We start from the raw sequence: 144179 nt of genomic DNA, 5'->3' as shown, positions 1-144179 counted from the left end.
TCATCAGACAACAAGTGAAGAAGCTGCTTAATGAAGCCAAGAAATTCTTGTGGGACGAGCCTTTCTTGTTCAAGAGGTGTCCAAATGGGATGATTAGAAGGTGTATCCCTGAAAATGAGATGAGAGACATACTGTGGCACTGTCATGGTTCAGCTTATGGTGGACACTTTGGGCCAGAAAGAACAGCTGCTAAAGTGCTTCAAAGTGGATTCTATTAGCCAACCATATTCAAAGATGCTAGAGAATTTGTGCACCAATGCAATGAATGTCAAAGAGTTGGAGGGCTAACAATGAGAAATGAAATGCCTCAAAACTTCATTTTGGAAGTGGAACTGTTTGATCTCTGGGGTATAGATTTTATGGGGCCCTTTCCTCCATCATATTCCTTCAAATACATTCTGGTAGCAGTGAAATATGTCTCCAAATGGGTAGAATCCATAGCAACAACTACCTGTGATGCACCAATTGTCCTTAAATTTCTTAAGAGACACATCTTCACCAGATATGGGGTGCCTAAAGGCCTTATTAGTGATGGTGGCAGACACTTTTGTAATAAACACATGGAAAAATTGCTCCACAAATATGGGATAATTCATAAAGTGGCAACACCATACCACCCTCAAACTAATAGGCAGGCTGAACTGGCAAATAGGGAACTAAAGAGAATCTTGGAGAAGACAGTTGGGATCACTAGAAAAGACTGGGCAAGAAAATTGAATGATACTTTATGGGCATATAGAATAGCATTCAAAGCTCCAATTGGAAAGTCACCTTTTCAGCTAATCTATGGCAAATCCTGTCACCTTCCTGTGGAGCTCGAACATAAAGCTTTCTGGGCCACTAAGCTCCTCAATCTTGACTCTCAAGTAGCAGGAGAGAAAAGGCTATTGCAACTCAATGAACTGGATGAATTCAGATTGGAAGCTTATGAGAATGCTAAAATATACAAGGAGAGAGCTAAAAGGTGGCATGACAAGAAAATTTCAAAAAGAAAATTTGAACCAGGACAGTAAGTACTCTTATATAATTCCAGGCTTAAGATTTTTTCTGGCAAACTCAAGTCCAAATGGACTGGCCCTTACTTGGTGACTAAGGTTTCCCCACATGGAAGCCTTGGGCTTATGAATGAAGCTACAAAAGACACATTCACAGCAAATGGTCACAGAGCTAAGCATTACTTGGGAGTGCCTTGGAACAAGGAGGAGAGTATTCATGAGCTGAGTTGAACAAGAATGGAGAATGTCAAGCTAATAACATTAAAAGAGCGCTTGTTGGGAGGCAACCCAACTAGAGGTAGTTTTCTTTTCCTAGCTATTTTAATAAAAGGGTTAAGTAGATTTATCTGTATTGTAAGGAGCTTAGTTTTGTGTTGCACACCAAAACAATTCAAGGGTAAATGTAAGATGCTAAGTTTGGTGTTCCACCAAGAATTTCATGAAAAACACATTTCAACCCTCTGCATAAATGGTCACTGGCTCCAAGCAATCAGAAAAACTACTCAACCATTGTCTGCTTTCTAGTTTATAGTTTGTTTTATTTAATAAAAGCACAAGGTTTCATGTATGTGATTAATCTGCTGCATAAGAGACATTGGCAAAGAACTAAGTTTGGTGTTCACACACCAAAGTAAGTTCAAAAGCCTGCAAACATTCATGCATGCTAACCATTTTTCAAGTGCTTGGGGGACAAGCAACTTCCACTATCAGTGCAGAAAATCATTCAACTTCTTGAAAGTACTATACATCACCAGCAAGGAAAGCACAAAAGATGAGAAGGATGATGAAGGACTAAGCAAGAAGATGCCAAAAGGTTGTATTGTTACTCAACTATTTATTCTTTGAAGTACTTTAGTTGGAAGTTTAAATGCACCCCTACTGAGTAGTTTTGATTAGTTTAAGTAGTCTACATTATGTTTATTTACTGCCTTTTCATTTTTCAATTAAGTGATCTAGCCGAAGTATATACTTCATTCACATTTGCTTGAATTTATGTTTTGTCCCTTTGCATAAATAAAAGACAAGGATTGAAATAGAAAGTAAAAGTGTCCAATTTAATAGGAATGAGAATAAAGTTCAGTGGTGGTATGTGCTAGAGTGTTCAAGCAAGCTTACTAATAAAGAAGAAGGGTAGAGTGTTCTTCTTAAGTATAAACTTAGAACTGTCTGTAAAATCTTGGTAAATAAAGATCCTTGGAAAAAGAAAGAGTAAGAAGGAAAGGAAGAAAAGCCAAGAATTGGCAACAAAAAAATGAAAGAAACAAATACTAAAGCTAGACACCAATAGCTTGAACCTTAAGATACATGCCTGTGGTGCTATTGTACTGGGATCTGCTTGGATGAATAGGTTCTAAGGAGTGTTTCAACACTTGGTAACTTGGGTTAACTAACCCGGGATTATCAACCAAAAGTCCACTATCAAGAGCTACCGAGTTACAAAGCATTTAGTAACCCAAAGAGGTGCTGGGCACCAATGTTCTTAAGATGAATTGTGAGCTAAGTGTCTGTGGTGTGTATGTGTTGATTGAAAAATAAAGCTAAAAAGCTACTGCAACACATAACACTTAGCTGCAAATAAAAGTGTAAGCTTCTTAGCAGAAGAAAAAACAAAAAAATTGAACATGAAGGATTAATAAATAAAGGTTTCACAGCAGCACCTTGGTTAGCACTTAAAGGATATCTCAAATCGAAAAACTAATAAAAGTAGAGCTTCAATTACAGTCTGCATAAAACCCCATGAACCTAGACTGAGTGCTTTCAAATAAGGACAAATATGTTTTTCTGTTTTCTTTCATTTTTCTACTACTTGCTTGGGGACAGGCAAGATTTAAGTTTGGTGTTGTGATGACAAGTCATTTTGTGCATGTTTTATTAGCAATTTTTACTTGTTTTCATTAGGTTTCATGTATTTCTTAAGCAATAGGTAAGTGATTGGATTGGAATTTAATGCTTGTCTTGATTCAATCAAACATTATTACTTTTGTGCATTATCACGAGATTTATGCAAGAATTATGTGATTATTATGAATGATGCAAAATTTTATGATTTTAGAAAGGCTTTGATTGCATGTTTGATTGATGACAGATGAAAAGATGCAAGGAAGAAACAGAGAAAGAAGCAGGACAGAGGAACGCTACGTTCGTTTGGAGAACGCTACGTTCTCTAGCGACGCGTACGCATACAGGACACGCACGCATAGAACAAGGATTTTGGGAGATCCACGCGTGCGCGTGACGCGTACGCGTAGGTGTGATTAACGTTCGTTACAAAAGAATGCTACGTTCTCTTTCAAAGAAGCCCGCGACAATTTCAAAATCTGGAACTTAACTTTGGCCATTGACACGTATGCGTAAGGGACGCATACGCGTGAGTGTAGCATCTTTGAAGAAGCACGCATACGCGTGGATGACGCGGAAGCGGGGAGTTGATAATTTGACATCCATGCATACGCATGAAGGACGCGTACGCGTGGGGAGCGTTCTTGGCAAGAATGCTACGTTCTGAAAGTGAGCGCTACCAAGGGACGCGCCAGCGTGTATCACGCGTACGCGTGATGAGTACTCAGCGAGCAAGGACACGCACGCGCAGGAGACGCTTACGCGTCGATGAATGAGCTCTGCGCTCTCTTTGAGAACGCTCATTCTCCTGAAGTTGCATTGAAGTACCAATACAGACCCATTCTGACCTGCATCAAAAAAGGCCAAAAACCCCAATCCAAGTACTTAGAAGACTGAATTGGAGAGTGTATAAATAGAGGAGAATTTGATTTCATTAGGAGGTTAGCTAGCAGATCGGGAAGGCTAGAGACTCTGCACTTAAATTTCATTTTATTTTCCTTCTGTTCTTCATGTTCTGCACTTTTTCTTTTTTGTTTTGTATTAGAGCAATGATGAACTAAACCCCAAAATTCATTAGGGGGAGGAGCTCTATTGTAATTCCAATGAATCAATGAAATTCTTCTTCTTCTGAATTCATTTATGTAGCTATAGGATAACTTCTGTTTTGATTGTGAATTTCTCACTCTAGAAGGGGGTTAAATTCAATTGAATACTTGTGTAAGCCTCGAAAGGGGAATCACTTGTATTAGAATTGGAGCTCTATCCTTCACTACTCTCTTGATCAACACCATTCGAGAGGAATTGAGATCCTGAGAGTTAGTGTGACTTATGGATGAGAGAAATGCACTTAACCTCTTCTCATGAAAATTGGATCAAGGAATTGGCAAGATTGATTGTGATTAGAGAGATTGGATTACCAAGGAATTGGGATCCAATCAATTTCAATTTGCCATAGATCTACCCATATAATTGAGAAAGGAGTTGAGACCTAGTTGATTCATGAAGGATTATAATATCTCCAATCCCTAATGAATCAATTTCTTTGAATTTCTTCAACTTAGATCTCTCTTATTTCACTGCAATTTACATTGTCCACTTCTGTTTTAGTTTCATGTACCCAATTCCCTTTATAATTCATGCAATTTAAGTTTCCGTGCCTTTTAAGTTTCTGCACCTTTACCTTCCTGCACTTTGAGATTCAATTATTTACATTCCTTGCAATTTAAGATTCAGTTCTTTTAATTTCTTGCACTTGAAGTTTCAGTTATTTAAGCTTCTTGCCGTTTACTTTTCAAGCTCTTTACATTCTGCACTTTATATTTCTTGCAATTTACTTTCTGTCAATCCAATTTCACTCAATTCATCAATATTAGCTTAACTAGACTAATCACCATACTAAAGTTGCTTGATTCATCAATTCCTGTGGGATTGACCTCACTTTCGTGAGTTTTACTACTTGATGCGACCCGGTACACTTGCCGGTTAGTTTGTGTGGAATTGATTTTCCCTCATTACTACAGATCCTATGAAACCTCCTAAGTTTCTCACAATACTCCGGATCGGCCACAGTAACACACATCAACACTATAGAATCTAACCAGTCAGCCATACCAGGGGGGACCTTTGTAGACATTTCAACAATATTTCTACGTGAAGACATAAAAAGCTACACCTACAGCAAGAAAACGGAACAAGGGTCACTACCAAGTTACTTGGACAGAAACAGAAATACAACTAGCAACCAACAAAACACAACAACGAAAAGGGCGTCCCAAGGCTCGATGGTCACCATTAAACCCCAGGGGCAACCTTTGGAGGCAATGCAGATACAGAAAGGAGGAAACATATAGGAAAAGCAACGGAAATCAAAACCCTAACCCTTCTAGCAAACAAAAACACAAAAAAATCCAAAACCAGAAAGCCTCAACCTTTTCAAGAAAAGCTCAGCAAGATCAAAACTTTGTGCAAATAGAAAAAACATGCAGGAGTAAAGCACAAAGAAGAACTACAATCAAAAGCAAGTAAAAAATGAAAGGGTACGAAGCAGAGCACCAACCTGCGAGGAAGAAAAGAAGCAACAACAGATGAACGGCAAAGCATGAATGGTCCACACCAGCAAAAGTTTTGAAGCTTTAAAAGAAAGAAGAAAGCTTAGGGCGAATCAAAAAAGTAAACCAGAGAAAAAGGCCTTCTCTCCAGAAGAATGAAAACGAAACAGTCGAAAGCAAGAAACTGAAAAAATAAAACTCCTTTTCAATTTCAAATTGCAAAGAGGGAAAAGAAACGGCATAAAAGAATTGCCCAATCAATAGGCATTAAAAGCGCGTGCGTATTCCCAAGGAGGCAACCCCCTCGAGAAACAAACGCAGCAATAAAGGAGCGAAAGTAAAAACGCTTCGTATTTTCAAAACGGCATTTAAATGACGCAAAACTCGCGAACAGAGGAGCAGACCGGACAAGATGCTTGAACACGACTTCCCCAAAGAGATCGAGGCTCCGAAAGCACGATCTCATGGAAAGGTCCAAGTTCAAGCAGGAGCACTGTTCATATCCTGGACCGAGCTATAAGGTCCGGGTTGGACGAAGACAAAGCGTCCGACCTCTTTGAAGTTTGGTCGACCGCCGACCTCTTCATAAGGAGCTCGGACAAATCATCACAGAGGCCCAAAAAGGCCCAAGAAAGAAGAGTCACCGCCTACCAGAAGGCGGCTGGCCAAAAGATAGGTGATCTCAACCACAAAAGATAATATAAGATAACAAAGTTATCTCAAGGAAGGTCACTCAACACTGCTATAAATACACTGGAACACCCAGGTATAACTCATTCTCCAATTCCACAAAAAACCTTCTTAAAGCCCGTACTGACTTAAGCATCGGAGTCTCTTGCAGGTACCACCCCCCTCCTGTGACGAAGACCAGCAGCACCTCCCAATCCAACAAGTCGGACACGAAAACCCCGATCAGTCCGGAAGATCTCACCGAGATCAACCTCCCCGTTTCAGGTAACCCTCGGAACAGGTGTGTTATAAGAGTGTGAGTCTCTTGGAAATTGGTGTTTGTAATCAATCTTGATTATAGTAGAAATTCTACCATTGTTGTGGTGGAGACTAGACGTATGTCACATTGCACTTTGTGGTCGAACCTGGAAATATATCGTGGTGTTACTCTTCTGTATCCCTATTCTCTGCAACTTCCATTTTGCATTGTTCTATTATTACGGGAAGAGACAAAAACCAAAATATTCTCCTAATTTATTAGTTCTGCTACATAAACTGTAAAAGTGGTTATTACTTGTGTTTTCTCGATTTAACCCTCCTTCACAAGTCACTAGAAAACCTTCAATTGACATCAGTGCTTAGGCTCAAGGGGAAAACTTAATAGCTTGGAGTAAAGGATCTATAGACATCTTTGTGGCTTACATGCTGATCGAAGGACAATCATGTTATAGACCTTTTTTCTTCAATAGAACCAAATATTCTTATTTGAGAGAAAAGATGAGGATTTTCGTGCAATCAACTTACTACAACATATGAAAGATCATTGTGAATGACTCAAATGTTCCTACCAAACGCAATGTTGACGACAATATTGTTCCAAAAGAAGATTCCGAATAAACGGTTGAAGAAGATAAGAAAGTGGAGGTAAACACCAAAAGTATCAATATGATGTATTACACCATTAGCTTTGAGGAATTCAGAGAAAAGTTGCAACTCACACATGAGGGAATTGAACAAGTCAGAGAAACCCGTGTTGACATGCTTTTAAAGGAATATGAAATATTCTTCATGATGGAAAATGAATCAATTGATGCAATGAAATATTTTCCGGCAACGGCGCCATTTTGATGAAGAGATTTTTGTATGGTTTATAATTTCACAATAAATTCTCGTTGCAAGTATAGTTTCTAAGCCAACAAATAATCCTCTCATGCAAAAAATTGTTTGTCACAAGTACAAACCCCAATAAAAATAACCGAAGTATTCAAACTTCGGGTCATCTCTCAAAGAAATTGCAAGGAAGTGTTCTTGCTATTGGTTATGAAATGTATATTTTAGAGTTTTGGATAAGAGACATGAAAGATAAATGATAAGAAGGTAAAGGAAACTCAAATGATAAAACGGTCTTGGCAAGGGTTGATGGTTAATGATCTTTATCCTTGTTACTAACCACAACACGATAATTGTAAGGATCAATCTCATTAAGTCATCCTCTAACAAGTGAAGGAAAGTCAAATGAGCTACACCAACCCTAATCCATAAGTCCTAACCACTCACTAATTAGCTTAGTGGAAGCTAGAGTCAATGGACACCAATTATCAACACTTCAATATTAGCAACTCAATTTCACCTAAGTTACCATCCCAAGCCAAGAACACAAAAATCTACTCTAACATCCTACCAAGCATTTAATCAAACACTTGGAAGGCATAAAAGGAAAGTGAAATAATATTGCAAGAAATGTAAATCTACAACTACTAATTGCAAGGAATTAACAACAATAAAGCAAATCAGCAATAAACGAAACCAAACATAAATTGCATTAAAGAGAAGTAGAAGAAACAAGAGTGCATCAACATCAAAGTAAACAAATACAAAGATTAAAGTACTAAACTTGAGAAGCAAAGGTAGAGGAACAAGAAATTAGAAAGGAAAAGTAAATCAAAGCATGAATTAAACCTAGATCTAAAAAATCCTAATCTACATCTAACCTAATTCTAGAGAGAAGAGAGAGCTTCTCTCTCTAGAAACTAACTAAATCATGATAAAACTCAATTATGTGATCCCTCCCCCTTTGACTCCTCTTGATTTCTGCATATAATAGGCTCTGGAATGAGTTGGATTTGGGCCGGGGAAGCCCAGAAATCGCCTCAGCGTTTTCACTTTAATGATGTCACGTGCGAGCATCGACGTGTACGCATGGGTCACGCGTATGCGTCGCTTGGCAATTTGTGTTCCATGTGTACACGTCATGTCACGTTGACGCGTCGCCTAGCGACTTCATATTCCACGTGTGCGCGTCTGCTACGCATGCGCGTTGATGAATACATCCCAAATCCTTGATTTTCCATGATTTCTCCACTTTGCATGCTTTTCTCTTCATTCCTTTGATCTATTCCTAGCCTTTTCAACCTGAATTCACTAACACACACATCAAGACATCTAGTGAAATCAAAGGTGAATTAAAATTAACCAATTAAGGGCCTAAAAAGTATGTTTTCACTCTTAAGTACAAATTAGGGAGAATATACAAAATCATGCTATTTTAGTGAATAAGTGTGAGAAAAGGTGATAAAATCCCATCAATTCAGCATAAAATGCACCACGAAATAGTGGTGCATCAAGGTTCTCCATCATCGTCAAAAATCTTGATGCAATGGGAGAACACTAAAGTCTTACCAAGCAATAGGAGACCATGACTACCATATCTGAAGCTAATGATCTAAACAAGAATACTTATGATGAAGTAAGAGAAAAATTGCTAGACTGTGAATCTACACATCTGAGCAAAGATAACAAGAAAATAGGAGTGGTATTTAAATCAAGAATCACATCAAAAGAAGAAGAATCTGAAGATAGTCTATCCAATGATAAGATGGAATTCACTGCTAGAAGATTGAGAAAGCTAATAAAATAAAAGGGCAGAGGCAAAAGTTCATCGTCCAAAGTTTATAAAGTCATTTGTCATTGTTGCAATGAACCAAGTCACTGCAAGGCAAAATGTTCACACAAAAAAAAAGTGTTGATGACCTCATGGGATGACTTAGAAAATGATGATGAAGGAGAAAAATCTTATCATGAAGATCATGTTTGTCTGATGGCTGATCACGATAATATTAATGAGTTAAATTTTTTTAAACTATCACTTAGTGAATTGCATATTATTGTTTATGATTTAATTGTAAATTCCAAAGGACAATGCAAGAAAGAAAATGAAGCTTTGAAATTGGAGAACAATAAGTTCAAAAATCAATGATTGTGGCTAAATCTTCTAGTGTTTTAAATAAAGAAACTGAGCTTTTAAAAATTGAACTAGAGGAACTTAAATTGAAGAATTTGGCTACTGCATCAATTGATCTCATTGATAAAAATAAACTTAGCAAAATTTTCTCAAGGATATGAAAACTTGGACAAAGTTCTTGTTAGTCAAAGGCCTCTATTTATAAAATTTGGTATCGACTATGAAAAAGAAAAAGAATATATTCTTAAAATTATTTTAAAGCTTCTTCTTTCAAAACAAAATAACTGAACGTTTTCAAAAGGAACCAAAAGGCAACTTCTTTCAAAAATAATAATCCTCCTTGTGATGTGAAATATTCAGCAAAGAAAAACGCTTGCAGCAAGTGTAATCAAGTTGGTCACTCCTCTCCTCAATGCTTTATTTTTGAAAATAAAATTAGTGATAAAGTTTATAAGATTGTTCATGATGCTCTTTGACAACCAAAAAAATTTAACATAAAAAGATCTAAAAGAATTTGGATACCAAAAGTTTCATAAAAGATGTTGCAAGTTTGTCTTACATCCAAAAACAAAAGAGAGATTTGAAATTTTGATAAGTGGATGTTCAAGGGATATAATGAGATAGTCAACTTTCTTCATCAAGCTAAATGATGCGGATTTTATAAACCACAAAATACCAGCAAGTGCACTGGGTCGTATCAAGTAATACCTCATGTGAGTGAGGATCGATCCCATGAGGATTAATGGATCAAGCAAACAATGGTCAATTAACTATTCTAGTCAGACAATCAAGAATAAGTATTTCAATAATAAATACCATGAAAATAGAAAATTTAACAAAAGCAAACAAAAATTAGTTGAGAAAATAAGATGATAAAGATAGTTAAAGATGCTCCACATCACGCACACGCATAGTGCGCGTCACTCCTTACTTCTCAGCTCCTTAGTTTCTTGTGTTCCTTCCACTTTAACATGCTTCCTCTTCATCCTTTAAGCCATTCATGCCCTGTAAACCTGAAAACACTTAACAAACACATCAAGGCATCGAATGGTATAAAGGAGAATTAAAAATTAATAATTTTAAGGCCTAGGAAGCATGTTTTCAATCATATCACAAAATTAGGAAGGAAATGAAAAACATGCAATTTACATGAATAAGTGTGAGAGAAGTTGACAAAACCCACTCAATTCAGTCCAAAATATATCATAAAATAGTGGGGTATCTAATCTCCCCACACTTAAACATTAGCATGTCCTCATGCTAAGCTCAAGGAGACCAAAAGAATGAAGGAAAAAAAGGTGAGACTCATGCAATGCAACCTATCTATGCAAATACAATTACATGCTAAAATTCTTCTACCTACATGGTTTAAAGTAAACAAATTCTCCATGAACAACCATAAGTGAATTCCACTAATTTAAATCTCAAAATAAAGAACAAGTAAACTTGCAAGAAGAAAGCTCATGAAAGTCGGGAACAAAGACTTGAGCACCGAACCCTCACTGGAAGTGTATACACTCTAATCACTCAAGTGTTTATGGGTCGATTCTCTCGGTTCTCTACTAATCTTGCTTTCTAAGGCTTGCTTTTCTTCTACCAATCAACACAATTTAATGCACAAATACACATATCAAGAGGTCTTTTCAAGGGTTGTAATGGGGTTAGGGTCAAGGTAGGAATGTATTTGGTTAAGTGGACAAAAATCTGAATCCTTGATTAACCTAAACCTCCCACCTAACTTAAGACATTCCATGTTATCACAATGCAAAGCCTAGCCATCCATTAACTATTTTTCCACAAATTCATGCACCTTGATATCTTTTAAGTACAAGTCATATGCATTAGTTCACTTATTAGCCTTGGGGCATTTTGTCCCCTTTTTAATGCTTTCTCTTTTTTCTTTCTTTTTTTTTCTTTTCTTATTATTCATATTTTTTTCTTGTTTTTTTTTTATTTTTTTTCAGTGAGTTAATGTATATGATTAATGTGCTAGATGTATGAACAAGTGCCCAACTGTTTTCACATTTTCATATAGGAATATAGAATACCCAATTTCCTAAACATGTATTCCCCAATTCAATTTTTTCACACTTAATTCATGTACACTTCACTAGTCTAAGCTAATCAAGGATTCAAATTAGGGACATTTATTGTTTTACGCTTAGAGTTAATGATGTGCTAAAATAAAGAATAAATGGGGTAAAATGGCTCAACATGGGGTTGCAAAGGGTAATGATAGGGTAAGGCCATATGGATATGTGAGCTAAGTGAAACAAGGCCTACATAAGTATATGCATACATCAAACCATGGAAATATAGAATCAAGTAAGATATAGATCACAATTTTAGAGAGAACAACACACACCAAAATAAAATATTGGTTGATAAAATGCAACCAATCAAATAGGTTCAAAATCTCATTGGTTTTGTGTGTTCGATCTCTAAGACCATGTTCCGAATTAAATATCTTCAAACAAGTTTAACAAAAAATTTTAATTCAAATTAGTAAAATGCTATAAAATAGTGTCTTGAAAAAGAATTTATCACTTCAACCAATAAGTACCTAAATGCAAGCAACTACTACTCATGTAAAAGAAAAATTAAATATTGGTGTTGAAAGAGAGATGTTACCTTCAGAAGTCAGTTACCGACCTCCCCACACTTAAGGCTTGGCACGGTCCTGCCATCAGTGATGAGCAAAGTGGGGTTGGAATCATCACTTCAATTGTACGGCTTGTCATGGCTCCCCATGCTGTCATGTGAAGTGGATTCCGGGGTATCGGGCTCTTCCGGAGGTGGGTGAGTACTAACAGCGAGCTCCTTCAAGTAGTTGTATCGGCGCTTGTTGCGGCGCTCTATTTGCTCAATCCACCGACCTTGCCGGTCTAACCTCTCAAGGATCTCGAGTAGCAACTGATTGGTGGGTGGTGGTAGTGCATGAGGTGTGGATTTTGTATAAGCGGATGATGAAGGGGCGTCGAAGGACAGGCCTTCATTCCGGCTCACAGATGGTGCTGGAGGTTTGATATACTTCCCATTCAGAACAAATTCGTCAGCCCTAGGAATCATGGTCCTCGTATCCCCAGCTCGATAGGAGACTCCTGCTACAGATACCAAGTCTATAACCAATGTGAGAAAAGGTAGGTTACCCGGGATTTGCACCCGGCCCATAACCTGTTGAATGAGTCTTGGCAAGTTGAGAGGTTGCTCTATGAGAATGCACCAAACGAGAACGACCATGTCAGCAGTGAAAGTGGACTCATGAGTGCTTGAAAATATGTTGTGGGACATGATCTGTGCCCACACGCGAGCCTCGAAGATGAGTGCTTGGGCAGAGATGCTCTTGGGACAAGTCCGGTGTTACCCATAGATCCAATTGCTGTCAGGTTCGGCGATGACTCTCAGGACGCTGTTCCAGTCAAACTGGTATGTCTGGCGCTCAAGCTGGGCCTCTTGATACGCATCCATCCCCTCCAGACTAGGTAAAAGATCAAGTACTCTCTGAATGGCACCTTCGGAGACAAAGACATGCTTTTGGCGCACATAGACTGACTGCAGGGTATGCGAGTGATAGTTGGTGTAGAATTCAACTACCCAAAAGAGATTGGCTTCTCGCGGCTACCTCCTTAAGAATCCCCACTGTCTCCTTTCAATGCGGGGGACCACCAAGTCAATGAAATGCGCTAGAAGAATGAGGAGGTGCTCATTATGATAGTTTCTCTCTGCTAAGACGGGAAATATCTACTCACAGTAACGGTTAGTGAATCATGCAGAGTCCCGTACGGGAAATGCCTTCTCCACTTTATCAACTCGGATGGTACTCTTCACTCGCTTAGTAGGTGGCTTGACGCTTGTGGATGGTTACGCCTTAGCCGGTGCTCTTTTAGTTCCCTTCTTCGCCAGTGTCATGTCAGAAGCCTTCTCTTTTCCTCTCTTGATGGCCATCCTGAAGAAGGAAGAAAGAGAAGGAATGTCAAATTTAGATAGCTAAAAACCAGAAGGAAGAAAGTCCAAGTGAAAATGAATACCAAAGAAAAAGATAGTGCCTTAAATACATGGTAGCTACAACATGCAAGTAAGACATCAATTAAAATCATGAAGGCATATCATAACAACTAGATGCAAGAGGGATAAAAGCATGCAAGTAACAAGCATGAAAAGAATAGCTCAAGCATCAATATCAACAATAATAGTCACATGCAATAAAATAATGAGCAATTTTAGGATGACAATTAATGAATACTAAACTCAATACACATGGATTGCAAGGATTGTGAAAAAGAGGCATTAAGCTACAAGAATAAAATAGAAAATAAATCAAAATATCGTGAGAGCTTTTTCACAAACACTTGGTGTGCAAATTAAAAATAGGAATTAAGGTAATCAATCCAGGTGTATAGGATACCCAAAATAAGATGCTAATTGTCAAATCACACCTCATAACACAAACAAGCTAAAATATAGCAAAATAATCACCCAAATAAAACTCCAACACCAACATAAAAATGCAAGATAAAAGAATGAAAAAAAAAATTACAAATGACAAAGCTAATATGCAATTAAAAATAAATAAAATAGTCAAGTGCAAGAAATAAAAGAAGAATTAAAGAGTAGAAGAGAGGAAGAAAAGAAACCTTAAAAAGAAGATAAAAATAGGGGGATAAATGGGAGTAAGAATAAGAGAAGATGAGTAGGAAGAGAAAAAGAAAAGGAAAGGAAATTGTGGCTGCCGGAGGTGGTGGTCTCCGGTGGTAGTCCGCCGGTGGTGGTGAGAGAAGGTAAGAAGAAGGAAGTAAGAAGGAAGAAAGAAAAAGAATGAAAAAGTATTAGGATTAGAGAAAGAAGAGAAGAGTGAAAGAAAAGAGGTCTGGGCGGCACGCTAAATTAAGTGATTCGGTGCTTATGATGCGTGCGCGTCGCCCACGCGTACACATGGGTAAGCAGTAATCTCAGTGATGCATAAGCGTCGGTCATGCGTACGTGTGACTTCTACTTGTGCTAGATGCACAATTCCAGCCTTATACCATCACAACTCTCTATTCAATGTACCAAAAGACGCCGATTTTTCATACCACGCGTACGCGTCGCTGACGTACACGTATGGAGCCAAAAAATGGCTAGTGACGCGTACATGTGGATCACGTGTACGCGTGGGGTAGGTTGTGCACCAGGCACCCCTCCCGCACAGTTCCAGCGTAACTCTCTGCTCATCATACTAGAGAGCGAACCTCCATATGACGCGTGCACGTCATTGACGCTTACGTGTCAGATACACCTCTTTTTTTCTGAATAAAATGGAAATATGCTTGAGTAAAAATTAATCAAAGACAAAATTACGAAATAAATAGAAGCACATAAATAAAATAGAATTATATAAAAAAAGAAAGATCATACCACGGTGGGTTGCCTCCCACCTAGCACTTTTCTTTAACATCCTTAAGTTGGACGGTCTATAAGCTCAGTCCTCTTCCCTTGCTAGATCCTTCAAGAGGAAGATCTCCAGCTCCTTGTTGTTCTTCACCTTCATACTATGATACAGCTTCAAACGGTGACCATTGACTTTGAAGAAGGTGGGACTTGAGGGGTGGCTTAGGTGGACAACTCCGTATGGTTCCACCTTCTTCACCACGTAGGGTCCATCCCACCTTGACCTCAGCTTGCCTGGTATTAACCTCAATCTTGAGTTGTAGAGAAGGACTTGATCCCTAGCTCTAAACTCTCTTCTCTTGATGTTCTTGTCATGGACTGCCTTCACCTTTTCTTTGTAGAGCCTTGAGTTTTCATACGCTTCTAGTCGAAGGCACTCCAATTCCTCTAGTTGTAGTTTTCTTTCAATCCCGTCTCCTCCCAATCCTGAGTTGCATTCCTTCACAGCCCAGTAAGCTTTGTATTCCACCTCTACCGAAAGGTGAGAAGCCTTTCCGTAGACTAGGCGGAATGGACTCATGCCGAAGGGTGTCTTGTAAGAAGTGCAATAGGCCCATAGCGCATCTCCAAGCCTAGAGCTCCAGTCCCTTCTATGAGGTTTGACAATCTTCTCCAGTATACGCTTGATCTCCCTATTAGACACCTCGGCTTGGCCATTCGTTTGGGGATGGTAAGCTGTCGCCACCTTGTGAATGATGCCATGTTTCTTCAGCAAACCCGTCATTCTTCCGTTACAAAAATGAGAGCCTTGATCACTCACGATTGTTCGTGATGATCAAAAGCGACAAATAATGTTATTCCTAATAAAAGAAACAACAATGTTAGTATCATCAGTACGGGTAGGAATTGCTTCCACCCATTTAGAAACATAGTCAACAGCTAACAAAATGTATAAGAAACCATTCGAGTTTGGAAATGGACCCGTGAAGTCAATACCCCAAACATAAAAAATTTCACAAAACAACATAAGTTGTTAGGACATCTCATCCCTCTTGGATATATTTCCAAACCTTTGGAATTGGTGGCAAGAGTCACAGAAAACATTAGCATCATTAAAAAGTGTGGGCCACCAAAATCCGCATCTAAAATTTTTCTTGTAGTCCTTTGAGGACCAAAGTGGCCACCACTCTCAGAAGAGTGGCAGGCCTCTAAAATTGACTGGATTTTGGATTGTGGCACATACCTTCTAATTATTTTGTTAGCACCACATCTCCACAAATATGGGTCATCCCATATGTAATACTTGGACTCGCTTTTAAGCTTGTCCTTTTGATGCTTAGAAAAATTTGGAGGAAAGGTACGACTAACCAAATAATTAGCTATGGGTGCATACCAAGGAGCCACCACAGATATTCCTTGCAAGCTATCAAGTGGAAATGCGTCATTGATAGGAGTGGAGTCACTTTTAATATGTTCTAGGCAACTCAAGTGGTCTGCCACCAAATTCTGGGAACCACTCCTATCTTTGATCTCTAAATCAAATTCTTGCAATAACAATATCCAACGGATTAACCTTGGTTTAGACTCTTTCTTAGCTAACAAGTACTTCAAGGCTGCATGGTCTGAATATACTACCACCTTGGTTCCAAGTAAATAAGCTCGGAATTTATCCAAAGCAAAAACAATAGCTAAAAGTTCTTTTTCAGTGGTAGTATAATTAGACTGGGCACCATCTAAAGTTTTAGAAGCATAAGCAATAATGTATGGGTCCTTACCTTCGCGCTGAGCCAGCCGCTCCTATCGCATAGTTAGATGCGTCACACATGATCTTGAACGGCCTACTCCAATCAGGCCCTCTCACAATAGGAACTTGGGTCAAGGCAATCTTCAGCTTATCAAATGCTTCCATGCAGTCCTCACTCAAGTCAAACTCTATGTCCTTCTGCAGTAGATGTAATAGGAAAATTCAACCCCTTAATGCTCACCAAGACGTCTTCCGCAATGCCAACCATTGAGATTATGCTCTTATCTGCCAAAACAAAACGGGCTGCCGACCTTTTCAACGGTGGAAACTTTAAAGCATCATATACAGATAATGGCATAATACTAACACATGCACCTAAATCACACATGCAGTCAACAAACTATACACCCCCTATAGTGCAAGTAACCATACAAGGACCAGGATCACCACATTTCTCCGGTATAGCACCCATAGGAGCAGAAATCGAGCTACCCAAAGGAATAGCTTCTAAATCATGAATCCTTTCCTTATTCATGTATTTAGGAACCTGGCAAATAGCATCAAAAAGGGGAATAGTTACCTCAATCTTTTTGAAGATCTCCACCATCTTGGGATCTAGCTCCACTTATTTTTTAGTCCTCCTAGCAAGGTGTGAAAAAGGAATGGGAATAGCCTCTTTCACAACATTGTCTTCCTTAGATATTCCATTCCTTGGTTGAGCAACTTCTTCTTCAACCGCATCTTGTACCTCATCCTCTTCTTCAACATCTTCTACATCAACAACGTCTTCATCTTGAATGTCTTCTCTTGAGCTTGGCTCCTCGGGACTCCTCTCTTGCAATGTAGTACCGGACCTCAAGTGATGGCATTGATTCCACCATTGGGGTTAGGTAAAGGTTGAGAGGAAAGTGTACTAGAGCTTGAAGGTTGATTGTTAGAGGTAGAGGACGGGTACATACGGGATATAAGAGCTTGTAGATTGGAGGTAAGACTGGTGATGCTAGAGGCAACTGTGGCTTGAAACTCTTTTTGTCCTTGCATAAGAGAGCGAAGCATCTCATCATTGGAGGAAGAAGGAGGGTAGATAATTTGAGGGGCTTGTGTTTGGTTGAGTTGAGGTGCTTGGGCTTGCCTTTGGTGAGGTGGTTGGTATCTTTGGCCTTAGTTTTGCTATTGGTATGGAGGGTTTTATTGATACCGATTTTGTTGATAGTTGTTGTTCTACCTTTGATTTCCACCATTGTCTTTGTCTCCTTGGTTGTAGTTGTCTCTCCATCCTTGGTTGGGATTGTCTTGCCAACCTTGGTTGTGGTTACCACCTTGATTATAATTACCACCTTGTTGATAGTACCCTTGATTCGGACGATTGTAATAAACATTGGTAGCCGCCAAGGTGTTGTTCTCTTGGAGTTGTGGACATTCATCAGTGTAGTGAGAATAGCAAGCGCATATTTCACACACTCTTTGAGGGACTAATTGTTGACATTGTTACTGTGGAGGAGGCGAAGGTTATTGTTGATTGAGCTGGAGCTGCTTGAGTATATTGGTCATCTCTCCCAGAGTCTTGGTAAGAGCAGCGATCTCACTACTAGAAGAAACTTCTACAACAGCCTTGGGATGATTATTCCTTTGCCTTGCATTTTGGGTAGACTCAGCTAGATCACTGATCAGTTGCCACGCTTCTGTCGCCATCTTGTACTTTGTCAGAGAGCCATTACTTGCAGCATCCAAGAGGGTCTTGTCTCGAGGCTTCATACCTTGGCAGAAGTAGCTAATCAACACTAACTGGTCAATCATGTGATGGGGTATGAGTTGAGGAGATTCTTGAAGTGTTTCCAGTACTCATAGAGAGTCTCTGATTCACCATGGATGATACAGGAAATTTCCTTTCTCAATCTATTTGTAACCTCTGCTGGAAAGAACTTGTCCAAGAATTCCCTTCTAAGCAGATCCCAATTAGTAACAACAGCTTCCGGTTGAGTGTAGAACAACTCCTTTGCCTTTCCCTCAAGAGAAAATGGGAAGGCATATAGCCAAACGGCAGTCTCATCCGCACCATGCCGCCTAGTAGTTGAACAAGCTGTCTGAAAATCTCTAAGGTGCTTGATAGGCTCTTGAGCAGGTAAATCATGGAATTTAGGCAGTAGATTAATCAATGCGGTCTTCAGTTCAAAATTAGCAGTCAAATTCGGATGACGCGCTTGATATGGTTGTAGTGTAAAATCCAGAGCTCCTGCTTCCTTGAGAGTAATTCTTCTTGGAGCTGCCATAGTATCTGCACTTAAATCAACAGAAGAGACGTCAATGGAATTAGTAGGAGAGGAACTAGTTTCTTGCTCAAATAACGCTTCAGACTCAACCTCAGATAAGACTGGTGAATTGGGCGAAACCCCTTCACCACCCTCAGAGGCTAATCGACGCCGAGCTCGCCTAATACGTGAAATAGTCTTTTTAATCTCAAGATCAAATGCGGATAGGCTTGGATTCGGTAATGAACGCATCATTCAATGCAAGAAAATAGAGCTCATGGTAATACAATATACTAAGAAAAATAAATAATAATTACTACTAATAAACAAAAAACACACCAATAAAAAATAAAATAAAATAAAATAAAAAAATGCAATTATGTAAATATAAAAATATTTACACCAACCAATAATTTAGCACACATATGCAACTCCCCGGCAACGGCGCCAAAAATTGATGGGTAGAAAAATGTCGGTTAAGAATTTCTTATAAAACAGCGTTGCAAGTACAGTTTTAACCGACGAAATTCCCACTATCAATTTAAATTGTGTCATGATGTGAGCGAATCCGTCAATTGAGAATTCCTTCTCAGTAAAGGAGAAATAACCTCGTTGCAAGTATAGTTCTCAACCAACAAGTAACACTCGATCAAAGTTTACAATTTCTAATCTAAACCGAGAGTCTTTCAACCTCAGGTCGTTCTTCCTAGGAATGTAAATGAAATGTTACGCTTTCGGTTGTTAAGAGAACAAAAGGGGTTTTGTAATCAAAGAACTAAAGATTAAAAGAACTAAGTAATAAAAGAACTAAGAAAAGATCAAAATTGGAAATTAATGCAAGCAAAGGTAAATAGGATCAAAACTAGTAAAAATGCTATAAACGCAATAAAGAGCCTTGACTTGGGAATGAGTATCCAAGGAATCCTATCATTGCCATAACCACAACTATGGTAATTATGATGAGTCACTCTCGCCTAGTCAACCCCAACCATCGAGGAGTAAGTCAAGCAAGCATAATTGACCTTAATCCATAAGTCCTAACCAACTTACCAAACTAGTTGATAAAAGGCTAGCGTCAATGGAAACAAGAGTCAACTAACTACCCAAGAATTATCACTAAATGTCAGACATTATGACTCTAGTATCCTAGGAACTCAAACCACAAGCCAAGGTGGGAAAATCTACTCAAAATCTAGAGTTGGCATTTTCACAAACACCTTGTATGCATAAAAGTAAAACATGAAAAATTGCAAAGTAAAATGGCAAACTATAACCAACTGATGACTTGCATCATCTACCCTTTTTTCTTGCATAAAAAAGACCATAAAAGGGTATAATCTCATTAGATCATTGCAATTCATGCATTAATTGATGAACATTATAGTACATTGCTTTGAAATGAGTTTGTGCTGAATTTCAGGTGAAAAAGATATCAAAAGGGGGAAGAAAACAACAAAACAAGCTGGGCGTACCACTTAAAGAAAACGCCACAAAATTGCACTGGCGTGGCACGCCAGTACAACTTTCCAGAGAGCAACAATGAAGGCTACCAAAGGGGCGTGGCACGCCAGGCTGGGCGTGGCACGCCAGCTCTAAAATCACTTAGGCGTGCCACTTGAGGAACCAAGCATGGCACGCCAAGCTAAGAAGGACACAAATGAATGGGCGTGCCACTTGAGCAGCTTGGCGTGGCACGCTGGTACAAAATTCCAGAGAGAAAGTTGGAGGCTAAAAAGGCTGGGCGTGCCACTTGAGCAATAAGGCGTGGCACGCCAAGCTTCCACCCTTACTTGGGTGTGCCACTTGAGCATCTGGGCGTGGCACGCCAAGGTACAAAGAAGGCCAAAGTAAAGGCTGGGCATGCCACTTGGTGTCGAAGGCGTGGCACGCCAGCTCAAGATTCGCAACTGGGCGTGCCACTTGAATGCTAGGCGTGGCACGCCAGCTACTAGAACCAAGGCAAATGATGGGCATGGCACGCCAACACCTGGGCATGGCACGCTGGTTATATTTTCCAGAGAGGAAAAAACAAGGCCAACCATATGGGCGTGCCACTTGGTATCGAAGGCGTGGCACGCCAGCTTTAAAAATCACTTGGGCGTGCCACTTGAGTCTCAGGCGTGGCACACCATCATCACCAATCACCCAAGAGAAGACCTGGGCGTGCCACTTGAGTTTTGGGCGTGGCACGCCAAGCAGAGAAGTCAAGCACATGAAGGGCGTGGCACGCCAAGCCCTGGGCGTGCCACATTAATACAACTTTCCAGAGAGATAGATCAAGCACATAGCATGGGCGTGGCATGCCAAACCCTGGGCGTGCCACGCTAGTTCAAATTTCCAGAAGCTAAAAATGCCTGGGCGTGCCACTTGGGCTTGAAGGCGTGGCACGCCAGGCTATCCAAATCTTTAAAAAGGCCTGGGCGTGCCACTTGGGCTCGAAGGCGTGGCACGCCAGGCTATCCAAATCTTTAAAAAGGCATGGGCGTGCCACTTGGGCTCGAAGGCGTGGCACGCCAGGGTGGTCAGTGAAGGGAGGCGTGCCACTTGAGGATTGGGCGTGGCACACCAAGGCAGAATCAGAGTAAGGCGTGGCATGCCACTGAAGCGCCAATCACACGCCAGCTGTGAGATCACGTTTATGAGTTTATTTTCCCTCCAAAATGTAATTTTACTTTCACTTTTGTATTTTTTTTTAATTTGCTAGTGCTAGGAGTAGTATAAATACCCCCTTGGAAGTACTGAAGAAGGGGTTAAGCAGTTGAGCTATTAGTGGAAGCATAGTTAGATTCACTTTTTCCATCTTTTACTTTTTCTTGAGCTATGAGTAGCTAAATTCCCTCTCATTGAGAGAGGGAGCTCTGTTGTACTTGATGGATTAATGATAGTGAATTTCTTCTTCTCTTCATCTTCTCTTTGATTTGCTAGAAGAAATTTCGTTCTTCATGCTAGTGTTCAATCACCTTGGAAAAGGGGTTGAATGCAAAATGGGTTTCATGGGAACTTTGGAAAAGGAAACATGAAATCATGCTAGAAATCCCTTCTCACACTTGAGTAGGATCTGGGTTTTGGTGTTTGGATATGGTGACATAAAATCCTCCCTCTACTTGGACCTATGATGATGTGTGGTATAATCAGGGACCAAGCATATCTCTCTTCATGAGCAATTAGGCCAAGGAATTGGCTATTGATCAAGATCTAAGAGATTGAGTCACCAAGGGAATGGGGCTCAATCAATCATGATTGCCAAGAGGTCAATGAGTTGCATGATTGAAGAGGATATGAGCTAGATTTAATCCAAAGAGACAACATCTCCTAATCTCAATGAATTCCCCCATTCTTATCTTCCACTTTCTTTATAGCTTTCTTTACATTCTGCAATTCCCCATTCCCATTTACAATTAAGTCATTTAAGTTTCTGGTCTTTATTTTTGTTGCCATTTTCAATTCTGCTATTTACTACTTTTCTTTACTTTTGAGTCATTTATATTTCTGCACATTTATAATTCTGTAATCACAATCTATTCTGCTTAGCTTGACTAATTCACCAATTGATTAAAATTGTTCAAATCTATCAATCTCTGTGGATATGATCCCACTCCACTGTGGGTTATTACTTGACGATAATTTTGGTGCGCTTGCCAAAAGAACGGATTCACAAATTTTATAATGGGGTATGAATTCGGTTCATCACCAACTATCAACAAAACCAAATATAAACAAGCAATCAAACATAAAGGAAGCATGAAACATAAATTTCATTAATCAAAACTTCAAGTAACACAAAATTGCAAATATGAACAAGGTAACTTGAACCAAAAGGAAGTGAAAGTAAAATTGCTTTAATTAAAGAGGAAATTGAGAGTACTTACAATTGAAGAAGTAAATTCAAAATCAAGCTTGTTATAAAATGCTACAATGGAAATTGATAAACCCTAGGAGAGCTCTCTACTCTACACTACTCCTACTCCTAATTACTATGCAAAAATATGTAAAAATTATGCTTCAATGCTTCCCCCTTTGATAAGTGTTAAAGTCTCCTTTATATAGCACTCCAAAATAGCATTTCAGCCTTCCAAAAATGAGCAAGGGCCTCCAAATTCGCACAGCACGTGTTTCATTAATGAAATCATGTGCAGGGACCTGTGCGGATGCACAGATGTGTGCGTCTGCACACTCGGCTAAAAATTGACCTGTGCGTACGCACAAGTGCTCATGCGTACACACACATGGAAATTTTTGCTTGTGCGCGCGCACGCAGGGCTATGCGCACACATACTTCGCAGTGTGTGCTTTTCTTGTTTTCTTCCTGTTTTCTCCCTTGTACATGCTTTCTTCCGCTTTTGCCCATCCATTCTTGCCTCCAAGGTCTGAAATCACTCACAAACCATATCACGACATCGAATGACATAAAAGTGGAATTAAAAATCACTAATCTAAGCATTAAAACGCATGTTTTTACATTTAAGATCAAATCAGGGATTAAACACAAAAGTATGCTATTTGGGTGCTTAAGTGTGAGTTCATGTGCTAGAATCCATCCAAATCAAGTCAAAATATATCGAAAAATATGGACTCATCATGTCACAGTTAATAAAAATAAATAACCGGAAGTAGAATCCCGGGTCGTTTCCCTAAGAGTTGACACAATGGTGCAATTTATTGATCAGGGTTTTTCCGAATATTTTTGAGGTTGAGAATGGAAAAATAAATAACTAGAAATTAACGCAATGAGCAAATAACAAGAGATGTTATGTATTTGAAATAAAAGGCCTTGGTTAGGGGAGATAATTGGGGTTTCTATCCTTGTTGTCTTTCCCAAGTATGATAGTAAAGGTTCATTGCTTTCACTTAGTTATCCTCTAACAATTGAAGGAAAGTCAAGTGGTTGTCACTAACTCTGATTCACAAGTCCTAGTCACTTCATAGGGAAGGACTAGAGTTGGTGAAAATTGAGTTAGCCAGCAATTTCCAATTACAGATCAACACTTGAGTATCACAACTCAAGGGATCCCAATTAATCAACCCCTAAGCCAAGTTGAGAGCTTTAAGTCATTAACATGAATGCCATTTTCAATAACATATAATAAGAATAAATAAAAGACATGGTAATTTTGAGAAATTAATTAAATTAAAACTGGCACAAATGATAATCAATACGAATCAAACAAGCAATAGAAATAAATACAAAAATACTTTACTGCATTAATAAAATTCAAAAATAACAATATCCAAACATGAACTCAAAACAATTAAATGAAAAAGAGTAATTGAGTTATTGGAGAAGCAAACTATAGAGATGATGACTTTAATAGAAGGTAGTAGCAGCTCTCTCAAGATCCAATCCAAGGCAAAACTAAGAAATCAAAACCCTAGAGAAAAGTAGTTATTTCTCTCCCTAGAATTCAAAACTAAAACTTAAAACTAAAGTGAAAGTGAAGTGTGTTCAGTCTCAGCTTGCCCCCTGCCTCTAGTATGTGTTTTTGGGCTTGAAACTGGGTCCAAATCAGCCCAGAAATTACCCTAGCGAGTTCTGTTAAGTGCAGCATGTGACGCTCTGTCACGCGTACGCGTCGCTGTAAGATGCTCCACATCATGCGCACGTGTTAGCCATGCGTGTGCGTCGCTCCTCACTTCTCAGCTCCTTAGTTTCTTGTGTTTCTTCCACTTTAACATGCTTCATCTTCATCCTTTAAGCCATTCATGCCCTGTAAACCTAAAAACACTTAACAAACACATCACAACATCAAATGGTACAAAGAAGAATTAAAAATTAATAATTTTAAGGCCTAGGAAGCATGTTTTCAATCATAGCACAAAATTAGGAAGAAAATGAAATACATGCAATTTACATGAATAAGTGTGAGAGAAGTTGACAAAACCCACTCAATTCAATCCAAAATATATCATAAAATAGTAGTGTATCACCTCCTTGTCTAGCGTTCAATGCCAGCAAGGTATCTGCTCCAGGGTGTTCTGTTTCAAGTTCTGACTGTCTCTGTTCCTGTTCTAACTACTGCACATGATCACAAACTTAAAGAAATAATTATGTAAAATAAACTTAAAGAAAAACAGAAATAACTAATTATGGTTGGGTTGCCTCCTAACAAGCGCTTCTTTAACATCACTAGCTTGACGGTTAGCTCCTTACAGAGATGGATAGGGGCTCAGAATTTTGCCCCTTACAGTGAACTTCTTGTCTGTTCTCTCATGGATGAGCTCCACATGTTCTTGAGACAGGATCTTGTTCACAGTATGTGGAATAACTGGATTGTCAGTGAAGACAACTCTCATGCCAGGTGAGAGGCCTTCAGTGGGGATTTTTTTGTCCCTCCAGCCTTTAGGTACCTTCTTCTTAGTACCTTTATTCTCAGTGCTTGAAGATGACCTCCCAACACCAAACTTAGAATTGGTGTCTGGGGATTCTGTATAGCCTTGCACTGAGAAAGATGGTTGGAACACTAAGTGTTGCACAATTGTCTCTCTTTTGTCAGAGGGAGAATTAGGGTTAGGTATCTTGAGTAAGATACAGTCCTCCTGCAATTGCAGGACTAGCTTTCCTTTTGCTACATCAATGATGGCATTGGCAGTGACTAGGAAAGGTCTTCCAAGGATGATAGATTCATCCTCGTCCTCTCCAGTATCCAAGATTATAAAATCTGCAGGGATGTAAAGGTTCTCAACTTTTACTAAGACATCATCTACCAGACCATATGCCTTTTTCATTGACTTGTCTACCATCTCTAGTGAGATTTTTGTAGCTTGTACCTCAAAGATTTCCAATTTCTCCATTACAGAGAGAAGCATGAGGTTTATGCTTGACCCTAGGTCACACAGAGCCTTCTCAAAGGTAATGGTGCCTATGGTGCAAGGAATTAGGAAGCGTCCGGGATCTGGCAGCGTTTTAGGCAATTTCTTTTGAACCAAGGTATTGAGTTCCTTGATGAGCACTGGAGGTTCTTCCTCCAGTGTCTCTGTTCCAAATAACTTGGCATTCAGCTTCATGAGAACTCCTAGGTACCGAGCAAATTGCTCTTCCCTAATTTCCTCTTCCTCATCAGAGGAGGAGTGATCTTCATAATCTATAATTTGTAACAAGGTATTCAATGGAACTTTTATGGTCTCCTCATGAGACTTAGTTGCCTTCATTTCTGCAAGAGGAAGTTTTTAGTGGGCGTTCAATGCCCTACTGCCCCATTACTGGCGTTCAACACCAATGATGACTCTTCCTTGGGCGTTGAACGCCCAGTAGGGACTCCCTTACTGGCGTTCAATGCCAATGATGGCTCCTCTTTGGGCGTTGAACCCCCAGTAGGGACTTTCTTACTGGCGTTTAATACCAGAGTATCCCCTTCAAATTCGGCCTCAACTTATGCAGTGATGACCTTGCACTCTTCTCTTGGGTTTACTTCAGTGTTACTAGGAATAGTGTTAGGAGGGGTCTCAGGGATTCTCTTACTCAACTGACTAACTTGTACCTCTAGATTTCTGATGGAGGACCTAGTTTCTGTTATGAAACTGTGAGTGGTCTTAGAAGGTTCAGAGACTATGGTTGCCAAGTCAGAGAGGCTCTGCTTAGATGTCTCCATCTGTTGCTGAGAAGGTGGGAATGGTGGTCTATTGTTGAACCTATTCTGGGTACTTCCACCTTGTTTATTATTGAAGAATTGTTGAGGCTTCTGTTGATCTTTCCATGAGAAGTTAGGATGGTTCCTCCATGAGGAGTTGTAGGTGTTTCTATAGGGTTCTCCCATGTAATTCACCTCTTCCATTGTGGGTTGATCTGGATCATAAGCATCTCCTTCGTAAGAGGTGTCTTGAGTGTTGCCAGCTGCAGCTTGCATTCCAGTCAAATGCTAAGAGATCATATTGACCTTTTAGGTCAAGATCTTATTCTAAGCCAATATGGCATTCAGAGTGTCAACTTTCAGGACTCCTTTCTTCTGAGCTACCCCATTGTTCACAGGGTTTCTCTCAGAAGTGTACATGAATTGGTTGTTTGCAACCATTTCAATGAGTTCTTGTGCCTCTTTAGACGTTTTCTTCAAGTGGAGTGATCCACCAGCAGAATGGTCCAAAGACATCTTGGACATCTCAGATAGACCATCATAGAAGATACCTAAGATAGTCCATTCTGAGATCATGTCAGGAGGACATCTTCTGATCAGCTACTTGTATCTTTCCCAAGCTTCGTAGAAGGATTCACCCTCTTTCTGTCTGAAGGCTTAAACTTCCAACCTGAGCTTGCTCATCTTCTGAGGTGGAAAGAACTTGGCCAATAAAGTATTGACCAACTTCTCCCAAGAGTCTAGGCTTTCCTTAGGTTGAGAGTCCAACTATATCCTAACTCTGTCTCTAACAGTAAAAGGGAAACCATAAGCCTGTAGACCTCAAGATCCACTGCATTGGTCTTAACAGTATCACAAATTTGTAAGAATTCAGATAGGAATTGATGTGGATCTTCCAATGGAAGTCCATGAAATTTGTAATTCTGTTGCAGTAGAGAGACTAATTGAGGCTTTAGCTCAAAGTTGTTTGCTCTAATGGCAGGTATAGAGATGCTTCTTCCATAGAAGTCAGAAGTGGGTGCAATAAAGTCACCAAGAACTTTCCTTACATCTCCTCCATCATTCGAATTGGCTGCCGTGTTTGCACTTTCAGCTTTTTGTTCGAAAAGTTCTGTTAGGTTTTCTCTAGAGTGTTGTGCTTTAACTTGTTGTAAATGCCTCCTTAGAGTCCTCTCAGGTTCAGGGTCAGGGTCAGGATTAAAGACAGATTATTTATCTCTGTTCTTGCTCATAAACAAGAAAAAAAAAACCAAGAAAGAAAGAGAATGGGAGTTTCTATGTCAGAGTATAGAGAACTCCCAGTGAGATATGAAGAAGAAAGAAGAATGAAGGTAGAGGAATGAGAAGAAGAATTTGAATAGAGGGGATAGGAGAATTCAAAAATTAAGAATAAAAAGGAAAATTAGAAGTAAAATGTTTTTATTTTTATTTTATTTTATTATTGAATTCAAAAAACAAGAGAGAAATTAAAAGCTAATAAACTAAAAAGATTTGAAAATTAGAAAGTGATTTTCGAAAAAGAAGAAAGAGAAAGAGGTAAGAAGTTTTTGAAAATAGAAGAGAGAGGAATTAGTTAGGAAGTTTTGAAAAAAAAGGAAGGAGAAAGGGGAGTATTAAAGAGATACCAAACTTTTAAAATTAAAATAAGATAAAACAAGTAACTAATTAAGAAAGATTTGTAAATAAGATAAGATAGGATATTTGAAAAATATTTGATTTTAAAAATTTTGAAATTTAAAATTGGAAAGAAAAAGTTAACAAGATAAGATAAGAATTGAAAAGATTTGAAAAAGATTTGGTTCTGAAAATTTTTTATTTTGAACTTTGAAAAAGATTTGATTTTGAATTTTGAAATTGAAACAAGATAAGATAAATATTTGAAAATAAGTTGAAAAGATAAGATATGGTGAAGATTTGAAAAAGATTTGAAAAGATAAGATTCAAAATTTAAAATTTAAACTTTACTAATAAGAAAACATTAAACTTAAAATTTTTAAATCAAGATAAAAAAAGAAACAAGATTTTCGAAAATTTGAATAAAGATAGAAAAGATATTTTTTATTTTTTTTCAAATTAATGAAGAAAGAGAAAAACAACCAAAAGACACCAAACTTAAAATTTTTAGATCAAAGACACTAGTTTTTCAAAAATTAGAAAGAAAAATACCAAAAGACACCAAACTTAAAAATTTTAAGATCAAACAAAGAAAAGAAACAAGAACAACTTGCATACCAAGAAGAACACTAAAGAACAATTCAAAAATTTAAGGAAAATAAAGAACATACAAGGGACACCAAACTTAAGAACTGACACTAGACCCAAACAAAAGACACAATTTTTGAAAATTTTTGGAAAAAAAAACCTAGAAAGTTTAAAACTTTTAACAAGAACAAGAACAAAAGACTCAAACAAAAGACAAAGATTAATAAAGAAAAGATTTTTGAAAAATTTTTGAAAAGAAAACAAAAGACACAAACAAAAGAGAAACTAAACCTTAAAAAGTACCTAATCTAAGCAACAAGATAGTCCGGTAGTTTGTCAAACTCGAACAATCTCCAGCAACGGCACTAAAAACTTGGTGCACAAAATTGACTCCGCAATATTCACACAGATAAACCGACAAGTGCACTGGGTCGTCCAAGTAATACCTTATGTGAGTGAGGGTCGATCCCACGGAGATTGTTGGTTTGAACAAGCAATGGCTATCTTGTAGATCTTAGTTAGGTGGATAGAAAATATAATTGTTGTGGAAAAATGCATAAAAATAGAATAAATAAAATATTGCTGGATAGGTGTGAAATCAGTGATAAGAGAACGGTTGAGGCTTCGGAGATGCTTTCTCCTTTTGGATCAACTTTTCTCACTGTCTACTTCAACTTCTGATTATTCATTCCATGGCAGGATGTAAGTGATTAACGCCAGGTCAGTGGTCATTAATCTCCTCTGCTTCAGATCAAACGCCAGGTCAGTGGTCATCCAATCCGAACGGGGTGAAGCTCCAGCAGTCCATTCCCTTGGTGATCCTACTCAAAATGCCACAAACAAGGTCGGATCTTCCATATCAGAGAATGCTGCTTCATGATTCTAGCCTATACCACAAAGGCCCTAATCGCCCCGTACCTCGGCTAAACTGATGTCTCCAAGTCCCCAACGTAGTCGTGGATTAGCCGTCTAAGAGATGTCTAATCAAGCTTGTGGTTCAATACTATCCCGTCAAGGACTCGCAAGAACCCATGTAGAATAAGGATGACGATCAAGTTACACTCTCAATTCATTAGAATGAAGAACGAAGATACATCTTAGAATGAAATCAAGCATAGATTGAAATAGAAAAATGATATTATTAATCCATAAGAACCAGCAGAGCTCTTAACCTTAACCTAGGAGGTTTAGTTGCTCATACTGTACAGAGAAACAACGTAATTTGAAAATATGGGATAAGGTGTGTCGTCCTGAACAAGGGTGATCCTTGTTCTATATATACTAATCTAATAACTAAGAATTACGGAAATAAGATAAACTAGTCTTGCAGTGCGAAAATCCACTTTCTGGGCCCACTTGGTGAGTGTTTGGGGTGAGCTTGGGGTGAAGCCACAAGTTGGTACTCCCTCTGGGGCGTTGGACACCAGCTTTGGACTCCTTTTTGGGCGTTGGGCGCCAACTGCTCCCTTTTGGGCGTCTAACGCCAGGAATGGGGGTGGTAGCTGGCGTTAAACACCAATTTTGGGCCTCTATTTCCAGAGCAAAGTATAGATTGTTATACATTTATGGAAAACCCTAGATGTTAGCTTTTCATAGCCATTGAGAGCACGCTATTTAGACCTCTGTAGCTCTAGAAATGCTCCTTCGAGTGCATGTAGGTTAGAATCTGACAGCATCTGCAGTCCTTTCTCTGTCTCTGAATTAGACTTTTCCAAAGCTCCTCAATTTCAGCCAGAATTTACCTGAAATCATATAAAAACACACAAACTCAAAGTAGAATCTAAAAATGTGAATTTTGCACTAAAACCTATGAAAATATAATAAAACTTAAGCAAAACATAACTAAAACTATATGAAAATGATGCCAAAAAGCGTATAAAATATCCGCTCATCAACATCCATCCCATCCGGACTTGGTAAAAGCTCAAGTGTTTGTTGAATAGCAACTTCAAATATCGGGACTTGCTTTCGACGCATATAAATTGATTAAAGGGTTGGTGTGTGATAATTGATGTAGAATTCATCCACCCAACATAGGTTAACTTCACTCGGCTCCCGATTTAAGAATCTTTAATGCCGTCTTTCAATGTGGTGCACCACATATTGAAGTAAGTGTCTTGGAACAATTAAGAGGTGCTCACGGTGGTGCTTTCTATCAACTAAGATGGAGAATATCCGCTCACAGTAGCGGTTGGAAAATCTTGTGGAGTCGTTTGTGGGAACTTCCTTCTCTGCCTCATCAATGCAGTTAGTCTTTTTAACCGCTTAGAAGGTGGTGAATTAGCACTTAGCTTTGAAGCTTGCGCTTTAGTGAGCTCTTTTTGAGTTGCCCTTTTTGTAGGTGTCTTTTTAGAAGCCTTTTTCTTTCCTTTCTTGGTGGCCATCCTGAAAAGGAAGAAAAAGAAAAAATATTAAGCTCAGAGAGCTAGACACCGGAATTAAGAAAGTGCAAGTGAGAATTATTGCCGAAAAAGAGTAAAATGTCTTAAATACATGGTAGCCACAACATGTAAGTGAGATATCAACAAGAGCATAGAGGCATATCACTAGCACTAGATGCAAGAGTGAAGGAAGTATATAAGTATAAATGATGAAAATAATAATCTCAAGCATCAATATCAACAATGATGAACACAATAATAAGAAATTTGATCATGGAAAAATCATGGAAAATAAGACCAATGCACAAGGAATGCAAGTGTTATGAAAAAGAAGTATTAAGTTGAAAGAATAAGACCAAAAATGAACCAAAGTGTCATTGGTTCTTTTTCACAAACACTTGGTATGCATATTATAAACAACAGCAACTTGAGAAATCTAAGTGTGTAGTGTATCCAAAATAAAATGCCACTACCATAGCAACACCACACAATATAAACAAGTCACGAAATACCAAAATGATCCACCAAAATTGAACTTGGAATTCCAGCACCAATGTAAGAATAGAAGTCTAAGAGAAAAAACCAAGAATAAACTACAAATAACAAAACTAAAATGCAACTAAGAGAAATTATAGCATTCAAATGCAACAAATAAAAGGAAATTAGAGAGCAAGAGAGATTGAGAAGTGAAACCCTGAAAAAAAGGAGAAGAAGATGGAGGTAAGTGAAAGTGGAATAGGATAAGAAAAATGAGAAGAGGAGAAGTAAGAGAGGATGTGGGACCACTGGAGGTGGTGGTCGTGTCGGAGAAGGAGAGGGGATGTGATGAGAAGAAGGTAGAAGAAGAAAGAGAGGAAGGAAGAAATAATAAGAGAAGGAAAGAAACAGGGCAGCGCGCTCCTGTAAGTTGAATTTACAATGTGACGCGTGCGCATCGGCCATGCATACGCGTGGGAAGCAGGAAAAGAGAGTGACGCATATGCATCAGTCACGCGTATGCGTGGGGACTTATCGTGCCCTTCGCACAGTTCTCGCAGTCCCAGCACAACTCTCTATTTGGACCATGCGGTAGCACAACTCCAGCACAAAAAATTCATAATCCAAGTTTAACACGACGCGTACGCGTCGGTCACGTGTACGCGTGAGAGGGGGTTGTGCGCCTCGCATCATAGCAGCATGGTTTTAGCATTACCTGAGTTTGGGCGTCGACGTATACGTGTGGGTCACGCGTACGCATGACCAGAGCCCATTCCCAATGCACCCGTCCTGCATGGCCCCAGCACAGCTCACTGTGCAGGCCATGCGGTAGCATCATCCATGCACCATTCTCGCATGGTGAATTTTCAAGCGTCACACATACACGTGGGTCACGCATACACGTGGGTCATGCGTACGGGTGACCAGAGTCTTTCTTTTTTTTAAACAACAAAAGTAAAAGAAATTATAGCATAATCTTGACATCTATGCAAGCAAAATATTTCAAAAACACTTAGAGTCAAATGGCAACAACCAAAATTGCCATATGAACCAAACTAATAACATCAATGAAATTCTCATGAAACAACCATCATTCAAACACATCTAATCAAACTCGAAAAACTCATATCATATCAAATCAAATATATCTAATTAAAAAGATGAAAACAAAGTGAAAAAACTATAAACAAGGAAGATCATACCATGGTGGGGTGTCTCCCACCTAGCACCTTTTTTTTTAACGTCCTTAATTTGGACGGTCAATGGCTCAATTCTCTTCTTGGAGAGGATCCTTCAAGAGGAAGATCTCCAATTTTTTGTTGTTCTTGGCCTTCACATCATGGGACAATTTGAGCTGGTGGCCATTCACCTTGAAAATTGTAGGGCTTGAATGATGGCTCAAGTGGATGACACTATATGGTTCAACCCTTTCTACCACATAGGGACCGTCCCATCTTGACCTCAATTTATCCCGCATCAATCTCAATCTTGAATTATAGAGAAGCACTTGATCTCCAACCCTAAACTCTCTTCTTTTGATATTCCAATCATGCACCGCCTTCACCTTTTCCTTGTAGAGTCTTGAATTTTCATATGCCTCCAACCGTATGCACTTTAACTCTTCCAATTACAATTTTCTTTCAATTCTGGCATTCCCCAATCCCGAATTACACTCCTTGATGATACAATATGCCTTGTGCTCAACTTCTACCGGAAGGTGACATGCCTTTCCGTAGACTAGCCGGAACGGGCTCATGCCAATCGGTGTCTTGTAAGCCGTCTGGTAAGCCCATAGCTCATCTCCGAGCCTAAAGCTCCAATCCCACCAATGGAGTTTCACTATTTTCTCTAAAATCCTCTTGATTTCCCAGTTAGAAACCTCTGCTTGGCCATTGGTTTGGGGATGATAAGCTGTAGCTACCTTATGGATAATGCCATATCTCTTCATCAAAGTTGCTATCCTCTTGTTGCAAAAGTGTGAGCCTTGACCGCTCACGATTGCTCGTGACGATCCAAAACAGCAAATAAGATGATTTCTTATAAAAGAGGCAACAATGTTAGCATCATCGGTGCGGGTTGGAATTGCTTTCACCCATTTAGAGACATAATCCATTGCTAACAAGATGTAGAGAAAACCATTGGAGTTTGAAAACGGATCCATAAAGTCAATATCCCAAACATAAAAAATTTCACAGAACAACATAAGTTGTTGGGGGAATTTCATCCCTCTTGGATATATTTTCAAATCTTTGGCATTAGTGGCAACTATTACAAAAGGATGTTGCATCTTTGAATAGGCTAGGCCACCAAAATTCACAGTCTAATACTTTTCTTTCCATCCTTTGAGGACCAAAGTGCCCACCACTTTTGGAAGAGTGGCACGCCTTTAAGATAGACCGAAATTCCGTTTGAGGCACATACCTCCTAATTACTTGGTCGGCACCACATGTCCACAAGTAAGGATCATCCCATATGTAATACTTGGACTCACTTTTAAGCTTGTCCCTTTGGTGCTTAGAAAAGTGTGGAGGAAAGGTATGGCCTGCCAAGTAATTGGCAATAGATGCAAACCAAGGAGTGATTTCTGAGATTGCTTGCAAGGTATCTAAGGAAAAAGCATCATTGATAGGGGTGGAATCATATGTCAACTGTTCAAAGCGGCTCAAGTGGTCCGTCACTAAATTCTGTGATCCACACCTATCCTTGATTTCTAAGTCAAATTCTTACAAGGGTAACATCCACCAGATCAATCTTGGTTTAGACTCTTTCTTTGCTAACAAATATTTCAAGGATGCATGATCCAAGTATACTACCACCTTAGAACTAAGTAAATAAGCCTGGAATTTATCCAAAGCAAAGACAATTGCCAATAATTCTTTTTCAGTGGTAGTATAATTGAATTGGGCACCATCTAGAGTCCTAGAGGCATACGCTATAACATAAGGGTCCTTACCATCACGCTCTGCAAGCACGGCCCCCACTGCATATTGTATGCGTCGCACATTATTCCAAACGGGCTACTCCAGTTTGGCCCAATCACTATGGGAGCTTTGGTCAAGGCTTCCTTCAATGTATCAACTATCAAATGCTTCCATGCACACCTCATTGAAATCAAACTCTATGTCCTTTTGAAGCAAGCGAGAAAGAGGTAAAGTCACCTTACTAAAGTCTTTTATGAACCACCGGTAAAAATATGCGTGACCAAGAAAATCACGGACTTCCCTCACAGAAGAGGGGTAAGGTAAGCCAGAAACAACTTCAACTTTTGCAGAATCCACAGAGATACCATCATTAGAAACGATGTGGCCTAGTACAATACCTTGTTTAACCATTGATAAACCACTATTTTATGGTTTATCTTGTGCTCAATTGAGTGGTTTTTATCTACTCTTTACCCACTTATTCATACTATTTGCATGGTTTTGCATTTGCCTTCCTAATTATGTGCTTTGATTGAAAACATGCTTCTTTGATCTTATATTTGCTTATTATTAATCCTCTCTTATTATCATTAGATGCCTTGATATGTGTGTTAAGTGATTTCAGATATTATAGGGCAGGAATGACTTGGAGGATGGAAAGGAAGCATGCAAAAGTGGAAGGAATACAAGAAGATGAAGAAGTTGCTAAGCTGTCCAGCCTGACCTCTTCGCACTCAAACGGCTATAACTTTAGCTACAGAGGTCCAAACGACGCGGTTCCAGTTGCGTTGGAAAGCTAACGTCCGGGGCTTCGATTTGATATATAATATGTTATAGTTCCCCTGACGCTAGGCGACGCGACCGCGTGATCTATGCGGCCGCGTCGCAGTGACGGAAATCCAGCGTGGCAAAATTCGAAACCAGCAAATTCTGGACTGTTTTTGACCCAGTTTGCGGCCCAGAAAATACAGATTATAGGCTATAAAGTAGGGGATTGCATCCATTCATAGGAAGGCTCTCATTTTTACAATTTTAGGAGTAGATGTAGTTTTTAGAGAGAGAGGTTCTCTCCTCTCTCTTAGGATTAGGATTTAGGATTTCTCTTAGTTTTAGGAGTAGCTCTCAATCCCAGGTTCTTTATTTTTATTTATTTTTATTTAATTTATGAACTCTTCCGTGTTACATATAATTTTCTTAATTAATGTTATTTGAGGTATTTCAGACTTATGATTGCTCTCTTTAATTTATTAATGCTCTGTGTGTATCCAAATTATTTTCATTCAAGTAGACATTTTTCCCTTTTGGCTTTGGTTGAGTCATTGGAGACACTTGAGTTATCAAACTCATTGTGGATTGAAAATTGGATTTCTTCATTTCATTAATTCAAGTTCCAATAACTCTAGTCTTTCCCAAAGAAAGACTAGGACCTGAGGAATAAAAATTAATTCATTCACTTAACTTACCTTCATAGTTAGAGGTTAACAAAGTGGGAGAAAAATCCAATTCTCATCACAATTGATAAGGATAACCAGGATAGGACTTTCAGTTTCTATACCTTGCCAAGAGATTTTATTGTTATTATTTTATTTTACTTGTCATATAACATATTCCCACCTTACTTCCAAAACCCCAATTTACAAACTCATAACCAATAATAAGAACATACCTCCCTGCAATTCCTTGAGAAGATGACCCGAGGTTTGAATACTCGGTTATCAATTTCAAAGGGGTTTGTTACTTGTGACAACCAAAACGTTTGTATGAAAGGACTTTTGAAGGTTTAGAAACTATACTTGCAACGAGGATTTATCCGCAAATTTCTAGACCACGCAAAAGTTCTCTCATCAAAATGGCGCCGTTGCCGGGAATTGCAAACGTGTGCCTTATTATTGGTTATTGTAAATATTTTATTTTTGCTTGTTTATTTGTTTTTATTTTTATTTTTGCTTTTTCTTAAGTTAAGAGGTTATTGGTTCTTATTTTAAAAATTTTTTTTATTTTATCTTATCTTATTTCAAAAATCAAATTTCAAAAATTTAAATTTAAAAAAAAAATTTTAATTCAAAAAAAAATTTCAAATTTCAAAATTTCAAAAATTTAAATTTCAAAATTTAATTTTAAAATTTAAAATTTAAATAACCTTTTAATTTAAATTTATTTTTATTTTTGTTTTTAATTTTTTATTTGCTACTATGAACTCTCACCCCTTTGGCTATGAGTCTGGTTACAATAATGTTGCAGGAAGAAGAAATTACAATGAGAACAGGCATCAAGGTTGGAACAATCAAAGATGGGAGGAGCCACAAGGATTTAATCAACCCTCATGGCAACAACCACCTCCAATGGACTATCAACAACCACCATCATATGCCTATGAACCTCCTCAACACAACTTGGGACCGCCATACTCACAAGCCTCTTTCCACCATTCACCTCCATATGACCCTAACCCACATCCACCATACCAACCACCTTATGAACCAAATGAACCATACATAGATCCACCCAAACCTCCATGGAGAGAGCACTTACTGATCTAAACTCTACTATACGAGCTCTCGCCGCCCAAATCAGACCACCAAATACCTTTAACAATCAACCCTCAAGCTCTAGTGCACTTCCTTTTCAATCACAGAATGATCTCCCCATCCCACCACCACCTCAATATCTGCCATCTCCATATCCATCAATCCAAGAGCACTATGATCCTACCTATGATAACCGAGTGCATCAAGAGACAAAGGATCGTTTTAACAAAACAGTGGATCGATTTCAGGCAACCACTCAACAACTGGAGCAAGCATTAATTCAATGGGCTTCTAGACGCTTAAATACACAAGAATCAACCACAGCCCCATGTGGACAGTCTAGTGAAGAGCGTAGCATGAAGGAGATACCAGAAACCCCGGTGGACAAGACAGAGAATGAATTCGTACTAGAACAAGTAGAAGAAGCTGTCATTGTTCAAGAAGAAGAGTTGGTTGAAGACTTAGGAGATGCAGAACCTCCATGGGAAAGTCAAGACATAGAGCCTCCTTCCAAGACGGTTGAAATTGATGCTGAGGAGGGTGTACAACCTCCAAAGCATATCATAGTTGAAGATTTGGAAGAGGTTGATGAAGAGATGGAGATTCAAGAAGAGGAAGCACAACCTCCCATGCCCTTGGAAAGCAATGAAGAGAAGATTAAATTGGAAAAGAGCTGCCAAGAAGAAGAGGTTGAAATTGAAGAAGCTTGCAAAGAGGTGGTAATTATTAGAGAAGAGCACAAGGGAGTGGAACTCACAATTTCATTAAAAATACCTCCCCCTAAGTTGCCATCATCCTTCACAACATTCAAGTGGGTAAAATTCATATCCCATAGCTTTCTAATCCCACTTGAATATGGGCTACTGGAGACGGATGGTCAACTTAGAGCTCTTTGTGACATTAAGAGTAGGAGAAAGATGGCCAGTGGTAAGAATTGTCCTGCAAGGTTCATCATGGTTGGAAGCTTTAAGTTCAAACGCAAAGGTTGGTATAAAGCTCAACTGAATGGGTCTAGGAAGCTGTTTGGTCGCTGCAGTGAGAATTCAGATCACCTTTCACCCGGCTGAAAAAATGCAGATCGAGACAAAAACGGGTGTAAAAGCAAGGTTTGGGATCCTGGAATCTGTTCTGACATCCAACACCCCGGGAGCCTAAGAATCTTTTTGAAGTTGCTCAAGGGTTTTACATGCCTAGTTTGGGACCCCGGAGGTTACTGGAATCACAAACACTGGTGGAGATTCCTGGATGAGTTCAAGTATAAGCCACCATAACAGGAAGCTCATCAAATGTCCAACTTAAGGACTATAACTAAAAGTGCTAGGTGGGAGACAACCCACCATGGTATGATCGTCATTTTTTTATTTTTATTTAGTTTTATTTGTTTTTGAGTTTCATTTTATTTTATTATATTGAACCTGGAGTTTTGCATCAAATTCATATTAACATTGCATTCTACATTTTTCAGATTAAAAAAAAAGCGAGCATGAAAAAAAAAAGCGAGCACGTGACGCGACTGCATCAGCAACGCGTCCGCGTTGCAAGGAGAGAAGAGAAAATAAAAACGAACAGAGAGTCACGCTGGAGCGAGGCTGGAGGCGTGCCAGTGGCACAATTCGTCCCACGCGACCGCGTCGCTGACGCGTCCACGTCGCAGGGGAATACTAGCCTCCCACGCGATCGCGTGCCCCACGCGGCCGCGTGACCTGAAAATCGATGTCAATCAGGTGCATGGCCGAAAGTTGAGCTGGAGTTGGGCTGGACTCGTGCTGGTAGCCCAAGCCTCACCACGCGAACGCGTGCCTTACGCGTCCGCGTCATATCCCCATGATGGCCACTCACGCGATCGCATTCCCCACGCGATTGCGTCACCCTGGATTTTGGCAATACTGAGTTTTGAACAGAGAGTTGTGCGACCGCGAGGCTGCACTCGCGCCACTAGCACAAATCAAAGTCACGCGATCGCGTGACCCACGCGTCCGCGTCACCTACCCTTATCGCGCACCACCGACCGCGACACCCACGCGACCGCGTCGCCAGCGTTGCACAACGTATCCAGATTAGTGCCAATTTTCTTATCTTCTCTTTTCTAATCCTAATTTCTTCCTTCTCTCTCCTTTCTCACTTTCTTTTTCTTCTTCTCATCCTTTTTCCCTCTCATTTTATTTTACTTCATTTATTTGCATATTTCATTCATTGCATTATTCTCATTGGTGTTGGAGTTTTATTTGGATAAGTGCCTTATTTTATTTGAGCACGTGGCTACTCGGAGAAGAGATTTGATAATTGACATTTACTTATGGTTCTCATATACATTTGGATTACATTATTTTCATCCCTATTTTAACTTGCACACCCAATGTATTTGGGATTATCATTCACAATTGTCATCATTACACATGCTCTTTAATTTGGCACATTTATTACTTGATGCTTGAGCTATGCTTCTCATGCCTATTATTTGCATGTTTTTACCCTCTTGCATCTAATTATTTTGAATTGTCCCTTTTAATCTTTATTGTTGTCTTCCCTACATGTTGTAGCTACCATGTAGATGGACTATCATCTTTCCTTTGGCATTTCTTATCACTTGGAATTTCCTCCCTTCCGGTCTTAGTTTTCTATATTTCACACTCTTCCTTTTTCTTCTTCCTTAGGCATGGGTACCAAGAAAGGAAAAGAGAAGGCCACTGACAAGACACCAGCAAGGAAAGGAACCAAGAGATCTCCAATTAAGGCGCCTCCATCTACAAGCGTCAGTTGGAGCAACCCGTCCACCTGCACATCTCAGCATGCACCGAGGACGGTGCAATCTTTAAGTGTGGGGAGGTCGATACCGATCTCCATGGGTTAGTACTTTCTTGTCTCAAACACCAATGTTTAAATTTTCTTTGTAGACTAGTTATTGCATTTGCATGTTTGTTTGATTTTTGCATATTTTACCACTTGGTTAAAGTAATATTTTCTTTTTTTCAAGAAACCTTTTAGAGCATTTCACTAATTTGAATAAAATTTTTTGTTACACTTGTTTGAAGAAATATTATATTGGAACATGGTTTAGAGCTCGAACACACAAAATCTGTGAGATTTTGAGCCTATTTGAATTGGTTGCATTTTATCAACCAATATTTTATTTTTTGTGTGTGTGTTTTTCTCTCTAAAATTGTGATCTTTGTCTTGCTTAATTCTATATTTCCATTATTTGATGTATGCATGCACTTATATGATTGAGGCCTTTATTTCACTGAGCTTACATACCCATATGGCCTTACCTTTCATTATCCCTTGCAAACCAATTTTGAGCCTATTTTACCCCTTTATTCCTTTTATTTAGCTCATCACTAACTCTAAGCGGAAAACAATAATGTCCTTAATTTGAATCCTTGGTTAGCTTAGACTAGTGAGAGTGCTCATGAATTAAGTGTGGGGAAAAGTGGGTTTGAAAATGTTTGGTTTAAGAATTTGGTGTTATATATCTTTATGAAAATGTGAAAGAAATAGGACATGTTCATGCATTCAATAAATTAATCATATGCATTGAGAAAAACAAAAGAAAAAAAAAGAAGAAAAAGAGAGAGAAAAAGAAAAGAAAAAGAGCAAATAAGAAAAAGGGGACAAAATGCCCCAAAGTAAGTGGTGAAAGCAATGCATATGTACTGTACTTAAAATTAGGATGCATGAATATGTGGAAACATTGTTAATGGATAGTTAAGGGTGGTATTATGATTACATGGATTGTCTAAAGTTAGGTGGAAAGTTTAAGTTAATTAAGGATTTAGATTTTAGTCCACTTGACCAAATACAGTCCTACCTTGACCCTAACCCCATTACAACCCTTAAAAGACCTCTTGATTTGTGTATTTGTGCATTAAATTTATGTTGATTGTTAGATGAAGAGCAAGCCTTAGAAAGCAAGGTTAGTAGAGAATTGAAAGAATCGAACCTAAAACACTTGAGTGATTAGAGTGTATACACTACCAGTAAGGGTTCGATGCTCAATTCCTTGTTCCCTGCTTTCATGAGCTATTTTCTTCTTGCAAGTCTATTTGTACTTCATTTTCATGATTTAAATTAGTGAAATCAAGTTCATATTTCCTCTTGAAAGATTTGTTTACTTTTAACTAAGTAGGTGGAAACATTTAGCATGTAGTTGCATTCATAGGTTGCATTTCATACCATTCCTCTTCATCTCTATAGCTTCTCTTGAGCTTAGCATGAGGACATGCTATTGTTTAAGTGTGGGGAGGTTGATAAACCACTATTTTATGATTTATCTTGTGCTCAATTGAGTGGTTTTTATCTACTCTTTACCCACTTATTCATACTATTTGCATGGTTTTGCATTTGCCTTCCTAATTATGTGCTTTGATTGAAAACATGCTTCTTTGATCTTATATTTGCTTGTTATTAATCCTCTCTTATTATCATTATATGCCTTGATATGTGTGTTAAGTGATTTCAGATATTATAGGGCATGAATGACTTGGAGGATGGAAAGGAAGCATGCAAAAGTGGAAGGAATACAAGAAGATGAAGAAGTTGCTAAGCTGTCCAGCCTGACCTCTTCGCACTCAAACGGCTATAACTTTAGCTACAGAGATCCAAACGACGCGGTTCCAGTTGCGTTGGAAAGCTAACGTCCGGGGCTTCGATTTGATATATAATATGTTATTGTTCCCCTAACGCTAGGCGACGCGACCGCGTGATCCATGCGGCCGCGTCGCAGTGACGGAAATTCAGCGTGGCAAAATTCGAAACCAGCGAATTCTGGACTGTTTTTGACCCAGTTTGCGGCCCAGAAAACACAAATTAGAGGCTATAAAGTGGGGGATTGCATCCATTCATAGGAAGGCTCTCATTTTTACAATTTTAGGAGTAGATGTAGTTTTTAGAGAGAGAGGTTCTCTCCTCTCTCTTAGGATTAGGATTTAGGATTTCTCTTAGTTTTAGGAGTAGCTCTCAATCCCAGGTTCTTTATTGTTATTTTTTTTTATTTAATTTATGAACTCTTCTGTGTTACATATAATTTTCTTAATTAATGTTATTTGAGGTATTTCAGACTTATGATTGCTCTCTTTAATTTATTAATGCTCTGTGTGTATCCAAATTATTTTCATTCAAGTAGACATTTTTTCCTTTTGGCTTTGGTTGAGTCATTGGAGACACTTGAGTTATCAAACTCATTGTGGATTGAAAATTGGATTTCTTCATTTCATTAATTCAAGTTCCAATAACTCTAGTCTTTCCCAAAGAAAGACTAGGACCTGAGGAATAAAAATTAATTCATTCACTTAACTTACCTTCATAGTTAGAGGTTAATAAAGTGGGAGAAAAATCCAATTCTCATCACAATTGATAAGGATAACCAGGATAGGACTTTCAATTTCTATACCTTGCCAAGAGATTTTATTGTTATTATTTTATTTTACTTGTCATATAACATATTCCCACCTTACTTCCAAAACCCCAATTTACAAACTCATAACCAATAATAAGAACATACCTCCCTGCAATTCCTTGAGAAGACGGCCCGAGGTTTGAATACTCGGTTATCAATTTCAAAGGGGTTTGTTACTTGTGACAACCAAAACGTTTGTATGAAAGGACTTTTGAAGGTTTAGAAACTATACTTGCAACGAGGATTTATCCGCAAATTTCTAAACCACGCAAAAGTTCTCTCATCAACCATAAAATGGCATTTTTCAATATTAAGAACAAGGTTTGAGCTAGCACATCTTTCTAGTACTTTAGCCAAACTAGCCAAGCAATCATCAAATGAATCTCCATAAACACTAAAGTCATCCATAAAAATTTACATACAATGCTCAAGAAAATCAGAAAAGATGCTAGTCATGCACCTTTGGAACGTCGCAGGTGCATTACATAAGCCAAAAGGCATCCTCTTTTAAGCATACGTTCCGAAGGGACATGTAAAAGTAGTCTTTTCTTGATCTTTCGATGCTATATGAATTTGGAAATAACCAGTATAACCATCTAGGAAACAATAGTGTGATTTACCTGACCGGTCAAGCATTTGATCAATAAATGAAAGTGGGTAGTGATACTTCCAGGTCGCTAAGTTCAAGCGCCTATAGTCAATGCATACCCTCCAAGAGTTTTGCACTCTAGTTGCCATGAGTTCTCCACTTTCACTCTTAACCATGGTGACACCTGACTTCTTGGGCACAACTTGCACCGGACTAATCCATTCGCTATCCAAGATAGGGTAGATAATATCGGCCTCTAGAAGTCTAGTCACCTCTTTCTTAACAACTTCCGTGATAGTGGGATTTAACCTCCGTTGTGGCTGGCGAACGGGTTTAGCTCCTTCCTCTAGAAAAATGCGATGCTCACAAACATGGGGGCTTATACCAACAATATCCGCCAAACTCCACCCAATAGCCTTCTTATTCCTTTGCAACACATCAAGTAATCTTCCCTCTTGGTTGGATGAGCTCCCTTGCAATGATCACCGGGAGTTTTTTATGTTATCAAGAAAGGCGTATTTAAGGTGAGGAGGTAGAGGCTTCAATTCCACACTTAACTCATGACTTGGTACATTGTTGTCTAGCAACATTGGAGGTGGCAAAGTGTCTTCATCGTTATCATTTAGCTTTCCACACTTGCCCTTTTGCTCAAATTCATCTCATCAAGGATCTCAGGGTGAACCTCGGCCACAACCTCATCAACAATGTCACACCGGAAGATAGAGTGGTCTTCCGGTGGATGCTTTATAGCCTTATCTAAATTAAAGCTTATCGCTCTACCGTCAATCCCAAATGAGTAGGTGCCTGAGAATGCATCAAGTTTAAACTGAGAGGTCTTCAAGAAGGGCCTCCCTAATAAGATGGATGACGGTTTCCCGAAATCCTTAGGAGGCATCTCAAGGATGCAAAAATCAATCGAAAAAGTCAATCCCTTGATGCTCACTAAGACATCCTCAGCAATACCAACCACAGAAATAATACTTTTGTCGGCCAAAACAAAGAGTTCCGCCAACCGTTTCAAGGGTAGAAGGTTCAATTCATCATAAACAGACAAAGGTATAATACTCACACAAGCACCAAGATCACACATACAATCCATAAATTGTACACCACCTATAGTGCAAGAAACTAAGCAAGGTACAGGATCCCCACATTTTTCAGAAATAGCACCCATTAAAGCAAAAATTAAACTACCCAAAGGAATAGTTTCCAATTCATTAATCCTTTCCTTGTTCATGCATAAATCCTTTAAAAACTTGGCATTTTTAGGAACTTGGCGAATAGCATAAAAAAGAAGAATGGTTACTGATGAGCGGATAATTTATACATTTTTTGGCATTATTTTTACATAGTTTTTAGTATAATTTAGTTAGTTTTTAGTATATTTTCATTATTTTTTAATTAAAAATCACAATTCTGGACTTTACTATGAGTTTGTGTGTTTTTCTGTGATTTCAGGTAATTTCTGGCTGAAATTGAGGGATCTGAGCAAAAATTTGATTCAGAGGCTGACAAAGGACTGGTGATGATGTTGGATTCTGACCTCCCTGCACTCAAAGTATATTTTCTGGAGCTACAGGAGTCCAAATGGTGCGCTCTTAATTGCGTTGGAAAGTAGACATTCAGGGCTTTCTATCAATATATAATAGTCCATACTTTGCCCGAGTTTAGACAATGCAAACTGGTGTTCAACGTCAGCTCTCTGCCCTATTCTGGAGTTAAACACCAGAAACAGGTTGCAAAGCAGAGTTAAACGCCAAAAACAGGTTACAAACTGGTGTTCAACTCCAAGGAAGACCTCTACACGTGAAAGCTTCAGTGCTCAGCCCAAGCACACACCAAGTGGGCCCGGAAGTGGATTTCTGCATCATTTACTCATTTCTGTAAACCCTAGTAACTAGTTTAGCATAAATAGAACTTTTTACTATTGTATTTGGATCTTTTGGAGAGTTTCTTTTTCCTATTTTCGAATTCATATGCCATTTAGGGAGGCTGGCCATTCGGCCATGCCTGGACCTTCATCACTTATGTATTTTCAACGGTAGAGTTTATATACACCATAGATTAAGGTGTGGAGCTCTGCTGTTCCTCATGAATTAATGCAAAGTACTATTATTTTTCTATTCAATTCAAGCCTATTTCTTATCTAAGATATACACTTGTTCTTCAACCTGAGAAAGGTGATGATCCGTGACACTCATCATCATTCTCCCCTATGAACGTGTGCCTGACAACCACTTCCTGGTTCATGACGCATGGTTGCCTCGCCTGACAACCGATCCCTCCATTCCATGAAATCAGAGTCTTCGTGGTATAGGCTAGAACTATTGGCGGCCATTCTTGAGATCCGAAAAGACTAAACCTTGTCTGTGGTATTCCGAGTAAGGTCTGGGAAGGGATGGCTGTGACGAGCTTCAAACTCGCGAGTGCTGGGCGTAGTGACAGACGCAAAAGGATTACTGAATCCTATTCCAGTATGATCGAGAACCGACAGATGAATAGCCGTGTTGTGACAGCGCATTTTGGACCATTTTCACTGAGAGGATGGGATGTAGCCATTGACGACGGTGATGCCCTACATAACGCTTGCCATGGAAAGGAGTATGAAGGATTGGATGAAGACGATAGCAAACCAGAGAATCAGAAGGAACAAAGCATCTCCATACGCTTATCTGAAATTCTCACCAATGAATTACATAAGTACCTCTATCCTATATTTTATTTACATTTTTATCATCAATTCACCATAACCATTTGAATCCGCCTGACTGAGATTTACAAGGTGACCATAGCTTGCTTCAAGCCGACAATCTCTGTGGGATCGACCCTTACTCATGTAAGGTTTATTACTTGGACGACCCAGTACACTTACTGGTTAGTTGTGCGAAGTTATGACAGAGAATTAAGATTACGATTGTGCGTACCAAGTTGTTGGCGCCATTGAAATCACAATTTCGTGCACCAGTTACCTCAACCTTTTTGAAGATATCCACCATCTTTGGATCTAACTCCAATTGCTTTTTGGTCCTCTTTGCCAAGCTTGAAAATGAGATTGGAATGGCTTCTTTCAGCATATCTTCTTTAGAACCTCTTTCTCTTACTTGAGCAACTTCCTCTTCAACAACTTTTTGTACTTCTTCCTTATCTTCCACCTCAACAATGTCTTTATCTAGAGTGGTCTCCTTATGACTTCTCTCTTGTAGTGTGGTGCCAGACCTCAAGGTGATGGTATTGAGGCCACCCTTGGGGTTAGGTAGTGGTTGAGAGGGAAGTGCACTTGAGCTTGAAGGTTGAGAGGTGAGTTGGTTATTGTTGGAAGATAGAGCTAATCGGGATATGGCTTCGGCAAAGGAGGTCATAGTGGCCTCTTGTCTCTTTAGGAACTCCCTTTGCTCTTGAAGAAAAATGCAGAGGCTTTCATCCATGGGAGCTTGGTTGGAGGAAGAAGAAGGGTAGGTGATTTGAGGAACTTGTGGTCAGGTGATTTGAGGCACTTGAGCTTGTCTTTGGTGTGGAGGTTGGTATCTTTGGCTTTGATTTTGTGGTTGGAATGATTGGTTTTGTTGGTTGCAGTATGGTTGAAAGTTTTTGTTTCCTCTTTGATTTGAACCATCTCTCCATCCTTGATTGTATTTGTCTCTCCACCCTTGATTGTAATTATCTTGCCAACCTTGGTTTTGCCACCCTTGATTGTAATTTTTCCCTTGTTGATAAAAGCCTTGGTTTGAACATTTGAAGTAAGGATTGGTGGCCGCCAAGGTATTGTCTTCTTGGAGTTGTAGACATTCATCAGTATAATGAGAGTTGCAAGCACAAATTCCACATACTCTTTGTAGAGCTACCGGTTGGTATTGTTGTTGTGGAGGAGGTTATTGTTGATTAAGATGGATTTGCTTGAGAATGGTGGTCATCTCCCCTAAGGTCTTGGTGAGAGCGGACTCATTAGAAGAAATATTATTAATGGCCTTTGGATGATTATTTCTTTGTTTTGCATGTTGGGTAGATTCGGCTAGATTGGCAATAAGTTGCCAAGCCTCTTCCACTGTTTTGTACTTCACTAAAGAGCCATTGCTAGAAGTATCCAAGAGAATTTTATCTTGATACTTGAGGCCTTGGCAAAAGTAACTAATCAACACCAAGTCGTCTATCCTATGATGAAGACAAGAATCAAGGAGCTTCCTAAAGCGCTCCCAATACTCATGAAGAGTTTCTGATTCACCTTGTAGGATGCATGAGATCTCTTTCCTTAACCTATTGGTCACCTCCGGTAGGAAAAATTTGTCTAGGAATTCTCTCTGAAGCAAGTTCCAATTGGCGATAACCTCATCCGGTTGGGTATAGTACCACTCATTCACCCTTTCTTCAAGATAAAATGGGAAGACAAATACCCAAATAGCAACTTCATCTGAACCATCCCTCCTAGTGGTTGAGCGCACACCTTGAAAGTCCCTAAGATGCCTGATAGGATCTTGAGCGGGTAAACCATGGAACTTGGGAAGTAGATTGATCAAGTCGGTCTTTAGCTCAAAATTAGCATTCAAGTCCGGATAACGAACTTGAAGCGGTTGGAGAGTGAAGTCCGGAGCACCCGCCTCCTTAAGAGTGATTCTTCTTCGGGCAGCCATGGTATCGGTACTTAAGTTAATAGAAGAGATGTCAATAGAGCCAATAGAAGAGTAAATGATTTCTCTTTCAAATGACGCTTCGGATAAGGTAGGTGATTTGGCGGAAGCCGCTTCACCACCCTCAAAGGCTAACCGAAGCCAAGCTTGCCTAAGATATAATAAAGTTTTTTCAATTTCGGAATCAAATGGGTTAAGCTCGAATCTGGCAATGAACACGTCATTCAATAGAAGAAACATAGAGCTCGTGACAATAAGATATACTAGAGTAAAGTAACTATTACTTAATACTAAATATAAATCCAAACTAAAAACTAGACTAGCAAACAATCAAGAAAAGAGTATCTATTCACATATGAACATATTCACACTAGCCAACAATATAACACCATTGCAAGTCCTCGGCAACAGCGCCAAAAACTTGACGTAGAATAAATGTCGGTTAAGAAATTACAAAAGAATTTCCAATTCAATGTCGCAAAGTATAGTCCCAACCAACGAGATATCCCAAGTCAAATTTTAGAAGAATGTCACAACAATCAAATCAATAACCGGGAGTAGAATCCCAGGTCGTTTTCCCTAGGACTTGCAACATGATGCACATCATTGGTTAGAAATTTTTTGGGGATTTTGAGTTGAGTGCGGGAAAAGTAAAGTGACCAAGAATTAAAGGCAATGAACAACTAACAACTAAATTGAGATAACTAGAAATATCAATCAAGCATTGTATAACTAACAAGCATGCATCAAGATAACTACAACTAAAAGCATATATGAATAAGAGATATGAAATTAAAATGAGAAAACTAGGAAACCAAAACTAGTAAAGATGAGTGACAATTAATCAATATAAAGGCCTTGACTAGGGGTGAGAATTGGAGTTCCTGTCCTCATTATCATTACAAATTGTCATGGAAATTGTCTATTGCTTTCACTTAGTTATCCTCTAACAAATGAAGGAAAGTCAAGTGAATACAATTAACTTGAGTTCACAAGTTCTAGTCAACTCCTAGTGAAAGACTAGCTTTAGTGAAGTTCAAGCTAACTAGCACCTTCCAATTACCAATCCACATTAGGATTTGACAATTCAAGAGTTTCCAATACTCAACCCCAAAACTAAGAGTAGAAATCTACTCCATAGTCATAAGTGACATTCTCTCAAACACTTGGTGAGTAAGAATAAAAAGCATCATGAAAATAAGAAAACAATCCAAATTAAAGCTACCCACTAACAACAATCAACAATAACAATTCAAATAGCATAAATGAAACATGAAAAACTTCAATGCATTAATAGAACTCAATTCCAACAAGATCCAAATTCAAAACTCAAAAGAACTAAAGTTGCATGAGTGTTAAGTAAAATTAGAGAATGAAAACTACAATTAAAGCAACAAAGACTGAAATTAAAAGGATCTAATCCAATGATTCAAGTAAAAATGAACAAAGAACACTAAACCCTAGAGAGAAGTGAGAGTTTCTCTTTCTAGAATTCAAAAACTATCTAAAAACTAAACTAATGGCATCTATCTCCCATCCTCTTTCATTCCCAGCCTCTAATCTTCAGAATGGGCTTGAAACTGGGCCAAAAAGAGCTCAGAAATTTCCCTCAGCGTGTTCCCTTTAGTGAGGCATGTGCCGCTTGTCACGCGTGCGCGTCAGTTACGCGTACGCGTCGATACTAGCTTCCCAAATCTTCTATTTCTTGTGTTTCTTCCACTTTTGCATGCCTCCTTTCCATAACGTATAAACCATAAAATCACTTAACAAACGCATCACGGAATCGAATGGTCATAAGAGAGGATTAAGAATTAGCATTTTTAAGGCCTAAGAAGCATGTCTTGAACCATAACACATAATTAGGAAGAAATCTTAAAAACCTGCAATTTATATGAATAAGTGCGAAAAGAGTTGACAAAATCCACTCAATTTAATCCAAAATAAACCATAAAATTGTGGTTTATCAACTGCATTTTGACAGAAAGACTACGGATAAAAGTAGAGCTATAAGCATGTACTCTTTTTATACTATTCCAACTAATACATACCTTATCAATTGAAGATGGCAGCACTAGGATGGAGAGAGAAGAAACCAACGATCGGGCAAACTGGGTAAACCTGCACCCTGAAAAATTGAATTTATTATTAAGATTTAAATTTGAAAAAAAAAAGTGGAAATTGCTTATAAAATTTTTGAAAGGGATGGAGGAAAACACTCGTTGATAGACGCGCAAAATTTGGAGGTGGAGATATTTGATTTTGTCACGGTTAGCATTGGGTCTGTGACAATTGAGAGATTTCAATTCAAGTTGGCTACGAAACAAACAAAAACGTGAAAAATTTTCGCACAATTTGACCACAGAAATGCAAGACGTTGCAAGTGTTTACCACGGTTATGCAGATTTGCCATTACTTCTCGTTCGTGGGTATCTTCCCGTGATAAACTTCCATATTTTTAATAGTAAAATTAAAGAAAAATAATATAGGAAATAATTTTTAATTAGTCACATTAGCTCACTTTTTTATTATAAAATTATTTAAATTTTTTAATTTAAAATTTAGAATAAAAAATAATTTAAAAAATTATCTGATACTTACCGAAAGAAATTGGCTATCTAATTGAACTCGTTTTAAACATATAAAATATTGATTTTAATAATTTTTTATTGACATGTATCGATAATATTTGTTCAACGGTTATATATTAACAAAAATGTTATGTATATCTCAACATCAGTCACTAAAATTAACTATCATATATTTATATATTAGGGATAATAATAAGTCTCTATATAGGGTAGAAATCCCTTTCTTTCATCCTCTGTTCTCATTTAGTAAAATGTTTTCTGTTCTCATCCCATCTTTTTTACGGGTTCCCATTTATTTTTTCTATAGAGGAGCGGATATCCCTTTATATTAATAAATTTTAATTTTTTTAAAAAAATTAATACAATCATAATTAAATCCAATACAATTCAACCTAATGTATCAAAATTAAAATACAATTTAAATACAAATTTAACATAATCAACATACGCATAAAATTTTTAATATACAAATTAAAATAAAATTAAATAAAAAAGTTTCATTTAAGGGATGAATGAAAGTTATATATATAAGAATATTTAAGTAAATTTTTTTTTGCAGAGATTTCGTGAATTTCCGTAGAACAAGTATCTTAATTCCGGGTTCCGTCTTCGTAGGGATTATATGGGTCCCATACTCCTAAGTCTTCCGTCGTGGATAATCTATGTATTTATGGATTTATTTTATCATCTCAATTATATATAAATATATGTATAGTTTGATTTATTTTTAATATATATTTTATAGGAAAAGTCTAGGAGACCAGCAATTTTATCAAATTCTGGCCAGCATGTAACTATCAAAGAAGAGTGAGACATTGGATGAAATCTCACATTAATCTCACACCATTAAAAGCCTCATTGATGGCTATTTGATGGCTATAAATCCCAAAAGTTACTGGCTCCTAGCATTTCTCTATTTTATATTAGTAATTAATTTTAATATACACCTAATATTATAATTAATATATTATTTATCTAAAATAAAAAATGGATACTACAATAACTTCAAGTTTGATTTTTGTTTTCAATTTCACAATTCTAGCTATATATGAAGGAAAAACAAAAGTAATAAAATTATAAAAAAATCTAAAGTTGAAAATATTAGAAAAAAATATAAAAAAAATAAAAACCAAACTTCTGTTAAGAAATATGTGTATGTCCTTGAAACATGGTTTCATTTTGTGAAGGGGGGAGGGGGGTTAGGACAAAGTAAGTGACTAATAATGTAGATAATGATATTCCAACTTCAACGGTTGCATATATTATTAGAGTAAAGTGATAATTAAGTTATAAAAATTTTAATTTTAGATTAATTAGTTCTTATAAAAATGTACTAATTTAATCTTTTAGGATAATAAACGATAAACGCATGAATGTTTTTTTATCAATTTATTAACTAAAATTTAACGATAGTATTTATATGTACTGTTAATTATTTTTATGTGTCTGTTTATGAAAAATAATCATGTAGATAATAATTTTTGGAGCGAAATTTCACTTATTTTAATAGGATTTGCGATAAATAGAGAGCAGTTGATAAATGATTTATGAAAACTCAAAATATAATAAATGTTTCACTATCTAAAACTATATTATTTTTTTGCTCATATGACGGAAATGAAACATGCACCATTATAAATAATGAAATACATAGACAATTCTATTTTGTTTCACACTGTTTATTGACAGAAAGACATATATGTCCACTGTTTACTATTTTAGAGGACTTAATTGGTACTTTTTTATTTTTTCTTCAAGGACTAATTAATTAGTCCAATATCAATATTTTCAAGAACTTCATTGTCATTTACTCTATTATATATTACTAATTTTATAACTAAAATATATTACGTGTCACTGTGTCACTCTCTCATCGCACTTAAAATCAAATTTATATCCTTCTCTTTCTCCCTCTCTTTCTCCATCTCTCATTCTTTCACTCACTCTATCTCTCTTACATATCATTACAATTACTAATTACAATTTTAACAATCAAAATATGTAACATGATATTCTTTAATTGAAATTAGAATTAAAATATGGTTATACTATATTATTAATTTGACAACCAAGATATATCACATATTACACTCTCATTAAAATTGGGATAAAATATTTTCTTTTAAAATTAATAAACTCTCTTCTCTATCTTTTTATCTATTTCTCTTCCTTTTTTTTTTCTCTATTCTTCTCACTTTATATATAACTTATATTTTATATTACTAATTTTATATTATTAATTTGATAAATCAAAACGTATCACGAAATTTTTTTTAATATAATTAAAATAAAATCTTTCCTTTTAAAGTTAACAAATTCTCTCTCACTTTTTTATAACTTTAATTTCACTCTATTAAACATTCACTTGGTTAGCATTCTCCTATGGAAAAACAAATTAAAATAAAAAAGGTTCTGTAAGTGTTAACGCTACTTGCGTAGATTGCAGATGCAGTGGTGGTAGCAAGATACCTAGAAGCCACTCTTGTGCTTCCTCCCATCAAGCCTTCCAACAATGGACCTACCATGTGCGTCTTCTATACATAAATCTCTACTTTAAATCATTTACATCATTATGACTTAAAATGCCCATTTTAGACCATAACATCGGTTTGAAAAAGTAAACTTGATTATTTCTAACTTTTGTCGTTACATCTTTTAGTACAACTCTAAGTGGATAGTTAAATACGACTCTAATATTGTGATGGTTTGTTGATGTTGATATTGTACTTAACACCTTTGAATTATGATCAGTGTATTATACGCATCTAAATTTTTTTAAAAATTAAGTATAATTAAGTTAAACAATAAATTTTAAAATAATATTAGGCATAATTTATTTTTATTAATGTGGTTTATATGATTTAGTTTAATTAAAATTAATAGATGTTAATTTGGTCATGTGAACCAATTTTGGATACTATATTGACTATAGTTAAAAGAAAAATACAAGTAAATAATAAAAATATTAAACAATGTGAATAATTGATATATCGAATTTTTATTTTATTAGGTGTGCAGATGATTATTCTAATATTAAGATTTAGGTGAGTAATTTAAAAATGTAGTGTGTTTTAATTTGATTAGTGATTGTTCATGTTGTTTAAGAAAGTTATTGGTTACCTAACATTATCTTTTTCAAAAACTAATGAAATATTTTAAAAAGTGAAGAACTAAATAAATTATTTTAAAATATAAAAAATAAATTAATTCATTAAATTTAATTAGAAATCAAAATAGAAATTACCTCTTTATATTATTTCTTCTTGCTCTTGTAACCACCACCAAGTGATTATGTTTTCTTCAGTTATCAGATGTCGTTTTTTGGCATCTTTGTTTCCTTGAAATTATATATTCAAATATATTTATTTGAATGTGTAATGTTGTCTAGTTGTCTACAATAATGTCTTATCTAAATACATTAATTTAAAAATGTTACCATAGGCGGAGAATAGTATATAAGAAGGGGGTCATGGCCACCCTTAATCATTATAATTTTTTTATTAAAAAGTATCTATACTTTTAAGTTTGGCCTCACCATTTCTTTACTTTGGTCGCCGTCATTTTAAAATTACTTTTATATTTTGGACTCAAAATATAATCTCATAAGATGTAACGGTAAAATGAAGCATTTAATTCAACAAAGGAGTTCAATTGTATTATAAACTAAGATTTGGATTATCTAAAATTTGAATTTTATTTTAAAAAATAAAGTGTGATCTCTAACCATCTAAAACTATAAAAAGATCCGACCAACATCCGAATTCTATAAACTATAAAGGATCCGGCCAACATCCAAAACTACTTTTTGGCCTAAAACATATGGAAAACTAAATTAATCAACAAATCAAATAATAAAAATAATTATCAGTAATGCAGACTCTAAATCTATAAGAGTGAATATCCAATTCGGTTGATAATATTTTTTGAAGGACTACGAGGTCTCAAACAAAAAAGAAATATAATTTTCGACCTTTGATATTTAATTTTTAATTTTTTGAAATTGATTAGTTCTTCTGTCAATATTTTCTATTAGTATTAATAGAATAAGCCTGTGTGGTATGTTAAACTGTTGATTTATCTATTAAGAACTAACTAAGATTAATAATTCTTTTTTGTTGAGAATTTCGTTATCTTTTAAGGATAATTATCAAGGCCGTTTAGTTTTTATTTTTATTTTTCTATAATCTTTTTAAATACATTAGCTAAATTTATTATGTAAAATTAAGAAATATTAGTCATTTTTAAATTGTTTTTACTAATAAAAATTAAATAAAAAATATATTAGTGAGTAATATATCACGTAAATATATTTTGAAAAGAAATTATTGACAAAGAGACTAATCAGTCTCATAAAAATAAAAATCAAGAGCAAAAAAAAATTTATTTTTTGATGATTTCGTTCACTCGTTGTCATTTGAAGTAAATGTCAGCATCGTTTAAGATTTTTTTTTCTCGATTTTAGAAAAGGATAACATTCACCTAAGCTCTTTTATGCTTTTATTTTTGATAAATTAAAAGATAAGTGAAAAAAGAACACGTGTTAAGGTTTATAATAATAATAATAAATTATTATTATTATTCTGTCTGGGCTCAACCGAGGTATAAGATTCCTTTGGCGACTGCTCGGTGTTGGGATGAGCTATACGTCGTCTTGAAGAGGGCGGTGGAAAACCTTGACAATACGAAACACGGCAGCGGGAGCACCTGCAAAAAGCACTCGGACGCTCAAGTCAGTGCAAGATATTAAGAGAATAATGTGAATGAGATAATGAAATGTATTTTTTAACCTGTCCTCTTCTGGGTTACTTGGTTTGTTTATATAGGCGAGTTGAGTGTTATCCTTTCATCGTTAGTTCCGATTTTCGTAATTGTGAGGTGAGTGCCGTTTTTATTATTGTTAACGGACTAGAGATGGTGTTTTGACTTGCTTTCAAGTTGTGTTGAATTTTACTGTGTTGATATCTCTGACTTTTTTAGTCGGTTATGATCTACACCACGTTTTAGGGTACACATCATAGCTTGTCTGGCTTTGTCTCAAAAAGTGTCAGGCAAGCTTTTACGATCGGCTAGTTCAGATGATTTTCCTGCGCGATGTTGTTTTTTGGTTGTTCTCATGTTGGATTGGGTTTTCGTAACTTGGGCTTTCGTTTGAGTATTAACAATGGAAAGAAGTGAGGAAGAGATATGGGTAGCACTAGAGGAAAGTTAAAAGACTTTTTACCTTGTGAATCGTGTTTTCATTAATTTGCCCTCTCACCGCTTGGGTTTTCAAGGCCTAGAGCGGTTATTACTTTTATTCCCACTAAGTTAGTGAGTTGTAATAATAGTTGTTGCATTCTCAACATTCTGCTCTTTCGAATGCTTCCTTCTTGTTGACCCTTCATGACTTCTAAAGGTTAGTTTCCCTCTCTTTATCATTTTTCTTTCTATTTTTTGCAATGGCGAGAGAGAAAGAGAAAGAAAAGCTGAAAGTGGTTGAGGTAAAGAAAGATAACCCTTATCATTGGGTGCATGATGACGTTAGGACCCGTTCGTCGTCTTATACGAGTGTTGAGTCAATGTGTGAACTGGGGGGGTTTAAAATTTGTGAAAGATGGTTCTGGTGTGTCAGTTGAGCTTTTCCCCTGTTCTGGTGAGGATAGGGTTTGTGAGAGGAGGGATAATTGGCAGTATTTTTACATGTATACTCCCTGTCTAACTGAACTGCGCGTAAGTTTTCCCTTTTCTGATTTTGAGTGTGATGTCTTGACTCAATTTAACTGCGCGCCTTCGCAGTTGCATCCAAACTCTTAGGAATTTCTTCGCGCCTTTCAGTGTTTGATGGAGTTTCTTTCTTTTCCTTGCTCTCTGTCTGTATTCTTCTCGTTGTTTCAGTCCAAAGGAGTTCAGAAAGGTTTGTGGGTTTGCCTTAGCAACTTTCCTGGCCGCTCCCTTTTTTTTGCTTTACAAGTCTTCTTTTAAGAACTTTAAATCCCTTTTTGTTAAAGTTCGGTCGGTTGAGGCCGAGTATCCGTTTTACTTAGACGATGAGCTTATTGAAATGTTTCCTCTTTATTAGTGTTCTGAACTGAACCAAATTCTTGAGGCTACTGAGCGGAGTAAAGAGGAAGACTTTTTTTTAGATTTTCTGATAGAAAGCTTTGCTGCCGGAGAGTGGTTGTCTATTCCTAAGCTCTTGCGTTTGTATGACTCGGTGATAGTGAGGGTTTGAAAACTTAGATAAGTAATATTTTTGGTCTGTTGTTGGTTGTGTTAATGTTGTATTTCTTTCTAACATACCTGCTTTGCGCCTGTAGGTGGACGAGTCCCCCATCTTGATCCTTCTCGGTTCCAGTCTTTCCTGAAAAAGAAAAGAGAGAGAGATGCAGGTGGCTCAGGGACTCCGAAGGAGGGCGGTGGTGAGGCTGCTCAATCTACTACTCAGCTGACATCTTCATACAAGAGGAAAAGAGATGATACTGAGAACTCTTTGGAAGTTATTTCTGAAGGTGACAGGGAGGGCGTTGGTAGTAGTAAGTCCGTATTTGATCGACAAAAAAGGCTTCACGGTTTTATCCCTGGCACAAGTCCTCACTCTTTGTGGAGTGAGCAATTTTTCATTGCCGAGCTTTCGGATAGGGTTTCTCAGTATCCTGGTGATATGCTCATGACTCGTCGTGTCGGTATGGAGGGTATGGGAAAGTTTATCCAGGTCGGTTTGTATATGCATATGTGTAATTTTCTTTCATTCTCGTTTGTTCTTTATTTATGTTTTTTGTGTGTTTCTGTTGTAGGTCGTTGCCTCGCGGTTGATGTGTGTTGGTCATACTACTGAGCTGGTCGGGGATGAGCAGCAAGTTTTTGTGGAAAGGGTTGCTGAGCTAGAAAAATTGCTTAAGGACATGGATACTGAGATAGAGGAGTCGTTGAAGGAGAAAGACGACGTTACTGTGGATGTTACAGCGAAGATGAAGGAGTCTGAGGACAAGGTTGTTCGTCTTAGAGATCAGATTCGACTTCTACAAACAGAAATAAAAGATAGTGATAAGACTAAAGGACAGCTGACTTCCAGATTGCTGTTTTAGCCCCTGAGTTTGATTGGGGTCGGCTGGATGTGACCAAAATAGTCATTGATGGGAAGCTTGTTGTGGACGGGATTGTGGAGGATCACGACGAGAACGTCCCGCCTTCTTGTTTATGTATTTGTATTTCTGTGACTATGACTTGTGTATTTTGATGTTTGTTTGTCGTTTTGAACTTAAGTAACCTTTATTTGAGCTGACCAAGCTCGGGTCAGTTTGACAATCTGGTATTTGGATAATATATAGTTATGACTGCTTGGTTTGATAATTTTGTATTCAGAAGTAGGATAGAAAAAATAGGAATAGATCGGTTATTCATATATCATTGTGTTTCTCTAAATTCGACAATTTTACAAGTTGGGCGTCTGGCCTCGTTAAAACCCTCCTTAGGTAAAACCCTTATATGGGAAAAAAACCGCTAAGGGGGAAAAAGTGTACCTTTATCCGCGGATTTGTACAAGTTATGATATATACAACTTTAATGAAGATATATTCCAGTTTCTTGATAATGGGTCGCCTTACAGTGTTTGGAGTTGGTAAGCCCCCACTCCGAGCACTTTTGAAATCCGAAATGGTCCTTCCCAATTTGCGGTGAGTTTCCCGTGAGATGGGGGTCGTCTTGCCTCCTCGGTTCTCTGAGGACCAGGTCACCTTCGTTGAACGTCCTGGGTACTACTCTTTTGTTGTGCCTTATTTCTACTTGTTGTTTCATTGCTCTTTGTTTAATAGCAGCGATGTCCCTATCTTCCTCCACGAGGTCTAGCTCGGCCTTTCTTGTATCTATATTATGATTGTGATGGTAAAACTCGAACCTTAGTGTGGGGATGCTGACCTCGACTAGTATCAGGGCCTCTGTTCCATAGACAAGTTTGAATGGGGTTTCGCCTGTTGTAGTTTGTATCGTCGTGTTATAGCTCCATAGTATTTCTGGGATCAAATCTGCCCATTCACCTTTTGCATCGCTGAGCTTTTTTCTCATTGCCTGCAATATTATTCGGTTAGCAGCTTCGGCTTGCCCAGTTGTTTGTGGGTGTTCGACCGAGCTAAAATGGTGCTGTATGTTAAAATTTTTCAAAAATGATGCAAGTATATTATCTGTAAATTGTCTACCATTATCCGATATTATTTCCCTTGGTATTCCGAACCGGCATATGATGTTTTTCCATATGAAAGATCGTACCTTCTCAGCCGTTATTCTTGCTAGTGATTGTGCTTCTATCCATTTTAAGAAATAATCTATTGAAACCAAAAGAAATTTTACCTCACCTAGCGCTATTGGAAATGGGCCGAGGATATCGAGCCCCCATCTGTAGAAAGGCCAGCTTACTTCCATACTGTGCATTACCTCAGCGGGCTTCATGGAGATAGCGGCATGCTTTTGACAGTTGTCGCAGGTTTTGACCTTTGTTATGCTGTCTCTCTTCATCGTTGGCCAGTAATATCCTGTTCGGATAATCTTTGTTGCCAGAGCTTGTCCTCCTATGTGGTTTTCACATACGCCCTCGTGGACCTCGTTCATTACTTCATTTGCTTTGTCTTTGCCGAGGCATTTCAGTAATGGGTATGAGAAACCACGCCTGTATAGCTCTCCTGATACTGTTGTAAAAAGACTTGCTTTTTGTCTAAAGTTTTGAGGGTTGGTCTTGTTGTTGGGTATGATTCCTACTTTAATGTATTAAAGAAAAGGTATTCTCCAGTCATTTGTATGAATGGTGTTTATCATGTACAATGATTCGATGCTAGGTTTTTCTAGTGTAAGTTGTGATAGTGTCGATGTGTGTGTGCTTGCTCTAGTGGTAGCGAGCTTAGATAATATATCTGCCCTATTGTTGTTCTCTCTATGCACGTGTAATATGATAAATTTATCGAATTTTGAAATAAGATCCTTTGCTACGAGCCAATACCGCTCTAACAAAGGATCTTTTACCTGGAAGTCTCCTTTGATTTGTTGAACCACTAAGAGGGAGTCACAATATACTACTAGGCTTTGTACTTGGAAGCTGAGGGCGAGCTTGAGACCTGCTATTAGCGCCTCGTATTCGGCTTGGTTATTGCTTGCTGAGAAGTGGAATTGAAGTGATAGCTCGGCCATTACTGTTTCTCCCTCCTTTAATACTATCCCGTCTCCACTTCCTTCTCGGTTTGATGCGCCATCTACTTGCAATTCCCAAGTCTTCTCGTAGTGTTGCTCATCAGGTGTGAGCTCGAAAACGAAGTCCGCCAGGATTTGTGACTTCAGAGCTGGTCTTGATTGAAACTGAATATCAAACTCAGAAAGTTCGATGGACCACTTGGTCAATCATCCCGCTAGTGCTACGGCTAGTTATTCTATTTTAGGGTATCTTCTTTCTGTTGGCTGCATGACTCTGCTGACAAAGTATACTAGCTTTTGTGTTTTTCCTGCCTCAGTGACAAGAACCGAGCTTATAGAGTAAATGGAAACAGATAAATATAAATATACGAGTTTACCAACTTCTGGGCTTTGTAGTACTGGTGGTGAAGACAGGGTGGCTTTAAGTTTGGCAAATTCCGTCTCGCATTCCTTTGTCCACTCGAATTTTTTACCTTTTGATATCGTTTGGAAAAAGTGATATGATCGGTTTGATACCGTTGGCAAAAATCTTGACAAGGCGGCCACTCTCCGTGCTAGTTGTTGTACTTCCTTTATTGTTTTCAAACTTGCCATATTAAGTATTGCCTCACATTTCTCAGAGTTTGCTTCGATTCCCCGTGAAGTCAGCATAAAGCCGAGAAACTTGCCTCCTTGTACCCCAAAAGCACATTTCTATGGATTGAGTCTCATGTTATATGCTCGAATCTGACTGAATATTTCCTTGAGGTCTTCACAGTGCGATCTTTCTGGTATGGTCTTGGCGACCATATTGTCCACGTAGATTTCCATATTTCGACCTATCTGTTGATGGAATACCTTGTCCATTAGTCGTTGATATGTTGCACCTGCATTCTTTAGACCAAATGGCATTACTCTATAACAAAAATTCCCATGTTCAGTTATGAAAGCTATTTTGCTCTGGTCTTCTGGATGCATAAGGATCTGGTTGTAACCAGAGTATGCATCCATGAAGCTTAAGCTTTTAAATCCTGACACATTATCTACCAGTTTGTCGATACACGGTAGTGGGTAGGCATCTTTCGGACATGCCTTGTTGAGGTTTGTAAAGTCGACGCACATGCACCATTTACCTGAATTTTTTCTTACCATTACCACGTTCGAGAGCCACGTGGTGAAGCAGATTTCCTTGATGAAGTCGGCACTAAGTAACCTCTTAGTTTTTTCTAACGCTGCCTTTGCTTTTTCCGCCCCGAGATTCCTCTTCTTTTGAGCTATAGGTCAGATCGTTCTGTTGATGGAGAGCTTGTGGCAAATGATGTTTGGGTCTATTCCTGGCATATCTGCCGGGGTCCAGGCAAATAGATCGGCGTTGTCTTGTAGTACCTTTATAAGCTCCAATTGTTCTTGTCCTTGAAGGGCTCGGCCGATGTAGGTGAACTGTTCTGATTTCGATGTTAGGGAAACTTTTTGAGCTTGTGCGCTGGTTGAGGTCTTTCTTGGGTGTCCTCTCGAGGGTCGAGCTCTGCTAGGGTTAGTACTTCGTTCGTGCTGTTGATGGCCTTGACCTCTTGTTGGTATTTTTGTCTTGTGTCGATTTTTTTTAGGCTTGCATTGTAACACTGCCGAGCTTGTTGGCGGTCCGAGTGGAGTGTTGCTATCTTGCCATCCTATGCCTGAAACTTAACACATAAATGTAAGATAGACACTACTGCCTTGAACATGTTCAGAGCGGATCTTCCGAGGATAATATTGTAAGAACTGGGACAGTCGACTATAAGATATTGGATATCAATGGTCTATGATAATGGGGTGTCCCCTATTATCGTTTTTAGCCATATATAGCCTTTAATTGGGACCCTTTCTCCAGAGAACCCTACCAGTTCTCCGGATGAAAGTTGCATGGTTCTTTCAGAAAGTTTCATTTTTTGGAATGTAGAATAAAAAAGTACTTCTGCGCTACTACCTGGGTTCAAAAGGACTTTTCTTACCAATAGTTCGCCTATTTGCATGAAAATCACCACTGGATCGTCTAAGTTCGGGATGGCCGAAGACATGTCTGTCTGGCTGAAAGTGATTTTGAGATCGGTTGTATCTTTGTTGCTTGGTGGTACTGTCCCTTCAATTGTCAGCATTGCTCGGTAGCTTTGTTTGTGTGCCGAGTTTGTTTCGCCTCCCCCGGCAAATCCTCCGGATATGCAGTTTATGATCCCTTTTCGGTGGATTAGGGTTGGACCATCTATTGTCATCTTTTTCTTCCGAAGTTTGTCGACGATCTTCTCGGTCTCGAATGTCTTCCTTGTTTCTTCTTCCTTCAACATATTTGTCCAAGAGGCCTTGCCGGGCTAACCTCCCTAGTAAGTCTTTGGCGATCACACATTCGTCCGTCGTCTGCCCATACTTTTGATGGAAAGCACAGTGTTTGCTTTTGTCTACAAATCATTGATCCTGGTAACTTCCTGCCCGGGCTGGAGGTTTTATTATTTTAGCGTTGAGGATCTCTTTTCTTATTTTTTCTCTCTGTGTTGAATCTGGTGTAATTGTCAAATTTTGGGGTGAGCTTGAATGACTTCCTTGGTTCCTTGTTGTTTTGCGATCTTATGGTCTTATCTTCTTCTTTCCTAGGTGTTTTCTGTCCGTTCTTTCGGCCTCACAGAGTTCTTCAATCTCCATTTGTCCGGCTTCTCTTTCTCAAAACTCTTCCAGTGTCTTCGGTTTAGTCACCACGATTGTCTCCCGGAACTTACCGGGTCTGAGGCCGGCCTTAAGGGCATGCAGGTGGACTGCTGGGTCCAGATCTGGTATTTCCATGGTTGCTTCAGCAAATCTGGTCATGTATTCTTTTAAGCTTTCGTGTTATCCTTGCCGGATGGTACCAAGGTAATCCAATCCGTGTACGTATATCCTTGAAGCTGCGAAGTAGTCAATGAAGGACCTTGCCAACTCTTCAAATGAAAAGATCGATCCTACAGACAGCTTAGAAAACCAAAGTAATGCAGCACTATCAAGGTAAGTAGGAAAGGCTCGACAGAGTACAGGTTTATTGTTAGCGCTGTTAAAAAACATCATGGATTGAAATTTTTTAACATGAGCACGGGGGTCACCAATCCCCTTATATGGCTCAAGAGTAGTGGATAGCACGAAATTTTTTGGCATCTGAAAGTTGGTGATCTCTTCGGAGAATGGGTTGTCAAAGGTCAGCTTCTCATTTGGCGGATTGAGGCACAATGGATCGATATTGCTTTGAGTTGAGCCTTTGGAGTTTCCTTCCTCATGCTTTCCGGCATTGTTGTTGACGGTAAGTTCGGCTATCCTTCGGACTTTTGCTTGAAGTTCAGCAATTTGAGCTAAGAGCTCTGCTTGCATGGGTTGATGAACCCCATTGTTAGCCATAGTTAAGGATCGGAGATCCTGTAAAAGAAAAGAAATAAAAAACTAGGTAAAGAAAATAGTGGAGTTAGATGAGTTTTTTTCGGCCCCACGGTAGACGCCAAATGTTCCGTCCGGGCTCAACCGAGGTATAAGACTCCTTTGGCGACTGCTCGGTCTTGGGATGAGCTATATGTCGTCTTGAAGAGGGTGGTGGAAAACCTCGGCAATACGAAACTCGGCGGCGGGAGCACCTGCAAAAAGCACTCCGACGCTCAAGTCAGTGCAAGATATTAAGAGAATAATGCGAATAAGATAATGAAATGTATTTTTTAACCTGTCCTCTTCTGGGTTACTTAGTTTGTTTATATAGGCGAGTTGAGTGTTATCCTTTCATCGTTAGTTCCGATTTTCGTGGTTGTGAGGTGAGTGCTGTTTTTGTTATTGTTAACGGACTAGAGATGGTGTTTTGACTTGCTTTCAAGTTGTGTTGAATTCTCCTGCATTGATATCTCCGACTTTTTTGGTCGGTTAAGATTTATACCACGTTTTAGGTTCCACTTCAATAATAATAATAAACAAATGGTTGATAATGTGCATCTTAATTTGGACAACATATTCCGATCCCTACTCGAATTTTAGGATTCTATAATTGGATGTTTATTGAGCATCTCCATTGTTGTATAAGCTAGATTAATTTGATGAAGAATGAACTGAGTAACTAGACACAGATCTCGATTCCATATTTACTACTCAAAAATTCAAATTTATGACTTTTAACCCTTGAGAGATACAGTGCTCTAATCCAATTACTTAGTCAAATATTTTGATTTGTGAATCTTCTCCCTTTCACACATTAATTTTTGCATATGTATGCTGTGCTGCATTAGGAGATCTTGATGTCAAAAAGTGAGAACTGAGAAGGGAAAATTACTTGGCTCCAAAAATTCTGAGCTTAATAAGGTATTGATTTCTATGTTCTAAGAGCGCCATCTACGAGACTTCCATTCTTGACCTATTCTACACCAATGTTGCTGGGATGAGAATAGCCTCAAGAAAATCATATACTTGTTCCGAATAAGAGAGCAAGTCCATTAGCTTCAACCTTTGATTACATGTCTCCTTACATATCCCAGAAGAGTCATTTTGTTTACTCATGCTTCTGTTAAATTACTCTTGAACCTATTCCCTTAACTCCCTTTCTCTCTCCCAAAGGGGAAAAAATTTGAGAAAAAGAGCACCGGGGTCAACATCAATAATGGAATGGTGATTGTTTAATTTTAATAAGCGGATGTCTACCAAGATATTTTTGTTCATTATGAACCATCTGCTGATATCTGCCTTTCATATTTAGAACAGTTTAAAATACTCCACTTATGCAAATTGCATTCAAGTATGTTAAATTATTAATTTATCGATGTACACAAAGAAAGAAAACAAAAAAGTTAAGATTTCACTGAAAAACCAGCTAAAAGAAAACCAACTTGAACCAATTAGTTGAAAAATAAGTCTGTTACAGAAAAAAAACCTATTACCCCAATTTTTTTAATTTCAAAATCAAAAATAAAAAAAAATTTAGTTAACTTACACTGGAGTTGACTCCCTAAACTTTTTCAAAAAGTTAAAACGGATACTATAAACCGGAATTATATATAAAAAAACTCTCGCAAGGTCTTATAAATCATAACACCTGTGCATATTTGAAGCTATTGATCACCGGAACCAATATACTAATTGTGAGAAGCCAGCAGTAGTAAGACATTGAACCATGCTAGCAAATCCAGTTTTCTTCAGGTATAAGAAAGAATTCATATCTACATGAACCCATACTGCTTGCTAATGGGGATTACAATTCTAAAGTAAGATGAAAATACGTTGTTTTCCTTGTATATAACATGTTCCAGAAAATTGATGATTATACGTTGTGGCAATAGATCAGAATCAAGTTTTGCGTATATACATATCTTCATCTTATGGAATTGGAGTGAAAATTTGTGATGTTTATATATTAAACCAACTGATAATTTCGCCATGTTATAATGTCACAAATTGGGCCATACTCGTAAACGCAACAACAATGCAAGATACTGAAAGCACCAAAACCGTGCAATAACAAATACGAATGACTAGGGATATGCAAAAAAATTGGTTTCACCGAACTGAATTGAAACTAAACTGGAACTGTTTTAAATTAACCAATTTTTTTAAATAAAAAATTGTACTAAAACCATAATTTTTATGAAAACCAATTTATCAAAAATCAGTTTTTATGGTTCAGTTTAGTTTTAAACCAAATTAAAACTGGTTTTATTTAAACTCAAATTAATTTACATACTCTTTCTTTCTCTCCCCTCCTCTCTCCTTTTCCTTTTCTCCTTCTCTCTTCCTTTCTCTCCCTCTCTATCCATTTTCCCTCTCTCCCCCTCCCATCTCTCTTCATCTCTCTCTCCTTTCCCTCCTCTCTTCCTCTCTCTCCCCCCCCCCTCTTTTTTCCTCTCTCCTCTTTCTTTCCCTCCTCTCTCTCTCCATTTTTTCTCGCTCTCTCCCTCTCTTTCCTTTTTCTCCCCTCCCTCCCTCCCTTCTCTCTCTCTCTTTTCCCTCTCTCCCCTTTATGTTTCTCTCTCTCCTCTCCCTCTTCTCTATCTTTTCTCTCTCCCTCTTTTTTCCAAAACAAGAGAGAGAAGGAGAGAGAAAAGAGAAAAAAAGGGAAGGAGAGATAAGAAAAAGAGAGAGAAAGAGGAGGAGAGAAAGGAGGAGAAGAAAGAGCACAAGAGAGAGAGAAAGTGAGAGACAGAGAAAGAGAGAGGGAGAAAAGGAGAGATAGATAGAGAGGAAGAGGGATAGGGGAGAGAGAAAGTGATAGAGGGAGAAAAGGAAGAAGAAAGAGAGAGGGAGATAGATAGAGAGGAAGAGGGATAGGGGAGAGAGAAAGTGATAGAGAGAGAAAAGGAAGAGGAGAGAGAGGGAGAGAAGAGGAGAAAGAGAGGAAGAAGGGTAGAAAAGAGAAAGAGGGAGAGGAGGGAGAGAGAGGACGGGGAGAGAGAGGAGGAGAGATGGTAAGAAAGAGAATGTAAAATCTAATTTTATATATGTTAAGAGAGAGAGGGGGAAAGAGAGAAAGGAAGGGGAGAGAAAAGGAGAAGAGGGAAAGAGAGAGAAAAAAAGATGAGGGATAGAGGAGAGAGAGAATAAGAGAAAGGGATAAAGAGAGAGAGAGAGAGAATAAGAGAAAGGGAGAGAAAGAGAAAGACAAAGAGAAGGGAGAAAGGGGAATGGTGAGAGAGAGAAAAGGAAGAGAGAGAAAAAGAGAGAGAAGAGGGGAAGGAGAGAGAGGAGGGGGAGAGAGAGTGGGAGAGAGAAAGAGAGAAGGGGGAGAGGGAGAGGGAGAGGGAGAGAGGGAGAGAAAGAAGGAGAGAGAGAAAATGTAAAACTAATTTTATATTATGTTAAAAGTTAAAACTAATTTTAGCCTATAAATTAGTTTAAACTGGTTTTTTCTATTAAAACTAGTTTTATTTTTATAAACTGGTTTAATCTGGTACAACCAATTTTTTATTTGACAAAATAGTTTGGTTCAATTTCTAAACTATTTAAAATTGTTTAGTGTAGTTTCAGTTTAGTTTATAAAAAAACTAAACCATGAACACCCGTAAGAATGACCTAGATGTAATGTGTTTAATACAACAGAAATTAGGACAAACGACGAAATCGAAAGTGTAGTCCATATTTTCATATAATCTCTGCAATTTCTCAATTCTTTGTCAAACCAACAAAGTCAGTAAACAAAAACCAAGGTTAGCTGAAATTCCGTATACTTTGTTAGAGCCTAATTCTAAAGCAACTCCAAGTTTGTATCGAAATTTAACAGGCAAAAACAAATCTAAGACCGGTAAGAAAAAGAAGCGTTTGGCTAAACAGTATGCTATTTTTTTCTTTAAAAGAAAATACCAAGCATGTACATCGTCCAATAAGAGAACGATCCGTCTTTAAAACAGCACGCCTATATGTTGCTATTGTGAGGCCTCAGGTTCCTTTCTTCGACCCCGAAATCTTGAAAATACGTTGTTGATGGGAGTATCTGGAACTGGTATCAATTTACCAACCACAGCAAGAGGCCAACTGAAAGTGTGGAAAGAGAGAGAATCAGCAAAGGAAAGACCCTGTTAGTACTTGAGCATAAAGCAAGCCTTGCAGTCATATGTCATATATATTACAGGTGCTAAGCTCCTTTCACCACTTGCTTAGAATAACTTGAATATAGCTAATAGGGTTTAGGCAATTTCTAGTTATAAGTAGGGACGGATCCATTAAGGAAGCAAAACTACAAGCAAAGAGAAAAATACACTCGCGGATCTAATGCAGATGATCAACTGACCTTATGAACCCAATGATGACAGAGATCAGCCACTGCTTCCAATTAAGCCTGACTGTTGAAGTGAACTTGCCGAGGAATTCGATGATGATGATCTGAAAAACACTAGCAATTTTAGGGTGACCTTGAAAATATTTCATACGAGAGACAAATAACGAGGAGTTAAAATAAGACAAACCTGAAGCACAACAGTTAATCCCACTATACCCATGAAGAGGTAGTTTTTCGTGACTCCACTGAATATGTTAAACTCATCTGGCTTTCGTGCATTGAACTCATTAAAGATCTGCAGTTTTGAACACATTTTTTTAGAATTGAAATAAGATGAGCACACTACAGCAAAGCTACCAAAATGACAACGAATATATGGTGCATGAACTGCGCATGCATTGCCAACCACTAACGCATCACAAGGATTTAGCAGTAATGTAAATAAGAGTGACTAGCAAGACATCTCAGGAAAATTGCAATAGGCTTTGGTTTTCTAGATACAATTAGCACCTATTGGAAATTAGCAATCACCATTACAGCACAACCACCAATACTATTATAGAACATGCATAAAAAGATAAGGAAACTAACATTGGTAATTCTTCCAACACAACTTTACCATTTAAAATGCAAATGTACAGTCCTAAGCTCCTAGCACTAAGTATAATTTCTCATCAATGACTAAAGACAACTTACTTGAGACAGAACAAATGCATTGAAGATCAGAGTGTTTTTCACTTTAATTGCATGATCATTTTTGTCATGTGTCAGACCCAGTATGCTCCTACCTCGGAAATTCAGAACAAGCAACACAGATACTTGGTACATTGCCTGAAGAGTTCAAATCATAATCGGCAATTCAGTTTACAGAAGAATATAGCATAACAACGGTAATTGAAATGCAGGACATCATAAACCAATAGGTAAATAATCCTTGCAGACTACAATGACAAGCAGTTAACTGAGAAATGAGAAACAAAACTCACCTGTATCAGTAAATTTCTCCACATAATATTTGTTATGAGAGGTTCTCTGAAAAGGATACAAGACAAAACTCCATGTTAAAAAAACCATCGAAGCACATAGGCACCGCATATATCGCTTGGATAATAAAGCTGCAAATGAAATAGGACCAATATCGATAATGTAAATACAAAATAAATGCAGCCTTCGATATGCTGTTTAGGACTGTTGGCAACAATTTTGTTTTCGAGGGGTATGACTATTATTCATTGCATTTAAAATTTCTCTCTCCTGTTGAAATAACCAAAATCTTTAGATTTAATAACAGAGCTGCACTATTCACACTTTCAATTAAATTTCTTTCTTTACTCTTGGGTGCATCATTCAAAAATGCATCTACAAGGAACAAAATTTTATGACATTCATCCAATTCTTCAGGTGCTGTAACACTAGAAAAACATAGCAAGAAAATGTCGTATTATCCAAACAAAAAGGCACAATTAGAGAAACTGAAGTTCCAACCTTCGGCCCACTGGAGGCCGATCCATAAGGTGATCAGTTGGTGGTTCAGTTGCCAATGCTAGTGCTCCCAAAGTATCCATGATAAGATTTACCCACAAAAGCTGTAGAAAGAGCAATAATATGCATAAGGATATCAGCTGAAACATAAATTGAGGGGCAAAGCCAGAGAGCAAAACACAGGGAGACAGCAGACCTGCACTGCATTCAGTGGGACATCACCAGAGGAAACAGCAGCAACAACATTTATAACAAGAGCTGCTACATTTACTGTAAGCTGAAACTGGATAAATTTCTGAATATTTGCATACACAGAACGTCCCCATCTCACAACCTACAAGCGCATAGATTTTGAAAGATACAAGAGGTATGCTAAAAATATCAAATTCATGTTCAGCTTGCAAAACACTATACAAAAGCAATCCAAAACGGTGCAGTTCAATTATATACAAACCTTTCATTGGTTGGCATATTGACTAACTACCTAAATACCCATCTAGTAATGCCAGAAATAAATTATTTTTTAAGATGTAAATACTAACCATAAATGATGCATCATTTATTAAGATAATTTAAGAACAAACTAGATCTCTCAAATCGAAAAGAAATAGGTCCAACCTTTACAACTGAAGCAAAATTGTCATCCAAAATAATAATATCAGAGCTTTCTTTTGCAACTTCAGTTCCTTGAATACCCATTGCAAGACCTATATCAGCCTATATTCAGAAAGTATAGAAATAAATTAAAAAGGGAAAAAGAAAGAAATAGTTCAATTCATTATAACGGAAAATTCTATGATCAAGAGATAGTAGATTCATACATCGAATATAGAAAAGCATAACATAATGAAATCAGAATCATTAATAAACCTAGGGACTTGTCATCACGTGATTACACAAACAGGAAAACAAGACAGGTATACCAGGGGTAAACAAACTCTCATGGTGTTCAATATACAATTACAAGTATTGACATCGATAAAGATTGTTGTGGTACTTCAAATTTGAGAAAACAACACAATCACTAGCACAAAAAAGAAGATAGTAGTAGTGTAGTAGTAGCCAGACCTCATGTAGTGCAGGAGCATCATTTGTTCCATCCCCAGTTACAGCCACAACATGTCCCTTCCTCCTCAATGCTTGCACAAGCAATAATTTGTCATTAGGAGATGACCGTCCCATAACCTGGTAATCATATTGCCAATAAATATCATTCACCACGAATAATACCTCTCTCTTAAGAGCCTGAAAATATTGTTGTCAGGATTCTTACTGATATTGCTTCAGCTATTTCATCTCTCTGTGCATCTGTCATGGCACGAAAAGTTTTTCCTTCAATGATGATTGGCTCTGTAGCTTCAGCAAGGGAATTAAGTATTCCACACTCCACAGCAATTGCTTTTGCAGTTTTGACATTGTCACCAGTGACCATTTTTACCTAGAATTAATCGAAACAAAAAAAAGAAAGGAGCAGAAAAGGATTATTTATAGAATGTAGAAACTGGATATGGAAAGCACCATTGTATTTCATTATCATCAAACGAAGTTATTAACGTTGGTCTTGCTAATCTTTAAGCCGTCAAATTCGAAAGCAATAAACACGTTTGAAATAAAGAAAAATTTAAGTCCATAGACCAGGGCGTAATTCAGCACTCCATATGTTATTCCACCTACATGCAATGCATCCGTCTCTAGACGCACCGAGTCAGTGCTTCTTTGGCATCAGTTATAACCACATGAAGTCATTGACAATGAAAGTAGCTGGATTGAATTTTTCTTATTTTTATTATTATAGTCTTGTAGCATATTTTACAACTGCTAACATGGCCACCATGCATATTCTGCTTTCTGTAATGAGCTTCCATCGCATCACCTCCAAGAATACAATGGACACGGTAATTTAACAATTCTATTGAGGATAATTGAAAATAAGTACCTTAACCCCAGATTTTTGGCAAAGCTCCACTGAATCTTTGACTCCAGGTCGACAAGGATCCTGCATGTCAAATATGAGATTAAGAATCAGATATTTAACCAGCAGAAGCGTATCTTAGAGTCGAATGCTATCACAAGTTAGAGTTTATCAATGATTCCCGTGTTAAATCCAAATGCACAGAATCCACTTACAAGATATTGACATGGATGGTAAATTAAATTAACAAAACTATAATCCCTGAAGAGTCCCAAGGCCCAACCACTTGCAATTAAGCAAACAGATGAGATTGGCAGCTAGGAATGAGTGTGCAAAACACAATAAATTTTAAATTAAGAGAAAAACAAAAGCACAAGAAAATATTAATACATTATAAACATCAATGACAATGATAGACATGTATTCAGAGGAAAATACTTGCCTTCAGACCAACAATAGCTAACAAAACAAGATTATCTTCTGGTAAAGACCAGTGAGCCCGTTCTTCTTCAGTGGCTGGAACATTCTCCTTTTCAAATGTTCTATATGCAATGGCAACACAACGTAAACTCTCGGCAGCCATGTCTTCAATAGCTTTTCTGAAAGATACCATCTGCAAGCCAGGAAAATTTCACTATGTAGGACTTTCTCCAGATCAAGCAAGTGAACTACTAAAGGTTGAATCATCCAAACTACATTTGTTTGCTTTGTAAAATAGGTTGACACAGTCCAGAGAGAGAGAGAGAGAGAGAGAGAGAGAGAGAGAGAGAGAGAGAGAGAGAATGGATAATACGCCTTGGCTGAGATTATTTCCAAACAGGAAAAGAAAGTGAAAACAAACAAACAAAAAACAGAAGAATGCCTTTATGAAAGCACAGATCAGAATATAAAACTGCTTTATCAAACCTTTTCCTCATCCATGTCTACCAACTGGTCATTTGCATCAATGTACCGTGTACAGCAGGCTAGGACAATCTCAGCAGCACCTTTCCAGTGTATGTGAACTTCAGAGTCAGCCTGCATACAGAGATAAAATTTGCTTATTTAAGGTGCACGATATGACAAAACAGATGATTACATCATTATGCAGTACAAGCATATTGTGATGATATTCCAGTCAACTTGCATACTTTACTGGGTATGTAGATAATCTCACAACTTGAAAGTGAAACGGACATATCAGTGTTTAATTCAGATTTAAGAGTGAGTTGACAGTTATTAATATGACATTGGAGTTACTTGTTAGTGCTCATAGATGTGAATGAAACACAGGGACAACATAGGCACAAAATTGTGATCCAACTGAAGCAATTAAAAATAGAAATCCACATTACAAAGAAGATACAGCAGCAATAGCTTAAACTGTCTATGAGAGAATACCGTTTGTACTGCAACTCCGCCTCGTTTTTTCTCAGAATTGAAAGGGAAAACGTGAATAATTGATGATTCCGATCTAGTAGAGTCGAAGTTCATCCCAATCTGATATTTGATTAACATTTACAAGCAACTGTAAGAATATTCTTCACACACAAAAATAGGGAATAAACTGTATTCCTGAAAACAGACCTCTAATCCCCAATGTAAAATTGCCTTTTCTGTTGGTGATCCGGAAACCTCAACATCGTTACCACCCTGTCAAGGACAGACTTTAGCAGAATGCAGCAGCAACAAAATTATTGTCCATACAGAGAAGAGTAAAACAAAGTGTAACAAGATCAGTTCAAGCAAACCTCAGGGACATAAACACTGCCATTAGTGTTCTGTGCAACACCTTCAATGAGCAAAGAGTGGAGCTTGGGAGAGAGCTCTGACTTGTTACCAGGAGGATCATTCTTCTTCCCACCAGCATAAGCCTCAACCACAGTCATCTGTCAAAGTATTTAATAAAATTCAAGCTATAGACAGAAAATCTGCCTTAAAGTTAACTATCAATGTCAACTATGAACCATAGAAATTCACTTCCTTTAAAATGTTCCCAAATTTCAAATCGACGAGAGTTCAATCGATATCTTCCAAATTCCATAGAATCAATGAAATTTTGTGCTCCTAATTTACCTTAAATGCGGAAGGCTTATTATATACAACCTAAACTGGTGAGCATCGACATGGGATGCCAGGAGCAACAATACTATGGTTGAATTTTCACCTGAAGTTTCTCCTGGCCTCTACTTTCAACAATTGGAAAATTCTCCATCTGATCAACTCTTCTGAAAAATTCTATTTCAGTCAATAGGCACTATCCTTTCTTTCTCCACCACCCACCCACCACGCACAGGCGTGTGGGGCCTTCTAAGTTCTAATACATTCATTCCTGATCTCTTCTAAATCCACTACAATATCCATATATTTATAACTCTTAGCTTAGGCTCTTCTTGACATTCTACTACAAGACATTTTTACAGTAAAAGGCATTGTGCTTCTCCCGCTGTAAAACAAACTTTTCATTTTAAGGATTCACAATCTCTTTTATTCATCTACCAAACCTGAATTCTATGGTTTACATCTCCATCTATTCTCCCGTTTTGTGTGATCTCCAAATTTCACAGCTAAAATAGCACTAGTGAGAATATTGACAAGTCCGGTATGTCAAAATCCATGTGAAGTGTGCAGACGAAGGTAAGCATGTATTTGATTGCTGAACCACTAAAACAGAAACAGCTGCTTGAAGTGTGCTCTCCAGAAAATTTATGAAAATTGCCTAAAACCAGAATCCAATGAAAATTCAAATGATACATCCCAACATACCTGATTCATGGTCAACGTGCCAGTCTTATCACTGCAAATGGTTGTTGCAGAGCCCATTGTCTCACAAGCGGAAAGCCTCCTCACCTGCAATTCGATGCTTCAGATTTAACAGAGATTCACATGTATGTCAAAATCCAATCAAAGAACAAACACCAACTGACATACCAAAGCTTTATCCGCCATCATTTTCCTCATTGAGTACGCCAGTCTATAACATAGTCAAGAAATGATGCGTAAAGAGATAGGGAAAAATAATATATAATATATTCCAAAGAGCAAATTAACAAATATACTAGGTACGGATAAATCTTTATCTTTTATCAAAAATACAGCCAGTACTTCAAAAAAAAATTGAAGGGATCAAAATTATAAAATATAATGAGATACAAGCATAACAGCAAAATTTTACCACCACATTTTCTGGCACCAACAGTAACACATCATTCAGACTATACAATAAACTGTTCCTTCGGTTTTTAACTAAAAAAGGTCAGCTAAAACCAAGACTAAGCAACAGAATGAAGTAAAAGTACTAGGTCAGAGGGAATTAGCAAACTTACGTTAAGGTAACTGCTAACGGGAGCCCTTCTGGTACTGCAACCACTACAATAGTGACCTAAACATTCAATGGTTACAATCATACTATATAAAATATAGACAAAAGTATGTTGGATTGCATCATCATGACTTCTCCCACAATTTAGACTTCATCAAGGCACATACCGCAACAGTTACTATCTTAATTGCCCCGTCAATAGCATCACCAACTTTAGTCTTCCCTGCTTTAAATTGAACATTGCCACTTGCATCTCTGGTATGGCCGGAGAAAAATCTGCTAAAAATTAATCATGTCAGAGGCATGCATAATAAAAGCTATTATCACAAGAAAACAAATGGAAAACCATAAACCAATATCTAATGACCTGGCCAGTAGCACAATCAGAACAACAACAGCAACAGAGAGACCAACAATACCGATGAAGGTGGCTACACCATTTAAGCGAACCTATATTGAGAATATGTTAAGGACTAGTAATATTTAAGAACACAAGATCTGGCAAGGAAATTATAGGTAAAAACACCTGCAAAGGTGTTTCTTCACCAGTGTCTTCTGAAATGCTGGCCATTAGAAGCCCCCATTCAGTATTAACACCAACACCAGTTACCTAGAAAAATAAACAAACCAATAAAATCTGAAACCAACAAATTACACGATCAACCAATATAGAATATTTGGGTAAAACTACAAAATATATATAAGCAATTTAATGCAGAGGTTTCAAAAAAATAAATATAAACAAGTTCGGAACAGGTCAGTATACATTTTCCAGCATCCGATTTCTTTGTCTCAATCCCAAGAAAAATACTTCAAAATGAGAATAAAAACAAAAGCTTAATTTCAATACTGACCAGAAGGAATAAAAAGAAAAGAAGAGGTTTAGTGTTTAGGGAGAGAGGAGGAGAATACACACACACTCTTACCAAAATGGTTTAAATGAATAAATCCAATTAGGAAGCATTCCACCACCTATTAACAAGATAAAAACTACAAAAAACGAAAAAGTAAATGAAAAGCAAGTCTATATTACCAGCATAGTACCACTGCCATCTGCAACTTTACACCCAGACATCAAAAAAGGGTCCTTAGAATCTTTATGGACCTGGAGGCAAAATGGTTATATGAGGGGAAAATGTTAATTTCGTTATTATTTGATTTCCCCATTAGACAGAAATAAATAAACGCTTACAATTTTGCTCTCCCCAGTCATACTTGATTCATCAATTGCCAGAGAGTGACCAGTGATCAAAATTCCATCAGCAGGGACCTAAAAAGAGCATATCATAACTCAATCACAAAAAGTAAAGGCAATCATCAGGAAAGAAAAGTAAAAACCACAAATTTAAAATTAAGGAACAAAAAAGGCTTGTACCTGGTTACCAATATTGAGGGGTATAACATCACCAACAACAATCTCATATATAGAGATTTCAATCCTTCTACCACCTCTGATAACCTACTCAAATCCAAACACTAGTTTAGTTTAAAATATGAAAGGAAAAATACAAAATAAATACATACAAACATACGTGTGTGTGTGTGTGCCACAAAATAAAATCAAGATGTTCAATTGAGCTACATCCCCCCCCCCCCCCCCACAAAAAAAAACCAAAAATAAAATCCAAAAATAAAAGTAAAAAAAGAGCAAAAAACAAAACAAAACTCGAGAGCACAAACTTCCAAGTGGATATTTCTCTTCTCTGCATGATGTGTGCCGTAAAATAAGATCAAGATGTTTAACTGAGCTACATTCCCCCCCCCCCCCAACCGGCCGGCGGGTAAAACACCAAAAAATAAAAGGAAAAAAAAACAAAACACGAGAACACAAACCTCCAAATGGATATTTCTCTTCTCTTCATTCAGGTTCCGAAACTGAAGAGACTGCTTATAGTCACTTATAGCTACAAAGGCAGGAGAAAAGAATTAATGAAATGAGCAAGATGAAGGGGAAATTACTATATGTTTAATTATTCTAATAACCTCCACAATAAAAGATGAAGTGGACCATGAACGTCTGTAAATTGTGGATAAGAGTCCAAACATTTAATTAAAGCTATACGCGTTGCTCTCCGTACAAAGACAAAATTATATACCGGTGACAACAATGACAAGAATAACTGCAAAAGCAATGCTTCCCCCATCATACCATCCTTCCTCAATACCCTGAAACAGAAAAGTAGCTCTGCTGAAGGCTAAATCAAGATAGACCATGATATGCTCCAGTATACTCTTAAAGGGAGGGATTGAAAGCAGCTCTGAACAGGCTACTAACAGTTGTATTATTTACATAATATAAAACTACCAAGAAGCAAGAAGAACAAGGAAACGAGAGAAGAAGAAAAACTGAAATTTCCAGTCAAAGTCAGCAAGACTGAGCTGGTAATAAAAGGAAGTATGTGAAGACCAGAATAAATATTTAAGTATAATATTTGCATGCAGATAGAGGGAAAAAAACAGGCCAAGTTACAGTGTCAATCCCCAAACTAAACAAATTATTGCATCATAATTTTGCCACCAAAGCTCACCTCAGATTTTATCCCCAATGCCAATGAAGCCGCTGCAGCTACCATTAAAATAATCAAAGTCAGATCCTTGCAAGCATCCCACATAAACATCTGTAGAAGGAAACCAAAACAAATAGGTCACTACAATATCACTCAGCCAACAACAAGGAGGATACTACAGAAGCATTAAGGATCCAATGGTTCATAATGCGCTAAAATTTACCCAGAAACTTCTTCCTTTCTTTCGAGGATAATCATTGGAACCAAATGCATTCCTTCGTTTTAGTAAGTCAGCATCATCACCATGAATCCCCTTCTCTAAATTGGTTTTCAACAAATTTGATATCCCAGCAACCTGATAATGATTCAGAACAAAAAAGAGTGATCAACATCATTACAAAGTTGAGAGAGAAGGACGGTCCACAGCAAACTTACCCCTCCATATTGCTGAAGAGCAACGGTATCATGCTCCCTTGAAACTGAAGCAAGTTGCTCTTGTCCAATTGGAAATTCACCAGCAGAGGCCGCAGGAGGCTTTGTGGTTTCTACCAGTAATTAAAATGCATTCATCATTGATAAATGTCCAACCACATCATATCAGATGAAAATAAAATACAGCTTGGAACTACCCAGAAATAGTTATATAAATTCTTCAAACATTGAATTGCACTAGTGGATTACTCGGCACTAATCCTATCCTTTATTCAATGTGTAAAATAGTAACAAATGTGAGATTAGTTGAGGTAGTATGTTGGCATTAATACAAATTATTTTGGGTTCAATTCTTTGAGAACGAAAAAAAATATTTTATATTCCATTAAATCATTGGACACCAAAAAGGGGACTACCCAGAAATAGTTATATAAATTCTTCAAACATTGAATTGCACTAGTGGATTACTCGGCACTAATCCTATCCTTTATTCAATGTGTAAAATAGTAACAAATGTGAGATTAGTTGAGATAGTATGTTGGCATTAATACAAATTATTTTAGGTTCAAGTCTTTGAGAACGAAAAAAAATATTTTATATTCCATTAAATCATTGGACACCAAAAAGGGGATTTCCCTTAATATATTGTATAGGTTTTTCAAGAATAAGAAGGGGGGTAGTTCACAGAACAAAAATTGGACACCAAAAAAAAAAAAATCCCCTTTAACCCATTTATTTATTAAACATGCATAATTAGTCAAGATGGTTACTATTTTACACTCTAAGAGATCTCAAGTTTTAAGTTTTGAGATACCCAAAAAATATATTTTTTCATGGAGATATATACTACAAAGGGTATCGCGCGCGTGCCCACAGGGTTGGGGGGCATCAAACCCCTCCCGATATAACTTGATTAAAAGGTTTTGGGTTCAAATCTTTGATATAACAAAAAAAAATGTTTAATAGGTTATATATAATGAAGGGTATTTTAGGGTAAAAATTGGACATCAACCCTTCTCATATTAACATTAACATTAATAAATTGAAAACAAACATTTAGCCAAAAAAAAAATTTCAAGTCCAAGATGATGATCATGACAGCAACTTTCATCCAGATGATTATTTATTTGTAAGTATTGGGAAACACCATACTTAAGTATCCAAAAATAACAATGAGCATGATCTGATTACTCACCAATCACTTGACCATCCCCGGCTGCTTTGAAAAGATATGCTGCCTAGAAGGCCAAAATGCATATTCAGTACACTTAAATTTTTGTAACACCAAAATGATAGACATTACAGTTGAAGGAAGCATACCCTAATGGCTTGTGCATGAGCTCTAATCTTTCTCAATATTTGTGTCTTCTCTTCTTGTTTTTTCAAGTCCAAGGTGTAACGAAATCGACGAGAAGCATTAAGCACCAGTGCTGCTTGCTAAAGATAAATAAAATAAAAAAAAAGGATTTCTCCTATCATTATTTAAGAAAAAGTTACCTCCCAAGTAACACACACACACACACAGCTCAAGAATGACAAAGAAAATTAGTCAAATAATATACTTTTGCTCAATATAATACTAAGAAAAACAACACTCCATCAGATAGAATAAACAAAAATGAGAAGAAATTCGTTATAATTCCTCAAGCAAATTTTGAGAGCAGAAGTTTGCATTACTTGTGCTCCTTTGAATCTCATACAAGTCAAACTCATCATGAACAGCAACAACAATGAAGTCTTGTCCTAATCAGGCGAAAGTGCTCGATCATGTATCATTTTCAGTTATTCACATTTAAGCATTAAGTCAAGTTTCCCTTTCTTTTTAGTAACTTCACCTATGATTCTTCTTCTAAGTCTTCCTCTACCTATTGTTACTAAACTACCCTTCGTTTCATTTACTCTCTCCTTACTTGGGCATCTACAGTCTTCTCCGTTCGAGCCTTTAAAAGTCTAGGTTTCTTTTAATAACTTCACCTGGAAAAGGGTAAAATAGCCCATCTCAAGCCTGGATAAAGGTAGACCTTTGTATTAGACAGTCAACGGCCAATATAAAATGTTGTCAAACCTTATAAAATAGATCCAAAATGGGACGAACGAAACTGATATGTTTAATTTTATCTTGACTCTTCAAATTAATGGCAGAAGTCAAAATATCTACCGGGAGCAAACTCTCGCAATTGAAGCATTACTCAAAAATAGAAGAATCCGAATATACTACATTCTCAAAAAGGTATGTGGCAGTAGCAATAGTACAACCATCGTACTACAGAGTAATTGACACATCAGTCTTTCACAACAGACTCTGTTTTTTTTTTTTTTTCATTTAAACACATGGAGCAGAAAACAAAACTAATTCTTGAAACCAAATAAGACGTAGGAGTGGGATTGAACAGGGAATTTTTTTTAAGTTTATAAGAACATGAGATGTATACAAGTATAATTATAGAAAGGAACATTGATATATATTTAATTTATGATCAAAATAATTTAATTCTCCCACACACTAAAAGAAACACAATAAATAAATTTAATAGTAAGATATATAAAAAATATATTTGAACATATGTTAGACTAAATATACTTATACAACAAAATTAAATATTTGAACATAAAGCTGAAAAGGTAAAGATGGCTGGATGATATGGTGTAGTCTATTTTGAAGTGCCTTGAGTATAAAAGGAATACTTAGCTTTAAAATTTTTTTTCAATTTTTCATGAGAAAGAATATAAATAGAATAGTTGGAATGTGACAACCGCGGGCATCCAGAGGCTACAAGTCGCATGCACCCTTGTCATCTTCAAGCCCCACTTTCAAATTACAACAGTTACTTCAAGCAGAAATCAAATTCAGTTTCACATAGTTAAATAGTTACTCCCTTCCAATAATGTCAGAATATCTCCAAGCATTTAAAGAACTCTTATCCTCACAAACATCCCTTTCAATTATGGGTTATTTCCTTCATACAGATTGAGAGAACAATTCTTTCTTTCTCCTCACTTCTCTTCTAGGGTTCACATTGCTGTACTGAAACAAACAACAACAACAGAAACAAAGCCTTATCCCAGTAGGTAGGGTCGGCTACATGGATCAAACGACGCAATTGCGCCCCATCATGAAACAACATCCTAATTTCAAATTCCGTTCTTGCCTTTTCCAGCCCCAAATTACATCAAAGCACTTATCGTTATCATTCAAACTTTGAAGATAAATCTTGCTGTACTCTGTTTTCCATTTACATCCTGCAGGAAGCACCCATGAAATCCAGCAACTACTTCGTAATTAGAATACAAATCTATTAAAGCCATAACCGAATCCTTAACCCTGAAGTTGTCTTCTTTAACCTCCAATAATCAACTCAATAAAAGAAAATGGCTGTTCCATGGAACGTGAAAACTTTCGAATGACAGCGTAGAAATCAAATCCTAGAAGGGCTGGATCCTCTCGTCTGTTTCTGATATGTAAAGCACATCATTCAAAAAGTTACTTTACACAAAAAATAAGGCTTAGATCTCACTGAAGATTCCAACTGATGCATTATCCTCACTTCCCATTGAACAATAGTTCCATTCAGTCAATCGCTTCATTTCCAATCACAACTCAGTCAACATAGATACAAGAACCCATCCTCCATCTTCCTTTCCCTACACCTCATATTATGATAAAACTAGGAATGAATGCAACCCAATCTACCACTCAACTTTTCTCCTCCACCAGGACACAACTCAAAGGCTCCCAAAAGTGGCCTCATAAGCCTGAGATTAAACCTAACAAGCTCTTCTCCAGAAGGATCAGGAGCTGAGAATTATTGTGCCACTGTTGGGGAGAATCTCTGCAGTATGTTCTGATGCATTTCATTTAGCTTTTTACACACAGAGAATGAATTGTTGATTCTGTTAGGTTATTTTGCATCTACCCCACACTGGAAACTAAAATGTTTCCTTTCCCACAAATAAGTTCAAACTCTACAGAAACCACACGCTGACTGAAATTTTCCCTCTAAATCTATCTCACACTATATCACTACAAACTTTCCTCATTGAGAGAGTCCAATAATACTATGTTATTGACTCGTACTTCATTTTGTGAGTGTACAAGGCTCCCCGAGACATAACTTGAAACTAATCACCACTAAATTCAGTGTAATCCACCACAGTGTTGATACTCAAAGTTTTCTCCATCACACGAAAATCATATCAGACCAGTTATTCCTCTAGCCCTACACTTATAATTAGGAATAATCAGTACTCCCATTAACCCTAAATTCAACTAAAATATAGCAAATGACAACACTAACCAGTAAGAACAGCGGGCAACGAACAATACCAAAACAGATATAAACATATATAGATATACCGAAGGAAACATTAATAAACCGAAAACTTAAATATATAAAAAGGATAACACTGTGCAAGCTTGTGTGTGTAGAAGAAGAGAAAAAGTTGCTCACTCCCTACGCTAATAATTAGGAATAACCAGTACTCAATAAACCCTAAATTCAACTAAAATATAGTAAATCACAATACTAATCAGCAGGAACAGAGTGACAGCAAAACAAATCAAAAAACAGAGAACATATACAGACATATATCCAACAGCGCAAACCCGAAAACATAAAACAAACCGAAAATTAAACAAACAAACAAACAAAAAGGAAACGTGTGCAAGAGTGAGTGTAGTAGAAGAAGAGAAAGAGTGACGAACCCTCCAACGTCTGAGTCGCTCAATCGAGGCGTTCTTAGTCCTGGTGATGTCAAACGGATCAGAGACATCGCCGTCGTCGAAGTCGCCGGAGCGTGCTGTTGGAGGCCCCGCCTCCAAGTCAGTATCCGGAGGCGGCAGCCGGTGCGGCGAGCCATTCGCGTAACTCATCGGAGTAACTGTCGCAGGAGAGATGGCACCGTCAAATCACACTTTCTCAACAATACAGTTTCAACAACAATCTCTTTGCTTCGTACCAAACCATAGCCACTATTACAATAACACAACACAACGCTTCACACACACACACACTTCTCTTTGTGACTGTAACTGTAACCACCTAATCAGAACGCGATTTCGAAGAAAATGTAGCAGAAGAAGAATCGTATCCTTTTTTTTTATTTTTTCTAACGCGCAAAACCTATCTTTGGAAAATACGCAGAGTTTTTTCTTCTTTTGTTCTCGAAATGAGACTCACTAATTGATTTGAATTCAAAATTCAAAGTCCAACTCAAAACATTGACTCTCAGTCTACCCAGCTATCTCAGTTTTCTACTGTAGTATCAGATAAATAAATAAATAAAAAATAATTAATTATAGGAAACTTCACTCGCTATTTCGTTTTCGTGTTTTCTGGATTTGGTTGTACGGCACTACAACGTATAAAATGAAATTTAAAATAAAAAATAAATTATCAATTTAGTCCCGGAAAATAAATGATGACTTTCACTATTTAGCCACGAAAACATTTTCAGTGAAATAATCCAACAATTTTGAACAGTAAAAAGAGACATTCTGCGACAAAATATCTTTTAGGATTAAATTAATAGTTTACTCTAAAAAGATTACCCTTCTTTTGTTCGTATATTATAAATATCCAATTGGTTAATATCCTGGGTTGAGGGGAAGAAGAAAGAGAGAGAGAAAGAAATAAGAATAGAGGCATACCGGATAAAAAAGACAAAGTAGCTTGTGTTGCCTTTTATTGTTTATAGGATTTGTAACTGTGGCACTCTTGTTTCTTCTTTCTTGCTCGTCTTCCTTCTTCAGTATAACACCTGAAAGAACTTCATAGAAAAGAGGCATGCATAACTCATGAGAGGAGGACCCAGAACCCTGTTTTAGATAACCGCCACCGCGTAAATTTAATTATACGTTTATTAGATGATGAGATATAGATATTCCATACATTAACATTAAGCAATGTAACGTGCATCTAATCACAATTCTTTTTCTTTAATTATTCATTTTTATTATTCTTAGGACACTTTTTAAGGATTTATAAACAAACATAAAAGATTAAAAGTCGGTCATATAAAGAGATATTTAAATTTCCAGTGGAGGTCAATGTCTTTAAAATCTTTCCCGTTTTGGAGTTTGAATGTTCATGAGGCAATTATTATTATTAGTTATTTATTAAAAAAAGGTATTGTTATTAGTAGTTTTATTAAAGTATTATCTTTTGCTTTACTAGCCACTTGGAAAAGCAGACTATATGAACATATTCCGTTGATTTAATAAATCTAAGAGGTTTGAACATTTTTCTCATCAAATCAAGAAAAGACTATATATAATAAAAAAAATTAACAATAGTAATTTAAATCTCAAACTTTTATCTTATGTTATAGTATATACTATATAGTAATAAATGGACCAGCTAGTTTACCAGGAGAATAATAATTTAGGAAGAGTGAAGCTGAAAAAGGTGAAATGAGAAATTTATCATCAGCATTCAGCGGAGTGGTTTAAGGTGTAATATGTTGTGCTTAATGAATCTAGGTAGCTAGATTACGTGACTCTGTCGGCAATTCTGGTCCAGGAGCAACGTGGTTTCATGTTCTTATTATTGAGCTGGCTTCTATGCTTTTATTTTTTGCATTATATTATTTAATTTTTCATATTATATTCGACCTTGGCTTCGTGTTTGAGTTATGGAGGGACAGTTGTACCACATGCAGATTGTGTGAGCATAGAACTAAAGGCCAACCCATTCCTTTTTAATTTCTGTGTGTGAAAGTGTACCAATTATATTGCAGCTTTTTTCGGTTTTTGAGTCCGCAAAAGAATGTGTATAGGAATAGGAATAGACAACTTAGCGGCAACAAGTCAAGAATTGAACTCATTCAGTAGTAATGTTCTTGAAACTCTTAATTAATTCTTTTTAATTAATAATTATCTAGCTTTTTGGAAAGAAAAAAAAAAAAACATGATTATATTGATGGCTTGAGACTTGAGAGAGAAGCTCAAAAGAGGTTGCTTTTGTTATGAGACGTAGATCGATTTGAAAAGAGAACCAAAAAAAAAAGGGTTTATATTGACAAATTAAATGACAAAGGGTATGTGGTGATGTTTAATTCCATTATTTGAATTGAATAAGCCAGGTGGATGAGATAATAATGAATTAAGAAGAAAATGGGACTACTAGTCTCTATGAAGTGAATGCAAGGTGTCAAGAAGAACAAATTAAAAGGAAGTTCATGAAAATGTTGGAAACGTGGCTTGTAAGTAAATCCAAGACTGGTACAAATGAAGCGATTTGACTAAAAGAATGTGTGAACATTGAATTATTTTGTAATAAAAACAGTGATCAGGTTCAACTTCAATTCTAATAAGTACCCAACAAAATTCACCTGAATGTTTATTCAATGATTCAATTGATGCGTGAATAAAAAAAACAGAAAAGCATTAATTGGTTCTCTTGGAATCGGACATATTATATACCAATTAAATATAAAAAGAATAAAGATTGACATGTATTATATTAAATAATTTAGTTAAATATATTAAATTATTTAATAATTTTTAATTAAAGAATATTAAGTAATTAGTTTTTTCAGATTATATTAATTAATTTTTAAATTTTATTTTATATTTTATATTTTAAATCATAAATTTTTAATTTTAAATAATAAATTTATATATTAAAATTGGTTAATATTAATTAAGTAAAATTAACTTTTTATACATTTTTAAAATTATTATTTTTATACAAAAATATTTTATGCAAATAATCATTTTCTAAAATTTGGTAAACGATACTTTTATACATACAAATCTTTTTCTCTAACTCTTTCTAGTAATATGTAAAGAAAGTTTGTATTATGTTTATAGAATTATTTCATTTATATTATATTTAATTATAGAATACAAAGATTTTAAGTAAGAATAATATTATATGACTAATAAAATTTATTATTTTTAACTGATGTTTAATTAATAAATTAAAGTATTTATATATTAATTTTTAAATTTTAAATTTAAATTTTAATAATATAAAAATAGAGTGTTAGTCTAAGATATTAATTAATATTGATAAAAATATTAATTCCTAATATTTCTTTTAAGTGTATATTATTAAGTTAAAAAGAATTAAAGATTGTGAATAAAATTTAAAATAGGGTAGGAAATAAATTAAGTTGAGCTAAACCAAGTTCAAGTTCGATTTATAAAAATTAAGCTCAATTTATAAATTGATTCATTAATAATTAAGCTTATTTATAAAATTCAAACTCAACTCACCAAAAATTTACGAATTGACTCAAACTTTCGAAACAACTCAAATAAATATGATCTATAACTTTATATAATAAATTATAACCTATGTATAAGAAAAAAAACAATTATATATCTTATCTATCTATATATCAATTATAATTTATATTTTTTATCATAATTATATGTAAAAATTATATGTGTGCGTAAAATTATATATTATTATTATAAATTAAAAGTATGAAATTTATAATATATTATTAATATAAATAATTATAATAAATAATATATAGTCAAATCAATTTATAAACTCACAAATTGAGTTTGTTCAAATTTAAATTCGACTTATTTAACATATAAATTTAAATCCAAATTTAAATTTAAGTCACAAATTCATAAATTCAGTTTATTAAATTATTAACAAATTTAGTTTTTTTTTGGTGACTGAATTAACAAATTTAGTTTAATCTAACTCACAAGTCAGTTTGATTCACTTTCAATTTTATTTAAATAATCAAAGAATATGAACATTATATGTCACATTTCGGACAACCTAGAAATGATAAATATATAGGTGTATGTAACTAAGATATATATTAGAAAAAGTTATAGTAAGTGATTTTAGGTTATAAATAATATTTTTTTAAAATAAAATAATAATAAGCATATTATTGGAAAACGATGTTGCTTACTAGACTTGCAAAAAATAATATTAAATTACACCCACAGTCTAGAGGTGAGGCGCCTTCTAACGAGGAGGTAAGGGCAGAAAATAATATTTATGTATACTTTTTCGAATTAAAATATAACTATATTTACATGGAGATTAAAAATACCAAAACATACCCGTTTATTGATTACTTTTATGCATAGCAATACGAATCAGACAAAATCATCTATAAACTAATAAGACCATGTTCATTGAGAACTTAAAATGGAAGTTAAAAAAACTGTTAAACTCAAAGCACTTCTTTCTTTTTTTAATATCATTTCACAGAAATTAAGGATATATTTATAAAAATATTTTTTTACTAGAATCAGTTAATTTGTTTAGATATAACAAATATATATATATATATATATATATATATATATATATATATATTATTTTTTCATAAAATTATAATTATGGTCATAAAATAATACTTACATAATACAGAATTTTTAAAAATTAAATAATATAATTGTTTTATTATATATATTTACGTACTAATTAATCTAATATATAATTTCTTTTATAAAAATACTAACTATATAATCTTTTTAATTATATTTTAATTCTATCATGTGCATGTAATGCACACACAGGTGTGTGTGCACCCTAGTACATCCTTTTAAAATGAAATTAAAATATAAGAATAGTTATACAATTATGATTAGGATTTCATATTTTTAAATAGGTATTTTAAAAAAATATATAGATAAAGATAAATTTGTAATTATTATTTTTCGGTTTTTTTTCTCTTTAACTATTTCTGCTAAAAGCAGAAGTAGTATGTTTCTAGTTTCTACGTGCTTCTAAAAAAACACGCACCAAAAAAAAAAAATCTTTCTTATGTCTATTTTTTTAAATAAAAATAATAAACAACTAAAAATAAGTAATTAATTTTGGAAAAATAAAAGGTACTTCCTTGATTCTAGAAGCGTAAACAACTGATGAGACATCCAATAAAAATGGAAAAAACATTCATGTGTAATTTTTTTCTTTTTCAAATATCGACTTATATATTCATAAAAAATATATTTATTATTAATATAAGACTGAAGTCAGAATCTCGAATTGAAATATAAATTACTTATTCACCTATTTTTAGGTTGACCAAAAATCGAACTCTTAACTTTTCGGATCTAGCGCTCTAATACCATGTCATGATACCATTTATCTTAAAAGTTTCAGCTAATGAAAAAAAAAAGTAACACTAATAATTATATCTCTAATACTCCCTAAACTTCCATTGTACACATTGTATAAATATTCTATTGACTCCTCGTACTTTCCCTAATACTAATAGATCGTGTCTTTTGGGTAACACCCAACAACTAACTATCTACCCCGGTTGGAACACTTCTCTATCAATGAAGGTGAAAAGGCAAAAAATCAGAGACCTAATTAACCTATATATCATGCTCATTTTCCCTACTTACCTAATAAGCATGCTCCTAAAATAATATTTTGGTATGTGTCACTATTCATCCATTATTTTCCATGGCCATTATTTTCCATATGCATTATTGTGCAAGGGGCACTATCAAACATCAATAATGCGCCATGGCATGCGGCCATTGAATTGATCAGTAAGTTTATGATCCATATAATTATCCATACAGGGAATTTAGAGTATTAGATTCAAATATTTTTTCCCCTAATTTTTCTTCTTGAAATAATTGAAAACCATTATTTTATATGCGAATGCAATTGTGAATTAAAGTAGTTATTAATTATCGGATAAGCTATACAACAGCTTTCAAATGATATTTTTACCATTTGTTTTGCTTTATGAGCAAAGTTACGTGACAGACTGACAGTAGATATTATTATTTTTTATTAGAATTTAGTTAATAATAATTTATATTCATATATTTTATAGATATTTTATATGCAAAAATTTTATATAATTTATATTTATGTTTATTAGAGTTGTGTATATATATAGATGACTACAATTTATATAATATTTTGTAAATTTTATACACATAAATTAATAAAATTTATTTATTAAAAATAATTTAATATTTATACTAATCAAATAATAAAAAAGATATTAAAAATGATTGTCTCAAGAGTTCCTCTTATTTTATTGTGTAACTCATAATTAGAAAAGACAACTTTACTGACACTTAGTTAATTTATTAATATTTGTAGCTGGAAATAAATACGAGAACACTGATGAGTCATACAAAAGTAGTAGAAGATTATTATTGGTAAAGAATAGAGATAGCCAGAGAGATAAGTACCTTTATGTAGTGAAGGATGTTTCGAACTCTATCCTTCGTTCATTCATTCCTTCGATCGAGGTCTATATGTTAATTATCGACATATCTTAATCCAGTAGTTCAACATAAATCATAATCCTACAAACACCACCATTTCGATTAATAGAATCCAGATAGATGTGTCACACATGTTCATATATATGTACAATAATTAGTAACAACATTTTAGTCTAACTAAATATGGTTAACTTATTGCAATTTAATTACAAATAAATAATGATGAATAGATAATGAGATAGAGTATTCATCAATTCACAAGAAATATGGTATATTCTTAACGTACAAACTCAACTAATAAAACCACCGCCATGCATACACTTTCCAACTTTAATTTAGACCTTTTGACGGGAGAAGAAGAAGAATCGTCATCAAGATCTATAAAAAACGCGAAATTGATGATGTCAAGAGAGAATGGGAATTTTACTTGCCCTAAAATTTGTCCTTTCGGCCTCTTGACTCTTTTGGTTTACCAATAGAAAAGAAAAGTAGCAGTAAGAGTCAGTCAAGAGTGCAATTAATAGAGAAAGTAGGAACAACGATAACTTTGCTTGTGGTTAATATCAACTTTAATTTCTCCGAATTGTACTACCTGGAAATTTCCACGAAAGAGAGGAGCAACTACGGATGCGTAAAATGTAGATTGCTATGCGTGCAGAGTGAAAGTAACAAAGTATTTGCTAAACATCTATTATCTGCTTAAAATTTTATCTGAATAATATAAATTAAATTTAAATATTTAAATACATTAATAAAAATAATTTTATTTTTTCATGATATAAAGATTATATACATATTTATACCGAGATCAAATTTTGTTTAATTTATTGATCAATGAACATTTGAATTAAATTGAGAATCTACGCACTATAATTTTTTTTTGAAAAAATTAGATTTGTGTGTAAAAATAAAAGAATAAAATTTATATTTCTTTCCTTTACTCGTATCATATATATATATATATAGAGAGATTTATTATTAATTTTAAATTTAAATTTTATTTTAAATTAAAATCTTATAAATTATATTATATCACAACTCAATTTAAAACAAAATTATCGGTTATAATCTCATTTAAATTTAAAATTTAAATTTAAAAATAGAATAATTATTTTCAATTTTTATTTAATTATTATTATATTATTAGTGCTAATAAAGAATATAAAAATATTTTATTTGGAGACCGCAAAAATCAGTCGGACCGGCCCGCGTAACCTACCAAAAAAAGTGGACCGAACTGAAAACTTGAAACTGTCATACATCAACAACCCATCTAACCCGTACTGCTTAAACCGTGGGTTTTGACGGAGCGGACTTTTCCGCCGGGTTCAGGGTTTTTTTGAAGATATTCTAATTTAGTATTTTAGATTATGTTTTACATTTGATTGATTATGTTCTAAATTTGTAGATGTTTAATTATATGTTTTGGACAATATCTATTTTACTTGGATAACGTTAGTTTTATTATTTTGTTTCAAAAAATTTGATTTATGATTATATTTATTACATATTTATAATTATAAAGATTTTAATATTTTTGAATTTAAAAATTATAATTTTTTTATGTCTTTAGAAATTATAAATTTATTAAAATAATTGTGAAATTATATATATATTATTTAATATTTAATAGTAAAAAAAAGAGATTTGACCGGCAGCCTGCTATTAAGCGGGACAAGGTGAGATTTTAGGACCACCTCATTAGGCGGGGCGGACCAGCCCATTAAAAACAAACTTTTGACGAGGCGGAACGAAACGGAACGAACTTTTCCACTTACCATCCCTATATATGACACAAAAATTTCACAGAAAAAAAAATCTAATATGATATATGTCTTAAACTAAAGACAACATTATATTTTAATAAATACAAAACCAAAAAATTATGTATTCGTTTTTTTTTTTCAAAATTTATGTATTTATTATAAAAAAATTATGTTTACTTTATTTAAGTCTTTTTCATTTCTCTTCCAAATTGCGTTTATCGTAAACAATTTTATCTATTTAGAAAAAAATAAAAAGAAAGAGTATTAACAAAAGGATAGAGTTCGTGAACAAACATATAGAGAGAAAATTTATCATTAGCTTATCCTATTGGCCGTTTTTTCTTTTTTTTTTAATATGAAAATCATTGTTGATATTCTCGGTTATGAAAAATTAATGTATTTTAATTTAATATAGAAGTAATTACAAATTGAAGGGTAAGTTTTATATTTTAAAAATTTTAAAAAATTAAAGTTTATAAATTAGAAAATAAATTTTATGTTATTTCACAAATTAGATGATAGATTTTGTGTCAGTTCATAAATTAAAAGATAAGTTTTGTGTCACTTCACAAATAAAAGAGTAGATTTTGTGTCAGCTTCACATATTAGAGAATAAATTTTGTGTCACTTCACAAATCAAAAGATAAATTTTGTGTTTTAAAAATTAAAAAAAAATTCAACTTCACAAATGTCAGATTTATAATTTGCATATGATAAAAAAAATACACCAAATTTCACACATTATTAAAAAGTACTACTATATATAAACCCAATATTAAAATTAAAAACTCTAACCTATTTTCTTTCTTAAATGCAAAATTTTTGTATTTTCATCCAAAAAAACTTCTTGTTTTCTTTTAAAAAATTTATGTGATTTTTGTCTATAGATGTTTTTTCTGTTTTTTTTCTTTTATTTTTTTATTTTTTTTCTAAAATTTATGTGTTTATAATCATTTTTTTTGTATTTTTTCTTTTACATTTTTTTATTCTTCTTATTTTTTTATTTTTTAAAAAAGAAATAAATAATTAAAATAGAATAAAAACACTGAAAAAAGGATAAGACATAGCAGAAAAAAGAGAAGAATAAAAGAAAATAAGCAATCCAGAAAGAAGTAGAAGGAAAAAAGAAAGAACGAAGTAGAAAAATTATAAAGGTGGAGAAGCAAAAAATCAAAACTAAAAACACATAAGTAAAAGATAGATAAAATATTATTAGAGGGGTTTTAGTTAAATTTATTTATAAATATTACTCGGTCACCAAATATTTTTGTAAAACTTTGTTGCCTAATAATAAACATTTATTAATAATTCTTACCAATAGCATCTACTTTTAAAAGTCACAATGACTCATTATAACAAATAAAAAATATATCAGACTTTAATTTGATGACGAAAAAATATAAATAAGAGGTCGATTAAGTGAATCTATTCTCGTAATAACTTTTTCAGTATTTTAATTCCTGCACCTGCGACCATATTCCTCATTTAAACTTCCATGTTAGACTACTTTAATTTGTTGCTCTCTTTCTTATTATTAGTATATTATATATTCTCAACTTTAGATTCTTGGATTAATATGGGTAGAGGGTGAGATGATCAAGTAAGGTATGCATAAATATCTCATGTCCTTTTTTACATAAGTTTAAATTTTTGGGATTTACAAGAATTTTATAATATGATATTAGAATTTTAATTTAATTATTTTGTCGATTTTTATAATTTTATTAAATTTTTAATTAAATTTTTATATTTTTTTATTGAATCTTTATACTATACTAGATTTTATAATTATGTTTTTATCGAGATAAAAATAATGGAGTTAATAGAATATTCTGTTAATTTTAACGTTTTTGTCATGGTAGAGACTTACTTACAATCTGATATAATATAAGAATTTAATTGAAAAAATATATATATAAACACTTAATTAAAAATTCGATAAAATTATAGGAATCGAAAGAATAATTAAACCTAAAATTTTTATGAATGAAAAATTTAAAATATAATTTTTATTATTTAAAAAAAAGTATAAAATAAATTAAAAAATTCCGTAAAAATCTAAACAAATATAAAAGCAAATTTTATTTAAAAAACATACTAAAAATATAATTATTTATGAGTATTTCTATTGATTTAATCTTTTGAGAAAAATAATATAATTACCTGAACTTGAAGTTACTTCTGGTTATGTATGTTGTCAATTTTTTTACGAGGAAAAAAAAAAAAAAGCACGCTAGCAACTTCTTTTTCCTTTAAGGTGGTAGTGACTGGTTGGTGGGGAAATGATATTAGAAGGGGTAAGTGACTACTGACTAGTGCAGATTGAAATGAACTCAAACCTAAAAAGAATCATGAATCGTGTATATATCGTGTGCACGCAGGTCAAGCTTCGCATCCTCTTTTGAATTTTGATTTTTTTTTTTCTTGATAAGGGAGTATGAGAAAAGAAATGAAATTAAACTTGACTATAACGAAATATTACTCAGTCTTTAACAAGATTACTTTTATCATAGATACACGCTAATTAATATTAATTACCAAAATTAATCACTAATGTATAATATAGGATAAAAAATCTAAATGAGCCAAGGGGAGCTCATTTTTACCCAAATTCGCCAAAACAAATTTTAATACATCAATCCACCAGAACACATTTTTATATAATTCGAATTGATTCAATTCGAATTATGACCAAATACTCTTCCCATGTAGTTCGAATCAATTAGATTCGAATTAGGCATGCAAGGTTCAAATTATATCAATTCGAATTACATAGAGTACGTGGCTTAGGGGAGTTCGAGTCGAGTAATTGATTCGAATTACTTTCATATTGTAATTCAAAGTAATTATCCTTTGTGGCATATACAGTGATTATTGATAAATTATCTTTCAACCAGAGTTTTAAAGTTCGAATGAGATCGTCAAATTTAATTGATATCTCTAATATGGTCGCTAGAAAATCCTAAAAACGAGAGAGCTCAAAAACTGATAGAAATTTGTGATATATTAGTTAAAAATGATAGTAATTGGTGTGTGAAAAGAGACACCAAGGTACTTTATTTTATTTTTTTATCTTTAATTGCTCTTAAATTATTTTTCAATTATTATTCAGATAATAAAAATCCTAAGATGATAATTATTGACTCATTGTTTTTATGATTAACTAATATTTTGGTTTGTTTTTGTTATATAGTTATAAAAGGGTACGGGGGTTGGTTATCTGAAGAGGAATATCATTGTTGATCTGACTGAATTTTAAGAAAAATACTAGGAAGAAAATCTTAAGAAGAAGAGAGCTGAAAAATTAATAGATGTGCTCGTTGAAATGGGAGATTGAAAGCATACGAACAAATTCAAAATTCTAACCTAATTTATTGGAAATGGTGATTGGATTTGAAAGGAATTATGGTTTTAAAATTGGAGAAGAAGAGGTGTATTTGGTGCAGATTATGAAAATGACACTACTATCAAGTTTCAAGAGAAACATCGCATCAATTGAAAAAAAAGAGAAGATAATGTAAATCTTGGAACTCTGGTAGAAGAATAATTTATGAATAATCACGGTATATGTCACAAGGGGTAATTTACCCTTTATTTTAGAAATGGTAGAGTAGAATTCACTTATTTTTATTATGTAATAAATTTATGTCTTAATTATTTAGCTTACTAATATTTTTTACTAAACCAATTTAATATTATACTCTCGAGTCTTTGTATCTTTTAAATTAGATTTTATATAATTACCACTATATCTATTTTTTAAAAATCATTTATTTTTTAATATTAACATATTTAATATTTATATTATTATATAAAATAATAATAATGACTTACGTAACTATGTTTTAGTAATTACATTCTGCATTTTAAATTTTTTAATAAAAAATACTTATTTTTTTTAATTTATATTTTTAAAATTTTTTTATAAAAATATTTTTTAAAGACTTTGATACATTTCGAATTATTTTGAATTGCAATATGAAAGTAATTCGAATCAACTCGATTCGAACTCCTCTAAACCACGTGCTCTATGTAATTTGAATTGATATAATTCGAACCTTGCATGCTTAATTCGAATCTAATTGATTCGAACTACGTGGAAAGAATATTTGGTCATAATTCGAATGGATTCAATTCGAATTATGTGCAAAGCTAATTCGAATCCTATTGATTCGAATTATATAAAAATGTGTTCTGGTGGATTGATGTATCAAAATTTGTTTTGGCGGATTTGAGTAAAAATGAGCTCTCCTTGGCTCATTTGGGTTTTTTACCCTATAATATATTAAAATATAAAATATATATTAAAATAAATTAAATTATATATGTATATCTATACACAGTTTTGCTACGTTACCAATAATATTTTTGTCAATTTTGATCAACTTTTATTTATAATTGTGTTTAATAGAAATGTTTTTGTAGATGTGTCTAATAAAAATATTTTTTTTTATGACTGTATTTCATAGAAGTGTCTTTATAGATATATTTTTTGGATGTGTCTCTTTATATATGTGTTTAAAATATAATAATTAATTATTATTGATAATAAGTTGGCAGATAATATGTTGGTAACATATACTTTTTCATACAAAAATAGATAATAATTAATTTTAATATATAAATAATATTTTTATTAATCATATTAATTAATTGGAAATGAATGCATGTATATATCGTGTGCAGGTCAAACTTCGCATCCTCTTTTGATATTTTTTCTTGATAAGAGAGTATGAAAAAAGAAATAAAATTAAACTTGGATATAAAGAAATATTACTCTATCTTTAACAAGACTACTATTTAATCATATTAAATAATTGAAATATTTCAATTGCTTTTATATGTTGATTTTTTTTTTGTAATTTATATTTTAAAAATTACTTTTGCATTTAGTAATAAAAGTCCAAACCTGCTTATTAGAAAAAAAATTCAAAACCAGAAAAAGGAAAAATAAATCTTACTATGATGAGCTCTTTAATAGTATACAAGTTTCAAAAAATAGTATATAAGTTCTAAGAGTTGATAATGAATAATAGAGTAGGATTTAGACTATATTTTAATCTTATTTGTAGGTTTAAAATTTTAAAAAATATAATTCTATTTTATTTATAGGGTAAAAATTTTTCAATTTTTTTTCTATTGTATTCTAAAAATTTTAAAATAAAATTTTCAATGAGATATAATATTTAATTATTTTATATTTATAAACATATTAATAAAATAAAAATATAAGATTAAATTTATATTAAAATTAAAAACAATAAAATCATAATAAAATTTATGTTAAAAAATTACAAAAATAACATAATCATAAATTCATGATCAAGTACTTGCTAAAATTAAAGTGGTTGATTTAGTGGGTTTGATTAAATTATGAAAGGGTCATTCTCTATCAACTTTGTTATATAATTATATATATCATAATGTATTAGAGATGTGAGTAGGATCAGATATGGGTTTAGACTCACTCCACTCTAAACCTGATTTGTATATTACGAATTAAATCGTCAATCCTATTCGGTCAGATTAATAAATCGAGTTAAATACTTACAGATAGAATTAGTATCGTCAATTAACCTTCTTAACTTATTGCTTTTTCGATAAAATTAAAAAAATAATAACTTAAAATTATTTTATCTAATTTAATATCTATAATTACATAATTATTATATCTAAAATTATTTACTTCTTTCAATAACAATTAAAAAATAAATAATAAATAATTTAAACTGTTTTAAATTGATGTTTTATTATCTTCCAAACATTTTTATATTTTATCCACCTAACTTTAAATTGAAGAAGTGTTAAAACCTACTTAAGATAAATGATCAAACATACATGATAGAATGAGTTACACCATATATTACATATGATTTTGGAATTTAAAGATGTGAATAAGTCGGGTATGATTAAATTTAAATCAATACCTGATTTTACTTGCATCTCAACCCACTCCACTTTTAACTTGATTTGTTGTGGATCGGATTATTAATCATATTTAGATAGATAAAATTGAATATTAAGTATTTATAGATAGAATATTAATATCGTCAACTCTCTTAATTTTTGCTTTTTCGATAAAGTTATAAAGATAATAACTTAAAATTATTTGATTTAGTTTAATATCTATAATTACATAATTAATATATCTAAAATTATTTAATTATTTTAAGGATAATAATTAAAAAATAAAAAATAAGATAATTTTGAATTATTTTAAATTAATATTTTATTATCTCCTAAACATTTTATATTTTATCTATGTAATTTTAAAAAATCGTTAAAATCTATCTATATAATGAGGTACACCATATGTTACATATGATTTTGGAATTCAGCTTGCAGTTTAATAGTTAATTAAGTAGTCCTTTATTATATCTCGGTTTGAGTTTTTTTTATGTATAATTAATTAATTATTAGTTTAAATGAAGGTTTTGGACTTTATTAATATCCATTTTTTGGTTTTGACTTTCGTATTTTTTTTAGTCCAATAAAATTTAAAAATTGCCTATTCTATCTCAAATTTGCTTCACCAAATGACGTGTAACAATATATATGTCATATCAGTATTTTAGTTTGTCATTGTTAGAGATATACCTAATTAGTGTTACTTTCTCCTATCAATTTAAATTTTTGAAATGAATGATTTCAAGCTCTTATTTGAGAGAGAATGTTAGAGTTATAACTATTAGTATTATTTTTTTCTATTAACTTAAATTTTTTGAGATGAATAATTTTATGACCATCATATCAATACTTAACAAAATTAATTTATATCATAAACTAAAATAGACAACTTTTAAATTTTATTTGATCTAAAAAACTTTTTAGGGATTAAAACTATTTTATAGAGACTAAAGGCTTGTTTATTTAAGTCTTTGTCTTATTGAAGTAAAAGAAAAAATATGAATATACTAAAAATAATAAAATTTTATCAAGAGTTACGATCATATCAGGCATAATGTAATAATTTTTTAGTTTCATTTTAAATAATAAATATGATATTCGATAACAAGAATTGAAAATCTAGTTCTCTCTCACGCAAAGAAAATAGATTTAAAGTCTTCTGAGGGTCATCGCCATTGCCTTAACTTGGTCTGCGGTGGCCCTCCTCCTCTCTTCTGTTATTCCTCTTTTCTGGGAACCTCTCTCCTTTTTTTTGTTCTTTTTCTTTTTTCTTCCTTCTAAACCTTTTATTTTTTTTTTCAGTATCTCATGTTTATTCTCACCAGCCACATTCTCATCATCTCTCTTATTTGGAAATGAATTCTCTCCAATTTTTTTAACATTTGAGAAAATAAAGTATGATCTCTCACCTTTGATTCTATAAGTGGGACCAAAAATAAAGAGGAGAGAGAGAGCAATGAAAAGTGAAATTAAACACTGGACACCATTCAATTTTTTTTTCCCATTGGAAAAGATCCACTCCTCTCTCTTTTCTCCTTTTCCGTCGATCACAACCCTCCACTACTCTTCTCTTACTATCACCTGCCTTCTCTTTTTCTCTTCGTAATCTTTTTTTTTTTTGTTTCTTCCTGTTTATTTTGTTGTTGCTTTGTTACTTGTTCATTTTGTTGTTTTCTGTTTCTAGAGATTTAGATCTGAAATTCAGATCCAGATTAAATAATTTTTTTGTGGTGTTTCTCTTTTCTTTTGTGATGTATTAATCTTTTTTATGGATGTGTTGGTGATATTTTCGCAGGTTCGGGATGGAGATACAACGAAGGTCTTTTATCTATAGAAATATTTATAGTTTTAGAGATAATATTTAAACCGATTCTAAAAAGAAAAAAAGATAAGATAGTGTAGTGCAACACTTCTTGTGTAGATTTAGAAATAAAAAAGATTGTAACGAATTTTTATTTTTTGTATAAAATTTTTTGTAATCGAACTTTATGACTTCTTTCAGACAATACTTTAACAAAATTTATCTTTTTTCTTAAATTTATCTTTTTTCTTGTTTAGTTGCAGATGTAATATTTCTTTTGCAATATGTAAGTGTTGTTTAGCTATTTTTTTAAATAAATTTTTTTTCTATAAAAAAAAAAAATGATATACGATTACCATAAGAGATCATTAATCCCACAATGTGTATGTTATTGACACTGCTCTCTAATATATTTTGATTTGTTTCATTATCTCTCCACCTGTGTTCCATGTTTTATTAGGAGACTTCTAAGAAGCCTCAATATAGATAGGATACCTCACCGATAGGTGTGGTACCTAACTAGCCTGGTCCTTGCACTAAAAAAATTAAATAAATATGAAATTAAATAAAACATCATTAGATATATTGTAATATAATTATTATCACAAAAGCACTTAATTATGCAACTATTTTCACAAAGATGGAACGTCAACTAGAGATGACGGAATCGTGATGAATCAATGACTCTAAAGTGTATATATATTCGGACTAATAGTAAACTTTATTTTTAAAAAGTTATTTATTTTTTAAATTAATTTTTAAATATTTTTTTAGTTATACTAATTTTTAAAAGATATCTAAAATATAAATTAAATTAATTTTTCTGTCAATTAGATGATGATGTATCATATTAAGTGTCATATAATATTATAATATATTAGATTAATATCACGTATCACAAAATGATTGATTGAGGTATCAAATCGGTGACACTTAACATGTTACAACTTACATATCATTTGATATGTAATAAATTTATTTATAACCAAATTATTCTTGAAAGTACACACGTAAATCATTTTTATTTGTAAAATTTTAAAAATTGATCAAATTAGTCTTTATATAATTTTTTTATTTTTTTATAATATTAAATTTTCAATATTTTTTATTTTTACTCATTTTAATCTTATTTTTTATACCTTAATAAACAAAATTTTCATAAAATAAAAGAATCAAATAATCAAATTATTACAAAGTTATTTTTCATTTGTATTTTTAGATTTTTCATTTTCAAATTCTAGCTTTTTTTTGTAGTAAAATTTTTATATAAATAATTTTATCAAACTATTATTAATTATATACCAAAAATTTTTATATTTTGGATCTTCCATTCTCACTAAATAAATATAGTAATTTAAATATTTTAATCTTTTGAATTTTACTAAATAAATATAGTAGCTAATTATTTTAATGAAAACTATATTAAAATATTAAGATTCAACGAGTGGTTCTACAAATCGGTTTTTCGATTATTAAGTTCTACTATATAAATTAAATAATAATAAAAATTATAGTTTAAAAAATTCTAAAAGATTTAAATTAAAATAAGCACTATATTATTTGTGAGATTCAAAATATTAAATTTTTGAATATATAATCAATAATAATTTGATAAACTCATTTAAATAAAAAAATTAATATAAAAAATTACAATTTAAAAATGTAAAATTTTAAAATACAAATGACAAAATAACTTTATAATAATTTAATTATTTTTATTATTTTATGTAAAGAAAATTTTACTTATTAAACCAAAAAATAAATTTAAAATTAGTAGTATAAAAAATATTTAAAATTTAATATTATGAAAAAAATAAAAAAATTATATAAAGATTAATTTGATCAATTTTTAAAATTTTAGAGATGAAAATGACTTCTATGAATATTTTTAAGGATTATTTTTATTATAAATAAATTTATTACATGTTAAATAACATGTCACGTATTACTGACCTAACACGTCAACTAATTATTTTATGATACGTGATATTAATCTATCACATTATTATATCATGTAGCATTTAATGTGATACGTTATTGTCTAATTAACAGAAAAATTAATTTGACTTATATTTTATGTTTTAGAGATTTATATAATTAAAAAATTATTTAAAAACTAATTCAAAAAATGAGTGATCTTTTAAAAATGATTTTGATTATTAACCCATATATTAACCCATATATATATATTCCTTATAACTTACGTATCTATCCTGCTGATTTGGAAAATGGAAAACTGATAAACAAAGGACAAGCTTTTAGAGAAGTTATAGGATTTGAGTACTTGGTAACTTGTAATAATTATGAATTATACCACATAATGCCCCTAAAACATTGTCTAAATTCAACATATATTAAAAATTTATATATAATTTTTAAAGAAATGAGAGAAAGAAAAAAAAAAAATAATTGATTATCGATGAAAAGGAGATGATTCCCAATGTTTTTCCAAATCTCAATCTAATTCATATCATCTAAATTTAATCTCTAACTAGTATGCGAATAATTTGTTCATAAATTTACAGATAAAATATATTTTATGTTCTTAAAATTTATCAAACTCTAAATTTTAATTTATTTTAATTTTTTTATAAAATTTAAATATATATTAATTATATGCTTTTTATAAATTTTTTTAAAATCAAATGATTATTTTTTTTAATTTTATCCTTCTAATTTTAATTCCAATTCTAAACCGAAATTTAAATTTTTAATTAACTCCATCCTACCTCTTTTCCTTTGGCCTGAATGATGATGAAGTAAAAGTCGAGGCGAACGATGGAGATAAAGAAGCAGATGCGACAATGAAAAGAATAAAACTTATTAATTAAAAATACTTTTAAAATTTTTGACAAATTTTAGAAATAAAAATATACTTTTACTCTAAATTTAAACTTGTTCCATTGTTCGTTGGTCCGAGAGGATGAAGATCGTTAGAGGTGAAGGTCGGAACCTAAACGCGAGAACTGAGACGATGTGTGGAGCTATTGGCCATCGGTGGGTCGGCGAGTGGAGCCACTTATAAGGACACTACGATGTCAAAGTAAGCGTCTGTACGATGAGGTGGCTAATTAGGGTAAAGTGACGTACCTGAGGAGAGGGATAGGTCCCTCTCCTTTATCCCTATCTGTTCGGGTGGGCCCTCCTACTCAGGCTTAGGCCCCCTTAAAAGCTTCTGCCAGCTGTCCTGATCTCTCCTGAGAAGGTCATGTTATGCATTATACATCTCGTTGTATGGCTAGATCGTAGGTCCACTTGATGGACCCCCGGTTACCGTTAGGTTGGGTTAGAACAGTGCTCCCAATGTACCGAGATGCGAAGCTTACAATTGGCAGAATAGTCTAGTCTGTATTCTCGTGAGAAGGGGTCTTTGCTCAACCCGGCTTCATCGGCGGCACTTATCCCCTAGTACTTTCCTCGTGCGTGGGAGTTGCCCCCAACCGTTACTCAAAGGTGTCACTCAATTATCGTGCCGAAAGCATTAAATGCTCTTTAAGTGATTTTACAGCCAGCGGAAAGGTCAACTTTGCTCCTGACCTTTCGCGCTTCTTCCATTTCCTCTTTACAACTACTCCACCGTTACTGTCCCCATTTTATTTAATGTCATCGCCGTACCTCCTCCACCTTCGTCATTGCTGTGGATTCCACCTTGCCCTTGTAGTGCCGCTGTTCTTTCTCTTGCAACCTTCTTTATCCATTTTTATTGGTAAGTGATCTTTTATTTACATTATTCTGCTTTATTTTCTGCCATTGTTACACTGATTCGCTCATCGCTGTTACCTTTTGAATCTGAAACTGGCTTTATTAGATAGTTTTCAAGGGGGTGCCGTAGGTTTCCTTTTTTACGGTTAGGCTAGAATGGTTCATGTAAAATGATTTTGGTTTAAGTTTAGAATAACTTAGTTTTAACTTAGAATCTTCTCCCGACCTTACAATTTAAGTAGTGCGGACGCTGTAGGTATTGCACAGCAATCCCCCGTGAATCGGTACACTTGGTGTACTACTAATGTCACAAGCACGTCCTTTAGGATAACCGCGGAGGAATTAACAGGGCTCCGTGATTTAGGAGCATTGTGCAGAGGCGGCTCCTAGGAGGCAAATTACAAACTCTTGGTGCCGGGCCTCCGGGAGCGTGTCTACCAACTAAACATTGACGCTCCACACGTCCCTTGTAACGGCCTAGCCCCAAGGAAACGACACTTTTTCGGGATCAAATGGAATTTTTATTGAATTTTTAGGAAATTTAGTGCATATAAGCACCTCTGCTGCACAAGTGCTGTATCATCAAGCTCTGAGTCAGCAGCTTGACTGCACCAGACACCTCTCCTGATCTAAGCAGACACGTCGTGAAAAGTTGCGTTTTTGAGCCACTTCGGGTCCGAATTTCAAAATTCTGACTTCTGTGGTTAGTCTCATTGTGACGAGCCAGTTCCGAATTTCAAGAAAAAAAATTATATTATTATTTTCTTTGTTGTGGTTAATGTTGATCTATGTTTAGTAATATATTAACTGAGCTAGAAATCTATCGGTACTGGATAATACCGACATTCTTAGATGAACTTAGCAATGCTAACGTTTCATCATATATCTTTTGTCATGTTACTAGTATCATTTATACTAGTAAAGCTCATGCTTATCCTTTAGTAGTGTAATCTGATGTATCTAGTTTTAGTAATTATCTTCAAAATAATATTTTATTATTAAATTCTGATGACTCAGAACCCTATGACACGTGGTTCTCCCAGGAATAGCTACCACATGTTTCCTTTCTTGCTCTCCAAGCAAAGGTTTCTAATGAAAAAAGTAAGAAACACTTGTGTTCTAATACATCTAGCTTCAGTAATTATCCTTTTTTGAGATATTTTTACACCAAACTTTAGGATAATGCTTATTCCTAACCCCTGGCTCCCTAGGCTCATCATTACCATCAACTTTTCTTCCAAGGCAAGCCAAAATTCGAAAATTTTATGTGAGAAAAATAGAAGAACTAACATGAAAGCTTCAAGCTTCAACCTCCACTCTTTCTCAAACTAAAACCCCTATCAAAAATCTAATCCGACAAAAGTGTTCATCTCTTCCTCCTCTTCATTTATATATCAATGTTCGTGGATTAAATCAAGGTATGATGGCTGCTCCTCCTCCTTGAAGTTTCGGCCATGGTAGAAAATCAAGCTAGTGATGTTTTCTTCATGTTTTATCTTAGGATCTCTTGTTCACTCATCATAATCTCTAAGAAAACGTGATTTCTAACTGTCTTGAGGTGAGGAAAACCTTCCTTTCATCATCATGAAGCTTCAGCCTTATGGTTCATATGGTTCTAAAGTTGTTTTTTATGTTAAATCAGACGTAAAAGTACTTTTTGAAGCTTGTTATTGGTTCAACTTTTGGCAGCTGCAAAGGAGGTAAGGTTTAGTAAATTAATCAATGATTGGTTGTGTTCTTGAAGTGTGAAATCAGATCTTGTTGCTTGAGGCTTGATTTTGTGCGTTTGTGTGATGAATTGATCGTGAGATTTTGTTGTTTTAATGCTTGAAAATCAAGTTATTGAAGGTTGTGAAGTTGCTGTTATTATTGCTGGAAAACGTGGCTTTCCAGCCATGATATTCAAGATATTTGATGTGTTTTTTATGTGTATTTGATGGTTGAAACTTTTCTCTTTGTTTTGGCAAAAATTGGATAAAAATCGATTACCGAAAAGATTGAAAAACTGGTTGAAAATCAAGTTAAAAATCTGATGAACTTTTGGAAAAATATTTTTGGTTTTTGGAGGACAAGAAAAACGTTTGGTTTTGATGAAAGGTATGGTTATATGTGAAATATGAGCCTTCGGGCGATGCTTGTGAATATTGTGCAGGGATGCCCGTATTGTGTTGTTGCTTCCCAAACAGGTTGCGGTAGAGAAGTACCAGCCCTGCAAGCTGAATGCTTGGTAGAAGGCCTGACTCGCATACCTGGGATATATTAAGATTTGAGCAAATACCAGCCTTGCAAGTCGACAATACTTGGTAGAGGGTATGAGGTACTTAATCAAGGATTAAGTTCTAGGAAGGCCTTATCTGACCTGGAGGATCGGATTCCATTGGGTGTAGGTCAAAACCGACAAATGAGCTCATTACCTGCAGTAGGACCAGACATGCATCATACTTGTTTGTTCATATTGTAATTGGTTTGTCTATGTGAATAATTCTGTTTAATTGCTGATTGCTATACTTGATGTAACTGCTCTTGATTGTGCTTGAACCTCATTACTTGTGTTTGTGACTGAAATTGGTTGGATTGTGGTGAATTGGATGTGATTGAGCTGTTTGGGCCTAAAGCCATGATTGATTATGCGATGGGCTGGAGGCCATGATTGGTTTGAGTTGTGGTTTAGTAAAGTATGAAATATCAAACTGGTTCAGCATAGACTTAATGAACCTATGTTTGGAACAGGTTGGTCATTCATACCATTAGGAAACTTTTAAGATTCTTTTATCTGAAAAAGGGAGTTTGGATTTCTAGTTAATTAACTGATTTCTTTTAAAAAGGTTTTGAATTTTTTTATGGTTAAACTATCGATTTTCAAAGGATTTAGAAACTTGCAAATGGACATTATAAATGGACTTAACTATAAACCCCGACCTTACTAAGAACTCCCTAGTTCTTACCCCTTACACCTCTTCAGATGGACACGGGAGTCCTGCTCTACGAGCTTAATCATCCGTATATCCACGACGACCCAGTGCGCGGTTGCGAGTATTATATCTATTGTGTGGCACCTCGTGTACATACTTATGTAGTACATGGTAGCTCTTTTCAGCATCTTATTAGTACACCTTTCTTTGATTCTCGATGTACCCTCTGACTTTCCTCTTTCTTGGATGAAACCTAAGGAGGGCCCTGAGATCATAGATATCTCTTCTGGCAGTGATGAGCCAGATGAGGCACCAACGACTGAGCATCACCACCTGCCCAATGATTCTGTGAAGGACTTTTGGATCAGAGACGAGGGGACTTTTTGAGATGTCTAGCCTAACTCGGGTACCTTAGAGTGTCTCCCTCACTTTTGCTAGCATGCTTAGAGAGAATAGGTATGTCATAGAGTTAGTCTAGCTTGGGTGCCAGCTTAGGGGCTTTTGGATAGGCCAGGCCCCGAGACGTCTTATGTACATATATGTATATATTATATGAGTCACTAAGTGAGAGATATTGTATCTTAGTCTTTTACTTGTTTAACTGAGATACACTTGTATCATGATGTGTATTATAATGTGATGTTTCATATACTGCTTTCTATTATTCTATATATGTGTGTGTTTGTTACTCCTCATTACATTGAATGTATGCAACTTTTTAACTACTATTGTTTTAAAAAAAATTACTCGTAAACTCACAAGGTGTTAACAACGAACAGGCTTATGTTTATTAATTATTATTACATATGGGAAAACATGTTGGTAATGTTCAGCTTCTCGTATGATTATGACATGTTGGGAGTTGGGTTGTTACATCCCTGACCGGATGTGGGTGTATAAACCCATGTTTACTATCCTGGGTGTTTGACTTCCTTTCTCCCCCTTTATTATGGCTCTCTTAAATTGATGTGACGTTGCCCCCTCGCAACTTCATTCGAACAGCTGGGTTACCATCTGTTGCTTCAAAATGGTCTACAAGTACCTGGAACTCCTGGCCACCGTCGAAGTCTTCCTCTTCTTTTTCCTACTCACGAACTGTTCCCGGGAGGGTAAGTATAAAAAGGGGTACCCTTCTTTCCAGGCTATGCAGAACCGTAGAATCTTCGGCCTCTTCGAAGATTCTTTTCATGGCTTTAATGAGACTTTTTTCAAAATAAAACCAGCCCGATGTCATCATCCCTTTTGGCTTACCCTTGAGGGAGAGAGGCGCATTCCGACCTATTGGAGTTTCGGCGCCAGTTCCAACTACTTGATCAAAATGACCTATGATGGTTTAGGTCGGCAGAACCAGCAGATTGCCGATGTCTTGCTGGCAATATTTGGTTCCAATTTCCTTAACTCTAATCTCCTAATGGGTGATTGGAAAACCGATCGGGATTGTGTAGGTGAATCCATACTTCTTTTTGTTATTCTCCTGACGTCCCAATCTGTACACTGCTGATTTATCGACGACTTCTTAACTTGGTTTTCTTTTATTTTTCAGTTGGGATGGCTTCCGGGAACACTTCGCTCAGTTGCCTGATGACTCACCTCTTTGCTGGGGATGACACAACTCTGATTCCCCTATTCCTCAAGCCGAGGTCCCTCAAGTTGACGATACAGAGGTTTAATATCAGCCTCTGCCTGGGCCACCCCTCGGGCACAATGCTGGTGGTCAGGTTGATTATGGCAAAGCCACGGTAGTTGAGCAGCCTTTGGGTGCCCAGGTTGAGGAGTTGGAAGTGTTCGTGATCCCTAAGCCCAAGAAAAGGAAACAAGCTCCAGTACGGGGCAAGTTCTTTCCGTGATGGAGAAAAAATTTGATGTGGGCTTATTCATCGAATAGTCGGGCACTGAAAATTTTTTTCATGACAAAGACTTGGCCGCCCAAGTTAGGTGGACATATTGGAGCCTTCTCCGAGCTGCCGCCATCGCGAGGAAGATGGATCTGGTATTGGCCCAGTGCCAGGTATTAGATGGGAAGTGTAAGATGGCCCAGCATGAAGTTTCGAAGTTAAAAGCTGAGGGAGAGACCATGGGAACCAAGCTGAGCGAAGCTGAGAAAAAGTTAAAGGAAGCAGGTGATGAGATCGTGCGCCTCCTTGGTCGGGACCTCTCCCTCTCCAAGCAACTCAATGATGCACAAGGTCGAGCTGCTACGACAGAGATCAAGGTGAAGGAGCTAGAGAAGGAGCTAGCCGAGGCCATGAAGTCGGCGGACTCTGCTCGCCTGGAGGCCACCAACCTGAAGAAGAAAAACAAGAAGAACATCAAGGATGCCCGTGATGCCATAGCTGCTACTGTGGAGGCAATCAAGGCCCAAGTTTCGCTGCTTGCTCCCGACCTTGACACTTCTACTATGGGTGCCTTCAAGATGATCAATGATGGCAAGATTGTCGACCTGCCGAGGAAGTGAAAAATTTGTAATAAAACTTGTAATGTTGAACTCCTTTTGTTTTTTAGCCGATGTGTTGCCCTTTTGGACTTATAATTTTCAACTATTTTGTTGTTTTTGGGCCGATGTGTTGTCCTTTTGAACTATCAATTTATGGGCTTTTGTACTTAAGACTTGTAGGTTTATTTTCATGTATGATTTTGGTCATTTACTCGCATATCATTTGTTTACTTGGCTGTTTAGCCGTAACTCGATGGATATCCATGTGTCTTCACATAGGGGCTCCCAAGGTGATTAGTCCCGAAAAGCCATACTCATAACTTGGTAGTAATTTCTAAACATTAAATTCTAGCAAAAAATACAAGCAGTTTTGCAAAAAAAGGGCCCCATCAAAACCCTTTGCTGTCGTTCTGTGCTGACAGTAAGGGAAAAGAGTACCCATTCTTTCATATGTCATGATAGTACAAGTAGTCTGGCAAGATTAAAACAAGGTAAATAAAAATGAACACAAGGTATGAAATGAACACATGAGAAAGAAAAGTATCCGAATCATGACCGACAGTCACAGCGTAGTCGGGAGACCATCTGGGCCTTAGGAGTAGAACCTTCTGAGGTTCGCCACATTCCAAGTCTTTGGTATCTCGTTCCCCTCTAGTTGCTCGACCTTGTATGCACCTTTACCTTGCTCCTCCTTTACCCTGTAAGGTCCTTCCCAATTGGAGGAGAGCTTCCCTTCTCCTAGAGTCAGCGGACCAATGTCGTTTCGTTGTAGTACTAGGTCACCTTCTTCGAATCTTTTTTGTTATGAACCTTGCGGTTGTAACTTAGTGCGAACCTCTGTTTTAGTGCTGCTTCTGACAAATGGGTCATTGTTCTGATTTCATCTACCAGGTCTTTTTTGATCGCCTCGTCACCTCCTCCCAATAGCAACCTTGGGCTGGATTCTCCTATCTTGACGGGAACGATGGCGTCCACGCCATAAGTGAGCCGGAAAGGCGTTTCTACGGTAGAAGATTGCGACATTGTGCTATAAATCCATAAGACTGAGTCCAACTCGTCTATTCACGAGCCTTTCCTTTGATCCAAACGCTTCTTCAATCCATTCAAGATCACTTTGTGTACAACCTCTGCTTGTTCGTTACTCTAAGGATGCCCTACAGAGGAGAACTTTGCTTGATGCCAAGGCCTAATAGGAACTCTTCAAACTGCTTATCGAAAAACTGCGTTCCATTATCCGATACCACAACCTCAGAAATTTCAAATCTTGCGACCACCTACCTCCACAAGAATTTCCGGTAGTTTGCAGATGATATACATGCCAAAGACTCTGTCTCTACCCACTTGGTATAGTAGTCAATGGCCACAATCAGGTATTTGACTTGTCCTGGAGACGTCGAGAATGGGCCCAGCAGGTCAAATCTCCACTAGAAGAAAGGTCAGGAGGCCATGATAGAGCTCAATTCCTCTGCCGGTGCCTTATAAAGGTTTGCATTTTCTTTCTGAGGCACCTCTTCATGTATTCGTTGGCGTCGGTCATCATAGTGGTCCAATAATAGCTAGCTCTAACAAGTTTTTGGGCCAAAGACTTTCCTCCAATGTGGTGTCCATAATACCCAATCGTGTACCTCTTTCAAGACGTACTCCATCTATTTGGGCAGCAAATATTTCAGCAGGGGTTGACTGAGCCCTCTCTTGTATAATTGACCTTGCACCACCATATATTTGGCACCCACTCTTCTTACGACCTTAGCTCCTTCCTTGTCTTCTGGAAGCTCGCCTTTCTCGAGAAACCACTGGATCGGATCAATCCATGAGGGAGGTTCCTCTTGGCTTTGGCCTAAACACAAGGCTACCAATGGCTCCTTCACCAAGCCTTGGATAAGAGACCGATTTCCTGCTCTGGACTTGGTGCTAGCTAACTTCAATAAGAGGTCCGCTCTAGCGTTCCTTTCTCTGGGTACATGTTGGACAAGCACCTTCTCAAAGCCATTGCACAATTGTTTGGTTTTTTTCAAGTGCTTTTGTAGTAGCAGATCCCAAGATTGGTATATCCCGTTTACTTATGGCTTCGTACTCTGCTTGATTATTAGAGACCAGGAATTTAAATTTGATTGACTATTTGTAAGTCACTCCCTCTAAGTTTTCTAATACGATCCCTACCCCACCAAATGCTTGGTTGGACGCTCCGTCAACATGGAGCTTCAACCGTATTCTCGGTGCCTTAGGAGGTTCGCTGGCCATCTCTACCAAGAAGTCGACCATTGCCTAGGCTTTGATGGCATGACAGGGTTCATATTGAATGTCTTACTGAGACAACTCTATTGCCCAGGCCATCATCCGCCTGGCTAGGTCGTGTTTCTGCAAGATCTGCTTGATCGCTTGGTTGATTCTCACCTTGATCAGGTGCCCCTAGAAATATTGCCTTAGCCTTCGAGAGGAGACCAACAAAGCAAAAGCCACCTTTTCTAGCCTCATATACCTCAGCTCCGCCCCTTGGAGTACCTTGCTTATGAAGTACACGGGTTGCTGTTGCTTGCCTTTTTCTTGCCTAAAGTGGCAGCTAGGGCCTCCTCCATCACTGCCAGGTATAGGTATAAGGGCTCCCCTTCTCTTGGCTTCCTGAGGATGGGTGGTTTCGACAAAATCCTTTTAAAATGGTTAAAAGCTTTGTCGCAGGATGGGCTCTATTCAAAGGCCATTCCCTTTTTTAGGTTGAAAAAAGGCAGTGGTATAGCCGCCGAGGCACTGAGAAAATGAGATAGGGCCGTCAACCTTCCTGCTAGTCTTTGCACATCCTTCACACACCCGGGGCTTGTCATGCAAAGCACGGCTTCACATTTGTCCGGTTAACTTCTATCCCCTTTGGGTGATTATGAATTCCAAGAACTTTTTTGCTTCCATGGCGAAAGCACACTTCAATGGATTCAGTCTCATGTTATGTTTTCAGAGGGAGTTGAATATGACCTGTAGGTCAGCTACAAGACTACTCGGCTCAGCCGTTTTAACTAGCACATCGTCGATGTAAACTTCTACCGACCTACCTTTGTGGTCCTTGAAGACTTTATTTATCAACCTTTGGTAGGTTGCTCCCGCAATTTTTAGGCCAAACGGCATAACCCTATAATAATACGTCCCTCCTAACGTTATAAACGCCGTCTTTTCATTGTCAGGTTGGTGCATCGAGATCTGGTTGTATCCCAAGTATGAGTCCATAAAACTTAAAAACTTGTATCCCTCTGCTACATCCTCCAAGGCATCAATATTAAGAAGGGAAAATGAGTCTTTTGGACATGCCTTGTTAAGATCCGAGTAATCCACACATATTCGCCATTTTCTGTTTATCTTCTTCACAAGAACCACATTCGATAGCCATGTGGAATAGTCAAGTTCTCTGATGAAACTGACTTCCAACAAGCTAGCCATTTGCTTAGCTACTTTTTTTCCCTTTCTGATGACATCTTCCTCCTCTTCTCACGCAACATGTGTCCCTTTCCAAAATTCGGTCCCTGGCTAGTAATATTTAACTTGACTTGTTGAAAAACTCTCCAAATAAAATATATTGTGATTGAGAGATCATCAAAAGATATAGACTATAAAAATTTATTAGATGATTAGACAATAATGGTGTGTATGGGAGAGGAAGCACAACAACATGCAGATGTAAAGACATCTTAAGTTTCTGAATAGTTATTTGACTAAATATTAATGGTACCATATGATATTAATAATTCTGTGTTGCTATTAAGTAAAAGATAAACAACATGGAAGAGTATTAAATTTAGGGGAGATAAAACTCTTCCAGTCGCTATAATTTTTGCAAGTATTGTTCTGAATAAGAATCCCGAAGATTAATTTTTTTTCATGCAGACAGAGATGGAAAGAGAAATTTTCCCATGGCAATTGTAGGACCTGAGCAAGAATTCCATCTTTGCTGATTCTTGAATAATGTGAGTTTACTTAATTATCTTTAATATTTTAAGAGTTACTATAAGTATTTTAATAATTTCATTTATCATATATATAAAAATTTATTTTATTTTTTGTATTATGTTGTGTTTTTTTTCGACCTAGATGTTAAATTTTAATTTGTATCATCCCCACCATCCGACGAATTATTGTCCGCACTGTCTGCCACGTAATCCTCGTCCGACTCCTCCTCGCCCTCCTCTGCCTCATCCACTGAAATGACGACATGAATGGGCGGTAGTGCGAGAGGTCGGTCATCCTGTACATAGGTCGAGTGTACGGAACCACCACCACCACTATGTCCCACCTCGGCGGAAGGCTCCATTACCTGCTCCACCATGATCGTCCCATGGATGTCGAACATCAGTCGCACATGCTCGTTCCCTTGAAGTCGGAATAGCCGAAACCGGAAGACTCTGTTATCCATGGGTGCCAGCAACCTATACGCCACCCTTCTGATCTCCCTCACTTCTGTACCACCGAGCTTACTCAATATCAAATTCTTCAAATTCGACAACGTATTCACACGCTGAGTGCGAAACAATATCGGATTCTCACACTCAAATGTCACCCCGTTGTCGTTATTTCTCATACGACAATTGGGATAAATAAGCACAACTATGTATGGACTATTACTGGCCATTGATGCCTTATTTTCGTGAGAAAAACCAGACAGGAAAATGATGGGAAATGTTTGTGGAGAATACCAAGGGTTACACATCCTTTTATAACTGCTGTCACTTTGTCTTTCTTCTATCTCGTTTACAGTGTAAACGAGACACACGCAATGTCATCTCGTTTACACTGTAAATGAGATAAGACTGGGGTATTTAAAACGGTAAATAATTTTTAAATTTTTTATTTTGGTAATTATCCCATTTATTTTATTTATTAAAAAAAATCATGTGCAATGCCTCTATATAATTCGAATTCACTTCATTTGAATTACATTTCACCACCCATAGCCCACCAAATCCAGAGAAAGCAACGCAACCAATCTTGATGGGAGACGACCCGGATCGAATCTACTGCTTGAATGGAGTCGCACATATCGCTGACAGCGTTCATGAAGGGTTAGTAAAATAAAATATTTATTTTGATGCCCTTTTATTTGTTTATTGTAAGAAATAAAGAAATTTGTTAGTTTTGTTTAAATCGGTTATATCTTGTTTATTAGCATGATTAGAATGTGTAAACTTGAAGTATTAGCTAGACTTTTGATTTAGGGGCTGTCATGTGTTAGAAGCTATTTACTGATACTAAACTGTTTAGAACATGAATATTATAATTGATAGAATCTGTAGATCTTGAATAGGATTAATAGTATTGATAGAATGATGGTAGTGTGTTAGGGTATACCAATAAAAAATGGATGTCGGATAAAGGATTATGAGAGTTTAATAGAAGTATGGTTAAGGTAAAAAAAATTCGTTTTAGATAATTTATTTTTGGTAAAATTTTGGGATTGTAAGAGTGTTTTTTTTTATGTCACGCAGCCCCATCACTGCATCTCAAGTTTGAAGAGGCAACACGGTATGCCGTTAGACGATAGAATCATGTCGTACGTCTAAATGGCGGGACTGGCCCATCTTGCGAGGCTCAATGATCACTGGTTTAAGTTGGATGAGCCGTTAGTTAGCGCATTTAGGGAGAGATGGCGCCCGAAGACTCATACCTTTTATCTGCCGTTTGGTGAGTGCACGGTTACGTTACAGGATGTAGCCTTTCATCTAGGACTGCTGATCGACGGTCACTATGTCAGTGGATGTTTGACGTACTTTGAGACACACATCGAGGGAGGACGGCTAGCGTGGGCATGGTTTCAAGAGTTGTTGGATGTGATGCCGTCACTTGACTGTATCGACAAGTTCACTGTGAAGTGCACTTAGATGCACAAACCTTCGGTCACCTTCCACAGGAGGCAGACAAGGAGACAGTTCGGAGGTATGCCAGAGCGTACATTATGATGCTACTATCGACGTAGCTCTTCAGCGACAAGTTCGGTACTCACGTGCATATTAGGTGGCTTCCGTACGTGGCGAGGTTAGAGGACATGGGCAGCTATAGCTGGGGTTCTGCCTCTCTATCTTGGTTATATAGGTGCCTACTTCGTGTAGCCAATAAGAACGTGGTTAAGTTGGCAGGACCTATACAGCTCCTCTAGTCATAGATCTTCTAGAGGTTTTTGGGTTTTAGGCCCGACGGGTTTGATTTCTTCCACTGGCTGTTGGCCTCGAGGTACACGGTTGATTATTAGTTATATTTTGTGTTGGCATGTTATATTTATATTTTTGTCAGTTGTTAACGTTTATTGGGTGACAGGTGGTCAGGTTATTATCAACTGACATCTAGCTAGAAGGAACCTCGAGTTGCGCACTGCAGACTGTGGATTGATTTACTTCATCCTCGTGATGTGAGTACTAAATGGTTTACTGTTTTTGCTATTGACATATATTGTGAGTTTATTGTACATTAAGCGTGATGTTGGATGTTATTGCCTTTTCAGTTCATTTGGATGCCATACAGCTCTCCCGACGTCTTGTAGGTAGTGCATCTGGAGATATTAGAGCCTTGGCACACTGCATATTGGATGTCCGCAACGCCCTTGATATAATTTGCTGTGATCGAGTGACATCAGGTCGATCGGGTTCTGCCTCAGCTTGGAGGAGTTCAGCATCGCTCGCAGCCCGCACTGAACATCGATTTTTTGATGTCGAAGGACGGTCGAGGCGATGATCGGTGGTTTCCCTTTACGTTACAGAGTCGGCACATTCATTGGGACTGTAGGGCAAACCACTTCTTACGATTTGATGTTGTTCTTAATCCAGGACCCTCTCATGAGTGCTAAGATTGATGGTATCATCATGGGCGGAGATTCTTGTCACCTGAGCTATTTCTCGGAGACCCAGAGGTGACCCGATCCCACATGAGGCTTTGCATAGAGGTATGGGACAGGCTCCACCGATGGATTGGATGCCTGATGTTCCGGACAACCATCGTGCCGAGCGAAGAGCGCGTGTGGGGACACGAGCTAGTCAGCGTGAGCGGAGGTTGTAAGGCCCACATCGGTTGGAGAGGGGAACGAAGTATGCCTTATAAGGGTGTGGATACCTCTCCCTAGCATGACGCGTTTTGACGAGTGAGTGTGGGGAGCTTCGGCTATCATCCCTATCGTCAAAGGCAAAACCGTGAGGCCTTGTGTGCCAAAGCGGACAATATCGTGCTAGCGGATGGTCTTGGCTGTTACAGAGGTGGCTCGATGATGCCGTTGATGATCCTGTGGTGAGGGGTAGAGGTCGCAGAGGGGCCAAGGGTGGTCCTCGAGGTGGACTGGGTGATGGTGGTCGGAGAAGCAGATCCCGTCCTGCATGGAGGGCTGGAGAGGATTATGGTAGTGGAAGTGGAGGTCCAGATGATAGTGGCGATGACGGTGGCGACGATGAGCCTGACGGAGGATGTGGTTGTTGCCACGACACCAGAGTTGGTTCTAGTGGGGATGGACATGATGGTAGAGGTGGAGGTGGAGGTGGAAGTTTAGGTGGAGTTAGGCCGAGTGAGGTTGGATATGTTGGTGGAGATGGAGGAGGTGTTGGTGGTTGTTGGATATTTTATTTTTTTGTATTATGTTATGTTTTTTTTTTGGACTTGGATGTTGAATTTTAATTTATTATTTTAGAATTTAAAAAAAATATATTTATATGTTGTTGTAATGTATTATATATATATTTTTAATTTTTTAAAAGATTTTTTATAATAAATTTTTATAAGAATGTAGAGAGATGAAAAATAAAGATTCTCATAAAAATTATGAAAAAATAAAAATAGAAAATGGGGCTCAATTATTTCTCACAACAAAAAATCAGGATAAAGACAAAGAGAATTTTGGGTATGGGAAGGGGACGCCTTCCCTCCTCCAACTCCATAATCGCGCGCGCCTTGTTGAAAATAGATTTAATGTTTGGTTTTTTCTGTTAAAATAAAGTGTTTGAAAAATTTAAATGATTTCTCACTTAAAATTATTTATTGAAATAATTTTTCATATTTATTTAAATCTAATTAGATTTTATATTACTTATATGAAGATATTTAATAATATTATTATTATTATTATTATGCAGATTCTATTATTAAAGATCTAATTAATTTGATTACAGGAATTTGAGATTATTGAAAAAAGGAACAAGTACCACGACTTACGGCCAACTTATCATTGGTGCAAAAGACCATTTTGACACATGAACAACCAAGCATTTTTTTCCCTGATGTTTTTTTTTTTTTTCCTTTTCTTTTTCAACAAAAAAATATATTGCATTGGATTAAATTTATTCTGGTATCATCTTAAAACTGAACAAATCTAAAATTATTTTTATTTCAAAAAGTTTCTTCCCACTTAAAAATACTATTAACATGTCACAAAGTGCAAGCATGATCCACTAATAAACTCTATTCTGGTTATTTTAAAATCACGTACAGAAGACACAAAATAAAAGCATTTCTTGATTAACATCAAAGAATCTATCTAAATGTTTGATACTTGCCTTGTTTAGCCGCTGCAGGGGGAGAAAGTCTTCAAGATCAGAAATACCAAATAAAACTCCTTAATGAGCTTGTTACGTTGGATATAGATATATACTAGTTATAGTATTACTAATACCATAAATGGATATAGATATATATTAGTGACTTGGTGAACATAGACGACTCCTTGGCCAATGTCAATCAATAATTCAATATATTATTAGACGAAATTTCCAGGAAATTCTGCTAGTGACTTTTCAGGAATGGGCCAGTTTCGACTTTCGAGGGCAAAATCTTTTAATACATGTCTCTTCTTTTTTTTTTTTTTTTTTCCTCCAAAAAGCTTCCAATGAAAGTGCACTATTTTTATTTTTAAATTTACGAGAAAGAGATGGAGGAAAATCACGTAACAATTTATCATCTGTAATTCTGTATCAGTGGACTGAGTGGTTGTATTCCGTGCTCACAGGTTCAAAATTTAACAACATTTTTCGGTCCTTTTGCTTCAAGATCTGGGGACCAGTTTTGGAAGAGTAAAGTTAGGAAATGTCAAAGTCTTAAAGAACTAACATCTAACTGACTTAACTAATTTAGTTACTCTTCTTTTAAACTAATTATAAGTTATTAGGAAATTAATTTTTTAAGTTAATATTAGTTGATTTTATAAAAATTATTTTATTTATTTTAAACTTTAAATCATTAATTTTTATTTTTATATTTTAAGTTATAAATTTTAAATTTTAAAATTGACTAGTATTAACTAACTAAAGATTAATTTCTTATATTTTTTCAATCTGAAAATATAATGAACAAATCTCGTGGACTTGACTCACTATTTAAAAAAAATTAAAAAAAATTACGAACTATTTATATATCTATACTAATCTTAATTAACTTTGTTTTTAACGGTACTAGAGTAGAGCCTAGACAACGAAGAAAACTACCTAAAGAAACTCCTCTCGATTTATTACCAAGCAAACAAATAATATCGTTTATATTCTTTTTTATATATGAAAATTTAAATAATTTGATATCAATGAATTTATGAAAGGAGTCATATTTTTAAATTCTGTAAATAACTGAATATTTACCAAAATATTTAAATATTATGTATATACCAAAAAGACCCTTATAATGATAAGAAAACTTTAAGCCTACTTCCTTAGTATTGTAAATATGCGGTTGTTAGTTGTTACTTATAATGCCAATCCTCTTTAACAATTTTAAGTCAATACTTATCTCCCCTTTCCTTAACAAAGTTTTGTTAGAGAATTGAACTTTGGTTTTTAACAAATGACCAGCCAGTAAAACAAAAAAAGAGTAATAAAAATTGAAGATTTCAATTATTTTTATAGAGAAAAAAGAAATTAAAACAACAGAAAAAATGTTGGTTAAAAGAATTAGTAGGTTCTCGATTATTTTCTTTTTTAAAGTTTGAGTTTGTTATTACTTTGTAAAAATAACATAAGTTTGTTGTAAAATAAATAGAGAAAGAAGAAAAAATAAATATAAAATAAAAAAATAAAATATAAAATTCTAATATTAATATTACTAATATTAATATTACTAATATTATTATCACAATATAATTAATTTTTTATTCATATATATATATATATATATATATTCGCTCTTTCATAAGTTGATGAGCGTATATATACAGAGAAGTATTTTATGTTAGTGTTGTGTGTATATTGTCTATATTTATATATGTACAATGGTTATCCTTTCTAAATTTTATTAAATTCAATCTATCTTGATAATCTGAACCTCGTATCATTAAAAAATTGAGCCGCCCATATTAAGAAAGAAGTCATACGTTGTTAAATGAACATCCATATCAAAGTTCTTTTTTGAATGTCCATTTAAAATTATGCCTCATTAAAACTTCATTAAAAAATTCAATGAAAAAAATTAGTAAAGAAAAAAAGAGTATAATATTTTTTGTGATGAGAACTGTCTCATTAAACACCTTGTCAAAAAAAAATCCAATAGGAGCAAAAATCTTACCAAAGAAAAAAGGGTATAGCATTCCCCTCTTGTTGACATTATTTAATCTCTCGAAATCAGAGCATCCCAATTTGATGCACTAATCTTTTAAAGGAAGATTTTGAAAGCGACTTTGTAAATAAATCTGTCTTACCAAAGAAAAAAGAGTTTAGCATTCCTTTCTTGTTGACATTATTTAATATCTCGAAATCAGAGCATCCCAATTTGATGCACTAATCTTTTAAAGGAAGATTTTGAAAGTGACTTTGTAAATAAATCTGTCAGATTATCGTTTGAGCGGATCTGTTAGATATTAATTGTTCTTTGAAGGTCATGGGTGAAGAAGAATTTAGGAGAAATATGTTTTGTTCTATCATCTTTGATGTATCCACCTTTAAATTGAGCAATGCATGCTGTATTATCTTCAAACATAATAGTTGGAGCTATTTTTCTATCAGTCAGTCCACATGATGATAAATATATTTGATTGAACTCCTGAACCAAAAACACTCGCGACTTATTACTTTATGCATTGCTAGTATTTCAGCATGATTAGAGGATGTTGCTGCTATTGTCTATTTTGTATACCTCTATGATATAGCTGTATTACCATATGTGAATAGGTATCCTATTTGAGATCTTCTTTTGTATGGATCAGACAAGTATCATACATCTGTATAGCCAACTAATTATGACTTAGATTCATATGGATAAAATAGTCCCAGATCAACTATTCCATGAAGATATCGAAAAAATTTATTTAATTTCATTCTAATGTCTTCTGGTTGTAAATAAACTATACATTGCTAATAAATTCACAACAAATTATATGTCAGATCGTGTATTATTAACGGGATATATACATTAATGCTTCAATGGCACTGAGATATGATACTTCAAAATCAAGGATATCTTGATTTTCTTCTTTAGGACAGAATTGATTCTTTTCCACATCTAAAGACCTTACGATCATTGAGATACTTAATGGATGTGAGTTATCCATATAAAATCTCTTTAATAACTTTTCTGTGTATGTTGTTTGATGAATAAAGATCACACTATTTGTATGCTCGATCTGCAGGCCGAGAAAAAATTTAATATTTTTGAGATCTTTCATCTTAAACTCTTCTTTTAGAGTTTTTATAATTGTTGAAATCTTTTCATGGGTTCCAATAATATTTTCAACAATTATAATAAATCCACATGCATATTTCTCTATGAAAACATATGGAGAGATATCATCATTTTTGAACCCTTTTTGGTCAGATACTCAATAAGACGATTATACAACATTTATTTATATTGCTTTAAACTATATAAAGATCTCTGCAATTTGACTGAGTATAACCTCTGAAAATATTTATTGGATGGTTTAGATAATTTTAGTTTTTCAGAAATTTTCATATAGATATCACGATCTAACTAATGATCCGTATAAATAAGCTGTCACTATATTCATTAGATGTATATGTAGTTTATGGTATGCAGATAAACTGATCAAATAATGCAATGTTATTGCATCTACTACAGAAAAATATGTTTTTTGATAATCTATACCGGGTCTTTGTGAAAAATCTTGTACCACAAGTCGAGTTTTGTAGCATATAATTTCATTTTTCTCATCTCTTTTTCTCACAAATACCTACTTGTATCTAACAGGTTTTACATCTTCTAATGTATGGACTACATGTCTAAAGACTTCACATTTTGCAAATGAGTTTAACTTAACCTTCATAGCTTCTTCCCATTTTGGCCAATAATTCTTTTATCGACATTCTTATACTATTCTTGGCTTAAGATCCTTATTTTCATGCATAATGTGTAATGCCACGTTATATGCAAATACTTCATTGGCAGTTATTTTATTTTGGTTCCATTTTTCTCCTGTAAAGATATAATTTATCGAGATTTTATCATTTTCATAATTTTCATAGTACCTGACGTCTTCTAGTATCAAAACTATATCAGAATTTTGAACACTCGCTGGTATTCTTTCTATGTCTTTATCTTTTTTTTAACAAGAGTACTATTTGTCTTGGTAATATTAAATGCCTCTCTTCTTTTCTAAGGAATTTTATTTTTGGAACCAATTGGTCTATTACGCTTCTGGTGTGTACTCGTTTCAATAACCATTTGTCTAAATGAAATATCAATTCGAATTGTGCATTTTCAATTGGTATATAGAATTTGGTTATCCTTTTGGATCAGAAAATGCATCAGGTAATTTATTTGCTATTCTTTGTAAATGTATAATCTTTTATATTTCAAGATACCTTACTATAGAGAGAGAATCATATCCCACATAAATTTCTAATTTTCTTAGGGGTCTCATTTTCATGCGAGAAGGTGGGACAAGTAGAACATATATCGTACACCCAAATATTCTCACATGAAAAATATTTGGCTGCTGGCCAAAAGCTAATTATAGGGGAGAGAATTGATGGTAACTTGTTGGCATCAAACAAATAAGTGCTGCGACATGTAAAATCGGATGCTCCAAACAAAAATAGAGAGATTTATCCTCATAAGTAAGGGTCTAGCAATTAATTGGAGGCATTTAATAAATAATTCTGCTAACCCATTTTGTTTGTGAACATGAGCTACTGGATATTTAATATTTATTCCATTAGCCATATAATAAGGAAAAAAACTTGAAAAGTGAATTTAGTAGTATTATCAAGGCAAATTACTTTGATTAGATGTTTTGAAAAATGTGCTTTTAATAGAATAATTTGAATAAGTAATCTCGTAAATGATAGGTTGCGAGAAGACAATAAACACACATGTGACCATATCAAGAATGCGTTTATTAGGACTATAAAATATCTAAAGGATCCACATGGTGGATGAATTCAGTTACATATAGCATGTTTCCTTTTTCATATAAATATAAACACATCAAATTTTTGTATTCTGATCCTTCTCATTATATATATTAACAATTTTTTTTCTTTTATTCTTGTTTTCAGCAGTGAAACCAGTCATTATTTATTATTTGTGCTCTTGTGATGACTTGGAAGTTTACCTGATGTTGAAGTTTTAATTTCAAGTTGGTTCTCTCATCTGAAGGTTGTGACTTAGTCAGCAAGTAATTAATTGGTTAGATTAGTTGTTGCGGTTAGCATGTTCAAAGTTGGTTATGACTACTAAGATGAATCAATTTTATCTAATTGAGTAGATGTGTAAAGCTTCAATGATGGATCATCACATGAACACAATGCAAGTCTTTTAGTAATAATTGATCTTTAGAACCTTGCATGCAAGCCAGTAAACCAGAAGCTTCTCTCTTGTTCCTCACATGATTCACACTTTTCCACACAAGTGTAGTTGCTGCCTCAACAACTTAATCTTCAAGTATTTTCCATTCACATGCATATGCATTTCTTTCCAAAAACAAAATGAAACGAAAAAAAGGTTTCATAAAGAAGATCGATTAGTAAACTTTATTACCGACGAAACGAGAAATCTTTTTAAATATATATAAAACGCGTTTGAAATAATTTGAATTGGTGCCTCTGTTACGTAATTATATTTACATGCATGCAGGGGGAAGAAATTAATGTCCAAATCTAGTCGCCTCCCCTCTCTCTCCTCGCTCTCTCTCTTTCTCTCTCTATATATATAAGAATTGCCTTTAATTTTAATGTATTTACCGAAATTTTTTCTTTATAAATTTCTATTTAAGAATTTTATAAATATATATAGGTACCCTTAAAAGTTAGATAACTTATTTATAAAAATCCAATATTTTAGGTATATATCATAAAATCAACTATTAAAATTAATTATTAAGATAAAATACACATTAAAAATAAGTTAAATTATATATATATATATATATATATATATATATATAAATAAATAAATACATAATAATTGATTTAGTAGTTGATTTTAATATGAAAAAATAGTATTTTTCACAAAAATCATATGTATAAAAAATTCTTATAAAAATCGCAAACACTAAACTTTATCAAGTGGTGGTATGATTTTGCAAATCCATCCACGCATGTATATATATCTATTAAGAAAAAATATAAGAAATTAATTTTTAATTTACTAATATTAATTAACTAATTTTTTTAATTCTAAAAATGCTATCATTTTAGAAGATTTAATGTTTAAGATTTATAATTTAGAATTTAGGGTTAAGAATCTATTATTTAAGGTTTAGAATTTAAAATAAATAAAATAATTTTTAAAAAATTAACCAACATTAACTAAAAAAGTTAGCTTTTCAGCATTATTTATCTATTAATCTGCCGAAATTTCATAGTACTAGTTAGCTATAGCTTGGTCCCATGCACGTTTCTTCTATGTTATTTCCATGTCCAAAATCGAATACTTAATACTGATGTTCAATTTTCGATGTTGAAGTGTAACAAAAAATTAGAGAAAGGAAAGTGATTGCAAGGAGTAGTGATGAAGGGTCCAAATAAATGATGATGTTTATTAGTATGACTATGATCGTGATTAGGTATAGCTAACGCGGGAAGAAAATTATGAGACGGAAAATTATTAGTTAGTTGATCAGTTGCTTATGAACTTTTGTATGTGGATTTTCTGATGATGCAACAGATTCTCTTAATCACACAAGTGATTTTTCATGAGAACGACGAGAAGAATAAATTTGTAATACTATATTATATATTAATAGTTAAAATTAAGAAGCAAATAAAATCATATGTATGTAACATTTTTTAAGATCATACAATTTTTTGATAAATATTTAATTATAACTATCATTTATATATACAAAACATTAACTACTAAATTAACTATCCATATATATAAAATATATTAAAATATAAAATATATATTAAAAATAAATCAAATAAAAATATATATATATATATATACACACAAAAAAAAAAAAATGGCCCAATTTTAATGTGCACGTAATATTTTTAATTTACATATGGCTATACATCTAAATTTATTTATTTTTACTCATCATATAAACCTAGTTATCTAATATATGTGAGAAAGTGGAATTTATTCTCTCTAGTTATGTTGTATGCATTTAATTTACCCCCTTCCCAATATTTAAAATTGTATAGATTAAATTTTTTAAGAAAAAATTCAGAACCAGAATAAAAATTATTTTTACTGGCCCAACATATATATACATTTACACTAATAATAATTATATTTCCAAATTAAGTCCTTAAAATTTTATAGAAATTAATATGATTTTTTTTAACAATAATTTTTTAATTTTAAGGAATTAATTTGTAATCATTGGGCAAGGAAAAACAATGTAAAATAATCTAATCAAAATCGCCTTCTGATTGATCGGTTTCTTTTCTTTAATTTTTTCGAAAGTTTATATACTAGTCATTCTATAAGTATGAGTAAAAATTTAAATTAATAATGTAATTTATTCTGTTAAAATTTTTTTTATTATTTTACATGATTTTGTAATTTTTCTAAGAGTAATGTATTATTTTTGTCCCTAACATTTTTGTCCTATTTAAGTTTTTAATGTTTCAAAATTGTCTCACCATCAATTCCGTTAATAGATTACTAACGGCAGGACAATATTAAAATAATTTTAAAACATTAGAAACTTAAATAAAACGTTAGAAACACCTTTAAAATCTGTTCCAAACATTAAAGAGAAAAACAATATTTTATTCTTTAATCAATATATTTATTATTCTTAAAATGATTTTTCTGAGGCATGTGAATAATTAATATATTAACAATTTTAATTAACAAAATATCTTTTGTGAAACATATTTACTAGAAATTCTATCTATATTTTTTTTTAAAGAAAATGATGGGTCATCACCTTTTTTTTTTTCATAAAAAAAAGTAAAGTATTAAATTGGTCACTTACGTTTAGGCGTAATCCTATTTTGGTCCTTAAGGTCTAAAGTGTCCTATTTGAATCTAAAAAAGTTTTATTTAGATTCAATATAGTCTCACCGTGAGGTCAAAGTTAAATAATTAACAGAATGTCCTACATGACAGCAGTACAAGAACAAGATCGATAATTTGAAGAACAAGTACAAAGCTCCAGAGATACAAAATCAATCGTAAATGCATCAATATTTTATTTATCATTTTTCTTACAATTTGAATGAAATATTTTTTATAGAACTAAAGAGAATGATAAATAAATGTATTGATGCATCCACGATTGATTTTGTGCCTCTAGAGTTTATACTTGTTTTCTAGATTATCGATCTTGTTCTTGTACTACTGTCATGTAGGACATTCTGTTAATTATTTAATTTTGACCTCCCGGTACAACTACATTGAAATTAAATAATTTTTTTTTGAATTCAAATAGGACAGTTTAAACCTTAAGAACCAAAACATGATTATGTCCAAACTTAAACGTGGAAAACTAATTTAATACTTTATCCTAAAAAAATCAATGCAACTCCTCAGCTTCTCGCTCTTCGAATAAGTTTGTGAATTGTATTTTGCACGTAACGATCGCGAGCAGGGTTTACATATAAACGATTTGAAGATATATACAATACAGGTATTTGTCTATTTGACGAAAATGTAAGCACGCATTTTCTATATTCTAACAAGAAGAGTTGATGAACTCATTGAAAAATCATGGTAATTTCATAGAAAGCGAACGCTACCTAAAAGTCCCTCATATTTTATATACGTTTTCTAGGATTTGGAGATTTCTTTAAATTGACTTATCTGAGGCAACAATTAATATGGCAAGAATTTTGTATACATTAACATGTGCGCCAGGCAGAATAATTTAAGAAGAGTTTGCATTGAAATTATAGTATCTCTAGAAAAATGACCGAACGCTAACTACACCAAACCAACGGCTTTCTCATTTTAAAGAATATTAGTAAAATATTAATTTTAAAAAGAAATATAAATAAAGAACTAATTCTTAGTTAATTAATAATAACGAACCTTTTTTTAAGGTTTATAACTTAAAATCTAAAATAAAAGATTTATAATTTAAAATAAAAAATAATTTTAAAAAAATTAATTGATGTTTACTGTAAAAAATTAACTTTTTAGTATTATTCATTTAAAAAATACGTATTTATAATTTTTTTTGGATAACATAGGAACCTAAGCCCAAAAAAAAAAAAAATACAAGTTTATCAAACTACAAGAAGTTTGTATCTCTAGCATCTCAGCAAGCGCTTTATGTCCGTCGATGGATTATCGATGAAATTGAATCCATATTGATGGTTAATGCTGATCTTTCCAAGTTAATTTGCACAACGGTTAGTTTTCCTATTTGCATACTGGAACTTAGGATTTGGCTTCTCTGAAGTTGTTCATTTACTTTAGAGAGAAAAGTAACGTAATCTAAACTATTGATAATATAAATGGTTCTGATCATCTTAAATAAATAAATAATAAATAAATACATTAAAAAAATTTTAAAAATCGTGCGAACAGCAGCTTTTAAGATTGCGTGATTTTTTCTTTCTATTTCATTTTCTTTCTATTTTATTTAGTTTTTTTCTTTCTTTTTCTTTAACAAAAAAATTATTTTCGATTATATTTTTTCACAATATTTAATTCTCTTTTTATGTTTTATTATTATGTTCTTTCATGATATTATTGTTATTTTGATTATCTTCTTTTTTTTTGTCTTCTATAACTTACATTTAAAATTTTGTCATGAAAGAGATTAATGGTAATCACTAGTAATCTTTCTTTTTTTTTAATCCTGAATAATTTTTTGAAAAATCTAATAAAAAAATAAAAATAATTAATTTAAATTGGATCAAGAAATATTTTTTTTTATTTTTTATTTTAATATAAAAAATACTCATGTAAATGTACTAAATCTTTTTTAGATAAATGTACTCAAATTTTTTTGTTTATACTTAAAATAAGAATCTAATTGAGAACAAACTAAAGAGTGTTTAGAATAACTAATGATGTTTTAAAAAAAAAAAAACTAATGATGTGATGTTGATTTAATAGATCTCCAATAAAATATATTGATATACATTAAATTAATTTATTTATATTTTTATGTGTTTTTATGTGTTTATGATGCTTATTTCATGTCTAATGCTGTAGTTTAAATTTAAATGTATGTAGATTAAAAAAAACATATTATCATAGACAAATAACAAAAAATATAAACAAAACAATCATCTGAAATTTCTTAAAGTCATTCGTTATAAATTCAAAAAGAAAAATTACAAAGTTTAAATAAATAGTTTTTCATTCTATCATTTAGTTATCTAAATTTGGTGTTGTAACTTGGTGTCGAACATCAAAACTCATCATTCCACCATAACTTCTCCAGAAGTCTTTAGCTTCTAGTACGGTGTCAAATTTCATGCCTAATTTTGGTATTTCTTTTGCTATCATTGGCCTGAACAAAATAAATAATAAAATTCTAAATATAATTGTTATAATCAACTCATTTGTTTCTTCTGATAAATCTACCGTTTTAATTTCAGGAAGTAACATCTCCATGTTTGGTTTGCTCGTCTCCATCGGGAACACCATTATCGTAGTGTCCATAGATGGAACCAGCATGCTCGTTTCACTTAATAATCTTCTGTGTAATTACCATTTTTTTGTTCAGTATCTAACAGCGTCTTCACTGTTTGTATCGTGCTCTTCATCATTTTTTACTCAATACAAATTTTATTGTCATAGACATTCAGTTTTGCAGAAATTTAATTCTGCACGCTATCTTTGTAAAGTGGCGCGTTTTTTCCTTTTTAGTTTTTTAATAGTTAACGTTTTGATTCTTTTAATGCATTTATTTATTATTTATTTATTTAAGATGATCAGAACCATTTATATTATCAATGGCTTAGATTGTGTTACTTTTTTCTCTAAAGTAAATGAACAACTTCAGAGGAGGCAAATCCTGGAACTTAATTTCCCAAGGGCGTTTTTTGTACTCTTTTATTCCCCTTAAAATTGGATCTATTGTTTAGTTGGTCGGTATGTGTTGATTTCTTTTAAAACTTCTATGGCCTCCATCTCCACAATCACCCTTCTCATTCCTAAATTCCACGCCATTTATAATCCATATAGAACTGTTCACATTTCTGCTTGTGTTATCTGGCAGTATCCCAAGTTTGCAGTGAAACCTCCAATCCACTCCCCCTTTTGCGTTCAAAAGCTCCCTGCAACCCGATTTCTTTGCTTCTTCGTTGACTGATCCATCGGTATTTAATTTCACCCAACTCCTGGGTGGTGGTTCCCAGGCTTGTTGACGGTTTTGGAGATTCTGAGATTCTGCTCTAATTAGCTTCTTCTTAATTGCTTCTTTGTAATTGCTTACTGAGGCCCTAATTATTGTTACCACATTCCTTGGCCTTGTAACTTGTTGTGAGAAGAGGTATTGATTTTTCTACTTCTATATTCTCCAACACGATACAAAGAACTCATCTATCCAGTTGTAATTTGATAATTTTTCAATCTGATTTGAGAGGTTAAAATCTATCCATTTAGCCAAATTCACTCCAAAGAAAATTGCAATTGCACTAGGTTGAACCAACTTGATCCAAATTGATGCTGCATACGGACAATCTCTTAGAGCATGTAACCCAGTCTCAGATATTCGATGACATCTATGACAGTTTGGATCTGTTCTCATCATGCGGGATCTTCTGTTGGCTGTTAGGAGCCTTCCATGTGCTGCTTGCCACATAAACACTCTGATCCTCTCTAGTCCTTTCCACCTCCATATGACTTTCCATATCCTTTTAGTCTCCATGGATGAGTGATTTGTTAATGTTTTGTAGGTCGAAACTATTGTGAAATTCCCATTTGCCGTATGGTTCTATCTTAATCTATTTTCACATTGACCGTCCTTTGGTGGAGGTATTATCTAATTTTTCCTATGACTTCTGTGGGATGCAGAGCCATGAGCTTCTCTAAATCCCATTCACCTCTGCCATTTGTGTATTTGACTACCTTCTGATTCTTTTTCTCATCTGAAATGGGTGTGAGAGCTTTGTTGCTGAGGCATCCTTCATTTTGTACCCAAACATCATCCCAGAAGGAGGTAGTAGAGCCATCTCCAATAGCAACAGAGCAGTATTCTTTCAAAGTAGGCCATAGTTTTGTAATGTCTTTTCAAAAAGGAGAATCAGTGGGTTTGCTTTGTAAGCAAGGACCCTCCTTATACTTGTGTATAAGCATCTGTGACCACAACGCTTCAGGCGCTTTCATAAATCTCCAAACTATTTTCAATAAGAAAGCATCATTCATAGTTTGGATCTTCCTCATTCCTAAACCTCCCTGTAGCTTTGGTTAGCATAAGGTGTGCCAACTAAGATGATGAATCCTTTTCTGGTCTGGCCTTTCACCCCAGATAAAGCTTCTCTGCATTGTCTCTAATTCATTGCAAAGACCTTTTGGCAGTTTTGAATGTTGCATTTTAAAATTGGCCATCGGACTAAAAACTGATTTTGTCAGTGTAATCCTGCCCACCAATGACAAACAATTCATTTTTCAGCCTTTCAACTTATTCTACATCTTTTCTACAACATTTTTGAATTTGTCCTTGACTCTCCTATGATTTGTTAGCATTGCTCCTAAGTATTGACCTAGACATGGTTTTTCCTGATAGTTGCATTTTTCACAAATTGCTGCCTTTTCTTCCTTTTTGACATTTGATGAAAACACCACCGATGTTTTTGAAATACTAATCTTTAAGCTTGATGCTTCACAAAAGGTCTTCATGCAATTCATGACAACCTGTATATGTTCTTCATTTGCTTCTGCGAACACTAGTAAGTCATCTGCGAAGAGCAAGTGGGAGATCTTTGGTCCTTGTCTTCCAATACTTATTGGTTTCCAAGACTCGCTAGCCACAAGATCCACAATCAAGTGAGAGAGCCTATCCATGACAATAACAAAGAGGTAAGGCGAGATGGGTCTCCTTGCTTGATTTTCCTTGTTGGTCTGAAACTCTTAGTCTTTCCACCATTCCACAGCAAGTTGTAGGACACTGATGAGACACATTCCATAATGAGATTAGTTAAGTGAGCTCCCATATCGAAATCGTCTAGACATTCCTTCAAAAAACTCGAGCAGACTCTATCGTAGGCCTTCTTGAAATTGAATTTTATAGCCATGAATCCTCTTCTCCCCTTCATCTTTTTCATAATGTGTGTCATCTCTTTAGCAATCACTATGTTATCATGGATTTTTTTTTTTCTGGGACAAAGCTTGACTGATATGGAGAAATTCCATCCTTCAAGGTCGGTTTGACTATTATCTTTGACACACACTTATAAGTCACATTGCACAATGAGATGGGGCAAAAAAGGGTGATTGAGTCCGGCTGTTTCACTTTCGAGATAAGGGTTATGAGGGTTGCATTGTTGTCCCTTACTGTATCTGGGCTCTGTAACACTCTAACTTTTAGTACCTCATGATCGTACTAAAAGCTCAGGCGTTACTTACCTCTAAACTTTTTATTTTATACTCTCTTTATTTAATATCAAGCCTTTGCAAATATGAATCGGAATTTTAATCAAGAAAACAAAAAGTCTTTACTTTTAACCACTTTATCAAAATGATACATATATATCTATATATTCACATAGCATTATATACATAGGCTTATTTCAAAATTCTCAAATACAAGTCCTACCCCTCTAAAAACTAACACAATAAACAACAAGGGAAAAATAAAATCTACGACTAAACCAAATACAGAAAATATGAATACATATATATAAAATTCTGTGGATCGGTTGCGGCTCCTCGCCAAGGATTCCTGAACATGTCGCTGAAACAGAAGATCTGTAAGGGGTGAGAACATTGTCCTTGCAGATTCTGAGTAGGAAAAGTGAATGTCGTGAGAGTAAAAAAATAGAATGCAAATAATTACCTATAACTTTTAAAATAATTACCTTTAGATTTTTTTAAAACTTACTTTAAATACTTAGTTAGTTCTCTTCAAGTTATTTTACTTTAAACAAATTCTAATTACGTCACTCGGTTTTAAGTTACAGTGATCAGTTCTCGGTTGTTTTAATCCACCGAAGCCAACAAGCACAAGCACACATATAATACAATCACACAAACAATTCACACATAAATCAAATACAAGGAATTCACAAATAACTTAGCACAACATACGGGAACACTCAAGCAATTCACGTAATGCATATGATGAATGTCTTTCCTATGCAGGCCATGAGCTCATGCTTCGGTTGTCTACCCGCAACCCGACGTTACTCAGAGCGAACCCTGAATATGGTTTCTCTACTGTGTTAGTCAGGCACATTGGTATCATTATGGGCGAACCCATGTCAGTTAGGATACCTTGACATCATGGTTACCCATGTCAGTTATGCCAAATCATAATAACATTTCTATGTGCATCACAGTAAGAAACGGGCTATCAGTTAGGCGAAGATTTCTGCATTAGCAATCTTAGGCTATCAGTCAGATGGGTACTTCCGCATTAGCAATTTGCCACAAAGGCCTAGTCAAACAAACAATTCTCAATTATCTTTTTCATTCTGTCTATCAGTTAGGCGGACATTCCCGCATTAGCAATTTGGCACAAAGGCCCATTCAAACCTACAATTCTCATGAATAATTATCCGTTTTCAATTCTCTCTTTCATCCATGATTTCTCATTTTCTTTCTTTTCATCATACCTCCACATCACCAAATAATCAATCTTACCTCCACATCACCACATAATTTCTCACACCTCCGCATCACCATGTAATCACTCATACCTCCACATCACCACATAGGTATACTTTCAGTTATTCAACATTCTTAGAATCATAACGTTTAATTTTTAACTACCCAAACTTCTTTAACATTCAATCAAGATAAAATTCATTTTCAAATAATCTGAACTCAAATCATAGCTTAAGACAAAAATATTTTCTCAAAAGATTAAACTTAAAACATAATACTTGTCTTAATAAATCGAAAACCACGTAATATGATTCCTAGATCAAATTTTCTTTTAAATAACGTTTTAAACAAAGCCTCGGAGTTTTTATAAAAATTTCTGCAGCATTTCTTCTAAAATTTGGATTTTGCCACCCTTCAACGGTCCCAACCAAACATTTTCTCAACCATTCGGAACATCAAATTATTTTCAATAATCAAACCATTTTCAAATATCAAATAATTCTCAAAATAAGCCTATAAATTGGATTTTCAAAACAAAATCACTCTTTCGTTTATTTTTACAAGAATTCGGACAGAACCTTCCCTTAAAATTCGACTTCACCACCCTTACGAGCTCCCTTACTTTCATAACTTCTCAACAGTTTACCAGCCTTCTATCAGCACTTATCAAACATAAGGTTCTCAACAACCAACATATGATTCCAATCCTTATAAAATCATTTATAAACTCTCAAAATTACTACTTTTAGCAATTTCAGGAACTCAGTTTAGAAACCTAGACTCGATATATTTATCATTTATTAAACCTCAACCTCACAATTTACTCTTTATAACTTGACTCAACAACCAATTACGTTATTAAGTAAAAATTAGAACTTTTGACAACCATTCAATCCCAAACAATCTTGCAAGAGGTACATAAGCGCTAAACGAATTTCAATTCATACACACATAATCATCATCATACTAATACCAAAATCAATTAGCATTCACTTCCACAACCAAAAACTCAATTACAATCACGACCAATCATTCACAGCCAAGAATCCAAACTCAATAACATTATAATTACTAACATATTTGCAATTATCTACTATGTTTTTGGGCATTTTTAAATTGAAAACGGTTAATTTTAAAATAAAACTCCTACTTCTGTGCAGAAATCACGACAACAGAAGTTTTCGAGAAGGTTTCTGAACGAAAAATCGAAGAAGAAAGCGTCAAAATCAGCTACTCCACTTCCGGGGCTTCCTCGACCAAACTTTGCATGGAGGGACAGTAGTTCTACCAGTAATTTTTTTCGAACAAAAATGACGTCAACGTAAAGAGAAGTAAGATACGAACATTTTTATCGGATTAGATTCTTTTATCGGAATTACATATTTAAAGTAATCGGAGTCGGAAGCTTGGAGGTTCCACAGTTCTCTTCACTCACGATTCACTCTCTTTCTTTTTCTTAATGGTTCGGTTGATATATATGAGGGGAATGATAATGATGATGACTAATGAAAGAAAAGAGGTATATATATGTTACTAAGTGTCCACATTTCAAGGTTATATATATATATATATATATATATATATATATATATATATATGCGCAAACAAGTCACGCTCATTTCTTTCTTTGTTCTCTTAATGGCATTGGTTATATATTATATATACATACTTGTACATATATAAGCCACGTTCCCATTTTCTTTCCTTTTGTTCTTTTAGTGGCTTCGGCCAAATAATAATAATAATAATAATAATAATAATAATAATTCTTTTGTCTTTCTCCTACTATTTTATTATAATAAAAATTATTTAAAAATTTTAATGTATTTTAAATTTAAAGTATAAAATTTAATTTTAATTACCGTTACGAAATTAATTTTTTTAACTAAAATTTTCAATAAATATAATAAATTATAAATAACTTATTATTTAATTTTCAAAAATTCGAGTTGTTATAGGTTCGACCACACAATTTGGATATAATCGAATACATTTTGTTTAACAATATCCCATTTTTCTTTGAAGAAGAGGGTTGGATATCTGTCCGATTCTGGCACTTTCAGCGAACCGATATTAAAAAGTGCATCTTTCACTTCATTCTCCCCTGATTTTCTATAAATCTGCTCTTTGATGCTAGGTTCCAAAGGTGGGTATTGGTTTCGGGTCACAAGGCCACCACTAATTTTATTCTCTTCCTCATATAAACATTTAAAGAACTCAATGGCATGTATTTTTAAATCTTCATCTTTTTCGATCCAATTTTCTTGTTAGTCTTTCAATTTCAAGATCTTACTCCTTCTTCTTCTAATCACTATTCTAGTGTGGTAGTATTGGGTATTGTGATCTCCATCCATCACCCAAAAATTTCTAGACTTCTGCATCCACAAAACTTCTTCCTTTTCTAAAATGTCTTCTAGTTCTTCATTTAACTTTGCCTCTAGTTTTTCTAAGAATGGATTTTTTCCATAGCTGGAAGCTCTTTGTATGCCTTCAATCTTGCTAAAAATTCTTATCTTCTGCCTTTCAACATGTCCAAACACATCTTTGTTCCATTTCATCAGTTGCCTCGTTGTCCTATTAAGCACTGTTGTCAATCGTTGGTTAATGTCCCAAGCCTGTTTTATGAATTCCTTATATCCAAGGTGCATACTCCACATGGCTTCATAGCGAAAAGGTTTTTCTATTCTTGTATTAGCTTGAGGCTTTGTATTGATCAGCAACGGGTGATGATCAGAGTTTCTTATGGATAATACATTAACTCTGGCTTCCGGAAACATCAACCCCAATCTGTATTAGAGAGTGCTCGATCGAATCTTTTGAAAACTCTGTTGAGGTTCTCCTACTAGGGGCCTCTCCAAGTGAATCTGGCTCCTACTGCCCCTAAATTAATGAGCGATTAACCTTCTATCCAACTCTTAAATCTCTTACACGCACCCAGGTCAACTCTACTACCTCTTTGCTTCTCTGTTGGGTGAGCAATGTCATTAAAGTCTCCCACTACCAGCCACCCTCTAGTTAAGGTAATGCTTATCCTTTTCAACTATGCCCATAACTCCCTTCTCCTTGATTCTTGGGGACTAGCATACATAGCCGTTAGAGCCCAATATTCGTTAGAGCCATTTTTCATAATCATATGAACAAATTGCATTATGGATTGGACAACCCTTATGTCCAAATCCGGATCTTTCCACATAATCCAAATACCTCCGCTATATCCCTGAGTCTCTTCTATATGGTAAAAATCAAACCCAAAACTTCTAATATCCTTTTTTGTATTATCACCACTGCATCTAGTCTCCATAAGAATAACTAAATAAGGTTTATACACCTTGGTTAATTTTCTAAGAGTGTGACTAAAAGATTTTCTAGCCTCTCCTCTACAATTTCACGACATAAAAATCATTATAAGTCTTTGACAAAAGGATCTTACCCCAGATTAAACCATGGGCTCCATCATCCCCTCCTCTCTGGGGAGTTCTGCTTCCACATTCTCTCCAGAGACATACTCTCCTTCTAATTGCATTATGCCATCCTCTCCAGGATATTCTTTTTGGCAACCTTCTTTATACTTCCTGACTGCCTCCATCATAAGCTCTGGTTCTAAGGAGCTGAAATCTAGTGGCTCTAGCTCAAGATTCTCCATGGCCTCCACATCTTCATCCATTGATAAGCTTTCAGGTATGACTGTTTCTTGGGAGCAGATGTTGATGGTCATGTTGTTCATGGTACGAGAGGGATCAGTAGGGGATAATGGTTGTAAGATGAAGTTGTTGTTCTGGTTATTGGGGACATGGGGTATTCTGTTTGTGTTGGTAGTAGTGGGATTCATTGAGTTGGGTTCGTAACTTGGGTTAACAGTTGGGGGAACATTAGAAGGCTCAGCTGATATTCCTTTATTCTTGTCTTTATTGGTCTTTTGTGGCTTATTAGAAGATGAGCCAGATGTGATCTCTTGTTGGGAAGCTAGAGCTGGGGCTTTAGTGTTATTATCCAAAGTGGGCCTTGGGTTGGGCTGTTTGTTTTTCGGGTTAGGTGTCTTCAATGGAGACTGTGTAATTGTCTTATTAGGCATGTGGTTCCTTTTATTGTGATGATTGGCAGTTATTCTCTCATCATTTGAATTCTCTTTTTCTATCATTTGCAAAGCATCAAACCTCATACTCCCACTAACCTGTACATTCTGATTGTCTCTCGCTCCATTTCCTCCACTACTCGCTGCTTCTGCATTCCTACTAGTTTTCTTTCCACGCTTTCTCCTATGAACGACCATCCATGGGCCGTAGGCTTCATCCTCATTTTCTTCTAAGAATTTTTTGCCCTTGTCCTCACAATTATTTCTAGCTTTGTCCCCTTCTCCCTCGTCATTTTGGCTTCCCTGAATTTTCTCAGTTCCACCATTATTGCTTTTTGGAGCTTTCTGGGTTTGGACTTTCTTGGGACAGTTGGTTTTCTCGTGCCCTACCATTCCACAAGAAAAGCAAATATTATGTATGCCTTCATATTCCACAACATACTTCATCCCATTAATGGAATAATGTGAAACAAGAGGGGCTGTGAGATCTAATTCCACACACAGCCTGACAAATTTCCCTCTGCATATATCAGCAGTATTAAAATCTACTTTTATAGTTCTTCCTATAATGTTACCAATTCTCTCTAGCATACTCTTCTCATAATATTCAATTGCTAATCTTGGAAGCCTCATCTATGTTGCTGTGTACTCGATAGAGGCCTCCATTGGATTGAAATTTGGCTTCCAAAAACTAATCGTGAGGTAGTGATAAAAGATTCTCCATGGGTCTCTTGGTAGCACAAAATCGAGATCTTTTTGGGAGTAAAACTTCACAATAAAAAAGTCATTTCCAAGATCAATAACTTTTATACTGCCTTATTTTTCCCACATAGCCTCCAGTTGCCTGGTTAATACTGCCAAAGAGATTTTTTGACTCAACAACTTCACTATCAATGTATCCCACCATGGGCGTCTTAACTGTTTCAAGGCTGCTTCATTGATCACTACATCACAGATTCCATCAACTCTCTCTACTCTTATCTCAGGAGCGTCTTTCTCAGCATTCTTAGAACTCTAGCCTTATGTCTTTCTTCTTTTAGAGTGCTCCTTTTTTGAACTCATCTCCTCATCATCAGATTTTTGGATTTGGTCCTCTGCTTCCATCACTGCTGAAGGCCTTCTGCCTCCTTTGACTGCATCAACAAACAAGCACTGAGGGTGGTTGGTTGCTGGTGCTTTCTCTTGCTCTCCCACCATCCAATCTTCCTCCCTGGGAACCAACAGCTCTTTTGCTGTGAACTCACATCCGTCACTTCTTGTTCTGACTTTCTTAATATTTCATTGCACTTGATCATTTTCTTTTTGAGTGAACTTCTTAGGTTCATGGGACCGTGAGTGTCCTCCACGGACAAAGCAGCCCCTCATGATGGTGGCTGAGGTCAGGTGTTTCACAAAGAAAGGAGAGATTTCTTTTTGCATGAGTTTGTTGCTTTCTTGTTCTTTTTTTAAATAACTCGTGTGTGCATTTATAAAAAAGATTCTTTAATATATGTTTCTGCCATATTTTTTAAGTTGCCATGCAATGGATTTCAGCCCCATTTTACTCCAAATGCATGTGAATTAGGCCAACAAGTTCCAGCGCACGTAAAATGAACAAATATATGCTCTGAGTACCTACACAATTGGCATTTCGGCCTAGGGAGCCACCGTTGCATCAACATCAGACTCTACCACCCAGCAATTTTGGTATCATGGATGCACCATTTGCATGGTATCTAATTTTGTCAAGAAAATGACGAACATAGAGGGAAAGTAGAATAAAGACAGAAAGAGAGAATTGAGAACAAAGAATAGAATAAAAGATATTAAACCACACATCAAAGTATGTTCCAGTGCCCGTTCCCAAAAAAATATAGAACGATGTTATGGTGGAAATAACTAGTCTTCCTTCAACCAATTTTTGATTCCCGAGTTAAACTTGAAAAGACTTAAAACATTAAAACTTTTCGATTTAGTGCTATTAATATGTTTTGAAATACTAAAACTCCAACAAAGGATGACTGCCTCTCCAATAACCTCAAGGTTCCACCACGCCGCCGCCTGTCCCTGCATGCAACTCTTCCACGACACCGCCGGTTCTTGACCACTGCTGTGTGACGGGCGGAGAAATGCCGATTAAGAATTTATAATGGAAATAACGTTGCAAGTACAGTTCTTAACCGACGAAAATTCCGCTTATCAATTTAAAAAGAGTTGTCACAATTTAAGAATAAAATACTAGGAGTAGAATTCCCAGGTCGTCTCCCAACGAGTTAACAAAAGAGTGCAATTTATTGGTTAGGAATTTTCTGATAAATTTTAGAGTTGGTGAATAGAAAAATAAATGACTATCAATTAAAACAATAAAATTTAACAAGAGATTTTATATAATTAAAATAAAAAGCCTTGACTAGGAGAAGATTAATCGAAATTTCTATCCTTGTTGAATTTTCCCAAGTATAATAGTAAGAGGTTGTTGCTTCTACTTAGTTATCCTTTACCTAATAAAGGAAAGTCAAGTAACTAACTAACTCTGATTCACAAGTCCTAATCCCTTTCCTACGGAAGGATTAGAGTTAGTGACTAGAGAGCCAGCCAACAACTTCCAATTACAAATTAACACTTGAGTATTCCAACTCAAGAGTCTCCTATTAATCAATTCCAAAGTCAAGTTGGGAGTCTACTCCATTGACATGGATGCCATTTTCGCAGACATGTAAAGGGAGTAGAAAGGAGACATGGTAATTAAAATTAATTTAGTAAAAGCAATTTTTGAGCTAATAAATTAAGGAAATGTGATAATCAAACAGATAACGAAATTCAATGTAAAAATAAATCTTGCATTAATAATTCCCAAAATCAAAGATATCCATACGTAACTCTGAACAAACTGAATGGAAAGCAAAAGAGTAAGGAAATAAGAAAGCAAACTATAGTGATAGAGACTTCAATCGAAGGTAGTAACTTTCTCAAGATCCAATCCGAAAGCATAAAACTAAGAATCTAAGAATGTGAAGAACCCTAGAGGAAGTAGTATTTTTCCCTCTAAGATCCCAAAACTAAAACTAAAACTAAGTCAATGTGAATGTGTGTGGAGTCTCTGCTTGTCCCCTAGCTCTAGTCCATGTTTTTGGGCAAAAAACTGGGTAAAAAACCAGCCCAAAATCGCCCCCAACATCTTTTGCAGTTGTAGCCTGTTACGCACGTCACGCATATGCGTTGATGGTCTTCTGCGCGTGTCACGCGTACGCGTCAGTTACGCGTACGCGTCTCTGTGAAAAGCTCTAAGTCACGCGCACGCGTGAGCCATGCGTGCGCGTAGATACTCGCTGGTCATCTCCTTTGTTTCTTGTGTTTCTTCCACTTTTTGCATGCTTCCTTTCCATCCTCTAAGCCATTCCTGCCATATATATCCTGAAAACACTTAACACATAGGTCACGGCATCAAGTGGTATAAAGGGGAATTAAAAATTAGCAAATTTAAGGTCTAGGAAGCAAGTTTTCAATTATAGAACAAAATTGGGAAGGATTTGTAAAACCATGCAATTTGTATGAATAAGTGTGCAAAGAACTGATAGAAACCACTCAATTTAGCACAAGATAAATCATAAAATAGTGGTTTATCAATCTCCCCACACTTAAACATTAGCATGTCCTCATTCTAAGATCAAGGAGACCAGAAGAATGAATGGGGGAAAGTAAAACTCATGCAATGCAACCTATGTATATGAATACAACTATATGCTAAGATGTTTCTATCTACTTGGTTAAAAGTAAACAAGTTCTCCAAGACAAACATAAATCAGGTTCCACTAACTCAAATCACACAATAAGAGGCAAGTAAACTTGTAAGAAGATAGCTCATGAAAGCCGGAAACACAGAATCAAGCATTGAATCCTCACTGGAAGTGTATATGCACTCTAATCGCTCAAGTGTCTAGGGTTAATCCACTCTACTCTTCTCTAGTCATGCTTTCTAAAACTTTGTTCTTCATCTAACCAATCAACAAATATTTAGTGTACAAATGCAAACATTATGAGGTCTTTTCAAGGTTGTAATGGGGCTAAGGCAAGGGTGAGGATATATGTATGTCTAAGTGAGCTATAATTTGAATCTTTGACTAACCTAAGTTCTCATCTAATACACACACACTCTATATAATTCAGGCCTAGCTACCCATAATGTCACTTTTGTATATTTCACATACTCATGTATTAAAATTTTCTTTAATTTCATCACATATGTAATGATCTTTTTTATTGAACTTAACATTGGGGTGATTTTATCCCCTATTTTTTCTTTTCTTTTCTTTTCTTTTTCTCTTTTCTTTTTTTATGGGGTGAATGAAAACATAACATATCAATGCATATGATTTTTCTGATTTCACATGAGAAAGCACCCAAATTTCCAATATTTTTTGTCAATAAAAACACAACATATTCTCATCAACCCAAGTTCCCACAATTTCTCACACTTAGTTGACACAAAATCTCTATCTTAAGCTAACCAAAGATTTAAATGGGGTAATTAATTATTTTTTCACATAAGGCTAGTGATGTGGTGAAATACAGAACAAATGGGGATTAAGAAGGCTCAAAGTGGCAAACAAAGGTAAATGAAATAGTAGGCTATTTGGGATAAGTGAGCTAATAACAAATGATGGCCTCAATCATATGTATGCATGCATATACACTAAACAATGGACATATAGAATGGAACAAACTATAGATTGCAATCATAGAGAAGAAAATACACAAGAATAAAAATTATGGTTAAATAATGCAACCATATAATTAAGCTCAAAATCTCACAGGTTGTGTGTTCTTAGCTATAAACTATGTTCTAAATTACAATCTTCAAACAAGTTTAACACAAATTTTAATTTGAATTAGTTAAATACTATAAAATAGGGTCTTGAAAAGAAATTCATTACTTCAACCAAGAAATACATATATGCAAGCAACTACTATCATGTAATCTATCCTATCTAACAAAGGAAAAATAAAATGATGGTGTTAAAAGAGAGAGATTACCTCCGGAAGTCAGGGACTGACCTCCCCACACTTAAGGCTTAGCACAGTCCTCCGTGCCATCAGTAAGGAGCAAGGTAGGGCTGGAAGCATCGCCTTCGCTGTGTGGCTCGTCATGGCTCCCTGTGCTACTAGGTGAAGGGGAGTCCGGGGTGTCCTTCTCTTCCGGAAGTGGGTGAGTACTAACAATGAGCTCCTTTTGATAGGTGTATCGGCGCTTGTTGCGGCGCTCTATTTGCTCCATCCGCCGGTCTTGCTGGTTTAACCTCTGAAGGATCTGAAGGAACATTTGATGGGTGGATGGTGCTTGTGGTGTGGATGATGGTGGAGTAGGAGAAGGAGGAGTGTCCAAAGATGGGCCTGGGGGCCGGCTCGCAGAAGGGACTGAGGGTCTGATGTACTTCCCATTCGGGACATACTAATCGGCCCTAGGGATCATGGACTTCGTGTCCCCAGCCCGATAGGTAACACCTACTGTAGAGACTAAATCTGAAACCAATACGGGGAATGGCAGGTTACCCGCGATCTGCACGTGTCCCATTGCCTGTCGGATGAGTCGGGGCAGGTTGAGAGGTTGTTCCGTAAGGATGCACCAGAGGAGAACAGCCATGTCCGCTGTGAAGGTGGACTCGTGAGTGCTCGAAAAGATATAGTGGGACATAATCTGTGCCCACACACGAGCCTCTAATGTAAATGCTTGGACTGAGATACTCTTGGGTTTTGACCGGTGTTGCCCATAGATCCAGGTGCTGTTAGGTTGGGCTATAACTCCAAGGATGCTGTCCCAATCAAACTGATACATCTGGTGCTTAAGCTGGGCATCTTGATATGCATCCAATCCCTCTGGGTTAGGTGGAAGATCCAGTACTCTCTGTATGGCACCTTCAGAGATAGGAACTTGCTGCTGACGAACATAGACAGTCTGCAGGGTAGGTGAGTAGAAGTTGGAGTAGAATTCAACTACACATGATAGGTTGGCCTCCCGCGACTGCCTCCTTAAGAATTCCCACTGTCTCCTCTCGATGCGGGGCTCCACAAAATCAACAAAATATGTTGGGAGAATGAGTAGATGCTCATTATTGTAGTTCCTCTCGGCTACGATGGGGAACATCTGCTCGCAGTAACGGTTAGTGAACCGTGTGGAGTCCCGTGCGAGAAAGGCTTTCTCCGCTTCATCAACTTTGATGATCCTCTTCACCCGCTTTGTTGGTGGCTTGACGCTTGTAGATGGTGGTGCCTTAGCTGGTGCTCTCTTCGTTCCTCTCCTTGCCGGTGGCTTTTCAGAAGCCTTCTCCTTTCCTCTTTTAGTGGCCATCCTAAAGAAGGAAGAGAGAGAATTAATGTCAAGTAGAGATAACTAATAATTGGAAGGAAGAAAGTCCAAGTAATAATGAATGCCAAAGGAAAAGGGATGTCCTATACATGGTAGCTACAACATGCATGGAAGACATTAAGTCAAATCATGAAGGCGATTCATAACAATTAGATGCAAGAGGGTTAAAAGCATGCAAGTAATAGGCATGAGAAGCATAACTCAAGCATCAATTATTAAATGTACCAAATTAAAGAGCACTTGTATGATGACAATTGTGAATGATAATCTCAATATATATGGATTGCAAGTGTTGTGAAAAAGAGAGGTATTAAAGTGTGAGAGTAAAATAGAATAGAATTCAAAATGCCATGAGAGCTTTTTCACAAACACTTGGTGTGCAAGTTAAAATAGGAATTAAAATAATTAATCCAAGTGTATATGAGACCCATAATAAAATGTCAATTGTCAAATTACTCCTCATAATATCCACAAGCTCAAATATAATAAAATAATACCTAAATAAAGCTCCAACACCAACATAAAAATGCATGATAAAATAATGAAAAGGAAACTATAAATAACTAAGCTAATATAAAATTTAAAATAAGTAAAAATAATTAAATACAATAAATGAAAGAAGAATGAAAGAGTAGAGAAGAGAGAGAAAAGAAACCTTAGGAAGAAGATGAAAATAGGAAGGTGAATGGAAGTAAGAATTAGAGAAGAGGAGTAGGAATGGTAGTGGAGAAAGAAAAGGAAATTGTAGTTGGCAGAGTTAGTGGTCTCCGGTGGTGGTGGAAAAAGGTAAGAAGAAAGAAGTAAGAAGTAAGAAGTAAGAAGAGGGAAAGAATGAAGAAGAAAGAAAGAAGAATTAGGATTGAATGAGAATTAGGATTGGGAGGGGGGAAGGAATAGAATCTGACGAGGCACTGAATAAGTGATGTGGCGCATGCGACGCGCACGCGTATCCCACGCGTACGCGTGCGTTGCGCAAAAGTGAAGGCGACGCGCAAGTGTTAGTAACGCGTACGCGTGCCCTTGGTCATGTCAGTCGCACGAATCCAGCCGCGCGCACGCACAACTCTCTGTTCAAAATGCACTGGTGCTAAAATTGCATATGACGCATGCGCGTGTAACACGCTTACGCGTGGATGACCTTAAAGCGAAAATGATGCGTACACGTCCGGGACCCGTACGCGTGGGTGAATTGGTGCCTCTAGCACACTTCCCGCGTTAGACCATCACAACTCTCTGTTCAAATACTTATTTACGCCGATTTTCGTGTCCACGCGTGCACGTCTTAGACGTGTACGCGTGGGTTGCCAAAACCGCAAGTGACGCGCACGCGTGAGGTATGCGTACGCGCTGCACAGCTCCCGCGTAACTCTCGGGTCAATCCTAAGGTGTTGCGCATTCACGCATGACGCGTACGCGTCATAGACACTTGCGCGTCGAATGCTTTTTTTAATGCAGAATGCAGGTGATTATGTAGAATTTATAAATTAACACTGATAAAAATAAAATAAAACTAATAAGAAAAAGGGACGATCATACCATGGTGGGTTGCCTCCCACCAAGCACTTTTCTTTAACGTCCTTAAGTTGGACGATCCACAAGCTCAGTCTTCTTCTGTTGCTGGATCTGCCAAGAGAAAGATCTCCAGCTCCTTGTTGTTCTTCATCTTCTCACCATAGTATAGCTTCAAGCGGTGGCCATTGACTTTGAAGAATTTGGGGCTTGAAGGATGACTCAGGTGGAAGACTCCGTATGGCTCTGCCTGTAAGACCCAAAACCTTTGAAAAGTCTTATTATGATCAAGTCTCAAATCATATGGTTGTTTATAGCCTTAATTTCAGAAATTATTTTATTAAAGAAAATTAAAGCAAGTTTTGATTTATTGAATTTGAGATAAGTTATGATTATTATCCAATTTTATAATTATTGGATTATTTTCTATATTTAAATCACAAAGTTGGTGGTTGTGAAATAATAAGAATTTTTATATGATCTTGGACTAAATAATTAATATTTTAGAATATTGATACTACTGTTTTGAGAAAATAAAGGATTTAAGTATATTATTTCTAATTTTTTGGATTTGAACATTTTATTGAAAATAATTTGTACAATTGATGAGCAAATAGTATTTTTGTACATTATTATTGTTGAATTAGAATTTATTTCTAATTACTATATTATCCATGTTTTATGTGAAATTACCAAATCACCCTCAGCCCTAATTTTCAAAAATGAAACCCTAACCCTGAAAACCCTAACCCGACCCGTTTCACCAACACCCAATTCCCTAATGTTACAGCAGCAGCAGCTGCTGCCCCTCTCTGTACTAACACACACACCTGGTTCCCGAACCAAAGGAAAAGAGAGAAACGGAAGAGAGAAGGGAGGAAGGGGGCTGTCTGCCGGTGCCACTGGGTTCTGCCACCACCGCCAATGCTGCTGAGGTAGGAAGACGCCGAATGCTACACGTGGGGAGCTGTTCTGCCACCGCGCCCTGCCCAGTTAAGGCCGCCGCTGCTGTTCCCGAGGTCGCCTCTGTCACAGATCGGAACTGAGGCGAGAGAGGAAGAGTCTGACGGGAGGGCATGCGCGCCAGGAGGGAGGAAGGCTTCACGAGGAGCGTCGCGCTGCCGCCGCTATTCGTGCCTTCGCCATCGCCATTTTGTCTCAACCCGGCGTCGCCGTCGTGCCCTGGCGCCAGTAATGGAGGACGCCACCGTCGTCTGAGAAGAACCCGACGGGAGAGAGATGGGGAAAGCCACCCGCGATGCCGCCGGAGCTTCCATTGCTGTCAGAAGCTGCCGCCGTCTAGCCAGCTGCTGCAGTGGTTGTCGCCTGTTGTGAATGGCTTCCGGAGAAGTGGTTGTGGCTGCCAGAACCACACCGGAGCTTCTGGCCGTTTCTGCCACTTGAGACCCCGCTGCCGTCGCCGGAAAACACCTCTGCCGCCGTTGAGATCCAATGCCGGTAAGGGTTTCAAATTTGGTTTTTGTTTCTTGTGAGATTCTGGAGTTTTATTGTTGCGGCATGTTGGTTTCAGTCACCGTTGCTGGAGTCGGGTCGCCACAGCCGCTGGAGGTGAATTGAATGGCATGTTGGTTTTAGTCACCGTTTCTTGAATCCGTTGGAAATTGATTTGAATTGAATGGATTTTATTGAGAACGTGTAAAATAGAATACACTCTTAATTTCAGCCTGGCTGGCTTGGTTGTTGATAAATGGTTGTTGCTGAACCGTTTCTTTAAAGCTTTAGAAATGGGTTTATTCGGCTGATAATGATTTGATGTTGAAACGGTTTTCTTGAAATATGGAATTGAGATGACTATTGGATTTTGGCTTGCCTTGGACTGATTTTGAAATTTGGGCTGTTGAAAAGGATTGTGAAACGGTTTAGTTGGGACCCGAACCGGGTGGCAAAAGTCCAAGTTTTAGGGGAGGTGCTGCCGAAATTTCTATAAAATCCGAGTCTTTGTTGAATGTTATCTGAAATAATGATGAGTTAAAGACTTCTACTGTTTTATTTGAATTATCAAGAAAAGGATGATTCATGCCTTTGAAATGAATTGTTAAAGAGGAAATTGTGATTTAGTCTTGCTTCTTAAGAAAGGCATTGTATCTCTTTCAGGAGAAAGTTATTTAGATGAAACTTGTGTTTTAAAGCTGTTTGAATGTGAAAAGGGTTTATGCCTTTGAATTTGACTTGGGGGTTTCAATTAAAGAAGTTTTAATGACTTTGAAAGGACCTGAATGTCTATTGACAAGTTTCATTTTGAAATGTTTGAGAAAGGTTTTAAGTACTCTTTGAATTCTGAATTCTTGCAAGACTAAAACAATTTTGAATAGTTGAAACGTTCTAGAATTTATCATAGGGGTTGAAGTTGGTTTTTGCCTAAGTAAAGGAAACAGCTTTGAAAGAAGTAAATGATTACGTGACTCGGTTTGGCTTAGATCCTATTTTACTGCTCAAATCGGAAAGTCAAGGTTTTAAGGATTTTAAATAAATTTGGCAAAATGAGCTATGTTATTCTCCCCTAAAGACTTGGGACTCTGCCGAGAAACTTTGTTATGAAATTCCATTGTTGGATGGATGATTTTGAATGTTTCAAAATGAATCTTTAACTTTCCATGGTTTTGGAAGTTTTGGAAAGAGGAAGCCGAGAGTGGCTTGTTTTAAAAAGGGAATTTTTCTTGAGTAAAAGTGGCTTATGAGCCTGAGATGATTTGAGAAATGAGATCTTTAAAGCCAAGGCTGAAAAGAGTTGAAATTTAATTTCAAAGTGAAATGGCTTGAGAAAAGTGATTTGAGGTTTAAATGCCGGTTTTATGAATTTGATGATGTTGAATGGTGGAAGTGCTGTTTTGTTATGGGCCGGAATGGCTGTGTATGATTATGAATATTGGCTGGTTCTGGATTGAACCGTGAGCCGGAATGGCTGTGTATGATATTGATTTATGGCTGATTGCTGAATGAGTTATGGGCCGTATGGCTGACTATGAATTATGAACTTAAGCCGGATGACTGAGATGGATGTTGATGCATGGCTGGGACTGAATGAATATATGCTTGAGATACTTGGG

General features: G+C 35.4%; 3 protein-coding genes, 1 non-coding gene and 1 pseudogene across 14 annotated transcripts; 2 read left to right on the top strand and 3 right to left on the bottom strand.

Annotated features, from left to right (window-relative positions):
* Window positions 1–1226, top strand: part of LOC148570390 (uncharacterized) — a 3759-nt pseudogene extending 2533 nt beyond the window's left edge.
* Window positions 1227–14751: 13525 nt separating this feature from the next.
* On the bottom strand, window positions 14752–15444 carry LOC148570389 (uncharacterized). Its single transcript, XM_088507024.1, has one exon. It carries the CDS (start codon window positions 15442–15444, stop codon window positions 14752–14754), a length of 693 nt encoding a protein of 230 aa, XP_088363150.1.
* An 11348-nt stretch (window positions 15445–26792) lies between these two features.
* LOC148570388 (small nucleolar RNA R71) lies at window positions 26793–26896 on the top strand. Its single transcript, XR_015880404.1, has one exon. It is a non-coding gene; the product is annotated as a small nucleolar RNA R71 (small nucleolar RNA).
* Window positions 26897–43333: 16437 nt separating this feature from the next.
* LOC107633003 (uncharacterized) lies at window positions 43334–46070 on the bottom strand. The gene is made up of 2 exons (XM_016336636.1): window positions 45681–46070; window positions 43334–43939 (listed from the first exon to the last, which is right to left on the bottom strand). The coding sequence occupies exons 1-2, from the start codon at window positions 46068–46070 to the stop codon at window positions 43334–43336; spliced, it is 996 nt and encodes a 331-aa protein (XP_016192122.1).
* Window positions 46071–66127: 20057 nt separating this feature from the next.
* Window positions 66128–114775, bottom strand: LOC107630354 (calcium-transporting ATPase 8, plasma membrane-type). Of its 11 annotated transcripts, none has more exons than XM_088508293.1 (36): window positions 114628–114775; window positions 87566–87682; window positions 82067–82176; window positions 81122–81297; window positions 77740–77856; window positions 77615–77657; window positions 76423–76532; window positions 76211–76342; window positions 76009–76098; window positions 75577–75646; window positions 75314–75384; window positions 74856–74939; window positions 74673–74750; window positions 74514–74585; window positions 74007–74090; window positions 73848–73930; window positions 73648–73756; window positions 73485–73540; window positions 73090–73132; window positions 72925–73008; window positions 71910–72047; window positions 71746–71811; window positions 71560–71658; window positions 71086–71196; window positions 70622–70792; window positions 70204–70263; window positions 69541–69705; window positions 69336–69452; window positions 68886–68984; window positions 68464–68601; window positions 68271–68371; window positions 67772–67817; window positions 67482–67616; window positions 66973–67080; window positions 66798–66889; window positions 66128–66541 (listed from the first exon to the last, which is right to left on the bottom strand). In XM_088508293.1, the coding sequence occupies exons 4-36, from the start codon at window positions 81287–81289 to the stop codon at window positions 66433–66435; spliced, it is 3249 nt and encodes a 1082-aa protein (XP_088364419.1). In that variant the 5' UTR covers window positions 81290–81297; window positions 82067–82176; window positions 87566–87682; window positions 114628–114775; the 3' UTR covers window positions 66128–66432. The 11 variants fall into 11 exon arrangements, with proteins under 11 accessions (XP_088364419.1, XP_088364418.1, XP_088364414.1 ...); XM_088508292.1 differs by lacking the exon at window positions 114628–114775 and adding an exon at window positions 88075–88307; XM_088508288.1 differs by lacking the exon at window positions 114628–114775 and adding an exon at window positions 88033–88108 and having other exon boundaries at window positions 82067–82185.
* Window positions 114776–144179: the final 29404 nt, after the last annotated feature.

This window comes from Arachis ipaensis, chromosome B3 (genome assembly GCF_059453495.1).
Source record: "Arachis ipaensis isolate K30076 ecotype BB chromosome B3, ASM5945349v1, whole genome shotgun sequence".
Lineage (NCBI taxonomy): Eukaryota > Viridiplantae > Streptophyta > Magnoliopsida > Fabales > Fabaceae > Arachis > Arachis ipaensis.
This window is presented reverse-complemented; position numbering and strand designations above follow the sequence as displayed.

Excerpts from the sequence above, each read along its gene's own strand:
- LOC107630354 (XM_088508293.1), bottom strand. The coding sequence starts at position 81,289 with ATGAGTTACGCGAATGGCTCGCCGCACCGGCTGCCGCCTCCGGATACT. Across the intron at positions 73,931-74,006 it reads GTGAAGAAACACCTTTGCAG|GTTCGCTTAAATGGTGTAGC; the intron begins GTGTTTTTACCT and ends TTCTCAATATAG. Across the intron at positions 71,812-71,909 it reads GCAGTGTTTATGTCCCTGAG|GGTGGTAACGATGTTGAGGT; the intron begins GTTTGCTTGAAC and ends TGTCCTTGACAG.
- LOC148570389 (XM_088507024.1), bottom strand. The coding sequence starts at position 15,444 with ATGACGGGTTTGCTGAAGAAACATGGCATCATTCACAAGGTGGCGACA.
- LOC107633003 (XM_016336636.1), bottom strand. The coding sequence starts at position 46,070 with ATGACCTCCTTTGCCGAAGCCATATCCCGATTAGCTCTATCTTCCAAC. Across the intron at positions 43,940-45,680 it reads ATATCTTCAAAAAGGTTGAG|GAAAGGATTAATGAATTGGA; the intron begins GTAACTGGTGCA and ends TGCATGAACAAG.